Raw genomic sequence first — 144179 nt, forward strand, 5'->3', positions numbered from 1 at the left:
TAATTAAATATAATTTTCTAATTATATATATAGATAGATAGATAGAGAGAGAGAGAGAGAGAGAGAGAGAGAGAGAGAGAGAGAGAGAGAGAGAGAGAGAGAGTAAATATACAATATGTTTAATATGTTTAATTATTTTTTTGATTGGTTAAAAATAGTTATGTATTAATAATTAAGCAAATATTAATAGTAATATCCATGTCTGTAATAAACCCACTTAAATAGTCATTACTAAAAATAACAACTTAAACCCCAATATCCTGTGCCTAACCTACCATTTAATAGCCCTCCATTTACTGATAATCCTAACCGCTGCCATAAACTATATTACCTATCTGTCCATAAAAAAAAGGGCCTATGCCATAATACAAAATATATTTTCATAACAAAAAAAAGGAACTCACAAATTTAATTTTTATTCTTCTTGTTTTGTATCTCTCCATTCTAGTAGTCTTCCTTTATGAATTTGATCCTCTTTCTTACTGGCTCTTGACTTGTGTAGACTTGCTCATGTTGCTCCCTCTCTTGGTCTTTGCACACTTGTCATCAATAGAGCTCCCAACTTTCCACAAAATGAATGGGCATACGGGAGGATTGAAGTCTACCACATGAATCCATTTGCTATCAGGTGTCAAAAAGCAACACCTAGGGACTGTAATCTCTAGAAAGTCTTCCATACCTTGACACCATTCACACCGTAGCCATCATAATCCACCTAGTTTATTTTTTGCTTCCAAATTCCAGGCACTAGGCCATATACATTGATACTATGTCCATTATTTTGTGGTAACAAAATTCAGACTCCATGAAATCTTCATTCAATATCATTTTGACTGTTTGAAAAAAATTGGTTCGTCAAAGCTAAAGATATTCCTCATTCAAACATTTGAAATCTTACCTAAAAACACTAGTTGCTACTTCCCCGTGCACAATGAGAAATTGGCCTCCATTGTTACCCTTTATCCAAAGTTTCCTCACTTCAACAAGTTTTGTTAGACATAATGCACCACTGAGAAGGGGGGTGAATCAATGGTTCTCAAACTTTTTCCATTTAACTGACTTATGTGAGTATACTGGTTATTAGATTCAAACTCAATGCATACTTACTGGTTAGTGAGGAGACTAGACACAAATGCATTCACATAACACGAGTATGTACAAGGAAAACCCAAGATGGGAAAAACCTTGGTGAGCAATGCTGCTGGAGTCTACTGCTCCAATCCAGTCTCACAATCAAAACTCTATTACAATGTTTAGGGCTCCAACCCAAGGAGCTACAACCCCTGAATTAGGGCACCAATCCAAGGAGCACGAACCCAAGGAGCAGAAACCCCTGACTTATTTATGGGCTACAACACAAAGGAGCTACAACCCCAACACCAAGCTACAAATCATTGTTCACAAAGATAACCTCAAATACAAAATTAATACTGCAGTTACAAGTAATCTTGTAACCATCTCATATACCTCTCTTTGCCGATGTGACAACTTCTCAGCTATACCGACTCATTCTTATGTTGCTTCCTTGTCGGTAAACTCTATCGGTTCACCTCTCCTCTGTTCTGCTCTACTAGATCTCCTCCTCACTACTCTTCTCTTTACCAGTACTATACTCTGTCGGTTCTATGTCTGCCTACTCTGCAGCTTCCTTCACTCCCGCTCTGCCGTTATGAACACTACCAGTTCTGCATTGCTACTGGTTGAACACTTCAACCTGGTTCTCCCTCACTCTCAGTCTCTTCTCAAATATTCATTGAGCACTTGACTGATTTTCTCTCACATGCAGAAGTAACACTTAATCACTTAAACACTCTCTCCTTCTATTAAGCAACACTACTCTCCCATCTAGCGACAACCTTCTCTGATTTTGGCTTCCATATTTATAAACTGGTTTTCCCACCAAAACCAATTCAAACTTTAGGCGGTTAGGGTTTCCTTACTTACCTCGAGGAAAACCAATCTAATCAGATCTTGTCCGATTTGATCTACCAAACAACCAACTATACATTTCTGCCATTGTCGCTCCTTCCAATACATGTTTTCCAAACATAGAAAACACGACCCGTTATCTTGATCTGCATCTGTCAAACCGCCATTAATACCTCTATTGTTTCCTTCTTGAGGTCTTCTCACAAACTAATTTTCTTGCTTTGATCTAGGTGCCACCAACCCCCTGATTTGTCTCTGTGGCTCATTATTTCTCGAGCCAAACTCTTCTGATCCGATCCACAAATCACGGGATCCATATTGAATGCACAACAGTAGAGACACCCATCTCTATACGATATTATATCGACCCCTACATGCTTGCCACTTGATTTTTACATGGCATCCACATCAACCAACTGCCGGCTTGGTTCTTCATGTCGGCCCAGATAAGGTCATCGACCAAACACTCTATCAGTTCCTCTTTTTTGTCGGTTTACTAACCTTGTCGGTATCTGACATTCTATCGGTTAACTCCTAGTGTCTGCACATTACTGAACTACCGATGGTACACCTTAACCAATCGCTAGACATGTCAATTCATAGCACTTGATTGATTTTCTCTCACATGCAGAAGTAACACTTAATCACTTCGTAGCAGCACTCTCTTCTTTTATTAAGCAACACTACTCTCTCATCCAGCAACAACCTTCTTTGATTTTGGCTTCCATATTTATAAATTGGTTTTCCTGCCAAAACCAATTCAAACTTTGGGCAGTTAGGGTTTCCTGACTTACCTCGAGGCAAACCAAATCCAATCAGATCTTGTCTGATCTGATCTACCAGATAGCCAACTGTACATTTATGCCATTGTTGCACCTTCCAATACACGTTTTTCAAACATAGAAAACACGACCCTTTATCTTGACCTACATCTATCAAACTATCGTTAAAACCTCTACTATTTCCTTCTCGACGTCTTCTCACAAACTGATTTTCTTGCTTTGATCTAGGCGCCACCAACCCCCTGACTTGTCTCCGTCGCTCATTCTTTCTCGAGCCACACCCTTCTGATCCGATCCACAAATCATGGGATCCACATTGAATGCACAATAGTAGAGACACCTATCTCTATACGACATTATACCGACCTCTGCATGATTGCCACTTGATTTCTACATGGCATCCACATCAACCAACTGCCAGCTTGGTTCTTCATGTCGGCCCAGATAGGGTCATCAACCAAACACTCTACCGGTTCCTCTTTTTTGTCGGTTTACTAACCTTGTCGGTATCTCACATTCTACTGGTTAACTCCTCATGTCTGCATATTGTTGAACTGCTGGTGGTACACCTTAACCAGTCGCCAGACATGTCAACTCATAGCATGCTCATTCCCACGAAGTGGGAAAGTCTTTTGCATCTGCACCTTGTACATATTACCGGTAGACATACATACCGGTAAATACTCTTGATGACACCATGTCATCAATCTTCAATAGGCTCCATCTTCAATCATGCCATTTTCCTCTATCTATGTCTGCTCAACCTTGCCTTCTCCTTGATCAGCTCGGATCATATCACAACCGGTTTGTCAAAGTGACAAACACATCACTCTTCATCTATACGAGCATTTCAACATGCCTTCTCAATCAGTCCAGCGCATATCCCTGATTTCATGCACTTGAGGCATTCCTTTGATTCATTTGTAGATCCAGTGTGAGCCTTCAAAACACCTGCCTTTGTCTCATCTTCCTTATCTCACATGACTATGATGCACAATATGCTTAATAGGAGATAAGCTCCATTTATAGGTGGGAGTCTTGTTGTTCTGCAACTTCACAGCATACCGGTGACCTATTCATCCTTCTCCTCCTATGTTGATGTGATTTAGGTAACATTCTGCCTCTTCATCACAATCAACAACTCGAGCATCTTGCTTATCCTGCTTGTTCATTGGTCACGAGCTTTGTCGGTTGGCAGCCATTCACTTGGTTGATCTGACTTCTCTATGTCAACACATCACTTACCAGTTGACATCCTTTCCTTACCAGTGATCCGCAACACAAGGTGATATCAAGGATATCTCATCTTGTACTCTTGCATGAGAGTGTTGCACATACATCTCTCATGTTGGTAGTCATCCCTTACTGGTTGACATCAATGACAACACAATGCCAACTATCTCCCCCTTTGGCATTGATGTTAACTCATGTAGTATCCAACATACTACATAATCCTTCTCCCCCTTTCTCTAATCTATGGATTCTCAACACATGTAGTATGTTGTATACAACAGAATCCCTCTCCCCCTTTGACAAGAATGGCAAAGGGCACTGTCAGTGTATCATTTCTCCTTGTATTTACCAAGCACTAACAAAATTCTTTCTCCCCTTTCTCTTTACCGGATGTCTCTCCTCCTTTGATACCAATTATTACAAATTATTACATCTTCTCAAGTCACAATGTTTGAGATGGAGGACTCAACTATCAACTGACACCAATTGAGCATGCAAATTTTATACCATTGTTTAAAATACTCAATTGCAGAGGGATGCGTCAGTGAACACTACTCGCTTGTCGGTCAATTTGCATCACCTCCTGTTTGATCCCAAATTTTTTTAGAATCAAATGTGACTATACTATCAATACAACCAGCCAAATGACAAGTAGATACCCGTAATAATGAAACTCTCCTGGATATTCCTACTGTAACTTCCATCATCTGCAGTTTGGGCAATCAGTGCACTTACACTTTCAAGTTCAAGCATGTCGGCCTTGCATCATAACCACTTGAACTCCCCCTGAGTCATACATCTCAGGTCCTTATCTTCGATCAGGTCTAATACCGAGGCTTCAATCATCTCCATGTACCGGTTGAGTTGTGCATATGTGATCATCTGGTGATCTTTTGGCTTCATCATATCCACCACAACCTATGACATGATCCTGAAACCACACAATGCCATACAATGACATCACCATGCCATAAATTAAACCGGTTAGCCCAAAAGCATGCATGCCTGCATGATCAACCACTAGGCCAACACATGTCATTTAGGTCTTCATCAACACCACCTGAGACATAACTTCATATTCTATGCTACCGGGGCTATTGCAATGATTTCCAACCTCATTGTCTTCCATAACTTGCAAGTACCTGTTAGCATTCATGCGGGTAACATCCTGCACATACCGATTTCCTATATCAGTCCATCATTACTACCAAAGCACCTTCCTATGACTCCTGAAAATTTGTGTCACTTTGCATCTAATTCCAATTGTTAATCTCCATCCATTTACACATGCAATATTGATCCAACTCTGATATGTAGGTGTATAGTCAAGACAACCTCTACACACTTTATCATCTCATTTTCTTCTTTCATACTGACAACAACTTGTTCTTCCATGTGCCCTTCTTCCACTGAGGGGGTGAATGATAAGTTTAGTATATTACTCCCCCTAAGATCCTGCATCTCCTTTAGGCCTTAGGATATATCACTTATGCATTGAATGCACAGTGTCGGTCCATGGTCTTTTTCCTCAATACCTGCTTGGTCTTATTCTTCTTCCCATTTTCAGTCTTGGGAGTAGGTCTTTCCTTGTTTTGCTGATGGGTCCTTTCATTTCCAGATTCTGCATCACGCATAGAAGTAGTGCTATAGTAGCACACAACATTCATCCCAACTTCATGATTGGGAAATTTCTTGACATACTAGTTTGACCATCTTCTCCTGGTCATGTTGCTATGTCTAGCAGCTAAAACCAATGGACCTCTTGCTCCTGCAAGGACATGTCTCCTTTGGTTCCATGCAGGTCTCTGACTTCCATATGCTCTGTACTCACTTTTATGTAGAGCATAGTTGTTATACCGGCCTCCATGTGACTACAAGTTCCTCTTCCTGCATTCAAACTCTTTATGGCCAAATCTATTGCAGTTATGACAAACAATATTTGCATAACCAGGAGAGGGGACATGCATGTATCTATTCCTTGATACATTTTTCTCATATGCGTGATGTTTATGGGATCCTAAATTATTCCTTCTAGATCTCTTTCTACATTCCTCTTCCCTATGGTCATAAGCATTACATGCAAAGCAATAACCGGAGAAGGATGGCATATGACTTACAAATTTATTTTGCCATATATGGAGAGATCTTACCAGTCTAGCATCTCCACTTCTCCTTCTTTGAGGATGGATCCTAGGTTGTCCATTATGTGCATCTCTTCCATCTGGTCTCTTCTTCTACCACACTTGCTTTGCCTTGTGGGTGGTAGCATTTCTTTGTCCTCTTCCAGTAGGAGGTCTTCTTTGTTGTCTTCTCATGTTCCTGCTTCTGGAGAAGCTGTCTTCTCCCATCTTCCCTTTTCCTTTGGGATCTGCATTGTTCCTCCTTGCAACACTAGTCTTCATCGATTGTACTTAGGTCAACCTTCTTTCGAGGAGCATTTCTGACTGTGAAGGTCTGTTCCTTGCTTTCTCCATTTGAGGAGACAAACAAGATGTCACTATGAGGGACACTTTTGTTGGTGGAGCATTCACCGACACCACTTCCTAAACCTTCAGTGTCCTTGGCATGCTTTTTCTTCTTCAACATTTTGTCCAAGGCATCACTGTTGCCATCAAACCAGATTCTTACCTTGAGCTCATTTTTAGGGTTTCAAGCAGATCCGAAGCAAATATGAACTAACAATCATATGCAGATTTAAATACAAAAGATAAAGAAATAAAATAGGACACAAATAACACAAAGATTTAACGTGGTTCACCCAGAATGGGTTATGTCCACCATACACAACCGTCTAATCTTTCTTATTATCCAGCAAAAATAGTACATCAACCTTACAATGCCTTAAGCATCCCAATAGCTTATAACATGTGTTTTTAGGGCAAAAACAAAGTCGACCTTTTTAGGGTTTTATTACAATGTCGGTTTTCATCAACAAAAAAAAAAAAACCCAAATTTTTTTTCTCGCGGGCTCCCACCCTCAAACCCTCGCTTTAATCAGGGGTTAACGCCCCCGAACCCTGCCCGACCCTAGACCCCGGCAAGGATACATGTTGAGTGTACAATACTTTGCAGATCAGTCACCACATTTCAACACTTGACACTTCTCAGGGTCATTTCAGAGAACCTCCATTTCTCCAAGCAACTTTTGATATTTTTTTTTACTTCTAGCATAGAGGCTAGATCACTGCATCGACACTCCTTGGTGTCTTCCTTGTGAGACTTCAACTTTGAGATGCATTTCTCATATTCTTCAATGCATTTTATCAACCAGTTCTGCTCCACTATTGCAACATTCTTGAATAACTTGTATTCATTTCTCACTCTACTGAGCTCCTCAAGAGCATTTACAAGTTCTCCTTCAAGATCTATTTCTGCTTCCTCTTCTTCTTCTTCTCCTTCACTATCACTGCCAAACACATCTTGTCAGTAGGAGTGATCTGCATGATCATTTTCAGATGTGTAACTTTCATCTTCTGATTCTTGAGCCATGAAGAGGTGGGTTCCTTCTTCATCAATGTTGCGGTTGCTAGCAAATCTGCCTTCATCATCTGCAGATTCATGAGATGCATTTCTCATCCTTTCATCACAAGCCAGTTTTGCAGTAGTAGGCTCATTTCCATAGAGCTTCTTTAATCTCTCCCATAAGCTTTTGCCGATTTACATCTGTCCACCTGTGAGGAGACATCACCGATGAGCCCACTGAATATAGCCTTCATGGCTTCTTCATTGCACAAGCATCTTCTTTATTCTTCAAATCTAATGGGAGGATTGACATTCTAGGGAGACCATAAATAACCGACATCCACACATCAAACCCTAGAGAGGATAGGAAGACTTCCATTCTACAACTCCAAATAGAATAGTTTGAACCATCAAACATAGGAGCAGGGATGGATACTAAAAAAACCATTGTGTCCTTAAGCTAGAATCTACCCAAGCTAGAGAAATCTCGTTTGACTGAGAACCTAGGCTCTGATACCAATTGTTAGACATAATGCACCATTGAGAGGTGGGGGGTGAATCAGTTGTTCTCAAACTTTTTCCCTTTAACTGACTTATGTAAGTATACCAGTTATTAGATTTTAACTCAATGCAGACTTACCGGTTAGTGAGGAGACTAAACACAAATGCATTCACATAAAGGGACATCACATAACATTAGTATGTACGAGGAAAACCCAATATGGGAAAAACCTCGGTGAGCAATGTTGCTGGAGTCTACTACTCCAATCCGACCTCACAATCAAAACTTTGTTACAATGTTTAGGGCTCCAACCCAAGGAGCTACAACCCCTGATTTAGGGCACCAACCCAAGGAGAACCAACCCCTGATTTAGGGCACCAACCCCTGACTTATTTATGGGCTACAACCCCAGCACCGAGCTACAACTCAGTGTTCACAATTGTAACTTCAAATACAAAATTAATATTGCTGTTACAAGTGAATCTTGTAACTGTCTCATATACCTCTCTTTGCTGGTGAGACACCTTCTTAGCTATACTGACTCCTTCTGCTGCTCTCATTTGCTGCGTTCTTGCCGGTAAACTCTACCAATTCATCTCTCCTTTGTTTTGCTCTACTGGATCTCCTCCTCACTGCTCTTCTCTTTACCGATACTATACTCTACCAGTTCTATGTCTTCCTACTCTACAACTTCCTTCACTTCTGCTCTACCGGTATGAACACTACCGGTTCTATATTGCTACCGGTTGAACACTTCAACCTGGTTCTCCCTCACTCTCAGTCTCTTCTCAAATATTCGTTGAGCACTTGATTGATTTGCTCTCACATGCAGAAGTAACACTTAATCACTTCGTAGCAGCACTCTCTTCTTCTATTAAGCAACACTACTCTCTCATCCAGCTACAACCTTCTCTGATTTTGGCTTCCATATTTATAAATCGGTTTTCTTGCCAAAACCAATTCAAACTTTGGGTGGTTAGGGTTTCCTCACTTACCTCGAGGCAAACCAAATTCAATCAGATCTACCAGACAGCCAACTGTACATTTCCTCCATTGTCGTGCCTTCCAATACACGTTTTACAAACATAGAAAACATGACCCTTTATCTTGACATGCATCTATCAAACTCCCATTAAGACCTCTACTATTTCCTTCTTGAGGTCTTCTCATAAACTGATTTTCTTACTTTGATCCTGGCACCACCAACCCCCTGATTTGTCTTCGTCACTCATTCTTTCTTGAGCCACACTCTTCTGATCCAATCCACAAATCACGGGATCCATATTGAATGCACAACAGTAGAGACACCTATCTCTATATGATATTCTACCGACCTCTACATGTTTGCCACTTGATTTCTACGTGGCATCCACATCAACCAACTGCCAGCTTGGTTCTTTATGTCGGCCCAGATAGGGTCACCGACCAAACACTCTACCGGTTCCTCTTTTTTTTCGGTTTACTAACCTTGTCGGTATCTCACATTCTATCGGTTAACTCCTCATGTCTGCACATTGCTGAACTACCAGTGGTACACCTTAACCGATCACTAGACATGCCAATTCATAGCATGCTCATTCCCACGAAGTGGGAAAGTCTTTTGCATCTGCACCTTGTCCATATTACTGGTGGACATACATATCGATAAACACTCTTGATGACACCATGTCATCAATCTTCAACATACTCCATCTTTAATCACGCCATTTTCCTCTATATGCATCTGCTCAGCCTTGCCTTCTCCCTGATTAGCTTAGACCATATCACAATCGGTTTGTCAAAGTGACAAACACATCACTCTTCATCTGTATCGACATTTCAACATGCCTTCTCAATCAGTCCAGCGCATATCCCTGATTTCATGCACTTGAGGCATTCCTTTGATTCACCGGTAGATTTAGTGTGAGCCTTCAAAACACCTGCCTTTGTCTCATCTTCTTTATCTCACATGACTATGATGCACACTATTCTTAATAGGAGATAAGCTCCACTTATCAGTGGGAGTCCTATTGTTCTGCAACTTCATAGCATACCGGTGACCTATTCATCCTTCTCCTCCTATGTTGATGTGATTTAGGTAACATTTTGCCTCTTCATCACAATCAACAACTCAAGCATCTTGCTCATCCTGCTTGTTCATTGGTCACGAGCTTTGTTGGTTGACAACCATTCACTTGGTTGATCTAACTTCTCCATGTCAACACATCACTTACCAGTTGACATCCTTTCCTTACCGGTGATCTGCAACACAAGGTGATATCAAGGATATCTCATCTTGTACTCCTGCATGACAGTGTTGCACATACATCTCTCATACCGGTAGTCATCCCTTACTGGTTGACATCAATGGCAACACAATGCCAACAAGTTTAATTGATGTTCTCAATACTTAAAGCTCTCACAAAATGATGAAATGTATTTACTACTTTCAATGCTCATATTTGAGCCCTTTGTATATATGAGTTGTCTCTAGATGTGGAGACGCAATCAATACCCATTATTCTGCATCACCTGTCGTCTTCTTGTCATCCTTTTCCACCTCGATTCTCATGCCTCGAAATTCATTCCACCAAAATTCATCATTGCATTTGTTAAATGCACATCCCTAATTAGATAAAGTATCTACTACCTGGTTGCCATCTCATTTTATAATTTATTTCTTATAAGTTTTATAAATTTATTGATTTGAACAATAATTTATGAGTCCCCCTCTAGGTACAACTTAGAAACTTGAATGTTGAATGAATACTTGAAAGTATAAATTTTGAATGTTAAATGATCAATTGTCACATTCAATTTTAGGTGTGGCATACCACAATAGACAAGATAAGATTGTTATGACATATTAATTAAAGAACATCTCACAATTTTTTTTTATCGAACAAAACGAAAAATGATTATCAATAATAATAAAACATTAGATTATCCATTTCTATTATACTAAATTGCCAATTTGAAATCGAGGATACAATATACCAATAAAATTAATAATAAAAAACAAAACAAAACATTATATTAGATACATTTATACATGCTATGTAATCAAAACTCAAATATCATAATAACAAGTGCCACATAGTGGCTAGTACTTGCCTTGTTTTTAGTATAGTTTTAATAATAATTATGATTTAATTTTAATAATGATTATATTTTAAAAATTATAATAATTAAGATAAAAAAATTAAACATAATTATTTCATAGTAATTAAAATTTTAATAGAAAAAATAATATAAATTAAAGAAAAATAATTGTTTTAAGATGTTAAGGAAAAGTAAAATTATTTTTAAAAGTTTTGAGATTTTAGATTTTTTAAATATAAATTTAAAGATGTTGATTGCAAACAATATTATTATTGTATATTGTATCCAATAAATTTAATGAAATATAGATATAATTAATTATAGGATAAAATTAATTATTTTTTAGTCATTTAATTATGTTTTATGTTTTGTTTTATTCTTATGTTATTTTTTAATTATTATTTAGGTTTTTTTTTTTACATGGTATTAGAGCTAAAAACTTTCTAATAAGATTAAGATATGTTGGATTAATATTCTTTTATTATATAAGATTCCAAGTGATTCAAGCTATTTGTTTGAATACAAAATTTTCCTTAACATGGGTTCTGCAAATGAAAGTTTTTCAATCAAATATAATTTTAACTAAAATAATTACAAAATATATATTTTTAAAAGTTGGTATATTTCAAGAATTAAAATTATATATAATTGTTAAAAATCATATTTTAATAAAATTTTGGTAAATTAATATGTCTGTACACTTAATAAAAAATAAAATAAAACAAATAATTTATTGAGATTATTGATTGTGTGTGCCTTTACATCAACAAATAGTTAAATTTAAAATTAAGTATTATAGATAAAAGATATATATATATATATATATATATATATATATATATATATATATATATATATATATATATATATATATATATATATATATATATAATTTTAAATATATTAAACTCCAAGATATATTTCTTAACATTTTTAAATTTAAATTATTTATAGTAATACATAAAAAAATAAAAAATAAAATTATTTTAGATTTCCTAAAAATCCGCTTATAACAGCTAAATTATATTTAACCAATAAATGTAGAAAAAAATAATATTACCTAATGGCAAATACTAATAATAGGGGAAAGGACCCAGTAGTCGTGCACCCTAACTTCACGCTTCTCAAAATCCTACTTGGAAATTTCGAATCACTCCGATTTTTTTACAGCAGCTTACTTGGCAAGTCCCCTGCTTATAACTAAGGTTTCAGGGCCACATCATCATATATGATGCCACATCAGCATGCTTTTTGCCAAGGTGTCCAAAACAGCCCCAAAAAAAAGTGAGACCAATAGGCGTGCATTAGAGACCCCAATAGTTGTGCAGCCGATGTGGCATCCCCTGATTGGTTACTTTTTACAATATTAGTACATTTCTTAACAACTATTGGTACATTTCCTAACTACTGTTGGTACATTTCCTAACAAAAATTGATATTTTTTGTTTCAAACAATAGGTTTTATTTGTTCAATTTTTGGAACAAAAGGTATCAACAACCCTCACAACAATTGGAACATGCTCAACTACTGGGTCCTTTCCCCTAGATATTCATCATTCATAATACAATCACTTACCGGCATCAAAATGTACAAACCCAAATCACCAACGATAGCTCGAACAACATAACCTCTATTGAGGCGAAGCTTGACGATCAATGAGGCAATTAACCCTGATGCCCAGTCACACAAACGAGCTTCCCTACCATTCTTAATTTCTTATTTTGGCCCTGCTCAAGCTCACTTCTTATGACTTAATTCCCGTATTTTGCAGAGTACAGATACATTCAATTATCTTGCGCTCTACGAAGAGGATATTGATCGTTGATCGCCCAGCTCAGTTCGCTGCCTCACATAAGGAACGCCTTCGGCGTAACCGGTAGACTATGGGGCGCAGCTTGATGTTTCACCATCTTACCAATTATGCGAGCAGCAGAAGCAGAGGCTTATGTGTTTCTTTAGGGCAAACTCAGACAGAACTTCTTCAACTTCCATGTGATTTTACAGTCAGACGGTATAGCAAGGGCAAGAAAACGCTGGAATGCATTCTTACTTCTGTAAGTGAATGAAAAAGAATACACCCATTCCATTTTGGTGGAAAATGATTGCACCCATTTCTTTTTATCGGATGAAAACGAAAGCACCCATTTGTCAAAATAGAAGATTGATATAACCATCGCATTTTATTGACAGTTGTTTCTCATTATACCACGCAGGACATTGATAAAGTTGGAACGGCAGGGGAGACCGTGAAAGTTGCCCCCGGTTATTTTCGAAACCATTTGATGCCCAAATCACTTGCTTTACCAAACCTTAATAAATATGCCCAACTCATTGCAGAGCAAAACAAGGTAAGCTAGTATACTTATTACAGAGCAAAGCAAAGCAATGCTGTACATTCTTTGGTCTTAATACGGACACATCATAAGCATATTCGAACATAAAGTATATTCCGATTTAGCAGTATGCATGACTTGCTCATAAATTTGAGAGTTCTTTCATATTATCAGATTTATCAGCGTCCGAAAGAAGAGAAGAAAGTGGAGGTAGTTCAGAGATCAGAAGAACAACAGATGGATGAGTTTAAAACTGCAGTAAGGCGTTTGTCCAATGGACGTTTGGTATGTTTTTTTTCGTTTTCTCACGCTTGGGCCGATGTATCTTATCTATAAATGACCCAGAGCTCACATACACATATTTTAATAGTTTACAGCCCCCATGATATCGTCTTCCGGTTATAGCTGAAATTATATGTCGTCTGAATTATGAGCTACTTTATTGTGATGTGGGGGTTTAAAGCTGCGCCAATCTTTAAAAAATATATCGGTTTTTCATTAAATCATATCCCATCAAGAACATTTGATAGTTTTTTCATGCTTTCCGTTGTTTAAAATCTTCTATCTGAAAAGATTGAAACATTTTTTCCTTGAGTAAGTACATGATCATTTTTTGACTTATGTCAGCAAACAGATTTGTCGCTAAATATGAGCCTTGACTCACTCAATGGGCAATGACGAAGTATAATATAGTTGGAGAAATTGCTATGAGTTTAGTGATTTTCCTCTGTGTTAGATAAGGGAATTGTTGTAATTTTATGACACCCTCGGTCCATCAGTGAGAACCGATCAAAGATACGAGCCATGGACCATCGCTGCCTTAGTTGATCAAGGAGAAGTAGAAGAATCATGAAGTGTGAGGTGTTGCCTTGCTCGGAGGAGGTTCCTCCCTTAGCCTTTTCTTCTTTCCCCGAAATTCCGGAACCCTGAGGTTTCGAAGTTCCTTCTCTTTGCTTTCTCTCGCTTTTCTTTCTCTAGAACTTCGGAACCCTTCCCTCTTCGTTTTCTTCTTTCCCAGAACTCTGGAACCTAGTTCCTTCTCTTTGGTGCCTCTCCTTTCTCTTCCCAACTTTGGTGACCCAAGTGTTCGAAGTTTCCCCAACTTCGGTGACCCAGGTCTCCGAAGTCTTCCAAAATCCTTCTGGCTGGCGACACTTTTGGATGATGTGATCGACACTCAAGGCTTTAAATGCTCCGACAGTTTTGGTGACTTATGCAGTTTCTTTTGTGGAGCCACAGGGGTGCATTTAATGTTTTTGGCAGGATTTCCATCAAGGAAGGTACTGGGCCATGCTTGTTGTGGTGACTTATGTTATGTCTGCATACTCTAACTTTGGAAGGTTAGTCAATCCACCCTTCTCAGGGTTGCCTTTTGTGGGTATGGCTAGGTTGCTTGCATGTACTGAAGTCAAGTGCATGCACTTTCCTGCACTATCCAGACTGACATACAGGGGTCATGATCACTCTTGTAGCCATTTTTCTATATAAAGGTTGTTAAGCCTCATTGTAAGGGGTTCTCTCCCTGTTGCCTTGAACTTTCCTATGCTCTTTCTCTTCTCTTGAAGATTTGTAATTATTTTTGTATTTCTGCAATTGTAAGTTTGGCCTTTGGCCTTTGAATGAATTGAAATTACATTCTTGCCTTCCTTCAACTTATGCATGCTGTGTATGTTTCCTTACTTTCATCATAAGTGTATGTTTTGTGGCTCTTCTCTCCATATATGCTGTGTTAACTTGTTTTTTTGAGTGTGACTTGTGGGAATCGTTCTCCCCTTGTTAGTAAACAGATTTGTCACTTCAAAATATTCTACTATGTGCCCAATGGAAGAGTGACAAAAAGTTCCCAACAATTGGATAGATCGTTCGTTGAAACATGATCTTCCTCTGCGTTTGAGAGGGGCAGCTCCCTCGTATGATAGGGGTATTTGTATTTTCACGAACAATTAACCTTGCAAATGAAAACAAATAATAACTACAAATGGATTTAGAGGAAATCTTCACAACAAACATATGATTGCCACTTGGATTCCATCGAATTTTAAACTTGTCACTATCAACTCTAGACTACGCATGAGGAGAGAGTGATACAAAACATTTAATTTGCATAACGCTTATATATTTCAGAGATACCAAAGAAATTTGTAACATCATATGACCATTGTCTTCATGAAACTAGGAAAGTAATTTGTAGGCTTGCTATTGCAATATCAGACGATAATTACATAACATCAAGCAAATGAACACTTAACAATCATGGAAGCACTTCCAATCTGCCATGTATTAAAAAATGATGAAATTATACAATTCAAAATTTCTAGCTGTTCCAAACTCACAAAATCTAAAAATTCCTTCCATCTATCTTTCTAATATTTATAGCCTCTCAAAATAACTACCTCATAACCAACTCTGATCTTGAGTTAAAAACTAACTCATTTCTGCGCGAATTACAATGAGTTAATAACTAGCATATTTATGCGCAGAAAAGGTCAACTTATTAACCTTGACTTTGTGAGATAGGAATTTACAACTTATACACTGAAACCAGAAATAAACTAAAGACTAACCAGGTATCACATAACAAATAAAATATACAAATATGTGAACATGGTTTTACTTTTTGATATCCCGAAAAGCATGCTAGCTGATTATTTGTTTTTGTTGAATTGGTGTTTTGGCCTTGAATGACTTGTATGCTTTGAGCGTGTCCACCATGAACTTGTACCTGGGAATGATCACGTTATCCATTTTTAGTTTAGCAGTTGCTTGGTTATCTTGAATGTTAACCAAATCCTGATAATATGAAGGCATGTCACAAGCATCTAAAGCAACTGAAACAACACCGAGTCTTTTCATTCTATTTGCATCTGACACCTGTGCATTTGCTAATTCAGTATTAATTCTGTCATGAAACTTGCTTAAGAGCAGTTGACTGTCCATTTGCTGAAATTGCTCTTTAACTGATACATCACCAATGATATTCATTGTATCTTCTATTATCTTCATCTTTGTTTGTTCACAAGCTATCAAGAGTTTTTGATACTAATCCAAGCATTGCTTAATATTCTCCAATTTCCAACTTATACTTTTGCACCATGTATTGGATTGATTTTCTTCTTTATGAGAGAAGACCTTCTCGGCAATGAGTACATTCATATTTGCTTTTGCTATCTTCTGGAATTCCTTCAAAGTATCTTGCCAAGACATTTCTTGTTCTTTAGCATTCTTCAATTCTGGTGCAATCTCCTGTTCCTGTGCATTCAATTTTATATGAATATCCTTGGACTTCTCAACAAAATCATGTGTTTTAGACTTCATTTGATTAATCCACTCTTCTAACATCCTACTTTGTTTCTTGCATTTGTGTATATCTTCCATCACCTTCTTCTCAATAATTTCTCCGGTATGCACTAATGTTGAAGTTGAGGCCGACTCCAATCGTGTATCTGAAGAATTCACAATAGATTTGATGTTGCATGAAAGAATCTGAATTTGTTGCTTTAGTTGATCCTTTGTTTCCTTATCCTTATTTGCTTTGTCAACGAGAATAGTTGTTGAAACTTGAAAATTATGGACAGCTCCCTCGTGAGTTGTAGGACCTAGATCCACTCGTGCCATGTTAAAATCTGCCTTACTAGCTTCACTTACATCTTTTTCAACAATGGGCTGAGCTACTTCAACACACAAATTTCCCGATGATGGATTAATTCCCAATTTGGATGCAACTTTGGTTTTCTTGGGTTTGGTTGTCCTATGAAGTACATTTGCAACTGTATCAAGACTAGGAGTTACCAGATGAACATTCCTCTTCTTATTCTGCAAACTTTGTTGTAACCAGAATGATGAAGATGATAGCAAGGATTCTTGATTGCTCCCATATGCAAAGGTTAAAGATGTTAAATTATTTGGGAAAAACGGAGATTGGATTTCAGCATCATTCATTTCAGCTTCTTCATGAATAACAAAATCACCATGTTGAGGAGATGAAATAATGATAGATGGTGAGGTGGAAAGAATTTGTTGACTTTCAATATTGGGAGGGTGTTGAGGTGAAACACTTTCCAACTCATCTTCAAGCTCCTGGACAAGATTCACTGTTTTTCCTTTTATCTTCGATCTCTTTTTCTTAATGACAGTACTAACTTCACATGCCTTGGCAAGATCCTTCCTTTTTTCTGGATCTTCTCCGTCATCACCTCCTTTGGAAATATTTTGGTGTGGACCCATCCCCGGGTTAGATCTTTGCAAATTAGCTGGAATGGAAGAACTTCCCTATGCTCTATTTCTATCCTTTGAGGAATTAGCTTTATTTGAAGGTCTAGTTGCCGTAGACTCAATCCTCTTACTTTTAACCCATTCAAGGGTCCTTCGAACCAGATAAGCTGATCTTTCTTGAATACTTCTTATTTCTGAAATTGACCAATTGATGGGTGGAAGTGGAAGAAGTTGAATCCTTTCAAAGTATAAACCATCGATCAAATCAGATTCATCATCCTCGATGCCATTCACATTTATTTCAATTCTATAGTCAATTATTTGTTTGATAGAAAATCTCATCCAATCCCTTTTTCGCACTTCAAAATCATCTTTGCAGTCTTGCCAAAAATCTTCTATATCAGGAAAGTGTTCAAATCTGGCACCGAGCTCTAACTCTCCTGCAACATATCCTTTGCTATCAAAGGGAAATCTCATTTCATAAGGATACAGGTGAATCTTTGCTATAGACTTCTCGATACTTTGAGCATCTGAATAGCTCTCACAGCTATAATAACCAAGTCCAATGGGAAAAGAAATGATACCCTTTCTTTTATTCCGGCAAATTTTGTTGACTTGTGCAATCTATCGGCATACCTCAATGAGGATCAACTTATCTTCAACAAACCTTGGCAACATGAGAGGGCAGCCATCATAACCTCCTATTTGAATGTATGTGAACTTTGGAAACTGTATAAAGTAACTACCATATTTCTGAATCAATGCTACTGCTTCTGAGGATATTCTGAGTCCAATATTTCCCTGCAGTTCTCTTACTGTCAACATAGTGAAAGCATCATTAATCCTCTTGAAGTGATGATAACTTTTCTCCAACTGCAATTGTGGATGATAATTGTAAATTTGGGTTGCATCATCATAAATGCCTTCAGCATTCAATCCTGGCCATTTCTTCATCCCAACAATGGCATAGAAGAGGTACGATGTCATGTAGAAGTTATGACTGTCCTTTAGTTTGAGTAACCGATCGCAAAGATTATCACTAATAATCTCGGCCCAATTAATAAATTGTATGCCCTCACATATGATTTCCTGTGATCCGATTCAAGAAAATAACCATATTAGCGATATCTTCCATCAGCAGGGACCTGTGAATTATTTTAGGAAGCTGTGTTTTTCCTTTCCTTGGTTTTGCTAACCACTTCCTGGCTATGTTATTCAAACACTGGGTTTCACTATTGATAAAATAATTTTCTGCATATTCTCTGTTTACCTCCGTGAATTGATCTCTGAAAGGTAACCTAAAAGTTATAGCAATGGAGACTAGATCAAGTTTAGCGATCACGTTACCTTCTGCTGTCCTAATTTCTTTCGTATCTGGATTAAATGCTTTCATACATTCCATAACTAATTCTGGACATTGCACTGATGTGGGGTATCCTGTTGCGTGAGCTAATCCACTGTCTAATAACCTCTGGGCTGTCAAAGTTTTATCTTCCCTTTCCATTAATTTCCAGAAATCTGCAAGACTCACATTTCTTAACTTGGTATCCCCAATATTTGAAAGTGAATATTTGAGAATGGGAGCATAATTGGGGCTATGAAACTTGTATTTCATTATGACAAATAAAATAATGCACGCTCAGCACTATTTTAATGAATATTCACAACTTTGTCAAAACAGTTCGTGTACTCTGTCCTTACATTGAAAGCCTTCGAATATCTTAACATTACCAATGATATTCTGTAACATAAATCCCTGTGATTATTGTATTTCAATAGCTGCCCATATATCATAACAACAACTCCATTATCGGCCTAATGAAAACTACGATGACACATTCACCCATAGCATACTCTGTGATTTTTGCAGTAAACCATACCATATTTCTTAAGGCATTTTGTCAAACATTTCACAACTTTGTCTATGCTTCATGACTTATACTCCACGGTGCCCATAATGCTAAGTAGAACAATTCACGTGCCAACACGATGCTCCCATTCTCTGCAAACATATGGTTTTGGCTTTCACAGCGATTAAAGATTATTACAATTTGCATAGTCTACCAAGTAGCTGAAATGACAACGGATGATAAAATCCCTTTATCCTCTGTGCTTTAATGAATACCTTGACTAGTTAGACGGCTGCTTCTATGTTGGCTTGCGAACAGAAAGATTGCCATTTAAGGAATATAATGTACAATTTTATCATACATTTTTAGTTGCAAATTCCTTCCTCTCATTCTCTGCGGATTTTTGCTCTGAACCATATGACATTTCTTCAAGGCATTCGGTCAAACAATCCACATGCCGTGACAAGGCTTTCTTCATCACATATGCACTTTTGCTTCTGTATCAACATGGCGTTGGATGACACCAACCGGTGAGGAGAATGGAGGTTGCTTGCGAAGTTAACTGGGCATTAATTCTGCAGTCCCTGCACACCGTGATGAGGTGACATCTCCTTGAGGCATTTTGTCAGACAATTTACAAGATGTCTATGCTTCACATTCTACATGCAAGTCTACCAAAGTAGTTACAACTACAACGGCTAGCAAAACTATTCTAACCTTTACGCTTTGATGAGTGCTTGAGACAATTCAGTGCATATCCTACGATCATTTCAATTGGTGCATAACGTGCAATCATGAATTCCATGAGGTGACACTTGTCTGTTAGTAGTAATTACTAATACACCTCTTCTGCGATGTATGACTTGTTTACACCTACCATATTCTGCAATCATATACATTAAACTTTATTAATTGCAACCTCTACTGTAATTCGATGTAGTTCATCTATCTTTATCCAACAAGGAAAAGATGTTGTGTGAAGGATGTGAGGTTGAATTCATCAAACCAATTTCTACAAATCTTCACTGTGTGCAAACAATTCATGCGCCCTGACTACACCTCTCACACTTTTGCATTCATATCCACAATTCACGACATGTCTGTGCTTCCATTCTACAAGTATGTTTTCCAGTGCTTGCCTTGATGGATGTCCATACTGATGTTTCAAGGCTCTCATTTGTTCAAATTGGGATGATGCAGCCAAAGGTTGCAGAAGATTTCATTAACTTTCCCCACTGCAATCACCTGGAAATTTCCACAATCTAGTGAAATACATTATGTATGTATTTTGCCATTATTGCAACTGCGAGATGAAAACCTCTTTCTTTTCGTTACATCTACTGAACATTCATAACCTGGAGTTTGAAGCTCTTCTTCCCTCTTTTTAAAAAAAAAAAATTATTGAAGAGGTTAAGAATGCTCCAGAATGGAGCATTTCTAACCTTCTTAACCAAAAGTGGGCCCACAAGGTTAGGAAATGAGGTTAGAAATGCTTCGTTTTGGAGCATTCCTAACTTTTTTTTTTTCTTTGTGAGAGGTTAGGATTATGGGTTAGAAATGCTAAAAAATGGAGCATCTTTAACCATTTAAAAAAAAAACATTATGACCTTGACTCATTGACCACGGAGAAGAATAAAGAAGATATGAAAATGACACTCTAGACAACTTTTTCCCTCAAATGGCCACAATATTAAAATAATCTAAAATATTAAATTATTTATTTGAAAAATAATTTAAATATTTTAAATTTAATGCACAGGTTTGAGAAAAATGACCATATCTTCCAAACGGTAGGGAGTTAGGTCCTGAAATTTGAAACACGTGTCAATGGTAGGGAAATAGGTCCACACAATTATTTACACCTCATGACGAATCCTAGGATGTGATATTTTAATCATTTTAGGGCAATAGACACCAAAAATTGAAAGTTTAAAATATGACAAAGTATGAACTGGGTTCAAGTGAAAGTTGGCCATGTCATATAAAATGACGCTTAGATCCTGACTGTCAACTGATTTCCCTCAATTTGTGGTAATTTTCAAAATTCTTCCATTTTTCATATTTTGATTAGTAATGACCTTGGACAACGTGCTCATTTCTTATGCATAAACACCCATTGGATCTTCATTCAACATTGAGATTGATTTGAAATTCAAATTTTAGGTATGCCAAATATGGGGGCAACACCCCTCTTGACACTTATCAAATTCTAACCTCCATACATGCGTTTTGGTCACTCATGCAACTTAAGTTTGTGCATCTCTTGGGTATTTCAGTTGATTCCTCGTGCCATTTCGGGTGGGGAGAGAAACAATCTCTTATCTTGGTGCATCACCTCCTTTCATTTTAAGCATTTCCCTCTTCCCTTTTTCGCTGCAATTTGTTAGGATAGGCCTAGGAGTTAGTTTTGCAGTGTTGAGTTGGTTCACAACCTGCACCTAGATTGAGAAGGAAGCCGGCCTTCTTCGGAGATTCAACCCCCTTGCGCAAGGTCCCACACTTCGGGGTTGTTTGCATGTTTCACAAGGTTGCTGAGTTGATAGCTCAACAAGGGTGTGAGTTTTTGTGATAACAGGAACCTCCCTCATATGATATGATTTTGGATTTTCCAAGGGTGGGTTCTTAACCAAAACGCACAAAAGAAAAATAAACTAAAACTAAGTGATAAAGGGAGAAAACCCCAGGTTCATTGATATGAGGCCAAAACTTTAAGGTTTTCCAAAGAGGAAGAAAAGGGTTTAGAAAAAGAGAGGGACAAACACATAGATTTATTTCCGAGGAAGGATCATTGAAGGAAAGTAAATGCAACTAGGATTTTCAAACTGTTATTAGTTTAACATAAGAAAGGTACATCCTCGGAAGGTTTCATGAATCATAGATCAAATAACAACCTATTATTCCATCCAAGTTGTATAAGGTAAACACATACATAAAAAGAAAACACTTGCGTTCTTGACATAACAAAAGACATTCAAAGAAAGGTTGCAAACTAGATGTATGAATAATCTACAGCATAAAGAGACAAAATGCTGGCTCATAGATCAGCTTTGTCATTCTTTTTTCAATCCCAAATGAAGAGCTCAAAGACTCCTTTGTCCGTGTACAATGTGAGAGAATTAATATCTCTGAGAAAGAACCTCTTTTACATTGGCGATTATTGCACTGATAGCTTTTCCAGTCCATAACTAAACAATAACTACGTGAAATATAATAATTAAAAATAAATTTTATGTGGTTATGTTTTGCTTTCTTTTCTCCAACTAAGATCTATTTTCTAACCTAACTTATATTGAGTGATTTATATCATTTTTCAGAAAAATGAAGAATCAGGATGAGGAAATAGAAATTATTGTAATATTGTATTTAAAGCTACTTTGACAGGTTCTGCAATTGTTTTATTGTGCATTGTAAGAGGGTTTTCCGTTGCAAATGCAACATTTAGAAAACATTTTTTCGCATTCATTCAACTATTAAGTCATGCTCTAATGAAGCATTTCCTAAGACATCACTCTAGAGTCATCATATTTGGCATGGGCATATGATTGATCAATCCATGTACATTCTGTTGAATTTATAGCTGCGATAGAAGATCTTCATCATCCTTTATTTAATTTGTGACTTCAGTTATTGTTTGCTGTTGGTGAGATGGTTATGAGGATTTTGGTGAATTATCTTTGTAGCTGTCGGCGACTCTTCCTCTCCACCGTGGAATCTCTTCATGTCTCTGTCGGTGACTATTCCTCTCCATCATGGAGTCTTTTCATTCCTTTGTCGGTGACTTTTCCCCTTCATCGTTGAGTCTATTCATTTTGTAATTCATTTCTTTATATTCACCGCTCCTTTAGTTTCATGGTCTTCTTCCTCTTCAACAGATTGTTGGATATATTGGTGGGTTCTCATTTTGAGAGCAAGTTGAGAATATTGTGCATGTGTAGTCTAACATATCAGCTATATTATATGTTTTCTGTGTTCAGAGTTTTCAGTCTTATGAGATGTATCATTTGACTTCATTGTCATGGTTGGTTTGTAGAGAATCAAACTTATCTTATTGTGGTTGATAGTAATCTGAAACTATCATCAGGTGTATTCGTTTTCAGAGATATAATAAAGATCATATTTGTGTGGGCTGGGTTTTTCACCCTCAAGTGGAGGGTTTTCCCAGGACAAGTCTTTTGTGTCCTTGTTATTCTTAAATTTTGTGATTTCATTTATATATTCTAGTTCAAATTTAACATGGCATCAGAGCGGGTCTAGAAGATCGATCCAGAACCAGATTTTTAAGTTCTTTATTTCTTTCAGTTGTTTGCCTAAGTCATTCATAATGGTGAACGGATTGAAAGTAGAAGATAGGCTAGATGGGTCATCAAATTTCTCTTCTTGGAAATTTAGAATTCTGATTACTCTAGAAGAAAATGATCTCCTTGTTTATGTTACAAAAGATGTTGTAGAACCTTCTGTTGATGCAGAGAAAGTTCAATGGAGAAAGAATAGGACTATGGCTAGGAAAATTCTGATTGATTCTGTTAAGGATCATTTGGTTCCTATTATTTCGAAGTTGGGTTCAGCCAAAGAAATTTTTCAGGTTCTGAAGGACCTATATGAATTCAACAACACCAGCAGAGCTCTAGCCTTGAGACGTCAACTGCTGCATGTTAAAATGGATAAAGAAGAATCAATTGTTTCATACTTCATGAAAATTACAGAGTTAAAGGATCAGCTCAGTGCAATTGGAGAATCTTTTGCTGATAAAGGCTTGGTGATGTTAGCCATGAATGGACTTCCCAACTCTTGGGAATCTTTCATTCAAGGTATTAGTGGAAGAAATGATCTACCCAAGTTTGATCGGTTGAGAGCTGATTGTATTCAAGAGGAATGCAAAATGGAGGCGAGAGGTATTGGGCGTAATCATCATGATATGGAAAATCAAGTCTTTGTTACTCATTCTTCTATGGAAAAAGGCAAAAGAAGAAAGAGGGATAGAGATGGAGAATCAGATCCTGTTTCAGAACCGAAAAAGGACTTATCCCACATTCAATGTTATAGGTGTGACAAATATGGTCACATTGCTCAAGATTGCAAATTCAGGTCTTCTCATCTAGGTTCTTTTGCAAAAATCAACATAGGGACACCTCAAGAGGAGCTAAGGTCTAATGTAAATTCAAAAGGTTTCTTATTTTAAAATGAGAATATGACATTTCAGCTTCAGAGGGAGCCTGACATTCTAGCTTCAGAGGGAGTCTGACATTTCAGGAGCCTCATTGTCTTGAAGATTTTGTTAACGAGTTATTCTCTGCAAGAGAAGTTCGAGGTGAAATCCCTTGCTTAATGAGTTCTTCTCTGCGAGAGAAGTTCGAGGTGAAATCCCTTGATCCACCCTCTGGGAGTAGCTATGGTGGAAGTCATGTGTATGACTTTATGATTTTTATTTCTTTTTTCATTCACCCTCTAAGAGTAGCTATGGTGAATATTGTTATGATGAGATAACAACTTTATTGAATAAAATCTATGATGAGACTCTGTTGACTTTCTTTGATTGCAGCTGTATGTATCTGTCATGAGATGATGAAATGAAGATCTCTCTCTTGCTAAGAGGGAGTGTTGAATTTATAGCTGCGATAGAAGATCTTCATTGTCCTTTATTTAATTTGTGACTTGGGTTATTGTTTGCTGTTGGTGAGATGGTTATGAGGATTTTAGTGAATTATCTTTGTAGCTGTCGGTGACTCTTCCTCTCCACCGTGGAATCTCTTCATGTCTCTATTGGTGACTATTCCTCTCCACTGTGGAGTCTTTTCATTCCTTTGTTGGTGACTCTTCCCCTTCATCATGGAGTCTATTCATTTTGTAATTCATTTCTTTATATTCACCGCTCCTTCAGTTTCATGGTCTTCTTCCTCTTCAGCAGATTGTTAGATATGTTGGCAGCTTCTCATTTTGAGAGCAAGTTGAGAATATTGTGCATGTGTAGTCTGACAGATCAGTTATATTATATGTTTTCTGTGTTTAGAGTTTTCAGTCTTATGAGATGTATCATTTGACTTCATTGTCATGGTTGATTTGTAGAGAATCAAACTTATCTTATTGTGATTGATAGTAATCTGAAACTATCATCAGTTGTATTCATTTTCAGAGATATAATAAAGATCATATTTGTGTGGGCTAGGTTTTTCACTCTCAGGTGGAGGGTTTTCCTAGGATAAGTCTTTTGTGTCCTTGTTATTCTTAAATTTTGCGATTTCTTTTATATATTCTGGTTCAAATTTAACACATTCCTTGGAATCCGTCCTAGAGATCCTTTAAAATAATAGATCTTAAGACCATACCGGACAAGACATAAGCATACTCTGATAAAGCATACTCTGATAAAGCATACTTCTGATAATAGTGAAGGTCAAGACTACAAACCAATGATTGCAAATAGCACAAACATCTATGCGTGAAAAGACAAAGTTTGCCTATATCAGACACAAAACACCAGTCTGATTTCTTTCAATATATCCTCTATTAAACAAACTGCAAAACCTTACTTAATCCAGGTTCATATTATCCATAAGAATTTCCATCTTCCTCATAAGAACTATGATTATGGAAACATAGGCTGATTTTGTAATGTCCCTTTCCTGGATTACCTTGTAATTTGCCCAAAATTCACAATAACAAGGAACATAATATAGTTAGGGATATAACCTTTACTCACGAATAAGATGAGATAAGTCTGCCTCGGAAACCTGCAACCAAGTTAGATAATGATGTAGATACAATTCATAGAATACTTCCATTTCTAGGGCTAAGGGATATACATATTTATAGTACATAATGGATCTAAATGATTATATGGGGGTTCAACCATAACGAGGGTAGAGTTGGGTGACATGATAAGGTGTCCCATATATCCCCTACACTAGGCTCAAGGGCGGGAACTTTGTCCCCTTTGGCCTCATTTGCTCAACCATTCTCATGAGGTGGTGTACGTAGTGGGATTTGTGCGCCGTTTCCCTCTATTGTGATATCCTTCTCGCCTCTTATGGTTGATGATCGATTATTGCAAATATAAATTCACATCATTAAATACATAAATATTAATGCTAGATTTAAGCATTCATGTCTTCATACAATCTGGTATAAATGTATACATACACATACTAGACATAAAGACATGTGCAGGAGTAATATAATTATTTCCTCATACCACAATAATTGAAGAAGTTATTATAGAATTTGGTTTGCTGCATATATTATTGTTTCTGCTGTTATCGATTGATGGATTATTGTTGAATGATTGACATTCAGATGAGTGATTGATTCAACAAATGTTGATTTGATAGAGTGATGCTTGAATGATGAATTGATTGCTTTGATAGATTGATTGATTTCTTAAAACACATTTGGTGATTGATTTCTGATTTCAAGATGTGAATTGATGATTGATAATGTTTGGATTGCTTGTTTATCCACTTTGTTGAATTGATCTTTGCTAATTGATAGATTGTTTGATTTGACCTTTTCTGATTCATAGGTTGCTTGATTTCTTGATGCATTGATGAGTGATGAAGGTTGTGGAATTTGGATTTACACTTGCTGATTGTATTTGCTTGAATGTTTCTAAAGCCTTTTCAACAAATCCATTTTGTGCATATACAGCAATCATCATGCAGCCCGTCTACACTTTACATTTCGCATGCATGTCTACCAGTGAATTACTACTACAACATTTGTGAAATTCCTTAATCCTTTGTGCTTTGGTGGATATCCAAATCCTGTACAAAGTTTTCATCTTTGCACAAGAAAAGTGCTGGCATTGGGGGTTGTGGGACTTAGCTTTACATTGCAAAATGAATTTTCTTGAAAGTTTCCAATGTCTGTTCAGAAAATTCAATCCGCGCACCTCCTGCAATCACCCCGTGCTGTAACATGAAATCTTTTTGAGTTGTTCGGCATTTTAATACTTCCTCACAACCCATTGGTGGTTTATGAGGTTGGCAACCTACTCAGCTTCTTATCAGTACTTCACAACCAATTGGCTCCCGATGGGAGTTTCAAAACAAATGCTCATGCCTGACAAGGGAAAAAAGGTTCTTTTATAAATGTTTGTCAGTTTTTTAATAGCACTTCACAACCCATCATCCAAAGTTGAGAGTTTGCGAACCATAGGAAAGTGCTGATTTGAATGCTGCCAGCAGTTTGGAAGGGTTTGGTAACCTACCTAAATTGCCAACACACTGTATTTTGAGATTTTTAAAGGTTTTGTGAACCATGAAAATGGCTTCTTAGAACAAAGCTTTTTAAAGCCATTTCAAACAAATGTAATTTGTGTCAGGGATTAGGATGGTAACAAAACTTGTCCATTGGCCAAAACAGAGGTTATGTCAATTAACTTGGGGTTCAACAATCATTTAATCAACTTTTCAAACTTTCTTGAGTCTCTGTGGTTTGTTCCTTGGCCACTTAAAAGATGCCTTACACTATTTAAGAAGTCATTCTATTAAATTATTAATTTTACTTTATACATCTTGTTCTTTGTTTCAATCCTCAAGGGCTACTAATGAAAGTATGCACAAAACCAAATCAGAAACATGATCCAAGTAACTTCACAATCTCTACATATTCTTTGAAATAGTATTTCTGAGCAAATGAAAATGAAGTTGCCCACAATGCCATGCTAGTATGAAGATTTATATTCTCTGGGAATTTTGCAATACCAGTACTGTTCCATTGGATCACCTCATGTAGTATGTGGCCTTTTAAGGTCCAGGCAATAAGATTAGAAAGGTCATGGCTCGTGAAGATTGCCATTGTAACATTATCCAGTCACACATGATATTTTGTCATTTGCTTAGAGGGAAAATCGAGAAGGCACAAAATGATTGATTGCTCCATTGTTTGGGGGAAAAAGAAACCCGTTCGACAAAATAGTTCAATTGAAAGAAGGTGAAACCTTACAAATTCAACTATTGCCAAATTTGTTGAAAAGATGCCTTGCCAAAAGTTTGTCATTGGGAATACCTAAGGAGATGACTCTTTCACTGAGTTAGATCTGATTGCAGTCACAAAATTTGTAGCAACTGAAGGTTACATCTTCTGTTAGTCAATAACATAAGTTACTCACACTTCCTTTTACATATTATCGTCTTTATCACTACAAGCCTTTGTAAATTATATCCATATGAATTAGGATTAGTAATCAGCACTTCTGAGTTCTCATAATTATCGTCAAAATGCATAGGAGATTGAAATATTTGAGAACCATTATTACATTAATATCTCATATATGCATGTGTAGCAACATGATTCCCTCTCTTGTGTGCTATTAGATTATAGAGAAAAATCATTGTATTGTAACTTCACTCAAGTTTAGGACACTTCAACACAAACAAGTGTAGAGTTTGGTGAGGGCAAAATTGAGGGGAACAACTGAAAAAGCCCCTTTTATTGTTCTTAGACTGTGTATGGCAGTGGTCTATTTGCCAAGTGATCACAATAGCAAGAGATGCCATTAAAGTGAAGAAAGTGTGTGGAAATGTGCACCAAATTTTCTTGTGACATTTGCATTTGCAACAAGAAATGACAAGCAAACTAGTGAAAATTGGTCAAACCCATGGTTTAAACTTTATTTTAGATAAATCCATTTCAAGTTTGAAAAATATATGGTTTGGAAAGGTTCATTAAGATGCTTGATCCTGATATGATTTCCTCCCAGCTCTGTTTTTCCATGGTCAATTGTTTTTCACTTCTGGTGGAACCCTTGCTGGATATTGTGCTTTTTGATTACTTCACATTCCATTTTTGGATTCAATGGAGTCACCACAAGCCAAAGATTGAAAAACTACAGTTGAAGTTAAACATGCCACTTCTTTAGAATAAATCCATTTCAAGTTTGAAAAAAATATGGTTTGGAAAGATTCATTAAGAGGCTTGATCCTGCTATGATTTCCTCCCAGCACTGTTTTTCCATGGTCAATTGTTTTTCACTTCTGGTGGAACCCTTGCTGGATATTGTGCTTTTTGATTACTTCACATTCCATTTTTGGATTGGATGGAGTCACCACAAGCCAAAGATTGAAAAACTACAGTTTAAGTTAAACATGCCACTATTTTAGAATAGGCCTCCCTTGTTTCATATCCAACATGTTTGGAATGTTGAGCCATGCACAAGAGGTGATGCTAGCTAGATTGTTTGACGGTTAGATGCTATTGCTTGCATTGCCTATTTTTTGTTGATCTATGGCCTCCAATTAATGCACATCTGCTGAAATTCCTATGTGGCCATTACTTTGAAACTCAGCCTTGTCAGTGCTTAGTTCAAAGCTATGCCCTTTCACAAGCATCTATAATAACAAGTGGCCAAGCTTTGCCACCATGCAAATTGCTGATGCTTATTGTGCCAAAGAAGCTCAAATTAAAGCCAAACTTTATTAACTGAAGGTTGGCAACAATTTCCAAAGACTTTTTCTGGTTTTGAGGGTCCAAAATGTAGTTTAAAAGTACAAGGATATTCAGGGAGCAAATAAACATCTCTTGGAGGTTCTTGACGTGTTGAATGCTTTTGTTCAACACTAAAAGAATATCTTCAAAGTTCAAGAGCCTTCTCAACCTCAAGAAGTCGTCCTTAAGCAATGCATAGATGTTGTTCATTGCCATTTTGCTAACAATCAAAAGACATCTTGTGATAGGCTTATCTCCATGGAAGATACACTTGAATTTTGTGGCTACTGATAAGTGCAAATACTGTTCTCATTTAATGCTTTTTTTTCTATTTCCAATTGCATTTTCCAAAGACATTTGCACCTTTTAAACAGACCTTTAAATTAAAATTTTGATATAAGCACTAAGTTTAATTGTATGATGTTTGATTGAATGGATATATGTTAACGTAGTTATTTTTAAGGTAATATAGCATTTTATCTTGATTATGATGATTACCATGTTCATGAATATTTGAAGTGCAAAAAAAGGAATTTAGTGGAGGTAACCATTGCCTGCAGTGACTAAGGTTCACAACCTGCAGCCATGGTTGTAGTGTGCCTACAACCATGACTGTGGTGCATCGGTAACCATGACAGTAGCCTACCTACAGCCATGATTGCATCTTCCATGCAGCCAAGAATGAATTGCACCAATATTAAGGAAGAGTCCCTTTGAAGGTGGGAAAATGTTCACTCTTGAAAATGACAGATGGAGTTTGAAAAGAATTAAATAACTCAATCCACTATTCCTTTTTTCCCTCAACAAACTTCTTCTCATGCATATGGTGTATTGTCCTAACAAAAATGTTTTTCCTAACTGTTCAAGACCTAGTTTCCTAATTTTGTTGTTATTGCTAAAATAAGATGTCCTCCTATACAATCGGTTATTGCTAAAGTAAGTTGTCCCCCTTGTTGATGCATAGTAGCTTCGGTCAGATATAAGGATGATCGTTTATATTGATTATATATATATAAGTATGTATGTATGTATGTCAGTTCACTATGTGAACTGACATACATACATACATACACATTTCTTGTGCCTATAAGAATAATTATTTCAAATGCTTTGTAAAACCATCATCCTTGTATTTGATCGAAATACTATACAGATACAAGTATATTAATCTGTGTAATCAGATTCTATTTCATCTTCTCTTGCCATGTTTCGAGCAATGATCATCGATGGCAACATTGTTTTATACTAAGTCACAAAGTTCACCGAACTTCTGGCTTGGAGTTCAGAATTCGGCGAACCCATAAACACTTCAAAAAAATCGTAAAAAAACGCCTAAACTTCGTAGGGTTTCCACGTCACTGTCCCAGTTTTCAAAACATATTTTTTCCGAGTGCTTTTTACGGTTTGCGACCTTTTCTTTTTAATAAATATGATGTCGATTTCATCTTAAAAATGTATTAGTTCGCGGAGTAGGGTTTTCAACATTTTCTGTTTGTGTTTCTGCCTTCGTGATCTCCATTTGCGCCGTGTTCACGCCTGAGGATGACTTTGTGGATGATGAATTGGGCAGTGATACTGATGATGATGATGCTACAGCAGCAACTCAGCCATGTGCTCTTGACGACGTGGAGCTTTTTTGAAGCTCTATAGTCTTGAATTTTGATTATACCTTTTTGACTAAAAACATCTTTGCAGTCTTGATGACTTGTAGCTTTTTTGAAGTTCTAAAGTCTCGACATTTGATTGTATCTTTTTGATAAAAAAAAACTTGACAATCATGATATCACATGTTTCCTATGGTTTATATTAAGAATGTTGCATCTTTCTATAATGATTTTGAATCTATTATGCAATCTTAAGTATATTGATAATTTGTTGGATATATTACTAATATTTAATTTTTTTTTTATATAAGGCGAATTCGATGCCGAATTTTTTTCCGAACTTTTTGCCCTTGCCGAACTTCATCCGAACTCCATAGCTGCCGAAATTGAACTCGAACTCGAACCTTGTGACTTAGGTTTTATATATAACAGATCAAGAAATGATCGTATTTATTATATCAAACATACCTGGATCGAGTAATGACCAAATGTAATGCACAACAGATCAGTGGCTTTCATAATATTGTTTTTGGTTTTTTATGTTAACTAAACCAATTGAGGATTGGGCCTCTTGAAAGCACCCTTTGGCAAGTGTTGTATTGTTTGAGAGAGGGCCATGTCATGAGTGGACATGGCTCCACATTGTGGAGACATGTCTCCTCATGACATGTCCCTCCACATATATATTTATACATGCCGATATCATAAAGAGAAACATATAGGAATGAAAATGCTCTCTCTCCCTTTGATCGGCAATCTTAGACTTGAAGAAAAGAAGTACATCAGCATCTCATCAATACGTTATCATTATTAACATTCATATTTGTTAAGGATTAAATTCTGAATATATACCCTGAAATCAAAAGAAGAAATCAATACATTATAATCTGCATATTGTAAGAATTGGATTAGTCTGAAATAAATTTAATATACTTTAACATGGTATCAGAGCATTGGTAAAAAAGATCCAAATTAAATTTGAGATATCAGACTATCATCTATTGACATTGCAGTCACATTTCATTCTGCACAATGTCAAATATGATTAGATTTGAAGATCGACTCGAAGGAGCAAACAACTTTACATCTTGGAAGCTCAAAATCATGATGCTACTAAAGGAGAATAAATTAGACTCCTTTGTAAAAGAAAATAAAGCTAAACCTAAAGATGACCCTGAGAAAACTCAATGGATTGAGAGCAATGAGAGAGCCATGAAACTCATAGTGGATGCAGTCAGGGATCACATTGTACCTATATTGGCAAAACATGAAACTGCATACCTTATGTTTAGATCTCTTGAGAGAGCATTTGAAGTAAAAATATAGGCATAACCCTTGCTCTAAAGAGACAAATGAATAATATAAGTATGAACAAGGGAGAATCTATCAATGCATACTTCATGAGAATTACTGAACTAAGGGATCAACTATCAATAGTTGGATATGAAATTGATAGCAAGGAGTTGACACTAATAACCTTAGGCGGTCTACCAAATTCATGGGAGTCATTTGTTCAAGGGATAAGCGCAAGATCCAAGCTTCCTAAATTTGATCGATTAAGATTTGACTGTCTACAAGAAGAGTCAAGGCAAATAACAAAAGGAAAGCAAAAACTTATAGATGAGGATATTCATTTTCTTAACACAAATTCTCATAAGAAAGGTAAGAAGAACAACTTCAAAAGGAAGATCAATTCTCATGGAAAAGGTTCATCCAAGCAGAGAAAAGACCTGTCTCAAATTCAATGTTTTAGGTGTGATCAATATGGACACTATGCAGTCAAGTGCCCTGACAGAACAAAACAAGCAGCCTCATTTGCTAAAGTTGGAAAGACAAATATAGAACATGATTATGAGAAATTTGCTTTCTACTCAGCTTTTTCCAGTCAAGTTTCAAACAAACTCAACACATGGGTAATTGACAATGGATCAAGTACATTACAGGATACCGAGATCAGTTAGAAACTATGGTAGAAGAATTTGATGAAGAGGTTACAATTGGGGATGATTCTGCACATCCGGTAAAAGGAGTTGGAACCTGCACCATCAAGTTGAAATCCAGGATCTCTATTCAACTCACTGGAGTACTATATGTGCCAGGTATTAAGAGAAATTTAATATCTATATCAGTTCTTGAAGATAACGGATACAGGGTTACATTTATGGAGGGTAAAGTCCTAGCATGGCCGAAGAACTCAACCATAAAGAAGGCCCAAACTATAGGCATAAGACAAGGATACCTATACAAACTTTGCACTGAATCAAATCAAGCTCTTATTCATGATACTTTTGACTCAAATGAGATTTGGCATCGAAGATTAGGCCATATTCACTTTCATGCCCTAACTTCTATGGATAAATTTGTAACTGGACTACCTAAACTAAATCAAATTCATAATGGGTCATGTAAAGGGTGTGCCTTGGGGAAAAATACTAAGGGTACTTTTCCTAATAGTTCGAGTAGAACTAAAGTTGTATTAGAATTAGTCCACTCTAATTTATGTGGACCCATGTCTGTACCCTCCATAGGAGGATTTTTGTATTATGTAATTTTTGTTGATGACTTCTCCAGGAAGACCTGGATATACTTCCTCAAGTGCAAGGAATCGGAAGAGATCCTTAAAAGGTTTAAGGAATTCAAAGCTCTTACAAAAAACTCTTTCGGGAAGAAAATTAAAATACTTAGAACAGACAATGGGAAAGAGTATACTTCTGAAATCTTTAAAGAATTTTGTGTAAATGGAGGGATTAAGAGGGAGTTCACTGTATCCTATAATCCCCAACAAAATGGAGTTGCTGAGAGGGAAAACAAAACTATTGTAGAAGCAGCTAGGGCAATGCTTTATGATCAAAACTTAGAAACCTCATTTTGGGCTGAAGCATCTAATACAACTATATACATTCAAAATAGATGTCCTCACTCACACTTGGATAACAAAACTCCTATAGAAGCCTTCATTGGTGTAAAAACTGATATCAGTCACTTAAGGATATTTGGTTGCCCAGTTTACATCCATGTGCCTAAAGAGAAGAGGTTGAAACTAGAACCTTCTGGAAGAAAATGAATTTTTGTAGGCTATAGTTTCAAAAGCTTACAGAATATACATACTTGGACAAAGACAAATTGAACTAAGTAAAGATGTCATTTTTGAAGAAGACATTGCCTTTAAGAAGGCTAAGAGATCAAATGAGATAGAAATACCAGATTCACATAAAGGTATGGAAGAGGATCCTGCTCCTGAGTTTCAGAAGGAGTATCCAGATGAAACCACAAATGAAAGTCAGATTCCTCCAGAGATTCAAGAAGAGGAATCGAACAATAATCACAAGAGACCACTTTGGGCTAGAAAGATGATACAGTGGGCTAGAAAGATGATACAGGAAGCAGAAATGCATGCAACACTTGAAGGGACATTCAGAGAGAGCAAAAGACCTCACAAGTTAACAAATGATGCATTAATGAGTGAAATCATTAATTCTGAACCTACTGGTGTTATAGAAGCACTCAAGCATCAAGTTTGGAAGGATGCCATGACAAAAGACTATCAATCCATTCTGAAAAATGATGTTTGGGACATAGTTCCTAGACCAAAAGAGAAATCTGTTGTCTCGTCCAAGTGGCTCTTCAAAATTAAACATGCTGCAGATGGCAGCATAGAGAAACATAAAGCATGTTTTGTTGCCAGAGGATTCTCACAGAAGGAAGGTATTGATTATGAAGAGACATTTGCACCTATTGCCCGGTATACCTCCGTTAGAGCAGTCATAGCTATTGTAGTAGCTAAAGGCTGGAAGATCCATCAAATGGATGTGAAAACTGCATTCTTGAATGGGACTATTGAAGAAGATGTCTATCTAGAACAACCTGAAGATTTTGTGATTCATGATGTAGCTTCACATGTGTGCAAATTGAAGAAAGCTTTATATGGACTTAAACAGGCTCCTCGAGTTTGGTATGAGAGGATCGATAGCTATCTATTGGGTCTAGGATTCTCCAAGGATGATGCAAATCCAAATCTTTACTTTAAAGTAATTAATGGTGATATGTTGATACTAATCCTATATGTTGATGATTTGCTAATTACAGGAGAAGATCACCTTATTGTTCAATTTAAGAAGGACCTGGCATCAAAATTTGATATGAAAGACTTGGGCAGTTTACATTACTTCCTTGGATTGGAAGTCTAGCAAAAATCAGATAGTGTTTTTCTAAATCAATGGAAATACACTATTGATATTCTGAAGAGATTTGGGATGTGGAACTGTAGATCAATGTCGACACCCATGGAAACCAACTTACATAAACTAAATGAAGCAGCAACAGAATCCAAACTTGCAGATCCTAATCTTTACAGACAGATAATTGGATCAGTGATGTACCTAGTTAACACTTGACCAGATATTTGCTATGCAGTGAATGTTGTGAGCCAGTTTATGTGTGAACCTCGAGAGATACATCTTGTTGCTGTGAAGCATATATTGAGGTACCTTCAAGGTACTATTGGATATGGTCTCAAATATAAAAAATGTTGACCTAAATCTACATGGATACTCTGATTTTGATTGGGCTGGAAGTGTGACTGATCGGAAAAGCACATCAGGGTGTTGCTTCAGTTTGGGATCAGCTATGATTTCTTGGATATGCAGAAAACAGTCTTCAGTAGCTCAAAGCTCAACAAAAGCCGAATATATTGCAGCATCTTTGGAAGCAAGAGAAGTAGTATGGCTCCAAAAACTACTTGTGGGATTATTTGGTGAGCCTCTGAAACCTACTATCATCCACTGTGACAATCAAAGCTGCATCAAACTATCTGTAAATCTAGTATTCCATGATAGATCGAAACATATAGAGATTCCTTACCACCATGTGAGAGACATGGTAGAAAGGAATGTGATCTAGTTGGAGTATATTAATACAAGCGATCAAACAACAAACATTCTCACCAAGCCTCTCCCCAGAGTGAAAGTTGAACACTTCACGAAGAAACCTGGTATGGTTGAAATGTAAGTTATTGAGATTGAATCTCAAAATTGTTTATTTGTATTAATATAAATAAGATGTTTAATGTGTAAACTCTTTTGTCATTCGTGTGACTCTATGACTTGTGGGCCTACCCTGTGTACATTATTGAAAGGTGATTTTCCAAATAATGAACCCTTGTATCTAACATTGTAAGGTGACGACTTTACAATGATTAGTTCACTATCATGATGAATATCACGTGACTTGATATTTATGGACATGTCATGATAGTTAGTATCTCTTGGACTTATTGATAGATATCATGAGACTTGATATCATTATGCTCCTTATGAGATAATCATGGTGGATATCATGCGACTTAATATCCATGGAAATGCCATGACTTGTTATGGTAGACATCATGAGACGTGATGTCAGTGCACATACCATAACTTGGATGTATATGTGAAGAATGTCATGTGACTTGATGTTCTTGAAAAATCCTTTGATATCACGAGTTAGGTGATATCTCCATTGATATATACTTGATTATCTTCCCTAGCTAAGAGGGAGTGTTGATGCATAGTAGCTTCGGTCAGATATAAGGATGATCGTTTATATTGATTATATATATATAAGTATGTATGTATGTATGTCAGTTCACTATGTGAACTGACATACATACACACATACACATTTCTTGTGCCTATAAGAATAATTATGTCGAATGCTTTGTAAAACCATCATCCTTGTATTTGATCGAAATACTACACAGATACAAGTATATTAATCTGTGTAATCAGATTCTATTTCATCTTCTCTTGCCATGTTTCGAGCAATGATTATTGACGGCAACATTGTTTTATATATAACAGATCAAGAAATGATCGTATTTATTATATCAAACATACCTGGATCGAGTAATGATCAAATGTAATGCACAACAGATTGGCGGCTTTCATAATATTGTTTTTGGTTTTTTATGTTAACTAAACCGATTGAGGATCGGGCCTCTTGAAAGCACCCTTTGGCAAGTGTTGTATTGTTTGAGAGAGGGCCATGTCATGAGCGGACATGGCTCCACATTGTGGAGACATGTCCCTCCACATATATATTTATACATGCCGATATCATAAAGAGAAACATATAGAAACGAAAATGCTCTCTCTCCCTTTGATCGGCAATCTCAGACTTGAAGAAAAGAAGTACATCAGCATCTCATCAATACGTTATCATTATTAACATTCATATTTGTTAAGGATTAAATTCTGAATATATACCCTGAAATCAAAAGAAGAAATCAGTACATTATAATCTGCATATTGTAAGAATTGCATTAGTCTGAAATAAATTTAATATACTTCAACACCCCTACTATATGATTGGAAGTGATTGGACAATTGTAGTGAAAATTGTAAAACAACAATAAATGATAATGTAGAAGCAGATATATAGTGTGTAATCCAGAATATACAAGGAGTAATACATTTGTGAGCATGTAATAGATTTTACCAAGATAATATAAGATTGAGGTTTCTGTCCTATGATTCTTTTCATTATTGTGATATCAGCATTGCAAACATTTTGATTTAGTCAACAAATTATTTAAGAGAGAAAGGTGTGGTTTATCCATGTAAGGGCCCACTTGAGGTGGACTACAACTGAGCCCTCATTTTAGTTAGCCTAGATTCTTGCATTCCTAGTTTAAGCATGTTTTGTAGTAGTAACTTAGTCAATTCGGTTAACTTGTAGCATCTTGTAGTGTCCACTGTGTAATTCCTAGTTTGTTTTGAAGAGGCTATATAATAGATTTCCTTCTTTAACAACAACATTTACTTGCTTGATTTTCAAGTTTGATTTCTTTCCATTGTACACAACTTTAGAATTTCAAACCCCTTTGAACCTATTGCTGTACATACAGTACCGCCACCATGCAAAAGATATGCTCTTGGGTTGACATGTCAATGAAGTAGCAACATAACCCAAAAAGCTACTTGATTAGTGGATAAGTGTATCCATCAAGTTGTTTGTGAGCCTTAGTTGTACTAGGTTTAGTTGGAACTTGGTTGCATTCATCATTTTTGGTGCTGTTGCTGGGGATAGTGTTAAGCTATAGAATTTTTGGGTTTTAAGTTAGATTTTACTGCTTTCCCTAGACTAAAATTTACTTCTTGGAATGTAGTATTAGTAACAAAAGAAATATATTAAAAACATCCACTAACATCATGCAGGAAAAGGACCTTTTAGCACTGGTATATTGCATGCAGCAGAGAAGAGACCCACTGGGGAGATTCTTTCCAAAAAACAGTGACAATTTAGTGACAGCTGCCCAAGGAGAAGCATTTGCAAGAATAGAAGACACTGCTGCCAAAGAAGTTACAATTGAATTAGCAGGGTAGGAAAATGAACCTTTCACACTTGAGGAAAAGTCATCACAGATCTCCTCAGAAGTTCTCATCAGCCAAGAGTCTAGTGCACATCATCATAAGCTGTTTCCTAAAGCTTATAGCCACGCTGCTCAATTCCTTGAAGCATTGTTTGGAAAACCTTCCATAAGGAAAGCTCTAGGGCTTGTTTTGGTTCGGGCCATAATGGCTGATTAAGGAGCAAATGATCCTTCAAGTCCTCTACTTTTGAGATCAGACAAGACATGCCGTCAGGAAAAAATTCCACCCTCTTTCTTACCAAACTCTCTTGGCCTAATTTAGAAGACCTAGACACATTTTTGTTTGAATTTGTTGTCCTCTGTTGAAGCTACAACTATACCACTGATGCACATTAGTTGAGGCTTTTCCCAGCAACCTTTAAGGTAGTTCATGGTTTAGGGAGAGATGCAGTGCTTGTTTGGAGTACCATGAAAGATAATTTTTCGCTCAAATATCAAGACTGTTGTAGAAGTAGGGATATGAGGGGAGATGACATATTTAGAATGACACAAAAAGAGGACAAACCCTTGGAGGACTATGTAGAGAGTTTTTTGTTCTGCTTACAAAACTCCCAGCAGAGTAGATTGCCCCGACTAACTTAAACCTGTATTTTTAAAAGGAGTCAATGATAAATGTATGGATGCTTTCCACCTGACATTTCTTAGTTGACATTTGACGACATCTATAAAATTTGTAAGAACTACTTAAGGTCCACTATAAAAAAGATCCACAACCACAGAGCTCTGCCCTCCACAAAGACTACTGCAGGGGTTTCCAGAGTGGGACTCAACATCTGTTCATGGACAAGTAGGATATTATAAATCACATGGCAACCCGACTTGATACGCTACATGCAAGGATTAAACAAGAAGTAGAGGCAACATTAGCTGGGCACTGTCCTCATTGCCGAAGAAAGAAAATTGTTTCTAAATGCAAACATGTAGCTAGCATTGCAGAAGATAGGCAAGAGAGGCAGGAATTCAAGGTGGTTGAAGATGAAGATGGACAAGTTTTCTATGTGGCACAATGCAGATAATAGCCACCATGATAAGGTATGCCTTAGGATCCTTTTTCTTTTAATGTTCCTTTTCCCCCTATATACAGTCAAACTATATACCCCCTCAAGCTTGGTAAAATTCAATGCCACCCAACTGGACATACCAACAATGAGCATGGCGGCAACAACTATACTGATCAGAAGTCCACAATCAACAGTGGCAGATACCACCTAATGCTTGGCAACACCAATGGGGGGGAAACCGACCATGGTTCAGCGCCAACATTGGCTTCCAGAAGCAACCACAACCTCTACAACAATAAGCAGCTATTACTCCAAATGTTGCTACTCCTACACCACCCAGAGCTACACAGATACCTGCACAAGCTACACCCAACCCCAACAATAAGTTGATTCAGCTGACATACAGTAACAAAATATTTCAATACCCAATATACATGGTTGAGGTGGGCAATATACAATTTCACTCAAGCAAGGTGCTTTCCACTCCTACAAACCCAATGATTATGGGGATTCAATGGACTCCAACCACAGAAATTAACCCACAGTCATTAAGTCACCAGCCCTGAGCGAGGTCCATCAAATATTGAAATCATAAGTTGTAATCCTCCATTTCCAGAGAGGTTGACTACACAAAAACAAGAATCTGAACTTGAGTTTGATTTTTTAGGGCTATTGAAACATGGTTTTGTTAAATTCTCTTATTCCAGGCAATTAAGGATGCACCCATCTACACTAAGATTGTTAGAGAATTGTGCTTAAAGAAACCAGGCTGAAATGTAAAGACCTGCAAACTATCCAACTCATTGGATTACTTGTAGACATTATGCTTGGAAATACTGCAATCACTAAATATGTAGACTGTAATGCCTGCCAAAAATACCCTAGAGAAACTAACCAACTAACAAAAAAATAGAGATAATTTTTTTTGACAATCTACGACAACACATAATCATGAAATGAACACATATGTAACTAAGCATAATCTCAAATAAATACATACATTAACTAACTTGATCATTTGAACATAGATACGCAAGCGGAATTAACTTAATCCGTTAAAACACATTCCCTAGGGTATTCCAACGTCATCACTTATACACAACATTAAGATATGGACATCATCAAATAATCACTAATGCATAATTTCCTTTACTAATCCTAATATATATTTCGTCTCATAACACATAAGGAAGTAACCATTATCCACAATATTTCGTATACATGATTTATAACATATATAGTGCTTCCAATACATTGGGTTCATTTTAAGCACCAATTCCAAATGTTCCTAAATCATTACTCTTAACAACTAGGTAATCCACAACATTTCTACAACATAATTCAATACCATTTCTAATAGAATAATCCACATAAGACATCATCACATGTTTACATGTCACATAATTACATCAAATACAAGGACGATCAATACATTGCATATTATCTGCTCCAACAAGGAGTCATAGTCTCTAACTAGATGAATAATCCTCCAATTCACATAATACAATATATCTCCCAATCATAGAAAATAGATCATAACTACTCCAAGAATCCATAGTACAAGCTGAAGGGAAGAAGAATCCTCAATCACACACACGAGCATCCAACAAAGAAAATCCCAATGGAAGAAGGCATCAAACCACCTGACCATGTGGAACCAAAAAGGTCCACCCTCATGCTCCAGAGAATGACATAAGGTCCTGTTGACGTGTATTTTGTACACAATCAAACACAGAATAAAATACCTAAAGGTACCTTATCCTCTCTTGAATAAAGCCTCTGATTGCTGAAGATATCACGAAAAAGGATCAATCAGGATGATTCCAAGGTTCTTGTATGTAGGGTCTCTACGTGTGGATGAGCTCTCTGTGGTATGATGTGATTTGCTGGGATCACAAGGGGACTTACATTTGATACCTGAACTTCTGATCTGCTTTGAATATTGCTGGAACACAGGATTTTACTAGCTTTGACTTGAAAAAAAGGAAAAAAAAAGATGAGGGCGAGGAAAAGATCTAATCCTAACACTAAGAATGTAAGAGCAATGAATGATCTTTGATGAAATTCTAACTAAGTCTTGTTTTGACATCCCAGGACCATCTCCACAAGGTTAGTGCGATCTTCGAAGGAAAGCTTTATGATGTTCAAATCATCACTGCAGGTATAGACACCATCAGGTTGATGCATATCAATGAAGAAGCGACAATTGGAGTTAAGCTCAAGCTGAATGATTCCAGTTGACTACACAAGGCAAGTCTGCAATCAACAAACTGCTAGTAGTATGGATATACGAATTTCACCATCAATCAAGCACATTTCTTCCACTCATCTAATAACATGAAATCAAATATGAGAAGTATAGAGACCATGCAAATTGTCGAATTGACCCATAAATTTCACCATTTCCTTAATGAAGTTACAAGTCTTTTACAACAACTTCTTGGCAACAATCTTTGCCTTCTCTCTCTACTCTACTTTAATTGCTATTCTATCAACTAGCTAATCACCTTCTAACTACTCTCTATCTATCTTCTAACTGCTTCCAACTATATTCTAACTCCCTAATTGCCTTTATAAAATGAAATGCTAGGGCTTATATAGTGCCCACAATACAATTCGATGGCTTAGATCGATTTGAGATCAATGGCCAAGATTCAACAATAAAAACCCTAATTAGGGTTTGTTACAACCATTACATAACATTTAATGCTTGACCAATGATAAAATTGTATTGCTTGGACACATGTCCTCTCTAGAAAATTCCACCAATGGATAGCTGGGGTAGGTACATCGGAGTTTGTGCCACCTTCCATGAGTTAGGTACATTGAATCTGGACATGCTGAGGTGGACCAATCCGACTGGAGAAGTGATGACTAAGATGCTACCTCGTCTGACACTTGTAACTTGGGTAAATATTCAACTTGATGTTGTTGAGAAGCTAGCTTTAATTAATTCATCTGGAACTATCTGCTTCTTCAACGAACCCTTGTTCTAACTTCTCGTGTCCTTGATGTGCAGGATGATTGATGTACCTCGCCTTGGAATACTGGATTGGAGAAGTCGCCCTTGATGACGTTAGTCCAAAGAAGGCCGTCCTTGTCGATGCTAGGCTGGAGGAGGTCGCCCTTGTCCTTGCTTGATCGTCCTTGATCTGGCTTGATTTTCCAACTCCGGGATCTCCATTTGATGCCTACACAACATTTCAAAATTAGTAATACATCTTGAAATCTAAAAATTAAACTTTAAAAGGAAGATTAAAGATTTTAATTAGGAAACTTCATGATAAATCTTGAGTTATCATTTCCTAATTAACCATGCAAGACTTTTCTAAAAAATGTCTAAAAAAAATCAAACCTTGAATAAGGGTGTCAAGATGATTTTGCCATACCTCCTTTTGAGAATTAACTCTAAGAAATGATGTAAAAATAGATGAATTTTGCTAGGCAAAGTGTAGATCAAAGCCTTCTCTTGAACAAATTGCGCCTCCTTTAGCTTGGAAAAGAACTCCACCTTCCTCTTCAAAAATCTGGAAATTCGTCTTCAAATACCTTCAAAAATCTGGAAATTATCCTCCAAACTAGCAAGAAATACGCCTTTCCAATAGCTTTCAAGATGAATTTCGCCCTCCACTAGCTTCTCCCACACTTAGTAGAAATTCACTCCACTCCTCTGGATTTGGCTCCTCAAATTGCTCTCCAATTTCGCACTTGAAAGGATGATTGAATGATTTGAATTGTGAAACAACACCTCCAATATATAGAGCGCTCACCTTCTACATCTCTCCATAGGCCGACTTGGTGGAAAAAATAAACAAAGATTAATAAAAGGAGAAGGCCGACTTAATTAAGCAATAAAAAATGATACCTCAAGCGCTCTTCTTTTTAAATTTTAATTTAATAATAATTAATTTCGAAATGCCTCAATTAATAAAAAAAAATGATTTTCCAAGGCTCAAAATTAATTATTAAATGCTATGCGCTTTTCATTAAATGCCAATTTAATTAAAATTTTTTAAAATATTTCGAAGTTTTGGGCGAACTTGGCATCTAGTGCGATTTGCTAAAATAAGGCACAAAAAAATAATGAATTTTGATAACTTCGCTCTGGTCCCTTGGAGAGGGACAGGAGCGTTTTGCCTTGGTCCCTTGGAGAGGGACAGGAGCGATTTTGCAAATCCAAGCTTATTTGTCCCTTGTTAGCCTTCCAAATTATATTCAATGGATAAATCATGTTTTCCTTGGTCTCTTCAAATCATAAAATTGTCTTGATCCTGCAAGAACAGTGCAAATTTGAAATTCAAGCTCCGGTCCTTCAGTGAGGGACAGGAGCGAATTTTGTCCTCTAGGCCAAAATGCTTCACTTTTCACCATGAAATGTCTTGGGTAAGGAAGATATCATCTTGTTACACGCCATGAATAAAAGTTAATGTCCAAAAAAGGTCTAAAATTGTGCATATAAAGAAAATCGCTTTGGTCCCTTGGTGAGGGACAGGAGTGCTTTTACCTTTGAAGACAAAAACTCCATCATTTCATTGACTTTGATCAAGTCTGGATGCTCTATCATGTTCATTTCGTCCTCCACCATGCCTTTGATGTTCCAATTTGACCAAACAAGGTCAGGAATGACTCAAATAAGCCTTTTCGCCCTGGACCCTTGGTGAGGGACAGGAGCGCTTTGCCTTGGTCCCTGGGAGAGGGACAGGAGCGAAATTCGCTCTGGACCCTCAGTGAAGGACAAGAGCGAAATTTGACTTTTTGAACTCTCTATCAGGATAATTTTTATGGAATATAACATTTAAGTATAAGAATTCTTATACTTTAAGTTATATTCCATATATACTTTCAGGATGTTTGAGAGTGGTTTCAGACCTCCAGGAGTTATATTGCAAAATCTAGTTTTTTGAGGTTTTTCAGTTTCCAGACTCAGTCAAATTTCAGGATCAGGACATTCCAGACTTAGCCAAATTTCAGGATCAGGACTTCACTCCAGCAGGTACTGCTATCCTATTGATCTCCCCGACAGCACTCAAAATTGCAAAAGCCAACTGACAAAACCCTAAAAGACCAAAAAACAAACCCTAAGAAGCAAAAAGCAAGGGTCCCCATTTGCAATGGGGTGATGTGTGAAATGGTCACAACAGGTCCCTCACACACTTTAGACCTAGGTTGACACCTAACCATCAAGGGACAACTCACAAAGACCAACTCTCAACAAGATCCAACAACGATTGAAGACTAACAACATGAGACATAAACGAAAAGCACAAAACAAGGCTTAAACATAAAGCACAAACTCACTAGAGGCTGTTGTCAAAACAAGGCTAAGGTACTAGGGCACATATAGGGAAAGAGTGTCATCACATGCCATCAACAAGGGTTTTCCTAATAGTCAGACTTCGACACCCATCACCAAGGGATCTCCTGGCGGTCTCTCTCTTGACCTCGGTGCCCAATTGATACCTATGCGGAACCAACTCAACCTTTTGTAAAGACAAGGGAGTATGGTTATGCCAACAAAACCTTCCCAACTCATCCTAAGCCTGAACTAGCACTCTAGGCCATGAGCGGGACTCCACACAATTTCATTATCTTATTTAATGTGAAAACTGCCCAAACCCCTAAGTAAATTAATTAATGTTATCACTTGCTTATAAACAAATTTCAAAGAGATTTCGTAGTGGTCTCTAGACCTCGACGCCCATCCACAAGGGTTCTCCTGGCAGTCCTGTTGTGAGGTATTCACACATCGCCCCATTGCAAATGGGGATTCCCCCACTTTTTGCTTTCTCAGTTGTGTTAGAGTCTTTGCTATTAGTCTTTGCATTGAAGGGATAGAGTTTCTCAAGTATCTAGACGGTCATCATGTCAGGTTGGTCTCCTGAGTGGAGTGAAGTAAGTCATCAAGTATGTTGCAAGAATGATTTATGGGTCAAAAACTTGAGGATTGAACAAATTGAGCAAAGTCAGGGGAAAGGATTAAGTCAAGAGTCTTTCCTAAGGATGCCTACCTTGCTCCCTCACTAGAGCGAAATTTGCCTAAGTACCTTGACCTCGTACCTTGCTAAGGACATAGACCGCCGTACCTTCCGAAGGATCCAAAGCGAAATTGTCATGTACCTTGCTAAGGTCCTAGGGCGAATGTCCTTGTCAGGGATCTAAAGCGAATTTTGAATTGATGTCCTTGGAGAGGATCCAGAGCGAACTTGTTTCTTGTCCTTGCCAAGGTCCTTGAGCTAATTTTTGCCAAGTATGTACCTCATAGAGACCTTAGAGCGAATTTGAAAATATCTACCTTAGAAGTCTTAAAGCGAATTTTGCTTTAATTCATGTCCCTGGAAAGGGCATAAAGCGAGAATTTTTATCAAGACCTTGTCCTTCCAAAAGACATGGAGTGAAATTCTCATTTAGACCCTGTCCTTCCAAGGGTCTTGGAGCGAATTTCATGCCTTGTCCTTCCTAAGGACATTGAGCAAAATTCCTTGGATAAGTCCTAAGGCGGATGTTGAATTGATGTCCTTCCGAAGGTCCTAAGGCGAACTTCATGCCTTGTCCTTACTAAGGGTCCAGAGTGAACTTGGATATGTGTACCTTGGAGGAGTCTTAAAATGAATCTTTACCTTGACCTTGTCCTTCCAAAGGATAGTGAGCAAATTCAATTTTTGGGTTCTGTCCTTGCAAAGGACAAGGAGCGAATTACATTTTGAGTCTTGTCCGTGCCAAGGTTGGAAAGCAAATTGCATCTTGTCCTTACCAAGGTCTTGGAGCAAAATTCTTATTAAGGACGAAGAGCGAATTTTCATTATAGGTCTTGTCCTTCCTAAGGACTAAGAGCGAATTTTCATTATAGGTCCTGTACTTCCTAAGGCGAACTTCATGCCTTGTCCTTACTAAGGGTCCAAAGCGAACTTGGATATGTGTACCTTGGAGGAGTCTTAAAATGAATCTTTACCTTGACCTTGTCCTTCCAAAGGATAGTGAGCGAATTCTATTTTTGGGTCCTATCCTTGCAAAGGATAGGGAGCGAATTACATTTTGAGTCTTGTCCGTGCCAAGGTTGGAAAGCGAATTCCATCTTGTCCTTACCAAGGTCTTGGAGCGAAATTCTTATTAAGGACGAAGAACGAATTTTCATTATAGGTTCTGTCCTTCCTAAGGACGAAGAGCGAATTTTCATTATAGGTCCTGTCCTTCCTAAGGACGAAGAGCAAATTTCAAAGTCATGTCCTTTCAAAAGGCCTAGAGCGAATTTATCAAAAGACAAGATGAAGAAAGTTTGTGTTGAGTCGGCCAGCATGAGGAAGACAATTTATTATTTTGTCAAAGTAAGTCGGCCTTATACCCCAAAAGACACACCTTTACCCTAAATCGCATATATAAGGGAAGTCAAATGGATCATTTTAGCATCAATTCAAAGCATAATTCCTCTCTAAAAGTGAATTTTGTCAGCAGGCCAGCAAATTACTCCAATTGAACAGCGAACTTCAGCAGAACATCAGCAAATTCCATCAGCATAAGATTGAATTTCATCATTGGAGATGCATGTCTAATCTTTTGGAGCAGGCAAGATTCATCATTTGAGCACCGAAGAGAAGCGAATTTGCTCAGCCAGCAAGCTTATCAACCAGCGAATTCACCTTAAGACAGCCCAGATTTGCCCTAGGGCACTCAACTTATCTTCCACACAATGAATTTATTGATTGTTATCAATTCTCTTTGATCAGATTTGGAGAAAATCGCATAAAATTAGAATCAGAGATTATGTCAAATTAAGAGATTATATAAGCCATACATCTTATATGTTTGATGCTCAATTGTTTGTTTTGCAGGAGGTAAGGAAAAAGATCAAATGATCAGGTTGGAAGAAGATTGGAGTGGGGATCTTAAGGAGAAGTCATATAATCACTCCAAGGCAAGCAAGCAAGCAAGGATAGAAGAAGGACTCAGCTACATCAATAGTTCCCATCACCACTACTTTGAGTGAGCTAGATAATGTTGAGTATCAAGAGATATCTCTTGATATCCCTTCATGATGATGAATCCAATCAAGTCTACAAAGTGCAAGATAAAAGTGGCATCGCAGATGGCATCCTAGTCACCATTCTTCTAGTCAATGAAGTCCACATCGACATGTCTAGATGCAATGCACCTAGTTCATACATGGATGCACAAACTCCGATGTACCTACCCTCGATATCTATTGGTCCACAATCACTGAATATAATTTTCTCATTGCCTAAGGAGAGTTTGTTGTAACAAACCCTAATTAGGGTTTCATTGTAAAATCTTGGCCATTGATGGAGATTCAATCCTGGTCGTTCAATGTAAATGGGCTCTCTATATAAAGCTCAAACTCTTCATTTGTAAAGCTTAATAACTAATAGTTAGTAACAGGAGAGAATAGAATAGCAATTAGAATAGAAATTAGAGTAGGAGAAGGCAAAGATTGTTGCCAAACATGGTTGTAAAGAACAATTGATTTCATTGAAGTTATGGTGAATTTGCTTTGTTACTTCAACAAATCGCATGGTCTTTGCTTCTCGATTTACTTTCATGTTTATTAGGTTGAGTGGAGGAATATGTTGAATATATTTATGTGGAATCCGCCCAGTCCATACCACTAGCATCTTACTGATTGTAAGTGTGCCTTGTGTGGTCAACTGGAATGATATGACCTTAACTTCAAATGGTTATTCATCCATTGCTTATGCATTAACTTGAATGGTGATCAATGTTTGATGGTATCGATTTGAACATTTTTGAAATGTCCTTAGAAGAGTGCACCAAGCTTGTGTCAAATTGTTCAAGTTGATGGTGAGACCTTGCTCGGTAGGGTTCCATATATTCATCCATGTTCTTACATTATAGGCCTTAGAATAGACCTTCTCAACCCTTTACCTTTTGCCATTTTTTCAAAATCAAGCTAGTTTAGGACAAAGAGCATCACCATATAGCAACATCAGATGATCGAGTTCCAACAAATCAAGCATTCAGGCATTCGAATGTAAGTCCCCTTGTGATTCCAGCATAATCACATCAACCAATAGAGCCTATCCACACGTAGTGACCCTACATTCATGAACCTTAGAGTCGTCTCGAATGATCCTTAAGCTAATCTTCAGCATTTGAGAGATTTTGTTCAAGAGAGGATAAGATACTTAAGGTATTTTATTCTGTGTTCGCATGTGCCTAAAAAACACATCAACAAGTCCCTCTTGGCACTGACTTGGAAGCCACTCCCCCTATCATGTTCCTACACCCAAGGGTATAAACATAAAATACAAGCATCTCAAGAACCACATAATACAACCTTCCAAGGGTTCAAAAATAAAAAAAGTGATCCATAGTCAAAATTGAATCCATATTGCCAATACCAACAACATTATACATTATTCAAATCATGGAACCAATGATGTCAACAAGATGATATATCTAGAATGAGATTTCAACAATTTAATAGCAAGGCATTTCCATCTCCCAAAAGCCACAATGCAACAAATATCCAACTCTAGAATAAGGAAATCAATACTGGAACAACACAGGGAATCATAGAAAACCCGAAAAATAAGCCCCTAGTCTAACACAAATAGCAAAAATCAATTAGCAAAGTCAAAATAGTAGAACGATGCCATTACAGACTTAATTTGCGCATTTACACAAAATTATGGCACCTTTACCTAATTTTCTGGCGCATACACAAAATAGCTCAACACCTGTGCGACCCAGTCTAGTGCATTCACTGCGTAGGGTATCGCATACATCTCAAACAGTAGCACATATGATGCACGGAACGGTGCATATATGACCAAGTCTAGCGCATTTGTAGAATAGAGTAGTGCATTCGCACATCAGAATAGCGCATACAACAAAAGGTTTAGCGCATATGTACACCAGATTAGTGCATATGTGACAGAGAGTCAAATACGACTCAGATGCAAATAAAATTAAATGAATAAGTCCAGAATGTACTTGAGTGCAAATTTCGGCATCAAACAAAAGCACACAAGGGCATTTTACAGCCAAGTATAAGAATTTCAAACATAAAAGAGAAAACAATACACCAGATCAAAGACAAGCATCTCCTGGCATAATACAGAAATACACTCCCGGCAATCCAAATATTGAAAATCAAACATGGAAATGCAATACAACAAAATCCTCCAAGGAAAGAATACAAAACCTTCCAGCAAAAATCTCAAAGGCAATACATGGCATTAAAAGACCCAAAGGCCTCATAATACCAGCAACCCAAACTAAAAGAACCAAACCACAGTATTGCATAATGCACAAAAACCTCTTTCCAACACTCAACAATCCTATTTTCCCCTTTTCAAGCATAGTGCATACAATCTTTTCGTAAATCAAAATGCAAAAATGGGATTCAAGTCACCGACTTGGAGATTGAAGAATGGTCAATAAAATTTCGCAAAAGGGAAGACACAACCAAGCCAAACAATCCTCAACCAGCCAATTCTTCCAATGCAACCACAACTACAATCGAAAACCAAAAGCCAAAGCTCCAATCCTCAAGCATTTGCAGGAAAATCCATCCCAAAATAAAAAATCTAGAATTCCAAATTTCTCCAGTCAAAAGAACCCCACGACAATCTCAAAACTCCATATTTAAAATTACCCCAAAAATCATACCTCATCATAGTCAAAATCAAAATAATGAAAATAATAATAAAATTACCTACCATTCACAAATTTCGAGATAAAACATTATTAAATAATGTTATTAACCAAATGCACCTCTCAAGGACCAATAGTAAGAAAGGGTAAGTAAATAATCAATAACACAAATAAATAAAATGTTAAACAATTAAAATAAATCAATAAATAAATAACCAAATAAATCAATGCACAAATAATATAAATGCTCACTAAATATATTTCTCACAATAAACATTAATTTATGAAAACTCCAATAATTAAATATATTTATATTTATATTAATACCAACCATAATAATTAAGTTAACATCAATAAACTATATAATCAATTAATTAATAACCACAACAGAAAGCATCCCAACATAGGATAAAATAAAATACCACATAACAACAAGCAAGGCAACTCTAGCCAAGACACTAGACTAACAAGGTACCAGCTAAGCCTAGAGTGTGATAAGACCTCATGTCACTTTCTATCAACTTACCATTGGGATTAGAGACATGCTTAGACCTATGAAACCAGGTGGAGTCGATGTCTAGTACCCGCATCTTGCACAACACCAAAGTCTAAACAAAACATATACATCACATATAATATGAAGTATTCAAATAGGTGGAAGAGAATCACGACATCGCACCCTGCTCGTAACTGAGTGGTATAACATTGTCCCTTCCATGATCACAACAATAATACTATCATGGCGTCCATAACATGATCAATATCATCATCGTATCCAATACAAGGAGGAGTGGGGTTAGAACATAGCACCATATCATCATAAGCAGATATATATATATATATATATATATATATATATATATATATATATATAAACCTCAACATGTATAAAATGAGTGCTCATAAATAAGCAAGCATATGTCCAATCATCTTAATAGTTCTGAATATATCATCATCCCCATAAAACCATAATATATCAACGACTAATATGAAATGTATAGCATCAAACTAAAAGCATCCAAAATATAAAGCATGCCATAAGTATCGATCAAGAGTATCATTAAAGAGTCTAAGCAAGTCTATAGAGTCTATTGATGCATCAAAAGGAAAATGTGCCAAGGAGGGACACTACATCCTCCCCCCTAGGTCTAGGCTTACTCCTGGAAGCCTGAGAACAAATAGGGAAAGAGCTCTCTCATTCGCGCTGCCTCCTCCAATGTCGCCGAAGACTCATCATTCGGGTCCCATTGGACCCTTACCTGCTCTATATCGCCACCCCTAAGGGTTAGCCCTCGACGCTGCAAAATGTGCATGGGCTCCAAAGAAAGCTGCCCATCCTTTACCTGCAAAGCATTCCAAACCAAAACATGGGTCACATTAGGATAATATGGCCTCAAAATTGAAACATGAAACACATCATGGATGCGAGACAAGCTGGGCGGTAAGAAAAGGTGATAAGCCACATAACCTATCCTCGCAAAACCTCAAACGGTCCAACAAAATGAGGCGCCAACTTAGAGCCTTTTCCATAACAGATAGGACTCTTCCGCGGACGAACCCTCAAAAACACTGCGTCTCCCATGGAAAACTGCGGATCCACACAATGAGCGTCTGCATACTTCTTCTTCCTATCTTTTGCTGCCACCAAATGCTCCTGAATGCAAGTTACTTGTTGCTCCATCTTTTGTAGCATCTCTGGCCCTAAAAGAACTATATCCTCTAAACAATCCCAACTCAGGGGCGTACGACAAGGTCAGCCATACATAGCCTTAAAAGGAGACATACCAACCGAACTATCATAACCATTACTATAAGCAGACTCCGCCAAATATAGGTAATCCTCCCAACGTGACTGCTGGTCCATGACGTACATCCGAAGCATATCCTCAAGAAATTTATTAACTTTCTCAGTTTGCCCATCTGTCTTTGGATGATATGCTGAACTGAAGTTCAATTGAGCTCCTAAAGCATGCTGAAGAGAAGTCCATAGCGTTGAAGTGAATACATGATCTTGATTTGATATAAGCCGACGAGGAATTCCTTGCAACCTCACGATATCCTCCATGAAAACTAGAGCTATTGTTGCTGTCATGTAGGAAGAGCGAATTGGAGATAAGTGTGCCACCTTGGTCAACCTATCAATGGTGACCATGATAGCATCATGACGGCCAGAAGAAATCGGTAAACCAACAATGAAGTCCATTGAAATGATATCCCATTTCCACTCTGGAAATAGGTTCGACTGCAATAACCTGGTGGGATGCTGATGCTCGACCTTCACTCTCTGACATTCCAAATGTCGGGACACAAAATCTGCTATGTCATATCTCATACTGGAGCAATGGTACAACTGTTGAAGATCCGTGTGCATCTTCTTAACACCTAGATTGTTCCCAGTAAGGTTCACGATGTGCTTTTGTTAAGATCAAAACGCGAAGCCCCTCTGGAGGTGGAACATAAATACGTCCCAAATGGCAAAGAAGACCATATGACTCCAAAGAATAGCTTGCAAATCTTCCCTCAAGGGCTCTCCTTGAAGCAATCTCTGCTCTCACCTCCTAGTACCAAGCATTCAAATGAAGTGCACTAAGAATCCGACTCCTCAATTCCACGTTGAGAGTCATCGTTAATAACTCATGCCTCCTACAACTTAATGCATCGGCCACAACATTCTCCTTCTCCTGAATATACTTGACCTCAAAATCATACTCATAAAGAAACTCTATCCATCGATGCTGCTTGCCGTTCAAGTTTGGCTGAGTAAAGATGTACTGCAAACTTCGATGATCACTATGCAACTCGAACTGATGCCCAAGAAGAAAATGCCTCCATCTCACCAAAGCATGAACAACTGCCGCTAACTCCAAATCGTGAGTGGGATATGTTGTGACCACATCACACATCGCCCCATCAACATGGGGACCCCTCTTTTTTTTTCTTAGGTTTTGCCTTCCCTTTTTTAGTCTCTCTTTGTTCTTTTCTAGTGAATGGAGTGGAATAGGTTATCAAGTGTTGCAAAAATGATTCATAGATGGACTCAAGATTGAACAAATCAAGCAAAGTCAGGCAAAAGAGCTAAGTGAAGAGTCATTCATAAGGTTGTATACCTTGCTCCAGCTTAAGAGTTAAATTTTCATCAAGAGCAAATTTGGAGAAACCTTGCACCATGCTCCCTCATTGAGCGAAATTTGCCTAAGTGCCTTGACCCTGTATCTTGGAGAGGTCCTAGAGCAAAAATTTTACCAAGGGCATGTATCTTCCAAAGGTCACAAAGCGGATTTCCTCCATAGGTGTTCTTAAGGGTCAGATTGATGATGCTTTCATGTGGAGAGATTGGAAAACTTAAGGTTCGAATCGATGAAGTAGAAGAAAGAGGAAGAAATTGAACTTAGGGTTAATTCAAAGCCATGTCCTTAGAGAGGTCCTAGAGCGAATTTCAAGTCATGTCCTTGCTAAGGGTCTAGAGCAAATCCTTCTCCAAATGATGTACCTTGCAAGGGACATAGAGCAAACTTTTCACCTTGACCTTGACCTTCCAAAGGACATAGAGTGAACTTTGCATTTAGCTTTGCCAAGGGTCAAGAGCAAAATTCTTTCATCAAGGTCATGTCCTTGCTAAGGTCCAAGAGCAATTTTTATCTTCCAGATCATGTCCTTCCTAAGGACAGAGTGAATTTTTTTGGAAAGGTCTTAAGGTGAGTGTTGAATTGATGTCCTTGGAAGGACACAGAGCGAAATTTTTATCAAGATCATGTCCTTCCAAAGGACATAGAGCGAAAATCTTTACCAAGGTCATGTCCTTCCAAGGGTCATGGAGCAAAATTTTGATTAAAGTCTTGTACCCTCTGAAGGATAGAGAACGGATTTTATCATGTGTACCCTACCAAGGCCCTAGAACAAATTTTTTATCCAATTGATGTACCTCCCCAAGGTCTTGGAGCAAATTTCAATACAAAATCATGTACCTTAGAGAGGACATGGAGCGTATTTTTGGTCAAAGTCATGTACCTCATAGAGGACATGGAGTGAATTTTTTACCAAGTCTTGTCCTTGGAGAGGTCATAGAGTGAATCTTATCCAATGAGCGTACCTTAGAGAGGTCCTTGAGCGAAATTGTTATCAAGTTGATGTATCTTGCAAAGGTACAAGAGCGAATTTTTTCAAGATGACGTTCCTCCAAAGAGACCAAGAGCGAATTCATCGAAGGCAAGCATTTTGGCGCCAAAACTTATTCAAATTCGAATTGCTAAGAGGAAGAAGTCTGATCTGTTAAGTCGGAGCATCAAGGAAGCCAAAACTTATTCAAATTCGAATTGCTAAGAGGAAGAAGTCTGATTTGTTAAGTCGGCTAGCATCAAGGAAGACAATTTATTTTTTGTTTGTATCAAACAAAGTTGGCCTTATACCCAAGAGTCCCATCTTTACCCTAAATCGCATATATAAGAGAGGTCAAAAGGATCATTTTAACATCAACTCAAAACACAATTCCTCTCTCAAAGCAAAATTTGGCAGCAGGTCAGCGAATTACTCCAATTGAACAGCGAACTTCATCAAGCGTCAACAATTATCAATCAGCATATAGGGTGAATTTCATCATCGAATGCAGGTCTGGTCTTTTGGAGAAGACAAATTTGTCAGGTGGAAGCGAATTTGCTCAGCAAAGAAGTCTATCATACAGCGAATTTATCTTGGGACAACCCAGATTTGTCTTTAGATAGTAGAAGTGCATTCTAAACAGTGAATTCGTTAGTTAGTATCAGTCCTTAATTGAAAGAAGATCATCGAAGTCAGAGGTAAGTACTGCATTTAAAATAAAAAAATCAGGTCTGATTAGAGGAAGAGAATCATAATTCATTCAAGTTAAGATGCTTGTATAGAGTTAGATCAGTCTTATTAAGCATTTGATTAGAATCACTAGAGTATAGGACTGGTTTAAATCATTGTTTTATCTTCATTATAAGGTTTTGCAAGCCTGAAGTTAATAATTTTCATAACCTTGTCAAGACCCTAACTTGAACATCTCTCATAGGTGAATGATGGCAGCACCCAAGGCAAGTGGATCTACCTCCTGACAGGCTCTCATCAAAGAAGATCAAAAGAACGATGACTTGGAGACTAAAATCACATCCAGATGGAGCAACATTGGAGATACAAACCTTGGGAACTTTAATGTGAAGAAGTTTCGTGAGGCACCATGTATTGGCAAATGATCACCTATAGCCAAGAGGATAATAGAAAGCGGCATCATCAAGGCGACCGACTTCCCTCCTCCAATTAGATGTCATGAACTAATGATTGAATGCGCCAAGCACTATGATTCACACTCAAGGACTATTGTGGCCGAGGATGGAACCGTTCTTGCCTACCTATCAGAGAAAGCTATAAGTGAAGCTTTCCACCTACAAGAACAAAGGGACATGATCTATAGAAGCTTGGAAGGAGCTAAATCAATTTTTGAAGATGATCCTGATGCATGCCTATCGGTCATCAATAGGGATTGGATGCAAAAGAGTAGACCTCGCCTGAATAAGGTACCCAATGGGCCACACCAAATTGACTTCCAAGAAGAATTCAGGGATTTGATAACCATGCTTGGTCGAGTTATAGGTGCTCCTCAAGCTTTTTGTTTTGATAAATGGATGTTCTTCTTCATACAAATAATCATCCAAGGGAAAGGAACAATCATTTGGGCTAGAATCATTAGTAATAGCCTAGATGTACAACTGAGAAGGTTAATTCCCACCAAGTCATTCCACATGAGCTCATATGTCATATACTCTCTAGTGAGGAATTATGAATATGCGGGACTACCACATGGAGGTAGAGTCGGAAGGAGGCCCGAAGAGATAAGGGTTTGTGATTCCTATGAAACACTATGGAACAATCAGTGATACTTTCACAATGCACATCACTAGGATTCTACAAGGTGGAATCCATCAGAGATTGTCCTCGGAGGCACAAGCACTTGTCAAACAATATGGTGCGTGGTTCATTCAATTTCCCAAATTCACTTACATAAGGATCCAAGGATGTCCCTCTCCTCATATGTTGCCACGTTATCCAACATACATGATAGTATTACTAGAGGTGGCTAGACAATTGCTATCATATACCAAGGCATTAAGGTGCAAGCATGGAGGTGTCATCACTAATTCCATTTCACTTGGAAATTCAATAGAAGTCTGTCCTTCCCTTCAAGTAGCTGAATATGCCGAGTCAGAGTTATCTCTCTATTCGTTTACACCATCTGCTTCTAGAGATAACTTTGATCCCTATGGTAATGTAGAAGAAATGGTTGGAAGAAAACATAAGCATGTGTTTCAAGTAGAAGACTTTTGGATGAACACACAAGATGACTTAGAGATAAAGAAGAAGATGCGCTCCCGACTGCCTCTTGATCTCATCAGGAAATGCGAAGTTTATAGAGTGGCCGATCAAGCACAAGATAGTGGGAGATATATCCATTCTACTTACGAGATGGAAGATAAAGTAATAAAGATTAATTGGGATGAAAAGGAAGTCACAGATTTGAGGGAATTGATGAATCAAGTCTTAACTTGTACACACAGATGGGTAGACATTCAACATCAGAAATTGAAGGAGCAAGATGTAACAATGACATTCAATTTGGAGACAAGGACAAAAGAAGAAGAAAGGCAATGTATAAGTGAGAGCACTTCTCATTCCAAAGGATCAAAGAGGAAGAATGAACAAGGAAAGAAAGAAACAACCAAGAAGAAGCAAAAGACAAATTCTGATCAGCCTCCTAGCGCTTCTTCTAGGCATGAGAGAAATAAATCAAGGTAAGGATCAAAGGATAGGTGAAAGCATGGTCCATGAAGTGGATCAATTTGTGGAATCTACGATACAAAATGATAGGAATGATAGGCAAGATAAAGGAAAAATGCGACAAGAATCATCAAATCCAACCCTTCATATCCAGATTTGTGATGATGAAGAACAAGGAGACAATAATGAAGTAACTAGTAAAAGAAGGAAGATCTTCTATTCCCGATTGGCTCAAGGAACAACTTGCCAAGGAGGTAATAGTGGAAGAAGAAGAACAAGCATTTGATTTGGAGAGTCTTCTAAATGGACCTCAAGAAGTCGTTGAAAAGAAGAAAGCTTCAAGGATGTCTAAAATAATAAGAGACGATACAGGCTCCAGAAAGATACAGATTGCCACTCCAACGGTAGATAAGTATGAAGATGAAATTATGGCAGATGAATATGATTTGGAGACATTTAACCTAGGCCCACTTACTTTTGAGCAAGCCATGGAGGAAGCAACCGATTCAGTAAAGGTAGTCAATGAGAAGCTAAAGGCTGAAATAAAGAAGAAGAAAAGGTTGGAAAAGGAGGTAAACGCATGGAGGAGCTACTTCCATTAGTTCAAGGAACCACTAAGGTAGCATGAACCGACAAACACACCTCCACTAATGCTTCCTCATGAGTTAGTAAACCTTATGGAGAAGATAGCAAACTCAACCCAACTTCTAGATGTATGGGTCAATAAATCTTTCACGATGGCTAATGAATTTGTAAGAAATATGATGAAAATACTTGGTAGAGCCATTCGTGTTCTTGAGATAGTTCATAACCTCATGGTGACAGTTGATGCCTTCACTCATACTAAAGATGTCACCATTCCTGTGTTGCAAGCAATAAGGAAAGCACCACAAGAAGGGGTAATTAGAAAGGAATCAACTCCTAATCTGTTACAGTCTTCGACTTTGCTTCAAATGAAGAAACTCCTTTTTGAAGACATTAGTAACAGATGTAATCAAGTTGAAGATACTGTCCAGCCTATTCATGCTAAGGTAATTGAGGCGATGTGCTTTATTCTTGACAAAAGGGCAGGAATTGAAACAGATGTGGACATTCAAGAATTGGAGGACATAATAAAGGTCATTTTTCAGGGAGAAGGTGGACCGATCACAGAAAAACAACTGGATCATATGTATACCACTATGTTCCTTATTGATAAGACAAAAGAACTTGAGCATGGATGGGAGATGACACTTCTTGTAGCCTTTGGTGAAGTAATCCACCTAGAAGAACGTATGAAGAACCTGCCTGAGATTCCAATTTCTGAAGTTGAAAGTATGATGTCCAGATTCATTGAATATGCCAGAAAGGAAAAGGAGAAAGGGAACAAAATTCTAGAAGAAAGTTTGTTATGATTCCACTTGGCATTTCATTTTCCTATTGGAGGATGCTTCCTCAATTTCCGTGCCATCACATCTTATCTTCTCATTGGTTGATTCATGATAATGATTATCTTGATAGGGTTTTCATTTGTATCAAACCCTAATTAGGGTTTAGGTGGCAAGATCTTAGCCCTTGATCTTCATTCGATCTCGGCCCTTCATTGTATTTGGGAGTCTTATATAAACTCCACTCATTTCATTTGTAATGGTTAATAATAATAGCAATAAGCAACAGTAATAGCAATAGAGTAGAAGAGAATAGAAGAGAGTAATAGTGTTAGAATATTGGCAAGAGAGAGACTTGAAGAATTGTTGTTGTTTGGCTATTGGATCAATAAAACATTGAAGTTATAGTGCTTTTTATTCAATTCATGAAGCCTATTGCATGGTTCTTTATCTCCTCAAGTCAATCTTTGATGTTAGTTTTAGCTCTTAGATTGAATGATGGTATGCCGTACTTGATGTCTTGTGAAACTTGTTATCCATACCACTAGCCTCTTGCTGATTGTAATTGAGCCTTGTGTGGTCAATTGAAACCTTTGAAATTGCTTAAGTTCGATTATTGCCTAATAATTGATATGCATTTAGCTAATGGTGTCTATGATTAGTAGTGATTTGAAAATCTCCAAACATCCTTAGAAGATTGCGCACTAGTTCTAGTGGAGTTGTTTGTGTATGGCGATGCTACAACTAGTTGAGTTTCACTTGAGTCATTCTTCATCCACCCATTCTTAGGATAGTTTAGAACTCCTCTGAACCCTTATCTTTTGCCATTTTTTTGATAATCATTTCATAGTGTTAAGAAGGAATCTCATTGCATATCATTTGCAAATCACTTCATGAAATCTTTTTGAACCATAAATGCCCCTAGATGAAACAACAACCACAACGACCAATAGAGCTTATCCACACGTAGTGACCCTACATTTATGAACCTTGGAGTCTTCTCAAGTGATCCTTAAGCTAATCTTCAACATTTGAGAGATTTTGTTCAAGAGAGGATAAGATACTTTAGGTATTTTATTCTGTGTTCGCATGTGCGTAAAAAACACATCAACAGGATAATTCAACTCATGATCCTTGAGTTTGCGAAACTTGTAGGCAATAATGCGTCCATCCTGCATAAGAACTGCCCCCAAACCTTCCAAGGAAGCATCAATACACACAACAAAATCTCTTGTTGGATCTGACACTGCTAAGATAGGTGCACTAGTCAGACGCTCCTCAAGAATCTGGAAAGCCGTCTCACAATGCTTCGACCATACATTTTCTTCCCTTTTCTTTGAAGAGAAGTAATAGGATGTGCTATCCTCGAAAATCCTTGAACAAGTTGATGATAATATCTTGCAAGGCCCATAAAATTGTGAACCTTGCCCATATTAGTAGGCTTTGGCCAATCCACAATCACTTGAATCTTAGAGGGATCCACTGCGATACCCTCTCCAGAAATAACATGGCCTAGATACTTCACCTCAAACTGAAAGAACTCACACTTAGCCAAATTGGCATACAACTGATTATTTTGAAGACACTGCAACACTTGCCTCATATGCTCCTCATGCTTCTCCACAGTCCTCGGATATACCAATATGTCATCAAGGAACACAAGAACAAATCTATCAAGGTAGGTCCTGAATACCCCATTCATCAAACTCATGAAAATTGAGGGAGCATTGGTAAGCCCAAATGAAACCATTGTAAACTCATAGCGTCCATAATGCGTGTGAAAAGTTGTCCAATGAATGTCCTCCTCCTGAATCCGAAGCCGATGATATCCCGACTTAAGATCTATTTTAGAGAAAACCTTAGCATCCTTAATTTGATTGAAAAAATCATTGATCCTCGGCAAAGGAAAATGATTCTTCACTGTCACCTTATTCAACTGCCGATAATCTATACACAAGCGAAGAGATCCATCTTTCTTCTTAACAAACAAAACTGGTGCTCACCATGGAGAAACATTAGGACAAATGAATCCCTTAGACAACAAATTCTCCATCTGCAACCGCAACTCACTCAACTTCTCAATAGGCATCCAAAAAGGTGCCTTAGATATCTGCTCTGCTCTAGGAACTAGGTCTATCTCTCAAGAAGGCATTCAAGTGGAACATGCAAAAATTGAGGTCATTACAAATTTGCAAACACCGTAAAAATAGAAAGATGTTGAGCTTTCTTGGCCATGCAAGCCATTACTACAGATTTATTAAGGACTTTAGTGAAATGGCAACACTCTTGTTTGTGTTACTTGCCAAAGATCTAATTTTGTCTTGACAACTAACTGTATGCCAAGAGGCCTTTCAAGCTTTTAAAGACTCACTAACCACAACTTTGGTGTTACATGTATGAAACTAGGCAATTCTCTTTCATATTCATATTGATGCATCTAATTCTCTTTAATGGTTATAACCAGATCAATATTGCCCTTGAAGACCAAGATGAAACAACATTCATTTGTCCTAGGGGCACATATGCTCACCCAATCCTACCATTTGAACTGGGTAATGCTCCTTCTAATTTCCAGAGAACTATGTTGAGCATATTCTTTGATTTGACTCATGATTGTTAATAAATATGCATGGATGACTTCACATCTTATGGGAATAGCTATGATGAAGCCTTGGTAAAATATAACAAAGATGCCACGACCATCACGCCTTGAAGTAATGAGAAACACTACATGATGATGGAAGAAGGTATAGTTGTAGGACATTACATCTCTCAAGTAGGCATTCAAGTGGACCATGCTAAAATTGAGGTCATTATAAACTTGCCAACACCACAAAATAAGAAAGATGTCAAGAGCTTTCCTGGCCATGTAGACTATTCCTATAGATTTATTAAGGACATTAATAAAATGGCAACACCCTTGTTTGTTTTGCTTGCCAAGGATCTTGATTTTTTTTAGACAATTGTATGCCAAGAAGCATTTCAAACTCTCAAAGATTCGATGACCACAACTTCGGTGTTATTTCTACCAAGCCATACAATTCCCTGTCATATGGTATTGATGCATCTAATTACATAATTTTGTATTTACTTTTAAAAAAATGATCATAATTTAGAAATTGTGATTTCTTCCTTGATTGATGAAGAAAATTGAGTCAATAAAAATTATTCAGTTATTGAAGAAGCTACTGTGCTTCTCAAGAAGAAGTTTAACATTTCAATGAGGAAAGAACAAAGTTTTCAAATGGTACTATTGTCAAAAAATGGACATGTTCAAACTAATTGGATTCAACATGGATGTTGATGTGTTTTTTATACACAATCAAACACAGAATAAAATACCAAGGTATCTTATCCTCTCTTGAACAAAGTCTCTCAAATGCTATGCTTCATGATCAAATGAGACAAGTCCGAGGTTACGAAATGTCAGGTTTTGACTCTTGGATAAGCTCAATGGTTTGATGTGATATTGCTGGAATCACAAGGGGACTTACTTTGCACATGAATGCTTGAATACATAGATGTTGCTGGAATGTGGGGCTAACTCATCTAACAAATTAAAGATAAAAGGAAAGGGTTTAGAGAATCTAATCTAATCCTAAGAATGTAGGATGTAGTGGATGACTTGGTGAGATTCTACTAGACTTTGCTTTGACATCAGTGAACAACTCCACAAAGCTAGTGCAATCTTCTAAGGTAAATGTATGATGTTCAAATTATTACCATCAACATCAATACCATTAAGGCAATGCATACCAACAGATGAACAATAATTGAAGTTAAGTTCACATAAAATTCCAGTTGACCATGCAAGGCAAACTTACAATCAGCAAGAAACTAGTGGTATGGACTAAATGAATTTCACCATGAATCATCCAAAAGATCTTGCATTCACCTAATTGTAGTGTCGTAAATTGTACACCCTTGCTAGGGTGGTACAATTTCACACTTAGGTTAGCACCCACCTTAGTGTGTCTTGCATCTTGCATTATTATTTCCCTTTAAGCATTTAATTAATTAATTAAATTAAATCTAAAGTCATATTTCATCACTTCACACATTATAAAATTGGGTCCTTTATCCTAAGTGTGCCCCTTTTTATTTTATTCCTCCAATAAATCATTTATTCATAAACCCTAATTATGCCCTATTTCAACCTTTAAGGCTCGATTTTGCATATCAAAACACCTCGAAATCAGCTGTAACTTTGGGATTCGCTCTAATATCATCATATCTAACGGCCCTGAAAATTTGGTGAAAAGTTGGTCGGACCGTGGCGGTAATGCACATGGTCCTCGACTTTTTTCCCGAAATTTTGGGAACACAATTCTATGATATTATAATGCTTAACCCCAAAAGATTGGTGGGAAATTCAATTCCTAGGTCGGCCTAAAGGCGAGTTAAGTCGAAATTAAGATATCGGGTTTCATACATAAGAGCTCTCTTTCTTCATTTGAAGGCAACTAAGATTGATCTATCTAAGAATCTAAAGGCAGGTTTTTGGAGCACAAGGAGCCTTCTATGTAGTGAAAGAGAAGCCTATGTGGAGTCTTCAACAACATTCAACTACATTCAACAACATTTCATCAAGCATTCATCATCAATTAGGAGTCTTGAAGACATTGTAGAGCAATAGGAGATATAGTGGCAATATCTCTCCCTTGGGGATTGGTATGATTTCATGTCATTTTCATGTCTTTGTATGAGCTTCTTTACATCAATTTGCACATTGACATTCATGCTTTAGATCATTTAGCATATTTGGTTTGAAGCATTGTCATTTACATTCACATTTACATTTAGGGTTTACTCTCACACGTAGGGTAGCTCGAGTTTCTTATCATTTAGGATATTGAATACACACAAGGTTCTAGCACACACATTTTCAGTACATCATCGGCTATTTGTGGAGGTGGAGATCACCAACACATGGGTTTGATTAATGCAAAACCCCACATAGCCACCCAAAACCCTATTTTCAGTTGCAGGTGCAAGTACGGGATCTGATCGTCGTTGCAAAGCACACAAACATAGTCCCAAAGATCAAATTTGAGTAGAAATCACTGTGACAGGGGTGTGGCGCCCTGGTCCTCCTTGAGCACCCTGGTTGTCTTTGGGCGCCCTAGTCCTGCGACCTGGTTTTCACTGAGCACCCAGGTCCTACACCTTGGTCCTTTGTGGGCGCCCTAGTCCACCCTGTTTCAGGTGAAGTTTGGCAAGGTGGAAGCTCGGAACATCAGAATTGCATCCTCCTAGTTGCAGCTTTCTGTCAGATCATCAGGGACAATGGTGTGGCACCCTGGTCCTGGTCAGTTTGGCTCAGTTTGCAGCATCAGGTACACATCCAAATTCCTCCCCCTTTCTTGCTTTCAGTATCTCAGTTTCATATCTACAAGTTTGTGCAATTCCAAGTTCATTTATGCTTCATTCTTCATCTCCTAGTCTAATTGATCAATCAAACCCTAGTTTTTCTCATCATTTGCAACAAGAGGAATAGAAACCCTAAGAGATAGTCCTTGACTCTCTCTTTCTCACAAGAAGTAGCCAAAGTGATCTATCTCCCTAGGCTCTTTCGTATTCCCAATGTGTTGGCAAAAGTGGGATTAAGTCTTAGTCACCCGATCTCGCTTTTCCCGCCACCACATTTTGGTGAACCTGACGTGAATCCAACCTCCTTCAATTCTGATTTATGTTCTTAGATCTGAGTGTTTTTACTATTTCAAATTCAAATTTACATTTACAAGTTTCAATTCCTTGCAAATTTTAAAATTTAGAGGTTAATTTTGTTAAAACCCTAATTTTCAATTCAAAATTTTACTTGTGGATATCTTAGTTTGGATCATTAATTTCAGATCTGATTTAGGAACACATTTCACTCATAAATTTCATTTTCTAAATCAGCATTTAGAGTGCTTGCATTGGTTAAAATTGAACATTTCCTTCTATTTTGCATATGTTATCATTTGAAAGAGGAAATTTTTTGTCATGATGCATTCATTTCCTAAATGTGATAATGCGTTAGCTTCCCTTGTTTCAATTTTTCCATCTGATAGAGAATCTCCCATTTATGACAACATTTTAGTGCCTAAAAGAGTTGTTACCAATCCCTTCAAAACTCTCCCATGCTCTAAGGATGAAGATTTGAAGAGTGATCTTGACAGTTCTCCTAAAATGTGCCTTTCTCATCTAGGTATCTTAGAGGAAGAGGATGATATTATAAACACCTTTATTAATGTTACTTTACCTTCCCTACATGATGCCTCTCTAAGAGAAAATGTATTGCTGGACATTGACTTATCTTCTCCTAAATTTGGTCTTACCAATGGGGGCATGTTAGTGCAACAAGAGGTTATGAGCACTTCTCTCAAAGATCTCCTTCCTAAGCATGAATCTTTGGAGAAAGATGTTCATCTCCCTCCTAAAGAATACTCCCCTCATGAGGTTCATTTTGTGCAAGAAGATGGTATTGTCCCTACTTTTCCTAGTGATGGCATTTCCTCTTTTGATTCCAACAAAATTCTCACTAGAGATAATGCATTACTGAGAAATGCTTTCCCTTCTCCTAAAGTTTGTCTTACCCTTGAAGATGCCTTAGAGAAAGAAGATGAAATCATAATCAATTTCCTTAATGCTCTTTCCCCTAAAGATCCTATTGAATACATTTTGAGGAAAGAGGATGATTTAAATACATATAGTGATTCTCTCCTTCCTAAGGATGAATAATTAATGAACGATGTTATCCCTTCTCCCAAAATTGGCAATAGCAATAAGGACATCTTTGTGCAAGATATTTCTAATACTTCTCTTTTCAATGACCTCACTATTTGGGATGAACCATTAGAAGAAGGTGTTGATTATTCTCTACCCCATGAGAGAACCCTAGCCAAAGGGGATGAAATCATGATTGATAACTCCCTTGATAGCATCTCACTTTCCATGAATCTCAATCATTCTCCCTCTAAAAATAAAGCATCTCCCTCTCCTCAACTTGGTTCTACTCATAAGGATACCCTAGTTCAAGACAAGATGGTTAACATCTTTTTCAAAGATCTCCCTCTCAAAGGTGAGACTTTAGAAAGTAATGTTGATCCTTCTCCTAGAGAGTCTATTCCCCATTTAGATCCTTTGATGATAGAGGATGATATGACCTTTCCTAGTAATACTCTTTCTTCTAAAACATCAATGCCTACCCCTAGTCTCCCTCCTAAAATTGGTCTTATCCGTGATAACATTTTAGTGCAAGGAGAGACTATCAACAATTCTTCCAACAATCTTGTTCATTCTTCTTTTAAGGACACCTTTGATATTCCTAAACCATCTTCAATCAATTTGATACATGTGAATGAAACACCTAATAAACCCCTTTGCACAATTCAAGGTGCTTGTCCTTCTCAAAATTCCCCACGTAAACCTATCTTAGTGGTTCAAGGTGGTTATGCTAATGATTCTTTTTGCACTCCTAAGAAACCTATTATTACTGTGCAAGGAGGTTATCCCACTAAGAGCCCTTATGAGTATTTTAAGAAAATCACTGGAGAGAGTTATAATATGGTTGCTACAACACAAGAAACAATAGGCAGCCTAATCCTCCTCCAGTTATCCCAACTTCTCTTCCTCCCTCTCAACCTATTCTTCCACAAGTACCTCGTATATCAACCCTTAGTAAGGAGTATGATCTCATTGAACAACTTAAAGTTACTCTTGCCAAGATTTCTATTTGGGATTTGGTTCAAACTTCACCTGCTTATAATGGGATGTTACAAGATTCTTTGAAAAACTTAGATGTCCCGCCTGCGGTGACACCTAATAACATGTCCGCTTTGATTGATCCTACAAACAAATCCAAAGCTCAAATTGTATTCACACAAGATGAGTTACCTTTTCCTGAAATCCAAAATCAATATGATCCTCTTATGATTGTGGTTATTATCCATGAGAGTGCTATAATGCGAACCCTTGTGGACAATGGATCTGGCCTTAATGTTTGTGGTGTGGACTTATTGGATAAGATTAAAGTGGATCATTCTCTCATTGAATCGTCTTCTATTACTATTCGAGGCTTTGATAATGTTGCTAAACAATGTCTAGGTGTCATAACCTTGCCTGTTAGGGTGGGTCCTGTTGTGCTACCTACTCCTATTCATGTTATGCCTGGTAATTTGACATATAACCTTCTATTAGGGAGACCTTGGATTCATAGCATGGAAGCTGTCCCCTCGACTTTGCATAGGCAAGTCAAATTCATTTATAACAATACGACATACACCTTGTTAGCTGATACCAAACTTCAAGAAGCACTAAAATCTGGATCTTCCTGTTCAACTACTTCCCATTCTTCTTCCAATCCTTCTACTTCTTCAAATACATCTATTTCCTTTAATGATGTTGTTCCTTCTAGTACTCCTGATTCTTCTACTCAATCGGAATCTCCTCCCAAGGATCTATTTTCTTCCGAAGAAGTGCTCACAAATGATGATTGGGGATCTCTAGACTTTAACCCTACATTTGTAGGAGAATATAGAGTATCTTGGAAAGGATCTAAGATTGAGAGGGAGAAATCTAAGGAGGAACCTAAAGAGCAACCTACTTTGTCTAAACAACTAAGTAACCACTTTGTGGCTGCTTCTAATTCAAATGTTTCTTCAAATCCTTCCTCTAATTCATATAGCACTGAGACCTATGAGGCATCACCATCTCCTTTTGATGTGGCATCCCTTTGTGGTCCTGGTTTTCACATTTTAGCTAAGAGTGGCTATGATGGCAATGGTTGTGGCGCAAATAAACAAGGAATTGAAGTTCCTTTAGAACATAACACGCATGAAGCTTCATTTGGACTTGGATATAATCCTTCTAAGCCCACCAAAGCATCTAAAAGACCATCTCTCAATGTGAATGTTATATTTAGTAGTGATGATAACCTCACCTCAATTAAATCATCTTTTACTTCTTTCAAGACTCGTCTCCCTCATAAGGAAATCTTGGTGATGAACAAATCTCTTTATGAATCTCCTCAAGAGATTTCTAATCCCACTTATGAGGCTTTATTTTCTACTCATTCTAAAATCCCTTCTTCTAGGAATAAGGCTCTAATAAATTATACTTATCCCTCTCCTAAGATTTCTTGTGTGCAAGAGAAGTATGACTTAGTGGTCTATTTTTCTCCTATAAACTCTTTCTCTTTCTAAAGACTTTTTAACATTCACCATCTTATACATGTTTTTAATCTCACTTATAGTAGAGCATATAACATGTCATATTCAAATACCTCATTCAATCTATCATGTCTTTAAATAACATTAATGGCTATTATGTTGCTCATCATTATGTGACAATGGCAGCTCACTTATTGGGGCCTCATTGTCATTCACAATGGTACAATTTCACGTGCAATCATACTTTTGGAAGCAACATAATAGCCTATTTCTATCTCATATCTTCTCTCTCTATATAGGGGGCAAGAGTGATTTCAAACATCCCTCCTTGAAGATTAAAATTTCCCCTTTGTGAAGTAGTGTCTTCTATAAGGATTTCTTATTGATTGTAGAGGTGTATTCATATTTGAATTCCTTCTCTCATATTGGAACAAGCATCCCTTATGGGGATCTTAAGTACATATCCTTAATTGGGACCTCCTCCTTGGTGTTGGAAGTCTTTGATCATTCATCAATTTCTTTTCTTCATTGAGTAGTATCTTTAATAATAAACACTTCCATTTTGTGCACGTGCATATCCCTGATGAGGATCTCTTGCCTTCTTTTAGAAGAGTGTTGTTATAAATAATCTCTCTTTGATGTCATCTCAATCCTCTGCTCTTTTTAAATCTCTTGCATTCATTCGTTCTAGAAGATGTTATATTCTAAGACAACTCCTCTTGAAGGTAGATGTCTTTTGAACAAAGATCTCTTCTCCTCCAAGGATCTCCTTTACACTTATATAGCAAGATATCTCTTTTGAACTATCTTATCCTTGCTTGAAGAGTATTCCCTCTCTTGCTTGGATTTATGACATTGTTGCATGATGGATATCTTCTTGGTGTCGAAGGTAGGTATCCTTGTTCTACTTGCACACATGTGCACGAGGTTGAGTGGAACTAACGGTGTTCTCACTCTCCTCCCTTACATGGATCACCCAGACAGACTCTAGGGGCTAGTTTTCCATGTCCTTCTCTCTATGGATCACCTAGTTTTCGGGGCGAGATGTCCATGGTTCCTTTTCTCTTCTCATGGATCACCAAAGTGTGTATTCATGCTTTCTGTCTCTTCTTCCTTCTCTTTGCATTTGTTTCCATTCAAATCTTTCATCTTGTGTTAGAGAGCTCTCACATCCTCACACTCTTTGTTGTTTTGGAATTGAGGTTTAGTTCTCTTTCTTACCAAATGATTCTCCATTATTTTTTGATCTTGTATCAAATCTTCTCGGGAGCATTTATCATCAATCTTCTTTCACAATTCGATGTGGTAAACATGATACCTTGTTTCAACTCACTAAAGTTAGCAAGCCGAAACAGGGGGGGGCATATAGCTACCCTCGAATTTTCATCACCTTCCTTAGTAAGCATTTAGGTGATTTTGTAATTTTATCCAACATGTGTTTTTGTAGGGTGCGGATCCTAACTGTGTACTGCAGATACCGTTGGGGGCTTCGTCTGACAACTCGTGGATATATCCTTTTTCATGAATGTTTACTTTTCTTTACTTTAGCTTGCATATGCACGTAGTGTCATATGACCGCTAAAGTGGGGGCTAAATGTAGTGTCGTAAATTGTAAACCCTTGCTAGGGTGGTACAATTTCCCACTTAGGTTAGCACCCGCCTTAGTGTGTCTTGCATCTTGCATTATTATTTCCCTTTAAGCATTTAATTAATTAATTAAATTAAATCTAAAGTCATATTTCATCACTTCACACATTATAAAATTGGGCCCTTTATCCCAAGTGTGCCCCTTTTTATTTTATTCCTCCAATAAATTATTTAATCATAAACCCTAATTATGTCCTATTTCGACCTTTAAGGCCCGATTTCACATATCAAAACACCTCAAAATCAGCTGTAACTTTGGGATTCGCTCTAATATCATCATATCTAACCGCCCTGAAAATTTGGTGAAAAGTTGGTCGGACTGTGCGGGAATGCACATGGTCCTCAACTTTTTCCCCGAAATTTCGAGAGCACAATTTTATGATATTATAATGCTTAACCCCAAAAGATTGGTGGGAAATTCAATTCCTAGGTCAGCCTAAAGGCGGAGTTAAGTCGAAATTAAGATCTAGGGTTTCATACATAAGAGCTCTCTTTCTTCATTTGAAGGCAACTAAGATCGATCTACCTAAGATTCTAAGGGCAGGTTTTTGGAGCACAAGGAGCCTTCTATGTAGTGAAAGAGAAGCCTATGTGGAGTCTTCAACAACATTCAACAACGTTTCATCAAGCATTTATCATCAATTAGGAGCCTTGAGGACATTGTAGAGCAATAGGAGATCTAGTGGCAATATCTCTGCCTTGGGGATTGGTATGATTTCATGTCATTTTCATGTCTTTGTATGAGCTTCTTTACATCAATTTGCACATTTATATTCATGCTTTAGATCATTTAGCATATTTGGTTGGAAGCATTGTCATTTACATTCACATTTACATTTAGGGTTTACTCTCACGCGTAGGGTAGCTCTAGTTTCTTATCATATAGGATCTTGCATACACACAAGGTTCTAGCACACACATTTTCAGTACATTATCGGCTATTTGTGGAGTTAGAGATCACCAACATAGGGGTTTGACTAAGGCAAAACCCTACATAGCCACCCAAAACCCTATTTTTAGTTGCAGGTGCAAGTAGAGGATCCGATCGTCACTGCAGGTTTTTGGTCTGATAGAGCATGCAGACACAGTCCCAAAGATCAAATTTGAGCAGAAATCTTCGGGACACGGGTGTGGCGTCCTGGTCCTGTGATCGGGTTCTCCTTGAGTGCCTTGGTCCTCTCTGGGCGCTTTGGTCCTGCGACCTAGTCTTCCCTGAGCGCCCTGGTGCGTTTTGGGCGCCCTGGTCCTTTCTGGGCTCCTTGGTCCTCTCTGGGCGCCTTGATCCTTTCTGGGCGCCCTGGTCCTCTCTGGGTGCCTTGGTCCTCTCTGGGTGCCTTGGTCCTTTCTGGGCGCCCTGGTCCACCTAGTTTCAGGTGAAGTTTGGCAAGGTGGAAGCTCGGAACATTAGAATTGCATCCTCCCAGTTGCAGCTTTTTGTCAGATCATCAGGGACAATGGCGTGGCACTCTGCTCTTGGTCAATTTGGCTCAGCTTGTAGCATCAGGTACACATCCAAAATCCTCCCCCTTTCATGCTTTCAATATCTCAGTTTCATATCTGCAAGTTTGTGCAATTCCAAGTTCATTTATGCTTCATTCTTCATCTCCTTGTCTAATTGATCAATCAAACCCTAGTTTTTCTCATCATTTGCAACAAGAGGAATAGAAACCCTAAGAGATAATCCTTGGCTCTCTCTTTTTCACAAGAAGTAGCCAAAGTGATCTATCTCTCTAGGCTCTTTCGTATTCCCAATGTGTTGGCAAAAGTGGGATTAGATCCTAGTCACCCGATCTCGCTTTTCCCGCCACCACACTAATCAACATAAAAGCAAATGAGAATTGGAAACCATGCAACTTGTTGAAACAACACATTTGACCATATCGTAAATGAAAAGAGTATATTCATTCACAAGTCTTTGCAATAATCTCTTCTTTTCCTACTCTACTCCTTCTCTAACTTTTAACTCCTAATTGCCTTAGCAACTACTCTCCTAGTCCTCTATTGATAACTATTCTTCTATCATTCCGCCTTTTACAAATGAGAGCACTGAGCCTTATATAGATAGCTCATTACAATGAATGGCTTAGATTGAAAGATAGAAATGCTAATTAGGGTTTGTGACAACCACCATTACATTGACCAATGAGAGATGAGGGTAGGTAAGATAAATAATATTTGATGTAGCGCCATGTGTCACTTATTCCCTCGAATGAATGCTGACTTGGAACCCTTTGATTGCATGCATAGTGACTGGGATGTCACCTCAGCTTGTATTGTATGTTAACTTATCCTTGAACATTCCTCATGATGTTTGGAATTCCTTGTGATACTTTGGATTTCATTCTTATGTTAGGAAATTCCCCGTGGACTGTTTCCTCCCTAATGTTCTTGGACTTTTAGATTCCTTGTAGTTCTGGATTTCATGATGTGAAATTCTTTGTGTTCATGTCTTGAACTTGCTTTCCTTCACTTGTTCACCGTCATGGTGAAGCTTTCTTCAATGTTTGAGATAGTCCTCATCTTCGCCTTTTGGAATCTTTGTCTCGAAATCCTCTTCCAATCCTTGAAGTGTTGATCTTCTTTATCCGCATTGTTTGAGTTTCCTTGCAATTTGCATCCTCCTTCACCTCAAGCTTTGATCATCATGCTTCACTTCCTTGTAACAGTCCTGCAAAACAAACAAGTGTCAAATCAAACACTTATGGGATAAACTTGATTTCAACCTTGGTGGGAAATTCATCCGCATACGGATAGATCAGTTCTCAAAACAGCTGCATTATCTTTGTCCATTCCTTCACTCGGTGGAAATTTGATGCCTATCTGGATAACTTTGTTATTGATCTTCATTTAAGTTGATTTGTCCCTTCCTTTGTAATTTTGCCCTCAAGTGGAAATCCGACCCTCATCTGGACTCATTGTCCTTGAAAATTTGTTTGATTTAATCATCGTCTAATGGAGTGGAAATCCGAATTCCATGAGGACACTTCAATGTTTCTTACTTTTTCTTCACAAATAATTTTCCATAACTAATCAAGGTTCTGATTTCAAGTAGTTTTGTAACACAAATTCTGGAAAATACAAGAGATTTTATCAAAATCTGAAAAATTTGCCCTCAGAAAATCTGATTTTCAAACTTAGGATAAGTCTGATTGCAATAAATAAGTCTGAAGACACCCCTGTAAACTCAGAAAATGGGGTGTTTGATGCAATCTCAGGTCTGATTTCTGAGTAGAAAGTTTGAGAATGGCCTCCAAAAGTTTGAAGACACTCTGAAAATGGTGAAAATCAGTGGCCTGAAGTGGTCACAGCCATGTCACATGCTTGCATTTGAATAATTTTGCCCCTGAAAACTCAAAAATTGTCACATTTGGGCACAACTATGGCTGGAAATTAAGTTTCACCATTTTAACCATATTTGAGCAAAAAAATAGGGATTCCATCGGGATAAAGTGCAAATTTGACTTGATTAACCTCTAGGAGCATGAAAATAACCCCTAAAGGACCTCTTGACGCCCATGCACTAAAATATCACCAACTTAGACATATTTAAACTCATTCACACTCAAAAGTCTAGACTTATACAAAATTAGGATCACCTAGACATTTTAACATTTTAAAACATTTGATCTGACACCCTGTCATAAGCAGAGGCAAACACAAGGAAATTATTGCCAAGCCAAGGCAATCTAAGAAAAACATCTACCCTAAGAAGCAAAAAAGTAGGGGTTCCCATTTGCAATGGAGTGATGTGTGAAGACGTCACACCAATGCCAAGGACCTCGTTGATGGCAAGTTAAAAAGAAATTAAGCTTTTGCTGCCACTAAAAGTGAGATCGAAGATTGTAGTTTTGTAGTACATAAGTGTTGTGACCATTTCACACATCGCCCCATTGCAAATGGGGACCCCCTCTTTTTGCTTGTTTTTCGCTCGCTTTTCGTTTCGCTTTTAGGATTTTGTTAGTCAGTCAGTTGTCTGGATTTAGGGTCAACCCTTAGGGTTTTAATTATCGTCTTTTTAGGCCAGAATCCAGTCAATTTTGAGAGCTTTTGAGCTTCCTTTCGAAGGATGCAGATTTTGAATGCAATGAATTCGCCAGAATGGTCTATTTTCAATAGGAATTTTGAGTGCAGAGCTTAAATTTGTCTAAGTGTTGAAGATGAAATGTCAATTTTGACCAAATTTTGACTTTTTTGATTTTTGATCCCGGACATTGAAAATGATTTGTTTTCGCCTTGTGAAGTGATAAAATTTGTAAAATCATGATATTTTGGCCTGTAGGAGCAGAATCGCTCCTGTCCCTCAGTGAAGGACCGGAGCTCGTTTTCGAATATCTTACTGTCCTTGCAGGGTCAGGGTGAATTTCGAGTTGGAAATGATAGAGAAAGGCGTGATCTTTCCGTTGAATATAAATTGAAGATTTTCACAAGCACAGGGGTGCCTCCAGGAATCAAAATCGCTCCTGTCCCTCAGTGAAGGACCGGAGCTACAAATCAAATTTTGCTCTGTCCTTGCAGGATTTTAATGATTTGACGATTTGAAGAGGTCCGAGGAGATATTTTTTATCAAATGAATATAACTTGAAGAGCAAACATGGAGGAGAATATGCCAAAATGCCAAAATCGCTCCTGTCCCTCTCCAAGGGACCAGGGCGAAGTACATTATAGCTCCCGTCCCTCTCCCAGGGACCAGAGCGATGTTCTTCATAAGGCGAGATTCAGGCGAAGATCAAGTCAAGTTTATGTTTGAAGGCAAGGACAGAGGTGAAATGAACTCATTGAAGATAAATTGAAGATCATGAAACATCAACAAGGACCCTAAATGCTTAAGTTCGCTCCTGTCCCTCAGGAAGGGACCAGAGCGATTTTTGTTATAGATGATTTTCTTGCCAAGTTACAATCGATCTCAAGGCATGGATGAATAAAGGGGTACGTTACGAATCCGTTGAATATAAGTTTTGAAGATGACGAAGTGAAATGAAGCCCACAAGAGCAGGATCGCTCCTGTCCCTCTCCAAGGGACCAGAGCGATACAGTGAGTATGTTGCCTTTTCCTCAAGTTCAAAACCGTTCCAAGTCAAGATGAAGGGTGGTAAAGGCGTTTCGAAGTGTTCCAATGAAGCACGAAGTATCCAAAATTGCCAACGTTGAAGGAATTACACTAACACCCCCAGTTCGCTCCTGTCCCTCAGGGAGGGACCAGAGCAATATTTCCATAAAGGCATAGATTTCAAAAGTTAAGCAAGTTTCAAGCGACCAAGGAGAATCAAGGGATGTCATTTCACGCATTGAAGGTAATGGCAAGTTGAAGAACATGAGAACAAACTCAAAACCTTGAACTTCGCTCCTGTCCCTCAGGAAGGGACCAGAGCGATATTGAGTGTATTGACCGATTCATGCAAAAATCACGTTAAGTCAAGACTTCACAAGGTCATACAAGGTTCAAGGCGTCTTTTGAAGGTGATATACCAAAGTTTTGAACGTCAAAGTGTTATCAATCAAGCTAACGAACTCATATCGCTCCTGTCCTTTGGACAAGGACCAAAGCGATTTTTACAAAAATATTCATGCTCCTTCAAAATCAAGACAATGCAAGGGTTGGCGAAGTAAAGGACGTCCTTTGGAAGACAATGAACGAAGAACGAAGATCAAATGTTTACAAATTTGAGCCAGGACATGGAGATCGCTCCTGTCCCTCTCCAAGGGACCAGGGCGATATTTGCCAAAACACATGATATCCTTTGAAGATCACGTTAAGATAAAGTCGCACATGGTTTTAGACATCATTTGGAAGGCGATGCAAAGGGAAATGGACGTTAAATATTACCAATTTGAGCTTAAAATGGAGAAAAGACAAGGATCGCTCCTGTCCCTCTCCAAGGGACAAGGGCGATGATCCTTTAAACATCAAAATGTATTGTGAAAAGCAAGTGGGACGAGCATGGAATGAACAAGCGATGTTATTATTTGCCTTATGATGAAAATTGGAGTTCGAAGATGCAAGATCAACGTGAAAACATGAAGATCGCTCCTGTCCCTCTCTAAGGGACCAGGGCGATAATGGTTATAAAGGCATTTGTTCACACAAGCAAGACATTCAAGTTCAAAGGACCTGGCCAAAACGCTAAATTCAACGTGGAGATGGAGATCTCGAACGCCAAAATTGCCAAGATCGAAACAAAATTGATGGATCGCTCCTGTCCCTCAGTCAGGGACCAGGGCGATGAGGTTTGAATCTCCCCACTTTTCATTTTTGGCGCTCAAACAAACATTTTTTTAATTTATTTTAAATGCTAAGATTGATAAATTTGAAAATCCTATTAAATTGGCATTTAAATATTGCGCTTAATATTTATTAATTATTTTGCCTTTAAAAAAAAAAAATCGAATTTATTAATTAAAAATAAAAGGCATTTAATAATTAATTAATTAATAAAAAAATCGATTGGAGCGCTTGGTATTTTAAAGGTCGGCCTTGTTATTTTATTAAAAAATCGTTTAAAATTGCCTTATTTTTACCAAGTCGGCCTTGGGGGTGAATGGTGAGGTGAGCGCTATAAAGGGAGAGTGAAATCTTCATTTTCACATCATCATTTTACCTATCTTACATGCGATTGGAGGAAGAAAGTTCGAATTGTGTTTGGAGAAGTGCGAATTTCATTCCAAGAAAGGTGGTGCGAACTATCATCCAAGGTGACGCTAGCATCATCCAAAGGTGGTGCGAGACTTGGAGATTTATTTGTGCGAACTTGAAGATCCATTTGAACGAATTTTGAAGATCACGTCAAAGGCAACTCAAAAGGTGGCGAATTGCTATTTTGCTAAGGCGATTACATTGAAGGCTATTTTCGATCTTTTGCCTAGGCGATTTTGTCCTTTTTGCATTCTAGAGTTAGCTCTCTATTGAGGTATGGCGATTTGATTTTATTGTTTTATTTATTCATCGTCATATTTTAAATTTTGATTTTTTTGAAATTTTGAATTCCTAGCTCAATCGTTTCATTTTAGGAAATGATAACTCAAAGACTTATCATGAAGTTTCCTAAAATTTATTCTCTAATCTATGTTATTTATTGCAAAATCTAGCTTCTCATTATGAAATGTTGTGTAGGTATGGCGACCCCGAAGGCGGGAGCATCCACCAGTCGTTCAGCTCTCATGAAAGAAGATCAGAAGACCGAAGAAGTGGAGACCAAGATTGTGTCGAAGTGGAGCCACATTGGAGATACAAACTTAGGCAACTTTAGCACGAAGAAGTTTCGAGAGATCCCTTACATTGGCAAGCCATCGCCTGTCGCCCGGAGAATAATAGAGAGTGGCATCATTAAGGCGGCCGACTTTCCTCCAGCTGTTCAGTGCCATGAGTTGATGATCGAGTGTGCTCGTCATTATGATCCACAGTCCAGAACGATCGTGTCCAAAGAGGGAAACACTTTGGCGTACCTTTCAGAGGAAGCTATAAGTGAAGCTTTCCATCTTCCAGAGCACAGAGACATGATATACAAGAGCACAGAAGGAGCCAGATCAATGTACGAAGATGATCCAGATGCTTGTCTAAGCATTATCAATAAGAACTGGTTACTCAAGAGCCGTCCCCGTCTGAGCAAGGTCCCGAACACACCACACAGGATTGGTTTCCAGGAGGAGTACAGAGATTTAATTACCATGCTCAACCGAGTTACAGGAGCCCCTCATGCCTTCTATTTTGAGAAGTGGATGTTTTACTTCATCCAGGTGATTGTTCAAGGGAAAGGTACCATACATTGGGCTAGGATTATTAGTCATTGCTTGGACGTACAGTTGAGGAGACTCAAGGCTACTAAGTCCTTCCACATGAGTTCTTACGTCATCTATGCTTTGATTAGGAGTGTTGAGTACGCAGGATTACCTCACAGAGGAGTGATTGGAAGAGGACCCAGCGAGGTCAGAGCTTGTGATTCCTATGCCTACTTGCATCATCCGCCAGGGAGCAACTATAAGTTGGTTAATGATACTTTCACGATGAACATCACAAGGACGTTGCAAGGTGGAATTCACAACAGGTTATCTCAGGATGCCCAGGAATTTATAAAGAGGTACGGTGCTTGGTTCATTCAGTTTCCCAAGTTCACTTATATTAGGGTGCATGGATGTCCTTTACCTCCATACATGTTGCCGAGATATCCGACAGACAGAATTGTGTTACTTGAAGTAACAAGACAGTTGGCAGCATATGTGAAGGCATTCAGACATAGACATCAGAATGGAGTTCCAGTACCTATCATTTTGGGTAATTCAGTTGAGGTATGTCCTAATGCTTTAGCCATGGATGACGCAGAGAAGGAGTTAGCCTTGTATTCTTTTTCATCTTTTGCTCTGAGAGAAAGCTTTGATCCACATGGACATTTAGAGGAGACAGTCGGCAGGAAGTTTAGACATGAGTATCAGATTGAAGATTTTATGATGAATCTCTTAGATGATCTTGAAGTGAAACGAAAAATGCATTCTAGATTACCTTTGGATTTCATCAGGAAATGCAGGATTTACAGAGTGGCCGACCAAGCTCAGGACAGTGGCAGACATATCCAGTCTTCCTATGATCGAGAAAGCAAAACAATAAGGTTAGATTGGAATGAGCCCGAAGTCGTGGATTTAGATGCTTTGATGGCACCAGTCTTGTCTTGTACTCGCAGATGGGTCGACATTCAGCATCAGAAGTTGAGAGAACAAGGCATAGCTATGACTTTCACTTTGGAAGAGAAACCAGCCGAAGGTGGAGCTAGTGTGAGTGAAGGCAATCCTAATCCTAGAAATTCAGGTGAAGGAAATCTTCGATGTGCCAGTGAGGGCAATCTCCATCCAAGAGGTTCGAAGAGGAAAGAGAGACCTGGAAAGGGAGAATCTTCCAAGAGGAAACAAGAGGCTAACAGAGATCGATCATCCGGTACTTCTTCTAGACCTGAGAAGAGAACAATTCAAGTGGAAGAATCCATGGAGTCTATGGTACAGAACGACAGGCAGGAAGGAGGACAGGCACAACAAGGGTCACCAGATGGATCTCTCCAGGACTATGAGTTAGGAGAAGATAATGAAATGACATCTCCTCCTAGAGAAGAAGAAGTGGTACATAAAGAAATACAAGTTCAAGAGACAAGATCGAATATCCTAGATTGGTTGAAGGAAAGATTAACTAAGGTGATCGTAGTAGAGGACGAGGACAATGCAATTGATTTAGAGAGCTTTGTTGGACGCTCACACGAAGTAACAGAGAAGAAGAAGGCTACCAAGATGTCCAAGATGATTCGAGATGAAACTGGATCCAGAAAACTGCAGATAGCTACACCGGCAGTAGACAAATATGAAGGTGAGATCCTAGCAGAGGAATATGATATACAGACTTTTGAGTTAGGACCATCCACAACAGAGCAGACTTTAGATGATGCTACCGACTCATTTGAGGCATTGAAAGACAAGCTTAGAGAAGAAATGGAGAAGAATAGAAAGCTTGAGAGAGAGGTCGGTGCATGGAGGACGTATTTCAGTCACATCAATGAACCTTTGGGACGTCAGGATCCAGCTAGATCACCAGTACAAGCATTGCCGCTTCAATCAATCAATGAAGCAGAGAGATTCAGGAACATGGTCCAACGTACAAGTAATTGGATGGATAGATCTCATACAGTGGCCATAGAGTTTGTAACAAGGATGATGAAGATTATTCATCAAGCTATCCAAGTTCTTGAGATAATCCACAATTTGATGATAACAGTAGCTGCATTTGCCCATACCAAAGATGTCATCATTCCTGTCTTGAAGGTAATAAGACATACTTCAAGGAAGATTTTAGCGCAAGAGAAGATCCTGGATGGAGAATCTCACAGTTTGTTTCATTGGTCAACCTTACTCCATATGAAGAGTGTTTTCTTTGAAGACATCAGTGTTAGATGTGGCCAAGTTGAGGAGGTGATCAATCCGATCCAGGACAGAGTATTTGAGGTACTTCGTACCATTCTTGGCAGAAGGATCGAGGTCGAGACAGATGTGGATATGCAGGAGCTAGAGGATAGAATCAAGATCATCTTTTGCAAGGACGCAAATGTTACAGACGAGCAATATGATCAAATGTTTGCCACCATGCTCCTGATTGAAAGAACGAAAGAACTTGAAGCTTCATGGGACGCAGCTCTCCTAGATGCATTCGATCAGGTCATCCACTTGGAAGAGAGTATGAAGAATCTTCCCGAGATTCCAATTACAGAAATTGAGGGAATCGTGACAAGATTCATTGCATATGCCAAAAAGGAACATTGGAAAGGGAATAAGGTTCTAGATGAAAGGTTGTTATAGATGACATGGCATCTTATTTGTCATTGGTTTATGTCTCCTAGGTTTTTGTGCCAAATTTAATATTTGGCTATGTATTTAATATTGTTCAGTAAAAAGGAGGCCATTTGTAACAAACCCTAATTAGGGTTTAGGTGTCATGATCTTGACCGTTGATCTACTTTCAATCTGGACCTTTCATTGTAACTGGGGATGCTATTTATACTCCCATTTTTCATTTCATTTGGTAATAGTTAATAGTATAATAGTCACTAGTTGATGTAATAGAGAAGAGAGATTAGAGTTAGAAGCAATTTTATTTTGTAGCAAGATTGAGCTTTTGAAGAGAGAAATTCAAGCAATTGTTGTACATGATGACTTGGAAATCAATGAAATATTGAAGTTATGGTGTTTTGTTGCAACTTTCTTGGTTATCTTCATGGTTGTTCAATTTACTTGAATCATGCTCAATCAAAGTAGCTTGTTAATTTGAAGGACATAGTGTGAGACTTGATTTTTGGTAGGATTCGTAATCCAAACCACTAGCTTCTTGCTGATTGTAGGAACGCCTTGCGTGGTCGACTGGAGAATACCTTGAACCCCTTAATCTTCAATCATTATTGTATCTTGGATATGTACCTTCGTAGTAGTGTCCATGATCTTTGATGCATTGAATATCATTTTATTACCTTAGAAGATCGCACTAATTTCAATTGAGTTGTTATCTTATGGCAAAATTGAAGTTGGTTGAATCTCGCCAAGTCTTGTCCATACTAAGTCATTCATAGGGTTAGACTAGATTAGACCTCTTTCAAACCCTACTCTTTTGTTATTTTTGAAAAGTTTCTTAGTTTAGCAAATCTTGAACTTTCGGAATACGTAAGGCCCCTTGGAGGAAACAGCAAATCACATCATACCGCTGGAAGCTTGTCCACACGTAGAGACCCTACTAAAAGAACCTTGGAGTCTACCTAACTGATCCTTTATGCGAATCTTCAGCAGTTAGAGACTATTTTCTCAAGAGAGGATAAGATGCCTATTGGTATTTTATTCTGTGTATGATGGTGTATAAAATACACGTCAACAATAAGGAAGACTCTTGTTACAACTGTGGTTGCCATTGCACCAAAAGATTGACCTGTTAATGCCCGATACAACCACTAGACTTATAGAATCCACAGGAGGCGATTAAGCCATGTCACAAACCCGAGTGCTGCGCTGAATAGCACAAGGAGACCAAGGGTGCACACTTGGCAACAATCCACCCCCAGCGCAAGCAAGGGGTTTGAACCTGTGACCAAGCTCTGATACCAGTTGTTACAAGTGCGGTTGCCGTTACACCAAAAGATCGACCTGTTAATGCCCGATACAACCACTAGACTTATAGAATCCATAGGAGGTGGTTAAGCCATGTCACAAACCCGAGTGTTGCGCTGCACAACACAAGGAGACCAAGGGCGCACACCTTGCAACACTCTCCCCCCATGACAACGATGATGGATATTTTCTTAAGGATCAAGTAGTATCAAATAGGAGGCTAAATGACAATGTAACGTCCCCTTTTCAAATTACGATTTAATAATAAACAATAATAATAAAATTTTAAATATAAAAGAATAAAATTAAACATAACCATAACTAAAATTTAGTTGGGTTTAATTAATGGTCCAAAGGGATAAGATGAAAAGTTGTGACTCCCTCAAACATGAGATATAAAAGGGAGAAGAGAACTTCATTAGAAAGGGGGATAATTTGGGAATCAGAAGTGAAGATCTGATTTAATGAAGAAGTGCAGATCTGATTGTGAAAGGTTGTGTCCCTTTAAAAGGGCAAAAGTAATGAAGAATTGTGCTCTTTTAAAGGGTGTTAATGGTGAAAGGGTGTGTCTCTTGCAAAAGGGCATCCATAATAAAGAGGTGTGACCTCTCCCTCACATTGAGAGATATAAAGGAAAGGAATCAAAAGCATGCAGTGTCATGATCTTCGATCAGATCAGATCAGAACTGTTATTAAGTTATAGGAATTGGCAGCCTCCTAGTAGGGGACATCACAGACAAAGGAGGTTGGAGGATTTCCATATGTTAAGCTAGCTTCTTGCTTTTAGATGGTAGATTGTTTGAGAGGCACCACCATATTTGTGTCCCTTCATGGAGCAAGGGGTTTTTGTAGTTCTAGATAGTAGTTGTGGATAATGTAACCTTTGAAATAGGGCAGGGTTAATATATTTGTACTTACTCATTTTGTGGACAATGTAACCTCTGAAATAAGTGGGGTTAGTGTATCCACTTTGGTTTGTCCTTGTGGATCAGAGGAGGGTTTTGGTTCCCACAACATTGAAAGAGGGATATTGACACATCTTGAGGAAAGTACTGTCAAAGGAGAGTTGTTCTTTCATGTATAGGCACTCAAGGAGGGATTTTGACACACTTGGAAGACAGTGGGCTCTCGAAGGAGAATTGTTCTCTCTTGTGGTATAGAGGATTTACAAAGTTTGATAATTAGGATATCTGTTGATGTAATCAGTTTGATGTGTCTTGGGTGAGCAAGGAGATTTGGTGGAGGTGCTTCATCAGATTTGTAGATGGGCTGTTGTATTTAGTCCATGCAATGTTCCATCCTTTGTTCAAATTGATGTAATAAAGGGGGGAACATTGGAGTTTATATTGCATCTATGTAGTATTATTAGTAGACTATCAAATATATAAATATTAATATGCTATAAATAATGTTTGTTTATAAATAAAAATGTTTTGTTAGTAGTTCTCTTGTAATTCGTTGTTAAGTTGGGAACTTTGCGTAGGAAATCAAAGGCTTTATAAGCCAATGTAATGAGTGTATTGTTGTGACATTTTCACACATTGCCCCATTACAAATGGGGACCCCCTCTTTTCGCTGAATAAACCAAGTCTTTTGTGGTCAGTGTCATCTCCCAACCCTAAGGAATGAGTTATAAGGTCTTGTTGGTCTCGATTCTGGCCTTTGGAGGTGATGAAATGCCTAAGTATGGATTGGATTTTAAAGAGTATAGAGCCTTGACAATTATCGTCAAGTCGAGAATTGGGGTTTTCAAAGTATTTTCAGACTGCATTGTGTTTATTGATTTTCCTTTGAACTTTGCATTTTGTTAACTTATGACTTGATTGATACTTGTAAGATTACAACGTTTTCTTGTCTTTTCAGGATTGATGAAAGAACAAGACTTTGGATGCTGAGAAGAGGACTTCGTTGAGTGGATGATATCATTGTCCAAGGAAGAGATTGTAATGATAGAACAAGGAATACTCTAGCAGAAGGATGAACTGATGCAAATTTGACTAAGTATTGAAAGGTTTGCATAAAGGAATGAAATTGAATAGCCAAAATTTGGCTGAGTATGGGAAAAATCCTTCACAAAGGTGGATTTGCGCTCATGATAGAAATTCCTCCTCCGCCCCTAAATTGCGCCCAAGGAAGCAGTTAAATACAACAACAAGATTTTTTCCCCAATGACAAAATCCTCCTTAGGGTCTTATTTGCGCTCAGAGAGTCAGTGCAAGGTAGGAAGCAGGAATTTCTTCCAAGGCAAGGAAAAATCCTTCATGGGACTTGGTGGTGTTTTTTTTCGGTGCTTCTGGTAGAAGTTTCTATTTTTAGCACTTACTATTTTTAGTAAGTTTCAACGCATCTTAGTTTTGGCTAGTTTGGAGTTTGGACACACGTACAATTTTTAGCAATGGCTATTTTTAGTAAATTTCATTGGGTATTTGTTTGGCCTAATTTTGAGTTTGGACAAAATTATTATTTTTAGCAGTTTCTATTTTTAGTAAGTCTTTTTTGGGCTACAAATGAATGTCGACAATGAAGGAACAAAGAATATCCAGATCCAAGTCAGTTGAGGTGAAGGACTAAAGTGAGGAAATTTGGCTAAGGCATGGCAACAATCCAAAAATCCTTCACTACCTCCCAGATGTGCCAAGGAAAGGGAATTCATCATGATCAAGAATTCCTCCCTCACCTCAAAATCCTCCTCCAAGCTCAAATTGTGCCTAGGTGCACAAATTCCTCATTGTCAAGGATTCTCTCCCAGTTTCAAAATCCTCCTTTGCCTCTCATTTGCACCTAGGAGCGCAATTTCACAGGTATCATGGATAAACCCTTTAGGAAAAAAATCGTACTTCACTGCTCAATTGCGCCTAGGAGCACAATTTCCCTTGTCAATTGGATTCACGCCTAAAGACATAATCTTTGTGGCTATGTCAAATGCGCCCATTGAAGAGAGGTGATTGGAAACATAAAATTGAAGTTCCTAACAAGATATTTTGATAAAACATGGCATTCTTGACAAGTTAGAAAATGATAAAACTTCAAGGATTCATCTATCCAATCCAAAGACAACATCAAGACATCAGGAAGCATGGAGGCCTAGGGTGAAGAAGTCTAATTCAAGACAATTCAGTTCAAGGCATTCAAGGTTCAAGACCTCAAAGATCAAAGTTCAATTACAAGTGTAGAAGGAAGAACTTCCTCTAGAAATCCAAAATCAAAAGTCAGAAAGTTCAAGCGTTAAAGATTTCAAGAATGACCAACAAGGGAGTCCAATCCATTTCAAGAAGGTAAATTCGCAAGCAAGTGCATGGAAGGAAGAAGATGATCAAGGAGAGATAGTTTCAGAAAAGTTAATCAAAATTAGAACCTTGATCACAAAAAGATGTAATTTGAGAATATTGCTTGTGATGAGTTACCGAGTCTACATGGCACCCAACATGCTGATGTGGTGCCTACTCACCTTCATCGGCTAATCACATGTATTCAAGTTGACATGACCAGATTCAATGAACTCGACTTATCCAAGAGAGCTTCTAGAAGGTGCTGATAATATTTTATTATTGGTTTATAATTGAAAGAATGACAAGTGTCCCCAAATTTAATTTTCTCATTGGTCGACTTGGCTCCACTTTTCTGTGCCACAAAAGCTAAATTAGGGTTCCATCTTGTAATCTTGACCCTTTATTTCAAATCAATCTTGGCCATTCATTTGTTGGAGGAGCTCTATAAAAGGCCTCGCCTTCTCATAATTCATTAGATAGCTCATTAGTTCAAGTAGAGAGCTCTCGCTCTTAGAGTAGAAATAGAGTAGGAGAAGGAGAAGACATTGTTGTAAGACTTCAAGGAATAAAGCTTGATTTCATTGAAGTTATGATTCTTGCTCATTTCATCTTGTTGCATGGTGTTCTTCCAATTTATCAAAATTGTTAGATAAAGTGCTTTGATTTCAGTGGAGAATGTAATGGTGTTTGATGAAGTTCCATGGTTTATACTTTTTGCATCTTGTTGATTATAAGTTGTAAAGTTATCCCGAGCCACTAAATTTGTGCTAAGTTCAATTGTGGATGGTCATTTGGATTGCACCGTTTTGGGTACTCATATGGACTTTCTCAATGTGAAAATCCTTCAGCATCCTTGGAAGATTGCACCAGTTCTTGTGGAGTTGTAGTTGATCTTGGTGAAGCAGGACTTGGTTATTTGAAATTCGTTCATTGGAGCACTATCCATTGATATCATTATCCTTAGGCGTAGAATAGATTCTCTAACCCTTTCCCCTTTTTACTTTTAGTATATTTCTGGTTCGTTCGAAGAGAGAGGCATCACGAAATTGCAATATTTGATGATCAAGTTCCAACCACAACAAAGAAGTGAAAGAATGATCCAAACGTAAGTCCCTTTGTGTTACCAACATATTTCATCAAGCCAAACGAGCTCATATCCAACATAAAGTCGCAAGTTCCCAAGAGGAACCTTGGAGTCGCCTCTATGATCTTCACAATCTTAGCATACGAGGGGTCTTTGCTCAAGGGAGGATAGAGTGTCCTTTGGCACTTTCTTCTATGTGGGTGTGGTCATTAAACACCCATCAACATGTATGATCATTTCAAATAAACTTGAATAGAGAATAACGTACTATTTAGTTTAATTTGTCTATGCAACAATTTTGTAATAATCTTATGTGTATTTGCTCTATCAAATTCAGTTTTATTTGTCAAGTGTTTACAACATTATTTTTCAAAAGCCTTCCATACTTTCTCGATGTATTTCAATAGGTTGGCTCAATCTTTGTGTACTAGTCAATTGCCACGACTCTGAGGGTTTCTAGAAATGACCATAGTCGATTTTTATTATTCTCCATTTGCTGCCTAAATGATTTCACAAATTTTGTAGAATCTTATTGGATATTTAGAATCATCTTTGGTGAACTTATATAGCTTCTCTCTCTACACTTGGGCTTGCTAGTGGAGTCACAGTGGGTTGCCCTTGATGTGAATTTAGTGATTGAAACCTTCTCCTTAAGAAGCTCTTGTTTAGATAGATGCTTTGGTGCTCTCGTTGCTTTCATTGACATGTGAGAACTTCTTGACTTTGTAATGGCCCCTTTTGGGATATAGCTGAATTTTGCGCAAAAATAACAAATTGAACAATACAACTAATTTACAAGATGATTCTATAAATAAATCACATAATGTGATGCAAGAGCATCCCGGTTCACAACAATCTTGCATCAACCAAAAACATTTTCCTTTTTGTTTTGTTTGCAGTTTCAGTTTTCCTTTCTGTGTCCCAGTTTTGGCTCACCGGATCCTGTGGAGTTGGATTCTACTTGAAGACTTGATCATCTTTCTTGCTTTTAGACCGCATCTCATTTGGATCACTTACCGGCAAGATATCACTATTGGTTTCCATGACAGTTTCTTGTTACCGGTTGCCTGAGACCTATTTTGGTGATCTACCGGAACCCATTCCGAAGCTTGCGGAGCCTTGAGCATTGATTTCGATGTTCCTTGGCATGTGGCCGACCTTTTCCTGCAATCTACGTTTCATCCTTTGGATTTTCCGGAGGAATCTCTTGGCGGAGGCCGACCTTGTTCGTTTTGCACGTTAGGTCTTGTTCTTCGGGTTTTGATCCCTTTTGGGCTGACTGGATCGTTTGGATCGATATATATATTTGTAATCATGCTTTAGAATGCAATCAATTAAAATCAATCAGAGTATCAGATAGATAGATTGTGCCTAGAAGATAGATCTTTCGATTCAAGGTCTCGGTTGTGACCTATTCTACCAGGCTTGTGTGCTGGTATGTTGTAACCTGGATGTTACCGGTTGGATGTAAATTTCATGCAATAAAACTATCTGTTCTGCATTGCCTCCATCATATCTGTGTGTTTCTGTTGTGTTTACTCTTGCTGACCGGTCCGGATTGATCTCCTTGAGGTCCCTCCTCATCGGTGATTGCTTAATAATGACAAGTAAACTTAGAGAAAATTATACTTAATTAACATCAAGCATTATGATCATAAATAAACCCTATCGAAAACAAAGTATCCTAAATGCATTGGATCTGTTTCTTGGAATATTTCCAACAACCAACCATATTAGGAATTCAATGGGAAAGCATGGTACGATGCCCAAAGACTGTTCCCCACACCTAAGCCCAAGAGTGCGGAACAACCAACCAAGTCAATTTGACTCCTTGGCCCACAAGCAAACCAACTTGGAGTGGGCTACTTAATTGAGGGAACTGGTACTGCTGCATCTCTCTACCACATTATCTCACTAATCCCAGATATGATTGCTTGTAGGAAAAATCAAATGAAAATTACTAATCCCAAGATTCTTGATTGGCAAGTTAATTAAATAAATACATAAGGGCTTCCTAATGGATTTAACAACAAATAATGGATTCAACCATATTGCATACCAATCACTTTGTAAAATATTATAGATGGTTGCTTTTTTTTTTTCCCCTTCTGAATTAAACTCAGACTCAAAATTCTAATTTGATTTCCACTTGATCCTTTGATTTCACTTGATTGATGGATTATTGTTGAGTAATTGATATTTGTATGAATGATTGATTGATTAATTTAATTCCTTTGATTGTATGATTTGAGAAATTGGTGAGTGATAATTAATTGATTGTTGATTAAATTATTGATGAGTAATGATGTAATGGATACTGGTTTGATATATTGGTAAATGATGATTGGATGAATGCCGAGTTGATAGAGTGATTTGCTGATTGATTGATTGCTTGATTTGATAATTGATGATTGCTTTTGTAGATTCATTTGTGACGATTGATAAATCATCCTTGAATGCTTGGAATGATTTCTCTTTTATAATTTATTGGTGAAAGGTTCACCACCTTTCATACAAATTGAGTCACCACCCTCTATTGCTGCCTTTTGAGAATAATATTTTATTTTCCAAATTTTTTCCTCTTGGATGTCCTCCTCAAATGAAACCTTCTCCCCTTTATATCTTCCAATGTGAGTGAGAGTCACACCATTACAAGGGTTACAACCTTTCACAACTACCACCCTCTGAAAAGGTCACAACCTTAATCATTTGTGCCCTTGATAAGTCACTTTCTTATTTTCTTCTCATTCCTTTCTTCCTCCATTAATCCTTCCTTATTCCCTATTCTCCATTCTTTCTTCCTTCACCATCGCCCAAGGAAGTGTGGCATTTATTATTGCAATGCAGCGGTTGAATATTATAACCTCCTATAGCATCAATTGGAGATGTCAATACACTTTTAAGTTAAGAGCTCCCTTTTATTATTGATTTATTTGCATGCTGCCCACTAATGAAATTGCTATTTAATATCTCACTAATGAAATTCAGTGTACGCCTTTATTAATAAATTGCTATTTAATATCTTCTAATTCTAGTTGGCTCTTAAATTAGATGCTGCCATTTCAATTCATTTGATATAGGTCAGCTTCATACAATTAATTTTATTTCATTGCCCAGGTTTTTATTATTAAGACTGCGATTTCTAGCAGGGGCATGACATACTCTTTTGGAAACTTCAATCTTCGAATGCTCATATTGCCCTTGGGTTCTCTTTTCTTTACGCGAGTACTTTGCCTTGGTGTTTTTGGCTCAGTTTTTTCTTTGATCAACCTCTTTGACAGCACAAAGATTGCTTTTGTACGCTTCTCTCTTTTTGTATGTGAAGTAGTGCTCACACTCCATCTTAGGACAAAGACTTTCCTCATATAGAGGAGGCTTTTTTGGTTCCTTTGGCTGAACTGGATTTGAAAGGCTAGTGCACCCTTCTTCGGGAAGAGTAAGATGCCTAGTGATCTTGATCCATTCTTCCTTTGTATATTGCAGGTAATTGTTCATAGTTGGTTGAATGTTATGATGTGTGCATTCCCAACTCTGGCTTCGACTAACGTTTTGACTCCAACTTTTGCTTTGGACTGATGGATTTCTAGAGTCAACTCCTTTTGGCAACCACCTTCATTGTTCTTATTGTTCCACGGGTCGGAGGGATCGTTTGATTGAATGGGCCCTCTCTAATTAGACTCTCATCTTCTCTTGCCTTTAGTTGAGCTTATGACATTAATTTTGTTGGTCTCCAATTTAGTTGTTAGTAAGTATTGACCAACAGCAGTTCTAGAAGAATCAGACTTGATTTCATTATGGCAAATGATGCCAATGTAACTCTTATCTAGTGAAATTATTATTAATTCAGTAGAAGATTCAATAGAGTTTGTGTACATACATGTAGTTCAAGAAGGATCACGTACCAAATGAGACAGCTGTCCTAGATAACGAGAAGCCTATTTAAAGTGCTTGGCAGTTGCCAAATAGAACACAACTGTTGACAACCACTTACAACCAATTTCTAACTTCTACCCACAAGTGTAACATCCCCTACTAGATATAGGCCTTGTGATGGATGAAAGTAATCTCGTAAGGACAACCTGCACCTAGAAAGAAAGGCTAACACCTACATACATGTCCAGTTATAGTTAGACTTAATTCATTCTTATGTAGAAAACAGATAGAAGTTGGTATATGAGACAAGAGAGAGGTTGCATGGTGCAGGAGCACCTAGATGGTCATATGCTTCTTTTTGGCCATGTTGAGTCATTTTAAGTTTCAAAGGCATGTCAAGATGTAATAAGGTCATTAATGACCATTCTCATGTAATAAGGTCCTTGAAGACCAATTTGTAATGTCTAAGTTCAATATGTGGTCCTACTTGTCTCATATTGTCAAATTGTCCTTATAGGGCTGAAGTGTGTCCAAAGCATCAAATGAGGTATTTTATCATGTATGAAGGCTATTTGGGCCTAATTGGATGTATTCATGATGCTTTGAAGTCATATAGGTCTCATTTTGGGTTTATAGTCAAGTTGCACAAAAATTGTCAAAATTGACAATGTTGTCAATGCAAAATTTGTTGTAAAAAAAAGTGCATTAGGAAGTGGTTAGTTGGTAGTTGGTGTTCAAAGGGTGGTTATGAACATTGGAGGGCTGGAAAAGCCTTTAAATATCTTCATTTCCATGGCCAAGTGCTGGTTGGATCATGTATTGAGGCATAAGCAATAAAATTTCAAAGTTTACCCTGCACTTTTCTTTTTTTCTGGGCATAGCAGTCTGGTACCAAGTGTTTTCCACTGTGAAATCCTTATTGTGGACATCTGAAACGTATTGGACTTGAAAGAGAAATGAGTCCTTGAAGTTTTGGCTTTGGTTTTATTCATTTTCACTTTGTTTTCAGCAAGTTATCATAAATTTTGTAAAACCAGTCACAAAATCCTTGCTAGGGTAGCTAGTGAGATAAAATATGTAATTTGTGGTCATCCCATCATCAAATACTCATGCAAATGGATGGGATGACCCTTGTAAATGTCTATTTTCAGTTTGTCTTCCTTGCAGGGTGCCACATACAAGTTTGCACGTGCTAAAAGGTGACACAAATCTGAGTTTTTGGATCTCAGTCTGGAGATGACAGTGAATTGATGGTGTTTGGGTGGTGAGGGTGCAAGATTGGGCTCCTAAAAGTTGGGTGAAGGCTTGGGAAGGTGTGAGGGGTTAGTGCAGACCCTTATCAAGTCTTTGAGGCCCTTCATTGGTCAAAAATCTCATCATTTTTAAGACTCTCCTAAAACTGGGTATATTGCTGTCCTAAAGACCTAGTGGACTGAGATTTTGTGAATGTGATGAGATGAATGAGTTTGGTGAGTGGAGGACACTTTGGAAAGGTGTGTGGGGGTCCTTATTAACCTCTGAAGGTGATAGGAAGCCTTGGTGAGAGGAGTTGACTCAAATTATTATGACTGTCCTAAACAAAGTTGTGGCTGCCACAGTGAACCAGTGATATAGCAGCAAGTTTTCTTTATGGTCTTTAGGGTGGATGGGAGGGTGAAGGATGATTATCTGCCTATGTTGAAGAGTCTCTTCAAGGGTGTCTTGAAGTCCTTGGGTTGGTAAATATCCGTTTGTCATTGTGAGTTATGCTTATGGACAAGTTGGGGTCCTAATAGGAGTTGGTCTTGTATCAGTGGGTTGTAAGGATTTGGTGTGATCTAAATGTTAGAATGTTTCAAGTTGGCCTTGAACATGTTTAGTAGGCCTAATTTGACATGTTTCAATGGTTGGACAAGGTGGGAAGACATGGATTCCCTTTTGGAGTTGTTGAAACCTATTATGTATCTAGTAGCCTTGTGAGTGCTCAGGAAGGCTTGTGAAGAACAATCACCTATTTGAGTAGGTGCGTTGGGAGAAAGATCTCCCTAGGTTGTGTTGTGCTGTTGGATGCTCTGCATCATTGCATGGGTCCGTTGTCTACCAAACCCAAGGAATGATTGCTTCTAACTTCTTTGCTAGATTTGGTGGTCCATGTTGCTTTCCCTTCAAGCTCATTACCCATACAAACATCTTATGAGTTTGGTATGGAGAGTGCAATCTGTTTACTTGACTTCAAGGGCCCTTATGACCACTTGAGAGCCCCTTGTTACTACTAGATCACACCTCAAACCTCTTCACAGGATGCAGCAAACAGATTGGAATATTTCTTCAAGTGCATACATCTCATATGGAATACATCTAAATAACTAATGCTACTGTATTCATAAATATATTTAGTTTGGAATCGATTACATCAAATATTTACTTATAGATATGCATCATACAACTTATCATATATGGCTGCTACGTACCTCAATCCCTGCTTCTGCATTCCTAACTAATATGGTGAGTATTGATGCATAAGAACATTATCAGGCTTCACATATTAAGCACTGTCTGTAACTTAGTAACAGTTCTGATCTGATCTGATCTGATTGATGGTGATATCACTGGAGGCTTTTGATTCCTTTCCTTTATATTACTTAATGTGAGTGGAGGTCACACCTCTTCATCATGTATGCCCTTTGGCTAGAGACACACCCTTTCACCATTAGCACCCTTTGAAAGAGTGCAACTCTTCATTATTTCTGCCCTTTGAAAGGGACACAACCTTCACAATCAGATCTGCACTTCTCATTCCCCAAATTCTTCCCCCTTCAAATGAGTTCTCTTCTCCCTTTTATACCTCATATTTGGGGAAGTCACAACTAATCATTTCATGCCTTTTGAGCATTCATTAACTTAATCAAATTTCAATCATATTTAATTATATTATTTTATGTTTTAATTTAATTTTAATTTTTATTCTTTTGTATATTAAATTTATTATTATTTTATTTCTTATTAAATCATATTTCAAAGTGGGGACATTACAAAAAGGCAATACATTATTAAGTTATTAACGCAGCTGGGCACAAACGTACTAACAAAACATAAGAAATTAATTCTATGGACTAAAAACACCTCAACATTGTATTGGATTGGAAATTCTTCAATCTGTTCTGGTGCCATCTTCCTCACCAGAAATGAACCTGTGCTGGTAGCTATACCAGAAGTGAATCGTACCCATAGCTGAACAGTTTCCAGGGCAATTCAGTACGTAGCTCTTGACCTTTGACTACCTTTGCATACTCATAATTTATTTCTTCTCTCAATGCAACGATTGCGGGGTAAATGGATTTTAGTTTTTCAGTCTAGGGACATGAATATTTAAAAACAGGCTCTTAGAGGTTCATGTCTCATAATGCTGGGGATAATTTTGAAATTTGAGTGGTTTTGATATCAACAAAGCTGTTCAATATACAATTGTTTTGAATACTTGATGCTTCAATATTTGCCATTTACGGTACTCATTTCCAGTTTTCCTTAACATTTCATTTAATAATATGCACAACATATGGGCAATAAGCAACACACTCAAAACAGTGATTAAGAATCATTTATGACATTTCTGATTCAATCAAGGAATTATTAGTTGAATCAAACTATTCAATACCTAGAGCTCAAATTATAAGATAATTTTAATGTCTGTTGTGCATTGGAGCTTATGCCAAAGACTAAATGTTGAGAAATTGCACTGCTATTGTTGTTCTCTGATGTGCTTGAAAAAATCTCTTAGAATTGTGAAGTGTTGTATATGCCAGAACTTATAATGTTATGTTAAGTCACTCCAGGCCCATTTAGGATTAGGGCTTTTCTGGCTCATACGAGTGATCTCCTTGGAATCAATCACTTATATTATGTTTCAGTGGAAATTTCTTCCTTCTGCTGACATATGCATGGATGACTGCAATTTTTCTATCATTCTGCCTGTTTCAAAAAAGCAAAGAATTCTGCTTTTTTTGGGGGAAAGGGGGCGCAGTTTCTCATTTATGAGATGCAGAGACAGCAATTCGTTTGCTGTTTTATGAATATAATATCCTTTTTTGATTTTTCCTGTTTTAAATCAGGGTAATTGAATAACACATGTTTTTGCTGTGTCATGTAAATATTATGCTACTGTGCTAGGGAGATCCCTGCCGCTTATTTCTGTAAGATATCAAAGGTCGCAGTTCCAGTTATTCATTAGTAATTCAAGAAGCTTTCTCTGAGGATGACCTTAGATTAATGGTTCTTGTAGTATGACTTCCGGATCCTGTATTGAGGATTGAGAAATTGCACTACAATTGCTGTTCTCATATGTGCTTGAAACCATTCCTTAGAATTGTGAAGTATGGTGTTTGCTATTATTTATAAGGTAATGTTGATCACTCCAGTCCCATCTAGTCACAGGCCTTTTGTGGCTTGTATATGTAAACTCCTAGGAGTAAGTTGCTAATTAAATGTTTCAATGGAAGCTTGTCCTATATTCCTGTCCACCCAAAGTTTTAAATATGGCAGTGACTAAATTTTCAATTGTTTTGTCTATTTAAAAGAAACAGACGTTCTATGTAATTTTTTGACCAGTTTTATTCCTACAGGGCAAATAGTCATAACACAGAGATTGCAGTTTGTTAGCTGTCGTTTTGAATATGATAGCATTTTTAGGTGTTTGCCTAGATTTTTCTGTTTCAATATTTGAGCAATTTATAAACACTTATGCATTTATATTTTATGCTACTATGCTAGGGAATTCCTCCCACTTATGAGGTAAGATATCAAAGATGCTGTTCCTGTGAAATGTTACCAAGTCAATAAGCTATCTCTGAGGATCGGCTTGATGCTATAAGCTTTAGTGATAATGACTTCCAGATCCTACATTGACAGCTTCTTGTCTTACATAGTTTTTGGTTTTGTTTGAATGTAAGTTTGCTTACAGGTGCTTTTTCGCAGGGGCTACGGAGACTTGTTCTAAATTACGGAAAAGAGTTACGTTATCCTGTGACAAAGGAAGAAATTTTGGACGAGGTAAGAATAACATCTCTAAACTTAACTAATGATTTTTGAGAAGCTGCTAAATGTTTATATTTTTCATTATATCATACACATTATTGTTTATAATACATATAAATGTTGTTTTCAGCATGTGTTTTAGATTGTTTCTCTTGAATGGCCTAGGAGTATCATACATTCACAAAGAAATCACCAAAATTAACATAATAACAGTCTTGATGCCTTCCAACAATTGCAGAGAATGGATTTGGGTTCTTATCAAAAACCAAGCAGCTAGAACAGGATTCTACTTCTCCTAGAACCTATATCAAACTATAATTGGTAGTAGCTAGTTAATCTGTCAAAGAAACTGCCTAATGGGAGTATTCAGGTCAAAGAAACTGCTAGGCGAACTGTGTAAAGAGGTCATGCTAAAATATGGGTCATTTGGGGCCTATACCCTTGCAAAAGGGAATTGCATTGCCTAATAAGACTACTCAGGTCAAAGAAACAGTCGCGTAGGACTATTCAGGTTAAAGAAACTGCTAGTTAAACTGTCTATTAAACTCATAATAAATGTGTGATTGTGGGGCATACCCCCTTGCAAAAGGAACTGCATCCAAAACATAAAACATAAAACATAAATTTACTTCGAGGCAAAATTCAGTGGTTAAAGGACAATGCCCTAACTATTCTTTATACTTATCTCCACCAATATATCTAACCAACATCTCCTGCTAGCCATTGGCTTTAGTTAGGGACCCTGTCTTTAATTTACGGATTTGTACCGGCCATTAGAAGATTGTGAAAGTATTCAACCACATTTGGACCCTGGCTGCATCTCTCATAGATACAATGGTGCAGCTATTCAACATAATTTGTCACATCCAATTTGAAAATTGTCAGAATTAGCAACAGGCTTGAGAGGTTGAGAGTTAAGATCCAAAGCCTCTTTCTTTCCAGTACCCTTAATAGTCATAGCCTTAATTTGGCTATGTATTATTGAGAATTTGAGAATTTGAGACAGCGGTTCCCTGAAATTGTCAATTTCTGTCCTTAAAATAGAAAATCTTTTGGGCAACTTTGGATCAGTTAATGTCCACCTCTGTAGGTACAATAGAAAGAGGATCAACAGAAACAAAATGGGATTTAAATCATAGAAGCAAATGTCTTTCTCACAATAAACCAGTGAACCAAAGGATACAGATAATATCATTTCGCGGGATGTAATCAGAAAATAAGAGAAAAATATCAGGAACCCAAAAATGCAGAAAAAAAAGAAGAGAAACAACTGATGTTTGTAAAGCCATCCTAATTGGATACAGAATGAAACAGTGAAAGTAAACTTAATTGTACACCATGATTATTGAAATATGGATTTTCCTCATTAATTTTGAGATTGTTGACTATAATCAATAATGCACACTGCATAATATAATACTACATAGTTTGACTCTAAAGTCCAAACCCTCAAAATCAATTATATGCTACAAACTACAAATATCAAGTGACAAAGTAACACAAGTACACAAAGCCAATGAAGCTGGCTGCTTTGAAGAATGGTCAACTATGTGGTTGCAATTCCTGATGTTTTGCATTTCCTTGAGCACTATTGAATAGAGCAATCCTGACTTCTAATTTCAAGATATCCTGATTTAAGGCAGTTTTTGAAGAAGCTTTATTTTGAAGAAGATCTAATTCTTGTTATTAGAGGCTGGTGCCTCTCATTAAAAGAGATTGGTGTCTCTTGCTGGTCTGGTTCTCAGTTGTGGGGATTGGTGTCTTCAATGGGTTGGTGCCTACGAATCATCTAAAGGGGATTGGTGTCTTCTATGGGTTGGTGCCTACAAAGATTGTAAGAAGTCTTTGATACAACAGCAGTATTTTGCTTTGGTTTTCTCCCACAAGGTTTTCCATGTAAATCGTGTGTTCTTGTGTTCCTAATTGCTAGATCTTGCATTTGTGTTACTGATTCGGATGATTGAGTTTTGAAGCATTGCTATTGTGATTAATTAAGTTTTGAAAACTAAAAGTTTGTCGTTTGAGGCAGCATGGATCAGTAGAGGATTATGCGGTAGAATCTCAGTCATGGTGACAGATGTTATAGAGGATATGTTCATATACTTGTTCATTGAAGGTTTATGGAGTCACTTTGGAGCTTGGTGATCGCTCTTGAACCTACATCTCTACAAGACAGGATTCAAAAAGCATTAGGTTAGAAGTTTCTACAAATAGAAGCAAGTCGTGCTCTGAGAATGCTCAACATGAGCAACTTAGGAAACCACTTTCACAACCTAAGCTATTACCTTTAAAGACAAGCCACAAAAAAGTTACTGAGAATGAGCTATGATTGAAGTTGTGTTTTAATTATAGGGAGCCATGGGAGCTGGGACATAGATGTTCAGGGAAGGGGACAAGTATGTCACATAGAAGCAATAACAGACCAAGAATTTGAGGAGGAAGAACTTGAATCCAAATATGTAATGGAAGAATAGGAACTAGAGAAGCAAGAAGTAAAGTTACAAGGGGAACATCGACAACACTTTTAGGGGCACCCAAATACCATCCTTATCAAATTTGTGGTGATTTTACAAGGTCATAAAGTGGTTGTCTTAATCGATAGTGGTGCTACTCATAACTTCATTGATGAGGGCCTAGTGATGAGGATGAAATTAAAGGCTGAAAAAGATTTGATGGTTTCAAGGTAGTTATGGCTGACAGATTCACTATCCCTTGTACACGAAGGATTCAACAATTGGTTATCACTTTAAGAAGGCACCAAACAAGTGAAGATTTATATGTGGTAGGCATGGGTTATATGGATATGGTTTTGGGCATTCAATGATTACATTCTTTGGGTAGATACTATCAACATTTTTAGAAAATGGAGCCGTGTTTTCAACATAATGGCAAGGAGGTGATTCTACTAAGTCTATCAGATGGATCTCCAAGGGTTGTGAAATGGGCAGTATTTAGACTTGGGCAAGTAGAAAGGGCAACATATTGTGTGACTACTGATAGACTTTCTCTCAAAGAAGGAAAGACCACTCATTTGGATATTCAATCTATTCTAGACAAGCATAGGGAGGTTTTCAGCAATATTCTACCGGGATCACCTCCTAAGAGGGGTTTTGAGCACATCATCAAACGAGAAGGATCGAAACTATTTATTACCTTGTTTTATTGCCACTTAAAGAGATATAAGGAAGAGATTGAGTAAACAATTAAGGAATTTATTGATATAGGGCAGATACAACTTAGCTCTAGCCCTTTTGCTTCTTTCGTGGTATTGGTAAGAAAGAAAGATGGTACTATAAGGATGTGTGTGGATTATAGGGCACTTTATAAAAAGATTATCAAGAACAGCTATTTCAACCATAGAGTTGATGAATTAATTGATGAACTCCATGGTGCAATATATATCTCTAAGATTGATTTGCATTCTAGATACCACGAAATAAGGATGAGGAGAGAGAATGTTCACAAAACTGCTTTTTGGTTTCATTTTGGACATTTTAAATTCCTAGTCTTACCATTTGGATTGACTAATGCTCTAGCTACATTCCAATCTTGCATGAATCAAGTATTCAATAAATGATAAGGACATTTCTTTTGGTTTTCTTTGATGATATATTGATTTGTAGTAAAACCTGGGAAGATCATTTAAGACATATTGATGAGGTTTTGGGAATACTTTAGCAACAATCACTATCTGCTAAAGCATCCAAATGGAATTTGGGATTATTGAAATCTTGTATTTGGGGCATAAGATCAATGCCCTAGGAGTTAGTGTAGTTGAAGAGAAAATCAAGGCAATAGTAAATTGGCATTGACCTAAGAATTTAACATGTTTAAAGGGATTTGTAGGAATTTGTAGTTATTACAGAATGTTTGTCAAAGGATTTTCAAGGCTAGCTACCCCATTAACAAATCTAACCAAGAAATTTGCTTTTTCGTGGAGCGAGGAGGCACAAAGATCTTTTGACAAGCTTAAAGAAATAATGAGTTCTTGCTCGATATTCTCCATTCCAGATTTCTCTATTACATTTGAATTAGAATGCAATGCTTTAGGAGAAGGTATTGGAGTTGTGTTCATGCAAAACAAACATCTAATAGCCTTCAAAAGTCTCAAGATTAAGGAATTGGAAAAGAATTATCTATATATGACAAAGATATGCTAGCTATTATACATACATTAGCTAAGTTTCAACAATACTTAGTTTGTGGAAAATTTATTGTTAAGACTGATCATAATAGTCTAAGGTTCTGCTTGAAACAAAAGGATTTAAAAGATATATAGTAGAGGTGGCTTAGCAAGTTCCAAGCCTATGATTTTGATATTGAGTACATGAAGGGAAAAATGATGTGGTGGCCAATGCTATGTCACAATAAACTCACATGCTCTATGATGAATATTTTTGCTGATTGGAAAATTCAATGCTTATTGACTTTGCCAAAAATACATTGGCTAATGAAATATTGGAAGGCAAGCTACAAGACGACAAGTACAAGGTAGTAGAGGAGCTCATTCTCTACAAAGATCGAATATATCTCATCCTAGGATAAAAAATGAAAGGAAGGATTTTAAGGGCATATCATGATGCTCCATTGGCTTGTCATCAATAGTGTTATAAAACATACAAACAATTGAGGGAAATATTCTCTTGGAAAAGCCTCTAAGAGGTTGTTTCGAAGCATATCTGCAAATGTATGGTTTGTCAAAGGAACGAGATAGAGCAAACATTTCTACTTGGTTTGTTACAACCCTTCTCAAGTAAATACAAAATAAAAAATGGGTGAGTATTTCGATTGATTTTATCTCGGGGCTTTTGAAAGTGCAAGAAAAGGATTGTATTTTTGTGGTAGTAGGTAGACTAAGTATGCTCATTTTCATGCTGTATCTTCCGAATATATATTGCACCACAAGTAGCTGATAGCTTCTTTAGAGAAATCTTTATCTTATATTAACTACCTAGAAACGTCTTAAGTGACAAAGTGTAATGTCCCCTTCCTTGTGATGATGCATTCAGTGGTCCATTGGCCTATTCTGGAGACCTGTAGGCTATGTGGAAAGGAGAATTAGGATTTCCATGTTCGTTGGAGTTTTGACCAAGCTTGTCAGGGGTGGAATGTGAACTTACTATTTTTGGTAAGTTAGGGTTTGGTTGTTGGGATGGTGCAGTGTTACTAAGCTTGCCAAGCTCTTTCTTTGGTTGTGAAGATCACAATTTTCGAGGCATTATTTCATGACTTACTATTTTTAGTAAGTGGCAGTTTGGGCATTCTATTTTTGGCAATCTTGGATTCGGGTCTTGATCTAGCACAATTCAATGATTCTCATTGCTCAGCCTCATCCGGATTTTGTTGATAATCAATATTGTAGTTATAGGTGATTTAATTAAATATTATTCCTTATCCTAAGGTTATTATTTAATTATTTTATTACTGATTGATGTTATGGGGAATTGTGCACAATATGACATTTTAACTAAGTCATGCTTGGGCAAATTATTTGATGATTGAAAGGAGACTTTATTTTTATACTTCAAAGTTATATTGTGCCAAAATCGTGGTCCTCTCTCCTAGGCGTGATTTTTGACTTGGGAAGTGGGCGCCATACTTGGGTCCACCACATGAAATGAAATGCAGTTTGAAAGAGGTGAATTTGGAGGCAATTTCATTTGAATTCCAGACTTTAAAAGCTATCTATACAGGTGTTTGGCTCCTCATTTCATTATCCAAAGAAAATATATCGTTATGCTGTCGGAATGACTCCAGACTTCTTCGAGGGTGAACACCTCCTAGATCTTTCTTTCCAGTTTCAAGTGTGAGACATCACTCCTAGCTGTGGTTCGAATTTGTGAACTATTTGGCGATATTTGGGTGTGTTTGTGAAGAGTTGTGTGCTGCTGCGTTTTTTGGTGTTGCTGGTGTGTGTTGGCTGGAAGTGTATTTTGTTCGTAGCTATCTGCATGTTGGGTGCATCGTTTTGGGTGAAGGCTCATTGGAAGCATATCGGAGAGACAATAGCTCTCCTACATTGGCGTGGCATTTGGGGGACTCTCCAATTTACAGTTGCAAATCGAAATATTCAGCCAAAACGCCATTTTCAGAATTGCATTGGGTTGCGTGCATCACTTCTGCTGCTCCCAGGTTGCTTTTTCAAGGTATTGAACTGATCGCCTATGTTATACTATTCATTTGCATTTGGTTTGGCATGATTTCATTCAGTTTTGAGAAAGTTACGAGCATTTATTGGATTTGGGAGTGGCTGGTTCTGTGCTTTATTGTTTCTGATTTCAGAACAACATGTAGTGTTTTTGTTGTGAGAATTTGATATGGAATACTTGAGATATGTACTTAACTCTATCTTCTCTTGCATCTCTATCTTTGTAAGATTGCTTCAGTAGTACTGATCAATCATTCTAAGTTGCATTTCCTATTGAACAAGTGGAAGAGGATGGCTTAGCCGCCTTCATGTTTTGTAATTCAGCTTTGTCCTCCCACTGAGTAAGTGGTTGAGAGATATTGTCCTCCTGCTGAAATATGCGGTTGAGTGATAGTTCTATGTAAAAGTCCTCCCGCTGCATAAGTGGTAGAGTGATTTGGTTCTGGTTATGCTCTTGTTACCTTGGTTGGTTTACCGCCAAGTTCTTGGTCTTCATCCCACTGAAAAGTGGAAGGGGCTGGCTTGCCACCCAGTATTGTACTTGCATTGTAATTTCCAGCAGATCAGTGAGCTAATGAACCCCATATCACTGTATGCTCTCACCTTCCCACATTGGGCTCTTGGTGATCAGAAAGTGGAAGGGTTACTTTCAGCAGTACTGAGATTATATTTCCTAACTTTAACGGGTGCATTGTAATATTTGGTGTGTTCAAAAACCGTAAATATTAGTGGGAATATTACACAAAGGTAGTAACTTAGTTTGTTTTGGCAGGAACTCTTTAATTTGGTTAGAACAAAACTTACCCCAAGCATTGGCTACCACCCCTAAATAGATGGGCAAATTGAAATCGTAAATAATTGACTTGAATGATATTTACGAAACTATGTCAGAAGGCAACAAACAACATGGATCGAATGTTTACATCTTGGAGAATATTGCCACAATTTTACCCATCATGAGAAAATAGGAATGACTCCCTTCAAGGCACTATATGTTTATGAGGCAATATCATCTAGGCATATGATTCTTCTAGATAGTAGAGTCTTTGGAGCATGAGACTTCGCACAATAGTGTGTATATTTTAAACATAGTCAAAGAAAAGTTACAACACACTTAAAATCATTAAAAGATGTATGCTTATCACCATAGATTTGATAGAACATTTCAAGTTGGAGACTTAGTTTTACTAAGGTTTCAACCTTATAAACAATCTTCCCTTAGGGGAAGTGGTGTGAAGAAACTCAAGTCACTATTCTATGGACCTTATAAGATAATAAGGACTGGTGAAGTAGCTTATGAATAGGAGTTACCAATAGATAGTTGAATTCATAATATCTTTCACATGTCACCTCAAGAAGGTTTTAGGTCAACACATTACATCATGCCTAGAGTTAACCCCCACTTGATGATGAGAAAAAATTGATTCTAGAACTCGAAGCCATCTCGACATGATAGAAATGAAGTTAAGAAATAAGTTTATTCCAGAAAATTTGATTAAATGGAAGAATTTGCCTATGGAGGACGCCACTTGGGAAGGAGCAAACATTTTTGATAATCCCAGTATAGTATTGCTTTAGGACAAACAATCTTGGGAAGGGCAAGCTATCATGCCCTGGCCAAAATGCCAAATCGCAATGAATTAAAATTATTGTTTAGGTGATTGAAGTATATAGTAGCATCCATGTAGTTATTAAAATAATAAAGGTAGTGCTAGCAATATTTGTAAGGTAGCACTAGCAAAATAATTAATTAAAATTAATTATGATTTCCTAGTGCAGTGATGGTATCAAAGGTGGTGACTCTTTCACCAATAAGGTATATAGGAGAAATCATGTCATTGTGAAGAGGGCATCAATTGGAAGAAAATAACATTTGGCATTGCAACTAATATTACAGCCAAAGAAGATGGAAACCCTCCAAAGAAAATGTCATGTCCCCTTCTTGCACCTAGCTCAGTTTGAGTTTTCCATTAGCCTATTCCTAGGTTGTCGTAGGCTAAGTGCATGTGACTAGGGGACTTAGTGTTTTAAGGTGAGCTCTAGCAGTGATTTTTTGATTTTCCTGCAAACTTTCTATTTTTCGTCATTTGCTAGTTTTAGTAAGTGCATTTTTTAGAACTAGGTCTTGGCCTCTATTCCTCTTTCAGTTCAGTGCAATGGTTTCCATTTTCGGACTTGGTGAGTTATGTTTTTAGAAGATTATTGATTAATTCACTAAGTCTTTATAAAGTTGCTTTAGAGAGTGTACCACCTTGCGCCTCGCCTAGTAACATGGTGACTTGAAGTTGTTTTAAAATGTAAGTTTTGCACACATAGACACACACAGAGATTGCTCCTCTTCATATATATATTTATTATCTTATCTCCATTTAAAAGACCAAGAACCCCTAACTGACTAACAAGGTCATGACGTAACACACACACACACACCCACACACACACACACAACTCCTCCTCATATATATATATATATATATATATTATCTTATCTCCATTTAAAAGACCAAGAACCCCTAACTGTATATATATATGTGTGTGTGTGTGTATATATATATGTATAGACACACAAAAAGGTAGTTAGGCCGAATCTTAGCCTTCCAAAATTCCTTTAGATAAAATATTATTGTATATATGTATATGTATACACACACACACACACACATACACGTGTGTGTGTGTGTGTGTGTGTGTGCCATCAATTACGTCTCTCTGATGTTCTTATCACTAAAAATGCTTAACAATTAATTCATTTCCAACACATAGTAAACAAAGTGAAATTACACATAGAAAAAGGATGTAACATAAAAGAGGGGCCAATTAGCCTTCCTTTTGTGATTCCAAGGGAGGGGGCCGGGTGGGTGGGGGGGGAGTCTAATATTTTTAAAGTATATTTTATGCATTTCCTAGGTGATGCCAGGATGGGAAAAGAGAAATAAAGTGAATTAAAAATGTTATGTGAGAGCTCCCAAAAAGTTTGACCCTTCTGGGGTTATTCTCATAAGGTGTCGAAATACGGTTTTGGAGGGAAAGTATTCAAATTGAAGAGTGGTTGCCCTAATTTCTCCTTCTCTCTTTATATTCATATTTTGAGCTTTCAGTTGGTATGCTTGCGATAACAACTTAAGGTTATGCCGCTAGAATGCTTCCAGAGTTCATCTTTGCTGGTTGGAGGACGAAAACCCTCTGCTAGATAGTTGGTTTCAGTGGTGAAAGACCCACTCTAGCTGGTTGGTGTTCAAGCGATCTGTTTTTCAGTGAATTTTGGCTTGCTGGGTGATTTTAGAGTTGAGTAGAATGAAGATATATTCAGTATTTTGATGTGGGTTTGTAGTTTTGGTGTGGTGTGTGGATTTTAGTGGTGTGGAATGAGTTTTGAGAAGGTTAGATTCAATTTCTAAGTGCTACTGTGAGTTTTCTGAGTTTTGAAAAGTGCTTTGTTCTGAGTGACTGGAATCAAGTTTTGCTCATCTCTTGAAGGCTGAAGGCTATAATTTCTCTGTCTTCCTCATTGCAGAGCAGTACATTTTGAGTGGTTGTTTGCATCTTATGGTCTTGGATTTGATTATTTCAGGCAAATTGCCCTCCTCCAGGAAGGCCATACATTTTGCCTTGGTTCTTGGGTTTGCATCAGGTTTGAAACCTGCACTTAATTGGCTCTGTTTCCACCTTCTTGGGCGCCTCATATTGCTGATAAAGATTTAATCAAAGCTGGAGCAGATTTTTGGTGATTTGGAGACTTGAAGGATCATCATACTAAGTGTCCTTGTTTGGGTGCTTGAGGGTTGGATTTTAGAGCATATCGTCCATGTTTTGAAGATATTTGCAGGTCTGATTATTACAGAAGAAGTTCAATTACAGTTTGCTTATCGTGCCTATTTGATTTTGTAATTGATTGTCAGATGCTTGATGTGATGAAAAGATATTCTCTTGCAATGTTATGATATTTCCTATGCCATTGTATTGTTGGCTGGTGAAGGCATCACACCCCACTCTTTTTCATCTAGTATATTATTGAGTATATCTTTAATATGTTGAATTATTATTATGAATGAAAATTACTTCATTGGAAAAAACGTTTAACAAATACCAAATTACTTCATTGGAAAAAAAACCTTTAACTTCTCATATCAAGTTATTGGACGAAAACTCATGACTTGACCAAAAATTGGAGTTTAACATTTAATGAACATACCTGCAAATTGAAGAAGAAAACATAGAAGAAAAGCAAGATAAGATTATTTTCTGAATTATCTAAATATTATAATAAAATTTATTATATTTATAAATATAAATGCAATTATCATTCTAGAATCAGAAATATTGTTTTAAGGCAAAAATAAACAATGTTCTTAGAAAGGGACATTACATGGCCGGTAGACATATTTACCTAGGCAATCTTTGTGTCCATGGTATTTGTCTGTTAAGAACCTGCTGCAATTGGTTCTGATGATAAAATGTTTCAAATGCATTAACTTTAAACAGAATTTTTAAGGCATTTGATCACACGAAAGATTCTTTTATCAGAAGGAATCTATTTTCTCACATCATCGGGGATTCACCATTGGCATGTTTTGAGGTATCTTTTCTTGCCCTCTTTAACAAAGACCAAGTGTCCTTTCCATGCAACATAAGAAGCATTTGTATACAAAGTAAATTCATCAATACTGGGAACATGAAGAATAGGAAGGATACTTATCTTTTCTGGACTTTGTTTACGGCAACATTATGTTCTTATGATTAAGTTTATCCAAAAATCTCTGAAGAATTCTTTTCTTGAAGGGGGAATTCATTCCCTTGATATTCTATGATAGGATCATCGTTAACCTTTGACTAATTGGTGCTGGCTAAGACATCCTCCAATTGGGATTGGTTTCAAGTTGTCACATCTGCCAAGTCTGCCGATTTTAAGGTGGTATACCTATCATGTCTGTGATCTTTCAAAGTTACCTTACCTTTTTCCAAAGTATTTGTAAGGAGTGGTTTTGTGGTAGCCTTTCTGTTCAGAGTTGGATCCTCCTTGATACTTGATGTTTTTTGTATCTATTTTCTAGAATTTAATTCCTAGTTGTTTTCATTTTTTCTTGGGTTTGATAAGATCTTCCATATCTTTACTAAATTCATTTGGATTTCTTGTTGATTGTATTTTCTCTTGAAGGTTTGGACATTCTCTTATTGGATGACTATACCTCATGGCACACAAATCATTTGAAAGGCAAGCTTTCATAATTTAGTGATTCGACTCATTCTATTTTTGTTGTCATGGTAATGCTTTTAGGAATCGGAGTCATGAGATCAAGCTGCACAAATATTATAGCATAGAGAGAGAGGATTACCATGAAAAGCCTTGGAAATGCCAATAACCAGCACCAAAAACTTAGCAATTATCTCAAAAACATACAAGGACTAGATGTTGATGTATTATAGCTACAGGAGATATCGCCGTACTATATAAATATATGTGATTTTTTATTTATTAGTTGTTAACAATTTTTACGTATGATTCCATATTGATTGGCTTCTATTGGTTATCGAATGATTAACAAATAAGGCTGTTAGGTATCACACCCCTCTTAAGTTTGGTCATGTCTCCGATTGAAGTCGTGACTCTTCACTTCTCTCGATCGGGTATATCTCTCATTCAATCGTAGGAACTTTGGTGAAGAACATTCGGTGCATATATTATATTCAGAAATATATTAGAGAAGAACGGCATGAATATTATACAGCGAAGTATATCACCAAGTCTGCGTGAATATTACACAGCAGAGAATATAACCAAGTGTGTGTGGATTATATACAGCAGTGTGTGAATAGAACAGAGCAGATAATATAGCAAGGCGTATAACAGGGGTGCATAGATATTCAACAGCGGTGCATGCATTATTGTGAGGGATCGGGATATATATAGTCGTGTATATAACAGTGAAGTAGTGCGTACACTATACTGCAGGCATATAACATATAGTGGAGCATAAAATCAGATATATTCTGCTGAGATCTGTATGATTAAGTATAGGCTGTGATTAATATATGCTATGCACTATATATACATATTCTGTGATATATAGATATAAAAGTCTGATAGATATATATTCTGAAAGCAACATATATATGCTGTGATATAAAATTAATTGATTACTTCAAGATATTGAAATCTATATTCAGATATTACTGTTTTAATTTTGAATTAAACAGTAATATCAGAGATACTGATCTATATCTCTGAAACCTCAATTCTGATCCAAAAATAACACTTGAACTCTTGAGGAGGGGGATACATGCATCCATACTAGTGTCACAGAAGACATTTCCGTTTTTAAAACCCACACACCGGCTTTACACAAATAGACTAATGATTTAGTAGAAATAGGGACCTTTTACGTAGACACCATTGCTATTAGATTTGTTAGCAAAAACAACAATGAAGTATCCATAGGCACATTCTGTCAATTTGTAGTCTCTATTAGTTTTCTAGTTCTTCCAAGCTCGGAATCGTAGATCCTTCAAGGATAGTTGGGTGCCCAAGAATCTAGAGATTGAACTTTATACATGCCTAGTGGATGTTGTTGGCATCCTCTTGAATTTTACATTTCATATTTGCAAGTGTTGCCTGAGGCCCTATTTTGGCCCATCATAAATTATTGATTCAGTAACTCATAATGGGCCACCTTGGTTAGGTCATGTACATTTTTATGCATTGCACCCATTTGAATCTTTGTGCTATCTTCATCTTTTGAAAAGTTTTGGGAGATTTTTGCTCAATTTGTGTGTTTGGCAAAGCTACGGAGTTTCCATGCAAGTTTGCAACTTTTGCAAGTTGCTTCCTAACCTTTATTTTGTACTCCCTTTATTGCTTGTGAAACTTCATACCACAAGTGCAAGCTTGCATTCCCAACTTCCGCTTTGCCCCTTGTTTAACACAAAACTTTGGACTTTGCTTGAATGTTTGTAACATTTTGTCACATCTCGAAACTTACATTTAGTATCAGAGCTCTAGGTTTAACACTAGGGCCTTTGTATACTATGCTAAGATGGAAACCTTGTCTCAAGACATTTCGTAATCAATCATGGATCAAAACAATAGCTCGGACTGAATCCTCAGCCTCCTGACTGAATAGAGGGATAGGATGGACAACTTAGAGCAATAGGTCAATGGGAATTGAGGGAGTCAGAACCAAAATGAGGACCAAAGAAATGAAAATCAAGATAGAGAGGACAACGGAGCTAAGGTTGAGAATGAATTGGGTAAGGACCTCAAGAGGATTGCATTGCCCAAATTTGATGGCAAAACCATCAGAGATGGAGCGGAGGCTTGGATCATTGAGATAGAGTACTTCGAGTTCCGAAATCTATCCAATGGAACCAAGGCTATGTGGGCTGTGTATCAACTCACTGATGAAGCAACTACTTGGTGGGACAACAAAAAATATGAGAAAAAGTTGTTGCCAAGAGAGACCACTTCGGAAATCTTTCTCCAACTTTTCAAGATGAGGTGGTTACCTCAACTCTTCTTTGATAAGAAGATGACAAAATTCTAGAATTTGATTCAAGGTAGTATGACAGTGACTCAATATTGGGGAAAGTTCACTAGTTTTCTTAAGTATGTATACCTCAATATCAGCTGGATGAGCAATTCTGAATCATCTTGGATTTCAGGCCTATTGGAGAAAAAGTAGACATCCATAATCCACTGACTATGGATGCAATTTTTGAGAAGGCTACCAAACAAGAATAGAAGCTTCAACAAGTGGCTAACTATCGTAAAAACCGAGATGCTAGATTTGGCTTTGGGAATAAGAAGTTTCGAAACAACAACTAGCATGGAGGCAACAATCGTCAGATCCAAAACCTGAAGTGTGGCAACAAACACAAGACAGAGCTAAAGGGGGTTATAATGGAAATAAGAAGAGGGGTAACAACGACAACAACAATAATAGGAGGAACTTCAATAGGGATAAGCCTGATGGACAATTGGGACCACAAGATAGATGTTATGTATGCAGGGGAGATCACTATGTTAGTGTTTGCCCTCAACGGATGATAGGATGAAAGGAAAGGAACCAACAATGGGCACCTTAACATCAGATCCATGCAGCTCTAGACAACAGGCATGCTTACTTGCAAGCCTCACCAATTGTGTTTTCGGATAAGCTCTATGGTCAACCTGCCTTTATATTAATTGGTACTGGAGCAATTGAAGGCTTTGTAGATCCAAAAGTAGTTTCCAAGTTATTAGTTAGAGCAAGACATATGGCTAGTTCATGGATGGTTCAGTATGAGAATTGGGTAGAAAAGAGGGTAGATTCTTGTCTTTCTTGCAGTGATTTAGAGCTTCCAAATCTTTTGACTCAAGTCAACCTTTATATAGCTCCCTTAGGGTCATATGATGTAATTTTGGGGATCAATGGGTTGACTGAACACAATTCTATAGTTAATTGTGAAGATAAGATTGCAAGTTGTTTGGATGGCTTTGGGAATCATATTGAGATTCATGGCTTTCAGAGACCTTTTGAACTTACAAATTACAGCTATGCAATTAAAGGAGGGCTCAAGGAAGGGTTGTTCCATTTATGCTGTCCATGGTAGTGACTTGATAACATGAAGCCAATACTTGGTGACTACCCTATCCTTAAGGAATTTTAGGATGTGTTTCCAGAGGAGCTGATTGAGTTGCCACCAAAGAGGGAGTTTGATTTTTCTATTGAGTTGCTACTTGGAACTAGACCTCAGTCAAAGGCTCCCTATAGAATGACCACTAAAGAGTTGTAGGAATTGAAGACCCAATTGTACGAGTTGTTGAACTGAGGGTTTATTGGACCTAGTGTATCTCCGTGGTGCACCAATCATTTTTGTGGAGGATGCGACTTTGTGCATGTGCATTGACTAGGATTTCGAACAAGGTGATTGTCAAGAACAGATACCCCCTTCTAAGAATTGTTGATCTCTTTGATTAGATGAAAGGAGCCATAGTGTTCTCTAAGATAGACTCCAAATCCGGCTACCATCAATTAAGGATTAGGGAGGAGGACATTGCCAAGATAACTTTTAGGATTTGTTATGGCCACTACAAATTCATAATGATGCCTTTTGGGTTAACCAGTGCTCCTGCAACTTTCATGAACCTACTGAATAGTGTATTTAAACATTGCTTAGACGACTTCGTGGTAATATTTTTGGATGATAACCTGATCTACTCCAAATCTATTGAGGAGCTTATTAATATTTTTGGATGATAACCTGATCTACTCCAAATCTATTGAGGAGCATAATAAGCATTTAAGGATAATGTCACAATGCTTGAGGGAGCATAAACTCTTTGGTAAGCTATCCAAGTGTACCTTCTATCAAGACAAGGTGCATTATCTAGGCCATATCATTTCAGTAAGGGATCGCAGTAGATCCAGAGAAAATTAAGGCAATCGTGGAGTGGCCTATATCATAGAATGTGGCTGAAGATCAAAGCTTCATGGGACTTGTAGGATACTACGAGAAGTTTGTAGAAGGGTTTTCTAGAATTGCAACACCAATCACTTGAGTCCAAAAGAAAGGAAAAAGATTTGAATGACTGACAAGTGTGTGCAATCTTTCGAGCTTTTGAAGGAAAAGCTTACTGCAACTCTGATTTTGACTATACCTGATCCAAATGGGCAATATACCTTGATAACCGATGCATCAAAAGATGGTGTAGGAGGAGTTCTAATGTAGAATGAGCAAGTGGTGGCTTATGAGGTGAGGAAGTTGAAGCAATATGAGCTGAATTATGCACAGGATGACTTAGAATTGGCAGCCATAGTTTGTGTGCTACAAATGTGGAGACAACATCTCTTGTGAAAGCCATTCAAATTAAAGATAGACCATCTAGGACTGAAGTATATCTTTACTCAACTCAATTTCAATGCTCGACAAAGATGGCTAGAATTTCTCAGCGAATATGACTTCAGGGTTGAGTATATTGAAGGAAAGGAAAATAGAGTAGCTGATGCTCTTAGCAAGAAGGCATCTAGCAGCCATGACTACTGCAAGGTCTAGTTTGAGACAAGTGGTTCAAAATCTACAAGGAGACGAGCACTATTCTAGAGTGAAGCAAGCCTTAAAGAAGAACCCTGCAGACCATCGTTTTGATGGATATGTGTTTGAATCAGCTGGGTTTCTGAGATACCAAGGAAGAATGTACATTCCCAACTTACGAGATTTGGGAAAGTTGATGTTAGAAGAAATCCACAACCTCTCTATGTATTTGGCCAAGACTCGAGAAGGATGTGATTGAATTTGTGGCTTGATGCTTGGAGTGCCAATGAGTCAAGGCTGAACATGTGCATCTAGTAAGGCTTTTGTACCCACATGACATACCTTATTATAAATGGCAAGTGATTAGTATAGATTTCATTCAAGGTTTGCCTATGTCCAAGAATACACATGGCATCATCTTGGTAGTTATGGATAAGTTAACCTTAGCCAAGAAGTTTGTCCAAGAGTTTTTTTGTTTCCATGGAGTACTTGAGATGATTATATCAGATCAAGATACTTGCATTAATTCTAAATTTTGGACAATATTGATTGTAGATTTGGGAACAAGATTGAATTTCAGTTCAGCATACCACCCACAAATAGATGGCCAAACAAAAAGAATGAACTAGGTTGTTGAAGACCTACTTAGGACTTAGGATGTATTATATGGATCAACAGTATAAGTGGGAGGAGTATCTTCCATTTGTGGAGTTTGTATGTAATAACTCCTACCGTGCATCTTTGGGAATGGCACCATTTGAAGCTCTTAAAGGGCGAAAGTGTCACACATCTATCAGTTGGGATAAGGTGGAAGATAGAATTGTGATTGGTCCAGATATGCTTAGAGACATTGATGATCAAATGAGATTGATCAAGTAGAGATTAAAGGAAGCAACGAATAGATAGAATAGTTATGTAGTTAAGAACAAGACTTTCATACAATTTTCAGTTGGGGACAGAGTCTTTTTGAGGGTCAAATCTCGTAAGAGTTCCATATCTTTCGACAAATAATCCAAAGTAGCACTCAGATTTGTGGTTCCATTTGATGTGTTGTAAGTGATAAACCTAGTTGCTTACAAACTTGCTCTAGCACCTACTCTTTCCTGAATCCACAATGTGTTTCATGTTTCTATGCTCAAACCATATCATCCTGACACAACCCATATACTTCATTGGCATGCTTTACGGGTACAGTATCTAGGAGTGGTGCTAGTGGAGCCCATTTGAATCGTTGATAGATGCAACGTTAAGTTGTGTAATAGAGATATTGTTCAATATAAGGTCCAATGGGACCAATATTTTGTGGAGTGCCACATGGGAGAATGTAGAGGAGACAGATTGTTCTTTTCCGCATTTTAGGACTTAGTTTGAGATACTTTGTTTGTATTTGGATACTTTTGTTTGCATTAGTGTGATACTTTTTTTTTTTGGTTTTAGTGTGTATAATAAGACATCGAGACGATGTCTCTTCTTCGTGGAGAAGGATGGCGCATTTCCAACCTTACACTTTTGCAAGTTGCTTTGTCATTTCCCCTTTTTTAAGTAAGGAAATAATTTAATAATTTAATATAAGTTGCCCAAAAAGTAATTTTATGTGCATCAAAAGGCAACTTATATTTTATTATTAAAATATAGATTACTACAAGGTGATATTAATTGGAAAGGTCCTTAAGTCAATTCGTAATTACATTTTTGGAGGAAAAAGGAGATACAGAAAATTATATTTTATTTCCTCAAAAGTGCCTAAAAATTGAGGATTTGAGGATAGAAGGAATCTAGCTTATGATCGATTTCTTATTTCTTGAGAACAAACATAGGTTATTTTTGGTTTTCCCTAGTATGAAAACCCTCCTAGCCATTTGAGTAATTCCATCTAGGGATTTCCTGTGCGCTTAAGAATGGATTTGGGGATGAGAACTCCTATCACTTTTCAAGTGATTCCATTTAGGGTTATCTTTAGTGTTGAACGATTCCAGTTCCTTTTGGATTTTGGTGTTTGGTTATTTGGAGCTGAGTTTTTTCATGTTTTTGTGTATGGTTTAGTATCTTTTTTGTTTGCTTGTGGTGTGATATTTTCAAAAAATAATATACTACGATTTGGAGTTTTTAGATCTCTAGTTTGTGTGCAATGTGAATTATTTTTGAGATTGTGAGTAATATCTATTTGAAGAATTTATCCACTATTCTTGTAAGTGTTGTTGTGGAAAGGCATTGAATTGCTAAAAACAGCTAATCTTCTTGTTTATTTCTGCTGAGTAATTCCCAACACAATTTACTAGTTGAATGATGGTGATTTGAGAATGTTTTTGTGGCCATATTGTTCATCGTCAAAGGTATCCCTCATTTCAATCTTGATGTCCAACCTTGTTGATGGTTGTGGATCTTTCCAATTGTATTTGTTGGTTGTGCCAAACTACAAAGTACTTTAATCTCTTAATCCCTTCAAGTTCAGAATCGCTGTTCATAATAAGTCTTATGTAGAAAATATGTAAAGTGTTCAAAATTCTGTGTGTATAAAGTGACTCTGCTGTAAGTGTTTTTATTTTTCGTCATTGTCATCATTTTCATTTGAGACTATTTAAAATCTTCAAATTTGGCCTTACACAGGCAGCTGCATTTCCTATCACTTTCCAAGTCTTTTCTATAAATCTAAGTTGTGCAATTAAATACCAGGATACCATGCTCCTTGACATGTTCCGTCAAAAGTTCACATGTCTCTTTTATGTCTCCACATCTTGTTCTTGCTTTTGAAATACGATAATTAATATGAAGGCATGAAACGGTGAAGAATTATGAGGTGTATTTCATAAAGTTTGTGAAGGAGCATTTAATAAATCTAGCATATGATGGTTATCTTACCACTAATATTCACTATATGTGAGGATGCCACTGTATTGTAGTTGCAGTGTAGTAAAATAATAACCTAATTATTTTGTTTTAAAACTGGTCTCATATATATACATTCACTATGTGCGAAAAGTAGACTCACTTAAACATGGCAAACCACTTATTTCAAATCGATCCAGAACGTGTATTGCAATAATCCATGTTGATTAAAGAAATGGGCAGTGGTTTGGATTACGATAAACTTGATGGGGAAACTATCATGGAACCAAGGATAGTATGATTGCATAGAAATCTTAGCCTAGACAAAGCACATGGGTGGTTTGATTAAATGCCATTAAGAAATGGTGTCTTGAGTAATGCCATCAGTTAGAGTATGTTCCAAATTAATTATAAAAGAAAGGATTTAGAAGTTTTTAAGGAGAAAATAAATAAAAATTAATCCCTTGGTTGATTGCACTTAAACTAGAGTTGATAAGAGGGTTAAAAAAATGGAATTTTAATTAGATTTTATAAATGGCAAGAGTAACTTCGTAGCAGCAAGTTTGTGAGTAAACATATTTATATCGTAACTTTATGTAATATGATTGTTAGAATGCTATGCCCTCTTGACATCAAAATGGCATTATCTTGTTCCTTTAATAGTTACTCAATATGAGCTTTGACATTCAATAGTTAATATCGTAGGTAACAAGGACTTCATTAATGAAACTATCGTTAATTCAAGGGCTTTGTAGAGTTAAGAGATAACAAATTACAATCATATAGTATGGAATCCTGTAGTATCTTATAGTGACCATCAAGATCGTATTTAGTTATGAGTGTCAAGTGCAATTATTTTCTAGTAATAACAAACTACATAAGATAAATAAATGAGAAGGCTAAGAATATTATGATTCATATTATTGAATGTACATCTTCATACAACGATATAAAGGGTATGGTGTTGTTATATGCTTTTGAGTATGACTTGGGCACCAATCATGCTTAATTAGAGTAGTAAGGGATCCCCAACTCTATCATGTTGTTTCTAATGGGTGACTTAGATGATAAAACCTCACATGGTTTAGATCAGGATATAACTTAAACGTACATGGTAATTATTACAATAATGTAACTTCATCCACTATGGCCTATCACCATAGCCTAGTGATGAAGTATATGGTTTGGGTGAACTAAGGTAATTTACTTGTTGAGTGATAAGGTCAGCCCCTAGGTGGACTTTGGATATGTCACTCATGTATGAGACAAAATGGTTGTCTAGTATCTATATAGATTATCTCAACTTTGGAAAAGGGGTTGGCTTTCCTGACATATTATTAAGCACTAATCATAATTGAGAATTAGAAAAGGAATCCTATAGGCAGCTATGGAATTTGACTATCTTTATTTGATAAGATTGGATATGATGTGGGCACCAATATAAATTGAGCTATATATATATGTTTATGACCCTATACCTATAATGAGTTGCAACTTAAGATGATACTATAGATATCATATGCATTGATATTATTAATTATAGAATTGTATCCCTTCGAGAAACTCTAAGTGGTTTTGTACTCCTACATTGGTGTATATGTGACTAATAAACAGATCAAGTTGGAAAAGTTTTGGATATAACCATCTTGGTCAACTATGCTTTGGAAAAATCTATTGTTGAGAGTCTGAGACAATAAGTGTAATAAGTTCATTTAATATTATTTTACCTTCATTTCTTAATGCAATAATAAGACATATTATATAATTTTAGAATGGTGTTGGGGTAAAGACTATTTATTGATCCCTTCAGTATAAGAACCTAATTATAGATCATATTGTACTACCAATGGAACTACTTTCCTATGAGTTTTTGTGAACCAAGGTAATTTGTGTTGAGTAGTAGGCCTAGCTAAGTTGAAGTGATGAAATCTTGGGAACATGTGTATAGGGGCCTTTTGAGAGACCTTGTAAGGAGAACTATGTGTGACTTTGACCTGTTTAGAAGCGGGAATGTAGGTGGTCCTTGGGTGAAGGATGCTCCTGTGACCTCAAGTCCGTAGGGGTAGGGTCCAGGGGGGATAACTCCAAGGTTTGGAGTTGTTCCTAACCTGTCGACCTTTCCTCTTTAGTAGGTTCCAAATGAGGCAGAATAGGTATTAGAAGATTATGAAAGAGTTAAGAAAACCTTATAAATTGTATTGGATATATATATATAAAGTTGTGAATGATGAGTTGATAAGTGAAAGGGTAGACAACCTTATGGTCAGTTTGTTTATCTATTGAGTAGAGACAATCTTATGTTGGATCCAAGTGATCTTATGCGGTTATGTAATTTAATCCTAGACTTATAAGACTGTGTATATACTCTTAGATCGATCAATTATAATCTACTTGTTCTAAATTAGGAACCTCTCTTCCAGTTATAGCGTTAAGCCATGTACAGGTGCTAACTTTTATGACTACAAATGGAGTAAGGGCCCTATGAGGGGCATAGGTAGAGGTTGTATACCTCAATGCATAGGCTACCCTTCTGCATCTGAGGTGATGACCGATGGAAATCCTATGACCCGCTTGAGATAAGCTTATCCGCTCGAGATTGACAATAGTCAAGGAGCATACTATGTCGGTACACTGTTAGCCGTACCCCTAGTTAGCGGATGGTTGCGGCTAGTTGCATGCAGGCGAGGGATACCCCGCATTGATCTAGGGTATTGGGCGGATTCTGCCAAGAGCATGTAGGCTTGGGGGCCAGTTGCATGCTGACGATGGATGTCCCTGTTGCTTAGCCGTCTGATGGACTGCAGGGAAGAGAATTTCTAATGAAGACTAGGTAGGTAATAATTGGACCAAACCTTGTTTAATTTGGGCATATATTTTTGTGGAAGTGGTATACTTGACTTAGGGTGAGGATAGATACCCGGTGTAGTATGGGATACATTGAACCTTGTTCCCACTTGCTTGTTGGTGCGAAAGACTAGACAAAAGAATGTGTCCCAAGGTGTAGTGCGTAGTGCGTAGTGCAGTGACATTTCTTTTATTTGGGATGCACTATGGGCAAGTGGTAGCTAGTTGTTAAAGATATGTCAGTTCCTCGTTCTGGAAATCCTTGTCACTAGGTATGGGATGCCTACTGAAGCTAGTCACTATATACGAGAGATGTATATTGAAGCTAGTCCTTATGAATATGGGATGTATGATAGAGCTAGTCACTTTGTACATGTGATGTAAGCCGGAGCTAGTAATCATGTGTATGATGTGGTCAAGCTAGTCACCATGTGAAAAAGGGAAGTGTGCTCGAATCACTCTTTATGGAATTGGAAATGGTGAAAAGATATGTCCCTTAACTAATTGTGTATCTTTGTATGTTACTTGATGGCAATTGATTATTGCTATATTATAAATGAACCAATTTGATAAATAGTCTTGGTTTAAAGAGAGAACAAATATCTTATATAAGAGGAGAGAATGAACTCCCTCTAAGGGATACGTAGGTAGGGTCATTGGAATGAACCCTCGAGGCTTAAGTCTAGGTCTAATAGGGATCTTGACCTCAAGAGCTCACCACCTTTGAGTGCAACTATGCCACAACTGTGCAAGCATATGTGGTGGTGTAGAATTGTCACCACTAAGGCAATATAAGAAATTAAGAAGCTGACATTTCTAAGTTAGACCGAGAAGTTTGTTTAAATAAGTTGGTACTTGTGAATGTTATAAATAAATAAATAATAAAAAAAAAATTTGTAGTTTTTGAGGGGTCGATATTACATATGACACATCGCAGACACGTGCATTGGACACATACAGATACAGGCACAGATCCACACACACCTAGAAAGAAAATAAAATAATATACGTGAGCTAGATGTTTAACTTCATATGTTTGTTTGTTGTCATACTCAATCAAACTTACAATTCAAAGATATTATTATTTTATAATTAGATGTCTGCAAGGAAAAAGTATTATTGGATTGCCGTGCCACTTTTAGAATTTTATCATATGTAACTTTTTGGTATTATTCTTTCCTTCAATCTATCACATTTTCTTAATGTCATTGATACAATGCAAAATTCTAAAATTGCAATGGCTTTGAACTCATTTAGTATTGATTTTAATTGGATGAACAGGTTTTACATTATCTTTATTTGGATGTCAGGTGTTTGGCATCTTGAAAATAATTATTTAGGAAGATATAAATGTTTTGGTTGAAACTTCAGAATAGCCAATTCTTCATTCACTGTAATAAGACAAACTGGTCTAGTTACCAGATATGACGAAAAAATTACTAATTTTCTTCCCTTTAAATACAAGACCAGTTATTAGATGTAGGTTTGATATGGCCTTTATGTTACTCTACATATCTTGCTACAGCCTGAATACAACACCCGGATAGGGCACAAATTGTTTTGATGCACTCCATAAATCTCCAAGGTATTTGTATTGGGATATGCATTGGATACACAGATATGGATACAATAGGGGTGCGGCAGAATATTAGATAACCTAGTGTTGCTTAACTGGAATATAGAACCACTACATGCTTAAGTAACATGCATAACCTTCAAGGCTGTTTGATAACAATGCTACGTTGTCTTGCATATTATTCCTGAAAAAACACCTCAAAAATGACTTATAATTTCCCGACAAGGCTGGCATGGGTGAGTTTCAGTAAGCATTTTGTAATGTAAAGCCATTTTTGTATTATCCAAATCTCCAGCTCATCACCAGAGAAGTGTTATTTGAGCCATATGTTGTGCGCATGCATGAAAGATTATGCATACCCACATTTTCTTATAATCTGAATGCATGCTTTTGTTGGCTCTGGACTTTGAGAAAATGATTTCTTTGCCATTTCAACTCTTCAAATTAATCATACAATTTCGACCAAGAGTCCAATCATAATTGCTCATAGTTATTTAGCATGACATGTGCCTCTTTTTAAGTGCAGAAATGTTAAGTTGCAGGATTCATTGGAAACATGAAAATCTGTCTAGGACACCTTATTTATGTACATGAAGGAATACAACTGGACAATAATGTAAACTTTGTTGCAGCTAATTTTGATTATGATTCATAATTTTATTTCAATTGTTTGTGATTTAGTTTCTTTCTGGATTGCATCAGGTGAGGAGGCAACTACAAGTGAGTCTAGAAAAGGAGAATTTAATTATGCCAGAAAATTTAACAATGTGTGGGGAGTATGAATTGCCTTTGCGGTTGCCAAAGGTGATTCCATTGGTTGATGGCAATACAAATATTCTCTTAAAAGTTAAAATCCAAAGGAAGTAGCAGTGTATTCTCTTTATTGACAATGGTATGCATTTTCTGCTATATGTTTGGCAGTATTGCTGCATTGGTGTTAAATTTTTCCAATTTTGAATGTTTTCTGTCGCCAGAGCCAGAGCTTCATTCTGGATTGATCAAAATCAGATTTGGCTTTCTCCATTTCTGATGATTTGTTGAATTTGAATCTTTGTTCAAGTAAGGAATAGACTGCGTTTATTCTTAGCATCTTTGATATTTATTTATTATTAATTGTTATTGTTTTCTGCAAATTCTTTTTCATTGGTAAAAGTTTAATATGTTTTTCTTAAGTCATGTATCATCACTATCTCCAGCATCTGGTGGTCTCCCAATCTGGGTTTGCAGACCCTGTATGAGTTAATGATCACTATGCACAACTTCTGTCTGCAAATCCAAGTATGAGTTAATGCAATTAAAGAAAAGAGATGCCAGCTAAGTACAAAATTCTGACACCTATTGCAACAACAAATGTATATCTATCAAGGAAGCAAACATAAAATCAGAGCTAAGCATAACCAATTGAGGAAAGAAGAGCTGATAACCAGATCAGTGATCACACGAGTCCCTATGCTCAGCAAATGAATTTACTCAATGACAAAACATAAATAAAACAAGTACTTGCACTTAATCCAGTCAGCAATGGATGCCCTATCGACTTTAACATGTGCAAATCATATAGAAAGAGATCCTAACATTCATAGAAGTGGAATTAACCACTATATACATACACAAATTAAACAAACTCAGATTTTCACCAGGATAAAACCTAATCTGGGTGAAAAATTCCATCATAAGGAGCAATTACTTATTCCACTATGCAAAAGAAAGTAAAAATGTTTTACAAAAGCCAGCTCGGTCCATACAGGCATGAACAATGTTTAGAGAGTACTGAATCAATCAAACAAGCACTCCCCATACTTGCATACACATGACTTGTCTTACAATAATTGCTGCACTACCACTATCATGAGTGTCTAATCCCTTCTAAACATAGACAAAGCAGTAAAGACCTACCCACAGCTTCCTTAAGGTGAAAAGTTGGAAGGTCTGTAAATGTATTGTAATTTCCAATTTAATGGACAAGTTATATGCAGGATTGTGTATTTCAATTTGATATTATGTCAATGATACTAATATTGTTATCTTTCTCTTTTACTGCAGGTAAGGAGAATGAACATGTATCAATTTCAATGTCATCTCCTTTGATTGGAATGATGTATAAATAGTAGGGTGGCCACGATCAAGTGGCACCTTGATCGGACATGTCTTTTAGACATGTCTGACCAAGATGTCACTTGGTCGTGACCCCTACTAACAACATCCAATCCATAACTAATCGGTGCTTCAATCATACCCGATAATGCATCGGTATCTTTAATGATAACAACGTTTATAACATGCCCGATAATGAATCGGTATCATCGTTGATGATAATAGTGCTGAATCATATCGATCGATATGTTAATGATAATAGTGCTTAAACATATTCGATCGATATCATGTCTTTTGTTAATTGTTGCAGATATATAAAACATACCCGATTATGAATTGGTATCAAAGCATATGGATTAACATAAACAATAATTGTTAGCATTATATGCTATCGGGTTAATACCCCGATAGCGCGATATTGATATCACGTGTTTAGGTGATATCTTGTCATAATAAAATGATGAATCTATTATATCAAATAGATTGTTGGTACCCTATGTCACATGCTTAGAGTAATGTTTTATGTTTGTATTCTATGTTCTAATGGTACTCCATATTATATGTATAGATGATATATATTCTTGGAGACTGACATTTTGAAAAAGAAATGTGATGCAGGTTATCTTATCTTCCAAAAGCTAAGAGGGAGTGTTAATGCATTAGTAGCCTCTGCAAGATAAGACTCTCCTAACTCAATAATCTCCTATATTCTGTTTACTCATTTCATGCTTTATGTTATCAGACTATAACATTGGTCACAATTATGATATTGATATTGGATTAGATTGACGACATGCTTAACTATGTTAAGTGTCAATCTATAATGCTATCCGGGCTATTAACCCGATAGCATATTAATGTCGATTCATATCGGCATTAATATGCTATCGGGTTAAAATTATGATATTGATATTGGATTAGATTGACGACATGCTTAACTATGTTAAGTGTCAATCTATAATGCTATCCGGGCTATTAACCCGATAGCATATTAATGATGAATCGACATTAATATGCTATCGGGTTAATAGCCCGGATAGCATTATAGATTGACACTTAACATAGTTAAGCATGTCGTCAATCTAATCCAATATCAATATCATAATTTTAACCCGATAGCATATTAATGCCGATATGAATCGACATTAATATGCTATCGGGTTAATAGCCCGGATAGCATTATAGATTGACACTTAACATAGTTAAGCATGTCGTCAATCTAATCCAATATCAATATCATAATTGTGACCAATGTTATAGTCTGATAACATAAAGCATGAAATGAGTAAACAGAATATAGGAGATTATTGAGTTAGGAGAGTCTTATCTTGCAGAGGCTACTAATGCATTAACACTCCCTCTTAGCTTTTGGAAGATAAGATAACCTGCATCACATTTCTTTTTCAAAATGTCAGTCTCCAAGAATATATATCATCTATACATATAATATGGAGTACCATTAGAACATAGAATACAAACATAAAACATTACTCTAAGCATGTGACATAGGGTACCAACAATCTATTTGATATAATAGATTCATCATTTTATTATGACAAGATATCACCTAAACACGTGATATCAGTATCGCCTAAACACGCAATACTGAGGATAAACATATGAGGTGGTTAAATTCTCATCTTATCCAGGTTGTGATATGTGCACAAACATTTCATACAAATGTTTTATCACAACAACATCATGGCACATCCATGACATACCAGAGATCAAACATGATAACTAGTTCGAGAATCATAAGATCGTCACCTTATGATGTCTGCATACAAGTGTTCATAATTTGAGAGATCGTCACCTCTTAGATACGAGGACAGGGGGTAAAACCTAGACTGTCCCAATATGACAAAAGAAGTTTACATTTTCAACATCTTATTTACAAAGCAGATTACCTTTCTATCATACCTAAACTCTTTCTGAAGTGATCAACCTTCACTCTGGAAAGTGGTTTGGTCAGAATATATGCAGTCTGATCTCCTGTATTAACATATTCTATTTTGATCACATTTTTGTCTACCATGTTTCATACATAACGGTATGGGATCTCAATATGTTTGGATCTATCATGGAACACTGGATTCACTGAAAGTTTTATGCAACTTTGATCGTCGCAATGGATGATAGTAGGTTTCATCGGATTGCCAAACAATCCCACAAGCAACTTGCTAAGCCACACTGCTTCTCGGGCAGCCATGGAGGTTGCAATGTATTCAGCCTCGGTGGAACTTTGCGTTACAGAAGACTGCTTTCTGCTGATCCAGGATATCATGGCTGATCCCAAACTGAAGCAGCACCCAGAGGTGCTTTTCCGATCAGTCACACTTCCAGCCCAATCCGAATCTGAGAATTCGTGTAGATTAAGATCAATTTTCTTATACTTGAGATCAAGGTTTAAGGTGCCTTGTAAATATCTCATAATGTGTTTTACTGCTACCAGATGTATCTCTTTTGGCTCACACATAAATTAACTCAAGGCATTTACTGCATAGCAGATATCTGGTCTTGTATTTACCAGATACATAAGATACCCAATCATTTGCCTGTATAGAGTGGGGTCAGTAGAAGGTGATTCTGCTGCTGCTTCCTTAAGTTTATGAAGATTGGTTTCCATTGGAGCGGTCATAGGTCTACAGTTGAGCATTCCAAATCTCTTCAGGATATCTAATGTATGCTTGCCTTGGTTTAGCACAATATTGTCAGGATTCTGCCATACTTCCAACCCTAGGAAATAATGAAGGAATCCCAAGTCCATATCAAATTCTTTGGATAGCTCTTTCTTGCATTGATCTATAAGATGATCCTCTCCTATGATTAATAAATCATCAACATATAAAATCATTATTAGCATATCACCTTTACTCTGTTTGTAGTAGAGATTAGGATTTGCTTCATTTTTAGAGAAACCTAGTGTTGATAGATATGTGTCAATTCTTTCATACTAGGCCCTGGGAGCCTGTTTGAGCCCATATAGAGCTTTCTTGAGTCTGCACACATGAGATTCTGCATGATGGATCTCAAACCCTTCAGGTTGCTCTAGGTATACTTCTTTAGATATCTCTCCATTAAGAAAAGCTGTCTTTACATCCATTTGATGTACCTTCCATCCCTTTGCTGCTGCAATGGCTAGTACAACTCTTATTGAGGTATATAGGGCTACAGGAGCAAATGTTTCTTCATAGTCTATCCCTTCTTTTTGAGAAAAACCTCTGGCTACAAATCTCGCCTTATATTTTTCAATGCTGCCATCTGCTGCATGTTTGATCTTGAAGAGCCATTTAGAAGAAACAACAGACTTCTTAGTTGGTCTAGGGACAATTTCCTATACATCATTTTTTATTATGGATTGATACTCTTCAGACATAGCATCCTTCCATACTTGATGTTTAAGGGCATCTGTTACATTGTCAGGTTCGTTTTTAGATAGGTCATTCATAAGAGCAACATAGCTTGTAAATTTATTAGGTCTTTTTCTTTCTCTGAAGGTTTCAGAAGGAGCAGCAAACCTCTGAGCTTCTTCTACAATTTTGGTGGTCCATAGTGGTCTTTTCTTGAGATTTCTAGGTGTGTTTTCATTTTCATTTTCAGTTTCATCTAGATTCTCCCTTTGAAACTCAGGGGCAAGATTTTCATCTAAGTTAGAGGTAGGTACATAGATTTCAGGTTCTATGAAGTTCTGGGCTCTTTTGAAAGCCAGGTCTTCTTCAAATATTACATCCCTACTTAGTTCAATATTTCTTTGACCAGGTACATAGATTCTGTAGGCTTTAGAGGTTTCACTATATCCTACAAGCAATCCTCTTTTTCCAGAAGGTTCTAGTTTTAGTCTCTTTTCTTTAGGTATATGGATATAGACAGGACATCCAAATATCCTAAGGTGACTAATATCAGGCTTAATCTTAGTGAATACTTCCTCAGAAGTTTTGTCCTCAAGATGGGAGTGAGGGCACTTGTTCTGTATATACACAACGGTGCTGGAAGCTTGAGCCCAAAGATTAGTGTTAAGGTTTTGATCTAATATTATGGCTTTGGCAGCTTCAACTATAGTCCTATTTTTTCTTTCTGCTACCCCATTTTGTTGGGGGTTATAAGGTATAGTAAGCTCCCTCTTAATCCCATTATCTCTACAAAATTCTTTAAATGAATCTAATGTGTATTCCCCCCCATTGTCAGTTCTTAGGGTTTTAACTTTGTTTCCTGAGTGGTTTTCAGTCAGTGATTTAAATTCTTTAAATCTAGAGAGGATCTCTTCTGATTCTTTACTTTTTAGAAAGTAGATCCAAGTCTTCCTAGAGTAGTCATCAACAAATATTACATAATACAAGAATCCCCCTAGAGAGGATACAGACATAGGTCCACATACATAAGAATGAACTAACTCTAGAATTTTGCTAGTTTTCCTAGTACTATTTTGGAATGCACCTTTGGTATTCTTACCTAGGGCACATCATTTGCATGCCCCTGAATGATCTTGCTTTAATTTGGGTAGATCTGTGACAAGGTTTCCCATTGAAGATAAAGCCCTAAAATTCAGATGGCCTAATCTTCTATGCCAAACTTCATTTGCATTAGTAGCTTCATGGATTAGAGCTAGATTGGTTTCCGTGCACAGCTCATACAAATAGCCCTGTCTCTGTCCAATGGTCTTTGCCTTCTTGATGGAGGAGTTCCTTGGCCAGGCCAATACTTTGTTGTCCATGAACGTCACTCTGTATCCTTTATCTTCTAGTGCTGTTATAGAAACTAGGTTTCTTGTGATGCCGGGGACATATAGTACTCCTTCAAGCTGTAAGGTTATGCCTGTCTTCAATTTGATGGTGCAGGTTCCTACTCCTCTAACTGGATATGTGGAGTCATCTCCGATGGTTATGTCCTCATCACTCTCCTCTGTCATGGAATCAAGTGCTTCTCTAAACCCAGTGATGTGCCTGGATCAACCACTGTCAATTACCCATGAGTTGATTTTGTTAGAAGCTTGACTTGTGAGTGCTGAGTAGAATACATATTTCCCGGAGTCATCTTCCCCTTTAGTCTTCCCTGCTTTGACAAATGTAGCATGTTTCTTGGTTCTTTCTGGGCATTTTGCAACGAAGTGTCCGAACTGATCACATCTATAACATTGAATATGAGATAAGTCCTTCTTTGAAGTGTTCTTGCGTTGACGACCTTTTCTCTTTCTAAATTGCCTTTTCTTGTTTTGCTTGGTGGAGTTGGTGTTTAGAACTTGCAGGTCGTCATCTATATTCTTGTGTTTCATTCCTATTTTGTTCAATCTTGATTCCTCTTGGAGACAATCATCCCTTAATCTTTCAAATTTGGGATATTTGGACCTTGCATTGATGCCTTGGACGAATGTGCTCCATCCCCTAGGCAACCCATCTAAAGCAATGAGTGTTAGCTCTTTGCTTTGGATCTTGTAGTCCAGAGTTGCAAGTTCATCTTTTAGAACTGATATCCGCATAAAGTAGGCGTGGATTGTCTCCCCTTTGTTCATGGTGATATGATTTATTTCTCGTTTTAGTGCTAGAGTTTGACTTGCATTTGATATCTCAAATGTGCTTTCAAGAGCTTTGAACATTTTATAGGCTGTCTGATGTTTTCTTATGATGGGCATTATGTTGTTTCTCACCCCATCAACTATTATTTTTATTGCCTTTTCATTTCCCTCAATCCATGCTAGTTTGTCAGGTTCATTTTCTGGTTGATCATTTTTAGTTTGAACAAACAAATCCACTTTGTTCTCCTTTAAGATCATTTGAATTCTGAATTTCCACGTTGAAAAATCATCGCCACCTCCGAGTCTGTCTTCGAATCTGATAGCGCTGGCCATTTGAAGAAATGTGATGTAGTATATAACCTTGTTCTTTAAATTTGTTTCATGAAATTAAATAGCCTCAAGTTCGATCAACTTGGCTCTGATACCATGTAAATGTATTGTAATTTCCAATTTAATGGACAAGTTATATGCAGGATGGTGTATTTCAATTTGATATTATGTCAATGATACTAATATTGTTATCTTTTTCTTTTACTCTAGGGAAGGAGAATGAACATGTATCGATTTCAATGTTATCTCCTTTGATTGGAATGATGTATAAATAGTAGGGTGGCCATGATCAAGTGGCACCTTGATCGGACATGTCTTTTAGACATGTCCGACCAAGATGTCACTTGGTCGTGACCCCTACTAACAACATCCAATCCATAACTAATCGGTGCTTCAATCATACTCGATAATGCATCAGTATCTTTAATGATAACAACGTTTATAACATGCCTGATAATGAATCGGTATCATCGCCGATGATAACAGTGCTTAATCATATCGATCGATATGTTAATGATAATAGTGCTTAAACATATTCGATCGATATCATGTCTTTTGTTAATTGTTGCAGATATATAAAACATACTCGATTATGAATCGGTATCAAAGCATATGGATTAACATAAACAATAATTGTTAGCATTATATGCTATCGGGTTAATACCCCGATAGCATATTAACGCCGATATGAATCGACATTAATATGCTATCGGGTTAATAGCCCGGATAGCATTATAGATTGACGCTTAACATAGTTAAGCATGTCGTCAATCTAATCCAATATCAATGTCATAATTGTGACCAATGTTATAGTCTGATAAACATAAAGCATGAAATGAGTAAACAAAATATAGGAGATTACTGAGTTAGGAGAGTCTTATCTTGGAGAGGCTACTAATGCATTAACAAGGTCAACTATCAAAACTTAGATTGAAATGTTTGACATTCCAGATGCAAACTCATTTTCTGCATAGGGATATGCTTTTGCTGTTTTACCATTCAATTTGCTGGGGCAAATATTGAGTTTGCCATTGTCATGATCTTTAGCACTTGGTGAATCCATGGTTGGCAAACAAAATTGCCATTGGAGTACACACATGTGCTGCTTTAGTAGCCCTTTCCACCTAGTTCTTGTAGAAGCCATAACTTTTGTATATGGACTCAAATCGAGTTTGAAGTTGAACATTTTCAACTTTTGATTCCACCTTCATATTGATTTTGCCGCTGCAAGACAACTATTGAGGCCATCATTGAGCCAAACCAAACTTGAAAAGCTTTATTACTTGCCAATGAAGATTCCAACATGTTCCATACCTTCCCCAAACCTTTTGAAGCATCAAAGAAGTAAGCCACTATCTAGAAATTCATTGTAATACTGGTTTTGATGACAAATTCCTATATTAGGCTTCTTGATGACGTTCTATGAGCTAGTATGACATGAGCCCAATGAACCAAATGAAGCACTTGGCTGTTGTAGGCATCTAGATTTCAATTTATTTCATATCAGGTCAACAATACGAGAAGCAATTAGGAGTTGTAAGCATATACACTTCCTTTATTAAGCATGGACAACACTATGAGCATTTGCTTGGATATTGCAAGCATGCATGCTCTCATTGCATGGTAATGTAGACATTGTAATTGTAGCATGCCTCTACTTGTTTTATATGGCAAGAAAAATAGATTCCACTTGTATGGGAAAGGGAGGCACTTATGTCTCATAAATGAGCATGAGGACGATTGAGTGCATAACAATGATGGACTTCATTGTTGTATTGTGCACAAAATCTTGTTACAACTATAGTGTTAGCATAATTGTAATTGTTGGATGAGGGGCCAATTCATTTAAAAATGTAAGGCCTTCATTGTACGAAGATGCAATAAGGACGACTTCTTATAACTATCATGATCATTGTAAAATGGCCATTGGTAAGAAGGACCATTCATAGGAGCAAGGTATGTTGTGGCATGGTTCACGATAATCTGTATAGCATATGTGCAAGTAACACAAGTGTTGCAACGTTGGCTGCCATATAGTGTATCATTTTAAGGACACAAATATGGGCTTTAAATAATGAGTTGGATCATTACTACCTTCTACTTCATGGTACTAATTGTGTCGAGGATCATTTTGGATGCGGGATAGTTTGTTGCCATAAAAGATGAAACATCAACATCTACTTTGAGACAATATTTGTGTTGAGCTTCACTTTGTAGATGTGAGGACTATTTTAACAAATCTACTAGAAGAGGCCCAAGCGCACCTTTAACACTACTATCGTCTACCTTGTGGCACTTGAATGTTGGTCATTGCTTGGTTGCGACAAGAGGCATGTGAGGAAGTTTTGTAGCAAGTAGGGAGGAACCATCATAGCATTGTTGTTTTATATTGTGGGAGTTATTTGTGCATGTTTTGAGCATCAAAAGATGTTGCAACAAGGAGAGCTTTGACTAATAGTTGAAGTTGTAAAAGGAAATGACCACACTTGATATGATCATGGAAAGAACACCAAAGAAACTCTAATCCTCATTGCACGGTTTAAAGTGTGATAAAGAAAAACTACCTTCTATTGTGGAGCATTCCCTTGGGGTGTGACCATGGTTTTGTGAGGGAGTCCTGTTCTAATCGCTTGAACACATGTTTTAGAAATAGAGTGAACTTTTTCTAACTTTTATAAGCAAGCTTTTGCGGGACCAAAGTTTCTCTACGAAAGGGAATTGAAAAGACATTTCAACATGTTGCAAGGCAAAAAAACTACACTTAAATGCAACGTACTTTTATGTATGTTTATATATTCATGTTCCTCTCAAAAAGCTATGTAATTTTAATTAAAATTCACCTCATTTTAAATCCATATGAAAAAAAATGGATTCTAGAAGATGAAGGATAATAACTATCTATAATGGCACTTTCACAATTGTCAATTTTGGTTTTTGAACCACCTCTAAACTAGGGGCAATTTTGCTCAAACTGGAAATGAACATTTGATGGTTGGGGGCTTTTTTGGTTTTGAGGAGGCATTGGAGGATTTGGCCCCTCGGGCCATGATATTTTCTGAGACTTACAAGTTATCTTCCATGGGCTCTTTGGTTGTTCCACCTTCATACTATTCAATGTCAAGGGTTGAATCTAGGGATCATGTCTTTGGATGCTTCAATAAAGTTGACAACTACTATTTCATCGCCTTTGCAGGCAACATAGGACATCCCTCCCCTCTCCTCTCGATTTGAGTCTTTGGAGGATGGTATTCCATGGTAGATTGTCCATAGAAGGAAATGTGGTCATCCTTTGTTGAACACCTAGTAGGATTGAGGGGGGTTGAATTAGTCTAGAACTTCAAAAACAATTATTAATCAACTTTTTTAATAACAACACTTTAATCATCAACACACCAAGCATAAATGCATGAACACCAGATTTACGTGGAAAACCCAAATAGGGAAAAACCACAGTGAGAATCTAACTCACAGTATGAATAACAATGTTTATAACATTTTATGTTTGCAGCCAAAGAGCACCGACACTTGAAGGATTTGCAAAAGTAACGCGTATTGCCTTAGGGAAGATACAAAAAGGACTTGTTCAACTGAAGACCACTTCTTTAGGACAAGATACAAATTGCTGTCGAATGACTCATTGTCAATTAACAACTAATGAAATAGTTGAATTGAAATTGAGAAAGATTCTCTTGATAATGAAATTGTCTTTGAACAATAATTGAGGGACCAATTCATGACGAACATCTTTGATAATCTTTATTGTCACAACTCATTGTCTTGCAAAATATATCAGCTTCAAAGCTCTTCTCAAATGGATTTTCTCATCACCACAAATTCAAATTTGTTTACACATCATTCACATACACTTTTCACACAATTCACTTCTTATCCATACTCAATTCATCCATCCACAGATCTTAAATATGGGATACAACATTGAAATCCTAATTAAGGATCGACCAAAATAGAATAAGCAATATTACACAAAGTAAGCCACTTGAACCTAAAATACTTAGATTGGTCCACACTAGGAGAAAGAGGGGACCAAAACCTATCATAATGCATCATTTCATGAATGATCTGATAATCTACACATGCTAACACATATTCCAAAGGATGTTACAAAGCATAATTTGTGGATGTAATCAACCAGTCAGTCACATAACCACTGCCAGTGCAAAATACTCTAGGCAAAGCTCCACAAGCCAAAGTGAGACCCAAATAAACATCTCAAGAGATCTTACAACACATATCTGAACCAAAAGGACATGATCCACTAAATTGTAATGCAATTAACAACATATTCGAAGAGCACCAAAAGCATTCCGGACCACCCTGAACACAAAATGACAAAAACAACACCAAAAGAGTATTTGGACTAACATCCATCCAGATAACCAAGTTCTAATAAATCATATCCAGACCAATATCCATCCAGGTAACCAGGTTTGACATCAATGACAACCATACAAGCTCATGTTAACAACAATATTCCCCTTTGTCATTGATTGCAACACTAATAAACAACACCAATGAAAAACTAATAATTTTACAACTCTCTCCAATAATCTCACAACGCTCTCCCACACAACTCTCTCCCCCTTTGACAACAATGCCAAATGGAGTTGAGAGAAAAAAAAGAAACATGTTGACCAACTCACACCTTTGCTCCCTCTAAGAGCAACATCATCAACAATCTAGGAGACAAGGATAAGCACTAAGTCTCCCCCTGGAAAGATGCACCACTAAAAATGCATCTATTTAGAAAATGGAGGGGCAATAACCACCTAAATTCTGCCTGTGATATTCAAAAGTATCCCTTGCCAATGCCTTAGTAAAAATGTTTGCTATCTGTTTTGATGTAGAAATGTATTCCAGTCTGACTTCCTTTTCTGCAACCTTCTCCCTCAAAAAATGATAACAAATTGAAATATGTTTAGTTATGGAATGCATAACTAGATTCTTTGAAATGTTTATAGTATGGGTATTATCACACACGATAGGAATAGCTTCATCTTATACTACCTGATATCCTTGAGTCTGCTTTATGCACAGAACTTGAGTACAACAAGATACTGCAACAATATATTCAGCTTTAATAGTTGATAATGATACAGATTCTTGTTTCTTACTCATCCATAAAACTAATCTGTCTCCGAAAAAAAATGTTTCACCATTGGTACTTTTCCTATCATCAACACTTTCAGCCATATCAACATCTGTATATGCTTTCAACATGAAATCTCCATCTTTCTTGTACCACAAGCGAACATCCCAAGTTCCTTTCAAATATTTGAAGATCTTCACTGCTTGATCATGAGTCTACTTCAAACTAGCTTGAAATCTTGCAACCAAACATACTACTTGCATAATATCTGATCTAGAAGCGGTAAGATACAATAGTTTGCCAATCATAGATTTGTACTTCTTTTGATCAACATCCAGAGATGCATTATCTTTTCTTAACTTGCATCCAATAGCTAAATGGGTAGTAATAGGTTTCCAATTCTCCACAATCAAACTTCCTCAACATCTCTAAAACATACTATACTTGAGAAATAAAAATTCCATCATCCAGTCTAGTAACTTGAAGATCGAGTAAAAGTGACATTTCTCTAAACATATACATCTCAAATTCTTTCTGCATCTCTTGTGCAAATTATTTACACGAGCCATCCCTTTCTCTAAAGATAATTTCAACATAAACAACATCAATCAACAACTTAATGCCTTCAACCTCAAAATAAATATTGTTGTTTGTAGTACCTTTCCTGAAACTTTGTTGCAACAAATATTTGTTTAGTCTTGCATACCATGCTCTAGGTGCTTGTTTGAGTCCATACAATGTCTTCTTTAATCTATAAACCATGTTCGGATCATCTGCTAGTATGGATCCATCCAATTGTTCAATGTATATTTTTTCTTCCAATTTTCCATTCAAAAATGTTGACTAAACATCCATCTGATATACTCTAAAATTCTTGTGTGCAGAAAATGCAAGAAACATTTTAATAGTTTCCATCCTAGTAGTTAGGGCAAAAGTTTCTTCAAAATCAATACCTTCTACCCGAGAGTAGTCTTTACATACCAATCTTGCCTTGTTTTTTATGACTTGTCTTTATTCATTTAGTTTGATTTAGAACACTCACTTTCCCATCACATTCTTGTCCACCGGTCTAGGTAGCAGCTTGCAAGTTGCAAGTCTAATTCTTCTGTATTCGACGGTGTATTACATTATGTTTGTAAGAAGATGATGATGTGGCTGAATCCACATGAAATGTTTAAATGATGTTTTGGTGCGTTCAAAGAGCAAATCTCTTGGGAATGAACAAAGTGCTTAGTAGAATGAGCTAAGGGTTTGAAAGTGTATCAGATCGATGTGCGGTGATCATTCAACGACTGTAATTGATTGTAATGATCTATATGATGATCTGTAATGAGTTGTAAAAATCTGTGATGATCTATGATGTAAATCTTAGGGTTTTGTAACCGACTAAGTTGTATAGCCTATTTAGGGTAAGTTTGTGATGATTTACTGTGTCGGTGATCAAAGGAAGAGTGTGTGGCTGAACTAGTGGGCGGGTCTGCAAGAGAGAAGAAGATTGGAATAGAAAATGATCTGTACAAGCAAACAAAGAGTGCTATTTTCAGATCATACATATGTTGTTCCCTAACAGTTGCAACAAACTCAAAATCCCTTAACCAGGTAGGTCTTGATAGGCCTGATTGTATAAATGCCTTCACCGGGTGACTCATTAGCTTGGGTTCTAAATCCTTTCACAAGGCTACTCCTAACAGAGTAAAGCTCCTAATAGGGTCGAGGTAAATCCCTTAACCGGGAGACTCCTAATAGGGTCTGCTCTTAACTGGGCATATTTGTAAGCTCCTAACCGGGCTAGGCTCCTAACAAGGCACATTCCGAAAGAGTGCAAAAATCTTGTGGGTACCAATTCCCACCGTAGTTTTTCCCATTTGGGTTTCCACGTGAAAATCCTGGTGTTCATGTGTTGATTGATTTCTTATGTGTTGAGTTGATATCTTTCTATTGCATGCATGTTGATGAAGACTTAGATAAACAGTTTGATGAATCAGATTAGCAGTATGATTTCAGTTATTATCGGTACTGTTTATGAGTTGTTTTGAAAGAAGTTTGTGGTGGTTGTTAAATTTTTAAAGTTTATTGTTATTACTGATTCACTCCCCCTATCAGTGAGCAGAAGCTTAACCGCTTGAGGAAAAGATCTGGAGGAAAATGATGAAGGAGGGTCCGAAGTTTACTAAGGGCAACTACACAATATGGAAAGAAAAAATGAAGATTTATATCAAAGGTATGGGTTCTCAGTTTTGACAACATGTTACTACTAAATATGTACCCTCTATCGGTCCTCTAACTCCAGATTAGCTTAAGCAACAACATGAAAACAATCAAGCACTGGAAGCTATTGTAAGTGCACTGTTTGATACTGAATACATTGATGTACATGGATTAGAAACTGCATCTGAAGTTTGGGAGAAATTAGAACTAATCTATGGTGGTGACAAACATGTTCAAAAAGCTAAGGAAGAGATCCTTAGAGGTAAATTTGATGACATGAGAATGGTAGAATGAGAGAATATAGCTCAGTATGGTCAAAGGATCAAAGAGGAGGATGACGGTATTAAAAGTGCTGGAGGAAAGATTGAAGATGACACTATTGTAAGTAAGATGTTAAGAACTCTTTTACTTGCCTATGCTATAAGAGTTTCTGCTATTCAAGAGTTAAGGTCAGTAAGTAGTGATAAGGTCACTGTTGATTCTCTTATTGGTAAACTGATTGCATTTGAATTAAATAGTTTTGATAACAGTATTTCTAAGGCATTTGAATCAACTTTTAAAGCATTTGTAACTGGTACACCTGTGAGAAAACAGAAAGATGTATGTCACATTTATGACTGCAGATCTAGTCATGGTGGTAGCAAAGGAGACAATGATGATGAAGACCATGTGATGGAGTTTGAAGCTCTTCTGGCTAAGAGACTTCCAAGAGGCATTGGTAAATATAAAGGTAAACTACCTCTTAAGTGTTTCTCTTGCAATAAGATAGGACATATTGCTGCAAATTGCCCTAACAATGATAGTAAGGAGAAGTTTAGGAAATATAAAGGAAAATGGAAGAAACAATGCCATGTTGCAGTTGATGGAGTGACAAATGAGGAATCTGAAGATGATGACAATGAGGAGATTGCCTTTGTTGTTGTGAAGGAAGATCTGACTGATGTAAAGTCCTTGGTATCTCAGTTTGACTCTAGTGATGAGTGGATAATAGACAGTGGTTGTTCACATCACATGACTGGTGATAAGAACAAATTCATACCCCTTGAAGAGCTTGATGGCGGTGTGGTAAGATTTGGTAATAATTCACCCTACATGGTAAAAGGTAAATGATCTATTTCACTGAATGGTAAGAGTAATGCAGATGTTGTTTATTTGGTTGAAGGATTAAAACTTAACTTGCTGAGTGATGGACAACTAAATGATAAAGGATATCACCTTGAGTTTAAAAGAGGAGTGTGCAAGATCATGGGATGCAATGGAGATTTGATTGCTACTGGTAAACAAACTAGAGGTAATCTTTTTAATCTGAATGCTAATGTGAATAGTTGTTCGGTGGCTAAAATTGAAGATAGCTGGTTGTGGCACAAAAGGTTATGTCATGTCAACTTTGATAATTTGATAAAGGTCAACAAATCAAGTATGATGAGAGGTATACCCCAACTTGTTAAACCGGATGATGAGTTATGCAAAGTTTGTCAGATAGGTAAGACGACTTCGACATCTTTTAAGAGTAAATCTTTTTCTTCAGAGCATATTCTTGATTTAGTGCATATTGATCTATGTGGTCCTATGAGGACTATAAGTTTTTATGATGATAGGTATTTTATGATTTTCACTGATGATTTTTCAAGAATGACGTGGATAACTTTCTTGACGGAGAAATCTAAGGCATTCAACAAATTCAAGATCTTTAAAGCCCTAGTTGAAAAGGAAACCAACAAGAATTTGAAGTGCTCAAGATTTGACTGGGGTGGAGAATTTACTTCAGTTGAGTTTACTAGGTATTGTGAATAACATGGAATAAAGAGACAGATGTCAGCACCTAGGACTCCACAACAAAATGGCATTGCAGAGAGGAGTAACAAAACAATAGTTGAAGCTGCTAGAACAATGTTGATACAAGGAGATGTTCCAAAAATGTTTTGGAGGGAAGCAGTTAGCATTGCTGTTTATACTTTGAACCGGGTTCTTGTGAAGAAAGGTAATGATAAAACACCTTATGAACTTTGGCATGGTAAGATTCCTATTGTCAGCTACTTTAAAGTTTTTGGTAGTCGATGTTTTATTAAGAGAGATGATTTTACTGGAAAGTTTGATGCTAAGAGTGATGAAGGGATATTTCTTGGATATTCTACCAAGAGTAAAACATTCAAATGTTATAATAAAAAGACAAAGAAAATTGTTGAGAGTGATAATGTTAAAATTGATGAAATTCCTGACAAACCTGATGAGTCTAGCAAATCTGAGCCTGTTGATGATAAGGAAAAACTTGTGTTTATTGAATCAAAAGTGCAGAAGGAAGATGAGCATAACAATGCAGAAATAGGAGCTTAATCGGTAAGCGATGAAGAGGATGATGAACATGAAGCAAAAAGCATTGCACTAGAAACGGTAATTCCAAGATATGTAAGGCTAAATCATTCAAAAGACCAGATTATAGGTGACACGAATGCTGGTGTGCATACAAGAGGAAAAATCAGAGAGAATTCCTGTCTGATTTCAACTATTGAGCCGAAGACTGTTAGAGAAGCTTTGAAAGATTAAGACTGGTTGAATGCAATGAATGAAGAACTTGACCCGATTGAGAAGAAGAATACATGGTCTCTTGTTCCTAGACCAGAGACAAAAATGTTATTGGGACAAATTGGGTATTCAGAAACAAACTTAATGAGGGTGGTGAAGTTGTTAGAAATAAGGCGAGGTTGGTTTGCAAAGGGTATGCACAAGAAGAAGGTGAAGACTGTGGTGAAACCTTTGCATCGGTGGCAAGACTTGAAGGTGTTAGAATGTTGCTTACCTTTGCTGCTTTTAAAGGATTTAAGGTATATCAGATGGACATTAAATCAACTTTTCTAAATGGTATCTTGGAAGAAGTATATATATAACAACCAGATGGTTTTGCATTGAGTGAAGATGAAAATATGGTTTGCAAACTACACAAGGCACTATATGGATTGAAGCAAGCTCTTAGAGCATGGTTTGAAAGATTGCATGCACATCTGATCAAGATAGGATTTCAGAGAACCAGTGAAGACAGTAACATATACTTGAAGGCTGGCTGATGGATACAAAATGTTACTTGTTGAAGTTTTTGTTGATGATATAATATTTGGTGGAAATGATGACATGTGCATGTCTTTTGTAGATGAAATGAAGAAATAATTTGAGATGTCTCTTATCGGTGAGATAAAATTCTTTATTGGTTTACAGATTCAACAACTGGAGAATGAAATATTTATCTGTTAGACTAAGTATGTAAAAGAAGTCTTGAAAACTTTTGGCATGGAAGATCGTAAACCGGTTGGTACTTCGATTGTGACAGGTTGTAAATTGTCAAAACAAGATGATTCATTGTATGTGGATGAGAAAGGATACATGTATATGATTGGAAAGTTACATTATGTTGTTCACAATAGATCGGATATTGCACATGTTGTTGGATTGGTTGCAAGATTTCAGATAGATCCTAAGGAGACACACATGGTAGCGGTAAAAAGGATATTCAAGTATTTGAAAGAAACAATTGATTATGGTCTATGGTATCCTTATAATGATATTTTTTCTTTAAAAGTTTTCACAGATGTAGACTGGGCTGGAAATGTTGATGACCAGAAAAGAACAACCGATGGAGCTTTCTTTTTAGGAGAAAGATTGGTGTCCTGGATAAGCAAGAAACAGTCTTGTATCTCACAATCTACAACTGAATCCGAATATGTGGCAACATCAATGAATTGTACTTAGGCTATATGGATGAGACACATTTTGGAAGGTTTTAGGAAGACATGTTTGAATCGGTGACTATTCATTGTGATAACACTAGTGCTATTAATATTTCAAAAAATCCCGTGTTACATGCAAGAACAAAGCACATCGAGTTGAAGTATCACTTTCTAAGGGAAAGAGTATAGGATAAGAAATTAAAAATGGAGTATGTGTCTAGCAAAGAGCAGTTAGCAGATATATTCACTAAACCTTTGCCTAAGACAACCTCTGAATATCTCAGAGGTAGATTAGGGGTTGTACCCCTGCACAAGATCAACTAAGATGCCAGTGATGCATCAATCCGGTGAATTCATTGAATATCTTTCAGTTTTGGATTGATGTGAAGTGGGCTACTCCTCAGGGGTAGCAACTATGATGAGATAAACAGAGACAACAACAACGGAGATGAAGACAACAGAGGCATTGGCACCTTTGGCATTGTTGTCAAACGGGGAGAAGAATTAATTGAAGATCAGCCATGAGAAGAAGAACTAGATAATCGACAGAAGAAATACAAAGGAGAAGAGCAAGTACAGAACATATCAGTTCAGTTCAACATGATGAGGTTTTTCTGTGTTGCCATCAATGCCAAAGGGGGAGATTGTTGGCATATTGGCATAACTGTTGATGATATTTATGAACCGGTATAAGGATTGTTGTTGATGATTTATTTGAGATGTTGTTTGATGACTTGGTGATCAGTTTGTGTTGTCATTGATGGCAGCTATGGTTATATTGTTCTATCATGTTATCTAACTCGTCTGTGATTGACCGAAAAGCTATGGAATGGATTTGACAATTAATTGGCAAATAGGACTTTATCTGGTAAATGTGAAGCTGTGTTATGCTTAAGTAATTGGATCTTGAGATTGATGAAGAATTTGGTGTTGTGGTTTGGAATATGTGTTGGTAACATTATAATGAGGTTATGGTCGAAACCGCATCATGTTTTGGCTACCAGAAGTCATGTTTGTGATTGATTGATGTATTTTCTGTAGGGTTTTAGTAGGGTTTAAGAACCGGTATTGAAATCTTATAACCGGTAATGATTTTGAATTCGACGGTGTATTACATTATGTTTGTAAAATGGTGATGACGTGGCTAAATCCGCGTGAAATGTTTAAATGATATTTTGGCGCGTTCAAAGAGCGAATTTCTTGGGAATGAGTGAAGTGCTTAGTAGAATGAGCTAAGGGTTTGAAAATGTATCAGATTGATGTGTGGTGATCATTCAACGACAATAATTGATTTGTAATTGATTGTAATGATCCATATGATGATCTGTAATGAGTTGTAAATATCTGTGATGATCTATGATGTAAATCTTAGGGGTTTTGTAACCGACTAAGTTGTATAGTCTATTTAGAGTAAGTCTGTGATGATTTATTGTGTCGGTGATCAAATGAAGAGAGAGTGGCCGAACCAGTGTGTGTGTCTATAAGAGAGAAGCAGATTGGAATATAAAAGTATCTGTACAAGCAAGCAAAGAGTGCTATTTTCAGATCATACATATGTTGTTCCCTAACAGTTGTGGCAAACTCAAAATCTCTTAATCGGGTAGGTCTTGACATGCCTGATTGTATAAATCCCTTCACCGGGTGACTGATTAGCTTGGGTTCTAAATCCTTTCACAAGGTTACTCCTAACAGAGTAAAGTTGCTAACAGGGCTGAGGTAAATCCCTCAACCGGGGGACTCCTAACAAGGTCTGCTCCTAACCGGGCATATTTGTAAGCTCCTAACAGGGTGCATTCTGAAAGAGTGCAAAAATCTTGTGGGCACCAATTCCCACCGTGGTTTTTCCCATTTGGGTTTCCACGTGAAAATCCTGGTGTTCATGTGTTGATTGATTTCTTATGTGTTGAGTTGATATCTTTGTATTGCATACATGTTCATGAAGAGTTAGATAAACAATTTGATGAATCAGATTAGCAGTATGATTTTAGTTATCACCGATATTGTTTATGAGTTGTTTTGAGAGAAGTTTGTGGTTGTTGTTAAAGTTTTAAAGTTTATTGTTATTACTGATTTACCCCCCCTTTCAGTAATAACTGGTTCCTTACAAATAACACAACAGACTATGTCTCAATCCTTCTACATAATATACACCACCAGTTTTATGCTTACCATCAATCGAGATGCTTTTTATTCCACAGATTGATGCATCTTCCTCTTCTACAAATTTTACAGATCCATCATCATACTTCTTTAGAGTGATAAATCTGTCTTTGTCTTCGGTTATGTGATTTGAGAATCCGAAATGAATGAACCATGATCTATGTTCAACTTTAGCATGTAGTGCAGTTTTCTCTTCTGATATTCCTGTTTTTTCCTGATACTTCTCTATAATTAAACATAAGGAGTCTTTGGCATCTTTTTATTTAGATGAATGTGTTTCCATAGAGCAGAAATTCCTTTTCGTTTTATCTCTATCATTTGTTCTTTTCTTAAAATCATTTTTTTTATATTTACTTTTCTTTTCACCATCCTCAGGGTTTTTGTAATCTTCTTGTATATACATTTAGAAGCATAATAACCATTTCTTCCACAATTAAAGCATTTCAAGGGCAACTTACCTTTGTACTTTCAATTCCTCGCTTCAGTCTTACAAAGTTTGCTTTGATCTCATCCAAGTTCTCACTTGTTTCTGGTTCATCTGCTAATATCCTTCAAATGTTGAATGCAACTTCTCTTTGATATGACTTTATATCTTCCATCTCTTTGATTTCATAGGCAGATAATGTACCAATAAGCTGAACTTGTAGTTGTTCAAATCATGACATTCTTCAATAGCACACTTCTTCGGTTTGTAGGGTTTTGTCAATGTAAACAAGATCTTCCTGATAACATCATTTCCTTCAAACACTCCTCCAACAACTCAGATAGCTTCCGTTGTATGATTTACTCTATGTATGTAACTTTCAATGCTTTCATCATTAGCTATTCTGGAACCTTCAAATTTTTGCTTTAGGTTCAAAAGTCTTGCTTGCTGAGTCTTCGGATCACCTTCATATGCATAACACAACTTGTTCTAGATTCCCTTAGCTTCTTTCATTCTTTTGACCTTGCCAAATATTTCATCACTAAGACAACTGATAAGAATTGTTCTAGCCTTTGTATTTGTCTCCCGAGTCTTAATCTCATCCAATGTTGATGGTCCATTTTGAGATTGTTGATAGCCTATCTGGATAATCTCCTAGATTCCATTATGCAATGCTTCCAAATAAGATTCCATTTTTTCCTTCCAATACTTAAAGTTGAATCTCATCCAATGTTGATGGTCCATTTTGAGATTGTTGATAGCCTATTTGGATAATCTCCTAGATTCCATTATGCAATGCTTCCAAATAAGATTCCATTTTTTCCTTACAATACTTAAAGTTTGTTTTATCAAACATTAGAGATTTAACATGAAGTTCCTGCGCCATCTTTAGATCAACCTCAAGAAGTTAAAACTTCGAAAGAGGAACTTGGCTTTGATACTAATTGTTGAACACCCAACATGACCGAGAGAGGGGTGAATCAATTTAGAATTAAAAAAAAATCATTAATCAACTTATTTAATAACATCACTTTAATAATCAACATATAAAGCATAAATAGATGAACACATAAACACCAAATTTACGTGGAAAACCCAAACAGGGAAAAAATCATGGTGAGAATTTAACTCACAATATGAATAACAATGTTTACAACATTTTAGACTTGCAGCCAATGAGTACCAACACTTGAAGGACTTGTAGAACTAAGACACATTGCCTTAGGCAAGATACATAAATGACTTGTACAACTGAAAACCACTTCTTCAGGACAAGATACAAACTACTGTTGAAGGACTTATTGTCAACCAACAACGAATTTTCCTTAGGCAAAATACATAAAGGACTTGTACAACTAGAAAACACTTCTTCAGGACTAGATACAAACTACTGCCGAAGGACTTATTGCCAATCAACAACGAATAAAATAATTGAATTGAAGTTGAGAAGGATTCCCCTGATCATGAAACTGTCTTTGAACAATAATCAAACGACCAATAACATGAAAAACATCTCTAATAATCTTCACTGTCATAACACACTATTTTGCATAATATATCAGTTTCAAAGCTCTTCTAAAATTGACTTTCTCATCACTACAAATTCAAATATGTTTGCAAAACATTCACATACACTTCTCACACAATTTATTTCTTTTCCACACTGAATTCATCCACCTGCACATCTTAAATATGAGATACAACATTGAAATCCTAATTAAGGGTTGGCCAAAACAAAATAAGCAATATTACACAAAGTAAGCCACCTGGACCTAAAATACTTAGATTGGTCCACTCCAAGAGAAAGAGGGAGCTAAAACATATCATATGCATCATTCCATGAATGATCTGACAATCTGCAAATGTTAACACATACTCCAAAGGACGTTACAAAGCGTAACGTGTGGATATAATCAACCAGTCGGTTGCATAACCACTTCAAATGCAAAATACTCCATGTGAAACTCCACACGCCAAAGTGAGACCCAAATAAACATCTAAATGCATCTTCCAACACATATCCAGGCCAAATAAACATTATCCACTAAATCATAATGCAATTAACAACATATTCAGAGGGCACCAAAAGCATTTCGTACCATCCTGAATATAGGATGACACAACCAACACCAAAAGAGTATCTGGATCAACATCCATCTAGATAATCAAGATCTAACAAATCATATTTGGACCAATATCTATCTAGATAACAAGGTTTGACATCAATGACAAGAATACAAGTTCATGCTAACAACAATCTCCAACATCCTTAACATGCTAGTGCCTTACACACCCATGTTTTGGGTGCTTAGAGCATTAGGAATGGTGCAGGGGTGGTGTAGTTGGCCGTAATTGTTTGTTTTAAATGTTTGTAGCCATCCTTGTTTCTTTCAAATGTTAGTAGCTTAGGTTCAAATGCATGTGTTAAGCCAATATGTTCATTTACTCCATTAGGCATAAGGAAAGAAACAATATTACGGGTGAAATACTATGCTAGCTAATATTATATTCATTTTTATTTTTTGTGAGCATGTACATTTTTCACCAAACATTAAGGTCTTTGGTTCACACAGGGAAAAAATAGAAAACAGAGAAAAATATTCTAAAAAAATCTCTTCTCTAGGTATTGATATCCTCATTTGAACAAAAAAACTAGCTAATTCAAATGCATATGGAAAAAGTTATATATGACAACATACACCTTTTCCCAAATTATAATTATTTTTGTTTAAAAAATTATTAAAAAATATATGTAACAAAAAATAATAAAAAAATCCATGTACTAGATATTGGTGTGACAAAACTATATTTTAGATTTAGAATTTTATCCTTTCTATAAAAAAATGTTATGCACAATGACATAAGCGTCACTTTTAAAAATTGTTGATCACTATAGAAAAATAAGTTTTTAAAATTTACATAAAGTGATTCATAAAAAATTTCTATTTAAAAAATATATATATTTAAAATCTACACAAAAAAATCTCACAAATCAATAGTTTGCTTCATCTTCAAATTATTAATGGTTTAATTGCGATAAGTGTTAGAAAGTGAAGATCTAATACAAAATGCTGATTTCATTGGCTTGATTTGGCCAAAAAGTGGGGTTCATTATTTTGGGTTGACCTAGTTGAATTTTATATAAAGAAACTAGCTAAGCTATTGGAAATGATAGAACAAAAGAGGAGACCATCCTTTGTTCAATGGTTGGAATTAAAGAAGGTAGACTGGAGTAGTGTAAGATTAGAACAATGATATGCTTATGATTAGGAAAACTGTTGGATAAATATGAAATAGTGTTGTGGAGATTGTTATAGCGAGGTTGTGATTGTACTAAAGTAGTTGTGACTTAGTAAAGAAAACATGAAATATGCAGAAACAACAAAAAAAAACCTTAGAAGTTAAAATTGTAGGTTATGGTCGTTTGTCCTTCCATGGTAGTGATAGGTACACCATTGTTATGAACCTTCTGTTGGTTGTCAAATCAACAAATTGGAAAAGTTCTAAGGTTATGCCTGATCCTATCTTCGAATTTTCCAATTGATTTGGTCAATTAATAGAGTGAGCCTTTCAAGGTTGCTAACTCCCTCACTTCAAGCTCTGCAAAACCTAGGCATGTGTACCTCACCAACTGATCTTCTTACTTGGTGCTTTTTATAGCAGATATGTATATTGTACTTTATACCTCTATTGTTTATCTCAAAGTGGCATATATCTTTGGGATAAATTATCTTACTATTTTGATTTACTCTTGGTTCAATCTAATTATGTTATCTTTACTTCTTACTCCTATTATCTACTTTTGCTTCCTACTAACATAAAAATAAAACTGAAAATGATTTGATTATCTTGAATTGAATTTTATATGCAACTAGACTAGTGCCTTATTTCTTTTGGACAATAGAGTCATTCACTTGCAAACTCGATGTATAACTCTGAAAGACAATTTTTTAAATCCTCCCTTGGATGGATCTGTCAATTACCTAACCCTCAACATTGCAATTAGATATCTTCAATTACAGTTAGTCTGATTTAATTTAACTCTCATAGAAAGACCAATCAGAATAAAATGCAAATAGCCACCTTTGTCTTAGATGTACTCTATATTTTTCTAACTTGCAATTATAACATAAAATCTTCACACAAGGATTTAGGATAACAACCACTTGCTTCAAATGGTTATGACAGAGAACTAATCTGAAGAGAAATTTACTACAACACAAAATAGAAAAAGGAACACTGATTGTATTTTATTTATTCATATTTGATGATATATTACATCCCTTTTTTTATATCTTTTTTTTTTTACAATTGATTCTTCCACCTTTTCCATTTAATGATTTACATATATACATCATATATTAGGGTTACATCCCTTCACTTCATCCGTCACGTCTCTTAGTTTGGCGCCTTTCTGACAATTTAGTCGCTACAGGTAACTGTCTTTCTTTCACGTCATTTCAACATTGGGTTATACCGATAAGTAACCATCAACTTGGTTTTGATCTTCGGGTTAGGTATGTCGAACATGTCTTGGATGATGCTTATCAGTGTTAGTTTCATTATCGACATATCTGAAAACTATCTTCCCGACTTCACAAGTTGTTTCGATGATCTTGCATAATACATTATTTTATATCTTCTTTCATCAGGATAACTTACACCATCTGGATAGCATTTTGAACTTACCTTGATCTTATATATAATTTCGAAATGTGTGTTGAGATAGCTTACTCTATCGGCATTACAAAATACTGCTTCTCCGCCTTTGGTGATTATTCGGATAGGCATCTCAAAAATCTTGTTCAGTATAACTATACTGATGTAATGCTTATTGGAATAGTTTGTTCTATTAGAATCATAAAGAATTGTTCCCCCGCTTTTATTAGTCATTCCGATAGGCAATTAGGACCTTATGTTCAGTAATTATATCCTGATGTTCATGTTCAACATTGATTTATTGGATCAGA

At 37.0% G+C, this 144179-nt stretch overlaps 1 protein-coding gene across 1 annotated transcript; it reads left to right on the top strand.

Annotated features, from left to right (window-relative positions):
- The first annotated feature begins 12550 nt into the window (after positions 1–12550).
- Positions 12551–118747, top strand: LOC131044362 (uncharacterized). The gene is made up of 6 exons (XM_057977677.2): positions 12551–12650; positions 12762–13044; positions 13204–13338; positions 13498–13608; positions 94197–94271; positions 118361–118747. Exons 2-6 carry the CDS (start codon positions 12874–12876, stop codon positions 118523–118525), a joined length of 657 nt encoding a protein of 218 aa, XP_057833660.1. The 5' UTR covers positions 12551–12650; positions 12762–12873; the 3' UTR covers positions 118526–118747.
- The last annotated feature ends 25432 nt before the right edge of the window (positions 118748–144179 follow it).

Source organism: Cryptomeria japonica, chromosome 6 (assembly GCF_030272615.1).
Source record: "Cryptomeria japonica chromosome 6, Sugi_1.0, whole genome shotgun sequence".
Lineage (NCBI taxonomy): Eukaryota > Viridiplantae > Streptophyta > Pinopsida > Cupressales > Cupressaceae > Cryptomeria > Cryptomeria japonica.

What these genes read in the sequence shown, in the direction of transcription:
- LOC131044362 (XM_057977677.2), top strand. Translation starts at nt 12,874, where the DNA reads ATGGGGCGCAGCTTGATGTTTCACCATCTTACCAATTATGCGAGCAGC. An exon ending in TGGAATGCATTCTTACTTCT is followed by an intron (nt 13,045 to 13,203) that starts GTAAGTGAATGA and finishes TATACCACGCAG; the next exon opens with GACATTGATAAAGTTGGAAC. An exon ending in GTTTGTCCAATGGACGTTTG is followed by an intron (nt 13,609 to 94,196) that starts GTATGTTTTTTT and finishes GCTTTTTCGCAG; the next exon opens with GGGCTACGGAGACTTGTTCT.